At 42.3% G+C, this 144,179-nt stretch overlaps 3 protein-coding genes across 4 annotated transcripts; 2 read left to right on the top strand and 1 right to left on the bottom strand.

Annotated features, from left to right (window-relative positions):
• The first annotated feature begins 30,869 nt into the window (after positions 1-30,869).
• Positions 30,870-39,318, top strand: NRSN1 (neurensin 1). The gene is made up of 3 exons (XM_071450843.1): positions 30,870-31,103; positions 36,514-36,711; positions 37,723-39,318. The coding sequence occupies exons 2-3, from the start codon at positions 36,523-36,525 to the stop codon at positions 38,119-38,121; spliced, it is 588 nt and encodes a 195-aa protein (XP_071306944.1). The 5' UTR covers positions 30,870-31,103; positions 36,514-36,522; the 3' UTR covers positions 38,122-39,318.
• A 29,026-nt stretch (positions 39,319-68,344) lies between these two features.
• On the bottom strand, positions 68,345-125,177 carry DCDC2 (doublecortin domain containing 2). Of its 2 annotated transcripts, XM_071450814.1 has the most exons (11): positions 124,667-125,177; positions 120,343-120,394; positions 112,239-112,253; positions 107,646-107,722; positions 107,395-107,526; positions 102,340-102,483; positions 101,495-101,549; positions 99,809-100,004; positions 83,737-83,837; positions 72,267-72,605; positions 68,345-70,984 (listed from the first exon to the last, which is right to left on the bottom strand). In XM_071450814.1, the coding sequence occupies exons 1-11, from the start codon at positions 124,957-124,959 to the stop codon at positions 70,877-70,879; spliced, it is 1,512 nt and encodes a 503-aa protein (XP_071306915.1). In that variant the 5' UTR covers positions 124,960-125,177; the 3' UTR covers positions 68,345-70,876. The 2 variants fall into 2 exon arrangements, with proteins under 2 accessions (XP_071306915.1, XP_071306921.1); XM_071450820.1 differs by lacking the exon at positions 112,239-112,253 and having other exon boundaries at positions 124,667-125,176.
• A 5,335-nt stretch (positions 125,178-130,512) lies between these two features.
• Positions 130,513-143,749, top strand: MRS2 (magnesium transporter MRS2). Its single transcript, XM_071450829.1, has 12 exons — positions 130,513-130,612; positions 132,001-132,443; positions 132,652-132,725; positions 134,227-134,263; positions 134,858-134,970; positions 135,388-135,561; positions 136,214-136,344; positions 137,040-137,156; positions 139,834-139,986; positions 141,083-141,200; positions 141,967-142,080; positions 143,049-143,749. The coding sequence occupies exons 2-12, from the start codon at positions 132,245-132,247 to the stop codon at positions 143,157-143,159; spliced, it is 1,341 nt and encodes a 446-aa protein (XP_071306930.1). The 5' UTR covers positions 130,513-130,612; positions 132,001-132,244; the 3' UTR covers positions 143,160-143,749.
• The last annotated feature ends 430 nt before the right edge of the window (positions 143,750-144,179 follow it).

Genomic DNA, 144,179 nt, shown 5'->3' with positions numbered 1-144,179 from the left:
CTGCATATGAAGCATTTTGCTTGTAACAAAATTTTTCCCACTCCCAAAGTCTTCCTAGTAAGTTCTTCCATCCATTGTGAGTTGCAGATTCTCACCTGAGCAGAGGGGGAAGTTCCCTTGTGGGAACTGGAACAAGGATAGAGTGGCCCCCACCCCAGCAGCCTACTCCTTTTGAAAACATATAAAATTCTGAACATATTACATGTTTGCAGTTATTGCTTCCCACTGTAAGTTGCAAATCGCCAGGACTAATCTCCAACCTTAATGTGGGGTGAAGTGCTAAAAGTGATGGGGCAGAACAGAAACTTCACAGAGGGTTCCCAATGTTCCATGGCCTAGGACTCAAGAGGCTGGAATTGCTCCCCACATCACAGATCATCCAGTAACTGGTGTATTTGCCTACACAGAGTACTGGAATTCATTGATTGGTTTTCCAACGTAGAGGGAAATATTTAGTGCCTCAGCTCTTACTGGTCTGCAGATATGAGTGTCTTGGTCTGAAAAGAAATCATAAGAATGTCACTTTCTCACTTCTTGCACATGCACTCAGACACACATCTGGGCTCTTTTCTCCTTCTACATATTTTTGTGACTTGAGAACTGCAGCTTGATCTCAAAACTCAGTTTTATACAGGGGACAATGAGCATATATGACCGGAGAAACAAGAGGCAATAAAGCAAGAAAAAGTGAAGTAAAATCAACAAACCAAAGAAAAACACTTAACATGAGAAGTCTGTAGTTCTCCTGAAAACAACCTTGAGAATAACTACCCCATTTTACAGCTCTGAGACTTGCTACAGTGGCACTTCACACCTCTCAAGGCAAAATTATTCACTTTCTCCAGTTTCCTTTAGACTGAAATGTAGAAAAAAATGCATTCATTGCCCCAATGTGCTGACAGAATGATACTTGTAGAACAGAAGAGTTCTAAATCATTCTATTTCTTGAGAAAACTCAGACAAGAAAAGTAAACACAAATGTTATTTTGATTTCCTTTGGCCCATTAAGATGCCACAATAAAGTTTCCAACTAGAAGAACAATCTTTTCTCCCCTTTCTTTTTCTCAACATAAATTAAAGAAAAAGCCGTGACTTGATTTCATCAGGAAAACATTGCACTTGTCCATACTGACTAGCTCCTGCTACTGGAAACTTCAATAAGAGGCGCAGCATATCAAAAATACTTCTTATCAAGACAAAAAAGAAATAAACAAAAAGATGCTACACCGAAGGGTGCAAAAGTTGTTGAGATTTTATATTAAAACCTTAAACTTTCAAATTAAAGCAATATTTATTAAAGCAGACACTATTCTTTTTGTAGGGAAGATGCACTGAAAAGCTGGGGAAATAATTTTGGCATATCCAGAAAGATCTTGGAAAACTTCAACTTTTAGTGCCTCAATGTTACTTTTCAGACCATTGCAAATCATTTAATTAATTCCCCCCCACCCAAGCCTTTCATCAGGCCTTTGGCAGTAGGTCAGCCACCACTGGTGAAAAGGCAGGAGACAGAGTCAAGTGCCCAAGAACTCCCAACAAACAAGGCCCACTTGGTTCACACAACAAGGTTTTTTTATAAGGTGTTCAGAAGGAAAATAGGAGTCAGGACACCACTCAGGTTTCTTCATTGTGAACAAAAGGAAGGTGCTTGAAGAGTGAAAATGCATGAGGGTGAAGGATGGCCGTCTGCCACCTCTTCCCCACAGAACACAATTTTCAAACTCCTCCCAACATACAGCCTCTGGATCTCATCCCAGCTTTTCCTCATGTACACCACCCACGCTGGCAGGTGCTTCCAGCCTTCTTCACTGGATATCTCATGTTCTTCACAGCAACTCAACTCAGGTGCTCAAGAAGGAAGAATTAAAAGTAGCTCTCATTCCTGACACCTCAAAAAACAGCAAACTGATTTTGAGTCAGGAAACAAGGATGAGAGCAGTGGAAAAGCTGAAGGCACAAGAGATGCTGGCTATGAAAGATAGGGACAGTTTGGAACTAAAACTTGCTGATGTGAATTTTTTCCCTTGAAAATGAGCACATCAGAAACCCTATTCAGTGGCCTTAATCCTCTCAATAACACCCAATCCCAGGAGAATCACTGGTGCCCAAGAGAATTGCCAAGGTCCAGTGCCATAAGGATCTGATGCCTTATACCCCAAATACTGGGAGAACACTCTGATTTAAATTATATTGGGAAATCAAAAACACACAGCAGGATCAGGATCAAAGGAATGTGCAAGAATATGGATTTTGTGTGTGTGTGTGGCGTTGGGTTTTGTTGGGTTGGTTTGGTTTGGGGGGGAAGAGCTGCAGGGAGAGGGAGTGGTTTTGGGTTTTTTTTAATCTTCTTTCTGAAATGTGCTGTCCATATCTCAGTCAAGACAGCCGCTCACATCAATGAAGCTGCCTGGGTGTTGTAATGCCTCCAAGATTACATGCTCCATGCCTCACTTAAATGTGATAATCTATATGGGCAGCATATTCCTAAAGGAGAGAATTAGGGACACACACTGTACTGTCTACAGAGAACAAAAGTTTTTGCTTTTTTTTAATTCTAGCACTATGAGCTTAAGAGTCGCAGCTCCTGGGTGATTAGGACAACAGCCATAATCTTGCTCTTGGGCTGGAAGCATTATTTCCTCATACATCCCACAGCCAAAGCATACATACATTGAATATTTCTGTACTATATGATGCCAACACAGTTTCACAGCTCTTCCACAGTTACAAGACCTTCCTGACCTCTAACACAATTATAACTGTCACTCCTTTTCTGCCTCCTGCCTTTTTTCCATGATTCTCTTTCATTCAATATGAATTTCCTTCCATCAGTGCCCATGGTAACATCCATAGAATTAGCTCCAGGCTAGACAGTGGCCGTGAACAGCTCCCTAACCATGGAAACCTGCCAGCATTTATCACAAATATAAGATGTTCCACAGAAGTAAAAAGCACAACAGCACTTCTTTAACTCTTTTGCAGATCCTTGGCACATTGTGGTAGCCAGAGCAATTTGTAAACATGGCAAATTTCCTGTCTTGCCTTTTTATATTTATAAGCATATGAATGGCCTTTAATGGCATGCTCAAAGATTCTAAGACTATAAATTAAACAAAATAGTTACCTATTTTGTAGCCATCAAATAAAACATGGGTCACGTTGCTGTCAAAGGTGCTACTGTGATAAATATGTACAACAAAACAGTCTGCCTTGTGATGAAGAATACACATAAACTGTTTCACACTAGAAAATTTTGAAGATGCATGCTGGATATTTAAAACTTGCAACCATTACAAATATGAATTCTGGGTGTAGGGGGATTACTTGTAATTTTTTAAGTAACTTTAGGTATGAAATTGGGATGAAAGATGACACAATCATATTCCATAGAAATAATGTTGATAGCTTGAAATTCTGCAGCGATTTCTTTTAAAACAATCACCAATTGTCTCCCAGAGTGTCTGTTTACTGAGAACATCAAATAATTAAGTTTACAGTGGTGAATCAGAATGAGTAGCAGAGCCAGACTTATTTGGGAAGCAATGAAACTATAATTGGACTAGAAAACATTGAATGCAATAAAACACAGATATGCATGCTGTTAGGAGGTTCCACACAGGGACAGAGAAACATTTGGCATGCAGTAGACAAATAGCCTGCCTTGATCTGCATGGGAATCAAGTCCAGATCTACATGCACTTTAGAGAAATACTCAATAAAGTCCATGTCTGGCTGCTACAGGATGTTCAACTACACAGTTTCTCCTCTCCTTCAATTAGTTTAAGATAGCTTTTCCTCAAAACATAGACATTCACATCCCTAACTTAACCTCAGGTGCCATTGAAAAGCCTTTGCCTTTAGGTTACTTATTTTCATCTGAATGCTTTCTACTATTACCCGAATGCTTGATCACCTGTAAAAATACTTCTCCTTTCTAAATCCCTACCAATTTATAGGTTACAAGCCTGTGGATGCATCAAGCTTTGTACAAAAGCTTTTATCATAGAGACTTGCTAATGGCTGTGTTTTAACATTACTGCATTCAAGACGATAAACGTGCTTTGTATAATCCAAGGCATGAATTTAAACTGGTATATCACAGCAGTGTAAAACTTGCACACATACCTAAAACAACATTTTCCTATTAATTTTTCACATAAGGTTGGGTGGAGCTATCTTATCTATCTACATCTATGTAATTACTCATTTACTCCTATAGTAGAATGGTTTTGGTTGGAAAGGACCACAGGACCTTAACATTCATCTAGTTCCAACCTCCCTGCCATAGGCAGGGATACCTTTCACTAGACCGGGTTGCCCCATCCAGCCTGGCTTTAAACAATTCTAGGGATGGGGCATCCATACCTTCTAAGGGGAATCTGGTCCACAGCAAAGGATTTCTTCCCAAAATCTAATCTAAATGCACTCTCTTTCAGTTTGAAGCCATTTCCCCCTTCCATATCCTATCACTTCACATCCTTGTAAAAAGTTCCTCTCCAGCTCTCTTGTAGGTCCCTCTTAGGTACTGGAAGGATGCAATAAGGTCTCCTCATAACTGAGTAATCCCAGAGTCTTCATAGGAAAGATGCTTAAGCCCTCTGATCACTTACATGGCCCTCCTCTGGACCATATGCTTATGTTAGGGACCTGAGAGCTGAATGCAGTACTCCAGGTAGAATCCATAAAAGGGGAGTTTTGGGAGTCCCAGCTAGTTTTCTGGGCTGTGAGTGTGCATTGCTGTCTCATGTTGAGGTTTGTATCTCCCAAAACACCCAAGTCCTGTTCCTCAGGGCTGCTCTCAATCCATTCTTGGCCCAACTTGTATTTGTGCATGAGATTGCCCTGACCCAAGTGGAAGACCTTGCACTTGGTCTTGTTGGAACTCCATGAGGTTTGCATGGGCCCACCTTTCAGGCCTGTCAAGGTCCCTCTGGATGGTATCCCTTCCCTCCAGCATGTCATCAACAAACTTGCTGCCAGGTGAATTCATTCCTACTGTCCATACTGCCAGCAAAGATGTTACACAGCACTGGTCTCCACACAAACCCCTGAGGTATGCCACTTGGCACCAGCCTGGAGCCATTTACCACAACCCTTTGAGCACAGCCACCCAGCCAATTCCTTATACACTGCGTGGTCCATCCATCTGGTTGCTTTTGCACAGCCTGGTTTTTAGTGGTGGGGGGTCACAGAGGTGGCTTCTGTGAGAAGCTGCTAGAAGCTTCCACCATGTCCGGCAGAGCCAATCTCTGATGGGTCTGAAGATGGACATACCTCTGGCCAAGCCTGAGCCAAATGGAGGTGATGGTAAACACCTCTGTAATAATCAAGGAGAAAATCAAAACAAAGGGGGTGCAGTTTTAATTCCAGCTAGAGAAGAGGAGGAGGTGAGACCATGTGAGGGAAACAATATGGAGACACAAAGGTCAGTGAGGAACTAGGGGAGGAGGTGCTCCAGGTGCCAGAGCCAAGATTCCTCTGCAGGCCATGGTGATTGACGACCATGGTGAAGCAGCTGTGCCCCTGCAGCCCATGGGGATCGACAGGGAATGCAGAGATCCACCTGCAGCCTGTGGGGGAGGTGCTCATGCTGGAGTGGGTGGATGCTTGGAGGAAGCTGCGATCCAGTGGGAGACCCAGTGGAGAGAGGGGGTCCCTGCTTCCAGGCTGGAGCAGCCTGTCCTTGGAGGACTGCACCCCTGGAAGAGTGATCTATACCACAGCAGTTTTGGGAGGACTGTTTGCCTGTGGAAGCACTGCTATTGCAGCAGTTTTGGGATGACTGCTGCTCTTGAGATTGGAACCACACTGGAGAGGTTCACAGAGAGCTGTGTCCCATAGGAGGGGCCTCACAGTCTCACAGGGGAAGGACTCCTCTCTCTGAGCAGTGGAAGAGAACCTCAGATGACAAACTGACCAAAACCCCCATGCGTTGTCTCCCTGAGCTGTCAGCGAGAAAGGGGGAGGGGTTGGGGGGAAGAAAAGGTGTTTTATAAGGGCTTATTTTACTTCTCATTATCCTCCTCTGATTTTCTTAGTAATAAACTCACTTTGTACCTCTTGAATCTGTTTTGCCCTTGGAGTGTTTTCTCCCAGTCCTTATCTCAACTCATGAACCCTTCATTAATTTTTTTTTCTCTCCTCTGCCCAGTTGCAGCAGGGGAGGAAGAGTGGCTATCATGGGTGTCTGGCATTTGGCCAGTGTCAAACTATGACACCATCAAATCCCTGCTACTCCAGTTTGCAGACAATGACATGAGGTTCAGTGTCAAATGCTTTGTACAAGCCCAGGTAGGTGATGTCAGTTTTTCTTACATTATACACTAACGCTGTCACCTTATCAATGAAGGCCACCAAACTTGTCAGTCATAACTTGTCCTTAGTGAAACCATGTTGGCTGCCACCAACTGCACTGGTACACTCCCCCTTGCTCCTCTCCAGGCTGCAGTGTGATCTGAGAAATGTTTGTAAGGCCTTGGGCTTGAAAACAACACCCAAACTCAGCTCCTTCCAAGCTTATCAGAAACACTGTCTGCTCCCAGAACAAGCTGCTGTTTTCCTATGACCAGCCTCAGAAAATATTCCTCTTGCCTGAATGGCATAATGTTCCTGTTCTCATACCTTCAAAGTGCTCACCCAAACTGTGGCCAGGATGAGACATAATTATGACCAAAGCCCACTCTCTTGCAATGCTATAAACAGCGATCCAAAACTTCCCTTTGAGCTCTCCTGGACTGCAGTGGGCTGCATCCAGCAACCTCCTCCTGAGGAGGACACCTCTCAGAGCCAGCAAACCCTCAGGTTTGCTATACCTGGAGGATTGCCAAAAGACAAAGTATCCTAGGCTGATACCTCACTCCTCGAGGCCTGATCCTTCACCTGTTGGGAGACGTAAAAGCATCCAAAGTGGTCCTCTTGTTCCTCTCTTCCCTACAGGGTTTTATCCCATGGTACTCCACCAAACAGATCCCTCAGGAGCCAAAGTCTCCTCTCCTGAATTCCAGTGTAGTGAGCTTGCTATGTGCCCTCTTCGCTGCCCTAAGGATCTCAAATTCCACTATTTCATGGTCCCTACAGACAAGGCTCCCCCTGAGTTTCACATTCCCCACCAGTCCCTCCTTGTGAGAAGCATCAAGTCATTGCTCAATGGAAATTAGGAGATTTTCCTTCACAAAATGTGAGGTGCTGGCATTTATCCAATCCACAGTATCTTGTCACACTTCAAAAAAGAAAAACTGACTATTTCATTGCATGTTTTCCAGGACATATAACTTCTGACTAGGATGTAAAAAGCTCCAACACAGCATCACACAAAGGTGGTGTGCTCCCTTCCAAGCCAATATACAAACAGAGTTTATCCTGAAAGTGAAATGAGAGAGGGCTTCGGTAGCAGAGCAGTGGTTTCACTTGTCAGTCCTGTGACAGTCAGTCATTCTTTATAGCGCTGTAAAGTCACAGGACTATTACGAGTTTGTGCTTGGTCAGCAATTCAATATTCTCAGCTATTTTCCTTCAAGCCATTCTTAACAGCCTCTGACTCACCAAGGAGAACTAAATATAACTTCTACTTCATTCACTGCTGCTACAGCTACAGAGGAAAACAAGTAGAGGCAGAGTACAGGGGTCCTAACCACACCACTGTCTCAACTTACAAGCTTCACAAAAACCACACTAGTTTCCTCCAAATGCTCAGTGAGATGGGCACCAACATCTTAGAGTTGTAGAATCTGTAGTGTCAAGGGAGCTGTAAAAAAGTAGTAATTACTGTCTAGGTAACAAAGCGGAACCTTTTTACACAGCTTAATGTTTCTGCAGCATTTTCCTTGAAGTGCATAAAGACTCTAAGAACATGAAATCTCTTTAGCAGTTTTGGAGGTGGGGGGGGGGTAATATCCAAGTACAATTTAAAAGATATAATTAAATATCAATTTCATGCTTTTCCAAGAATCTAGCCTCTTATAATTTTACAGAACAAAACCTAGCAGTCAGATGAGAGAGATTTTCACTAAGTAACAGAATCAGAATATCACAAAAAAACTTAATTTTATACTCTACAAGTTCTAAGAAGAGAAAGCAGCAATAAAGGGCAACAGAGTTGCCCTATTGCACTTGAAAGAGAAGGCCTTATGATTACATTTTTCAAAGTTAGCAATGAAACTGAAAATTATCCTAGTGAATTAAATATCTTAAAAAATATAGAAGCGGCACTGGTTTCTGTAAAACCAACATCCTTGGAATAAGATGCAGTACTTACAGAAAATTGCTCCTGAGTATTCTTTCTCAAAAGCAGTTGGGAATTCAGTATAACTCCTAAAATCATTTTTATATATTTATATATAATGTGTATATCTATATAAAAGCAAACACAAACTCAGTAGCACTTTTAACCATCTGGACTTGGATTTTAAGCATTACTTTATGTAAACCAAGTCAATTACAACTTCTTGGTATACTGTGCAGTCTGCAACCTACCCTTTCATCAGCACTAGGCTGCATGCGTTTGTTTTACATTTAGAAAGTGATGAACTTAACCTTGAACTTAAGGAACAGCTATCATATGGATAATTGATTTTGGTTACTTTCTTAATTGTTTTTCCTGCGAGTACAGCAGAAGCATGTGTCCCTTTAACACATGCTTTTCTTTCAAAACAGAAAATTGCAAGTTAACACCTTTCCTGCTTCTGCCCTTTCCTGTTAACACCTTTTCCATTGAAAGCCTCTTCAATAGATAGTGTCAGGGATTGAGGCTGGCTCTGGTGCACGTAAGTGATTAATCACCAAGAACACAGAGGCTACCAGCCAGATGACTTTGATGGAGGATGTGCACACTCCTTACCGTACACTTGAGGTATGCTGCAAACTACTGGGATGGAGACAGCATGGTTTATGCTACAGAGAGTACTGCTATATGAGAAATCTTAAACCCAGCCTCAAGCAGTTCAAGACTAAGCTGTGCCTACCTTCACTGCAACATCCATCACACCATTTTTGGCATCTTTTATCCCAAAGGCATCCTAGCTGTAAACACCTGAATGCCCACAAAAGCCTTACATTTCCTTTGCTGAGGAAAACTGCATTCTCCTTTCACTTTTAAAGCTTGTCTCAAAATTCTCTTCACAGTGAGAATTTTGAGACAAGCTTTAAAAGTGAAAGGAGAGTCAGGCACTGCCAGATTCCAGTGCTTAAATTTTCAAAAGGCCACAGATCTGTAGCCACCTGCAGTTACTAAAATTCACATTTTTCTTCCATCACCTGAGAAGTGTGAAGCCAGCTGCTTAAAGCATGGAAAGCAGGAAAGGAAGCATGCCTTTTGAGGGGACTGCTACCACTGATACCTCATATCCATATAGCCTTCTGTCAACGGATTTGTTCAAGGCCTGTTTCCATATTTCACTTACATTGTTACAAGTGTCTCACAGAAAAGTAACAGAGAGAAGTACAACTCCCTGTTCCACAGGGGCTCAGTGTGCAAGAGGTCATGGAGTGCTGGCAGAAGATCATCCATCCTTCACCAGGTCCAGTGAGCCCTAAAACCATCACAGTAAATCTGTGTGCAACTTCATTTCTTACACTAGAGGTTTCTGAGCTCAAAATCTAAAGCCTACAGATTTGTAGGTCTCATTCCTGTATCACAAAGCCATTCACTCTGTGGTGGAAATTAATCTTCTGATACAGAACAGCTGGGAGGGTTGGGAAGTTTTACATAGAAGGGCTGAGCAAGTTGTATGTAAGTATTGAAATGCAGCGGGTCTGTGGTATTAAAAGGGTTTTGGTGATGTGCATAATAGCCCTTATTTGGAATAAGGAAAAAAAGAAAAGAACCAAAAGCCACAATTCATTGAATATCAATTTGAGAAAATCTTTGCTGTGAGCAGAAAAAAATATCTTACCACAGGACACATTTCTAGAAGCTGACTAACCAAAAGAACAGGATAATAATCTTATAGCAAACCAGTATTTTCAAAACTAGTCCAGTCTGAGCAGGAACTGGAAAGTCCTTGACTGTTCTGCTAAAATCCACTGTGAGAAGGAATAAGAAAATATTTTCAGAAGGCACCCATGAGGTGTAACAATCAACAAATCTTAGATTTTATACTTTTCATAGTTACATCAATTTATTCTAGCACATGGGACTGAGAACCTCGAATCAGATATTTAGGCACCTGTACCTCAGGAAGGACAGTGTCTGAGAAGATAGAGGTGGATCTCAAGGGGCTAGAATAGCCTGTTGAGATATTTAGTATTTTATGAATTCCATTTTCAGAAAACAAAGGAGCAATTTATGCTCAAATTCAGGGCTCTTCAGTCATTGTTCTAAAACCTTGGAAGGCCTCATACTCAGATTTCTCAGGGGTATCTTAAGCATTTAAATCCCATTATCATGTATGAGCTTTCACAGATCAGCAGCTCAGCATGTAATTCAGGGGATTTTCAAGCATGCCTTCCTCCCAATAGCTCCTCTGTGAGTTAGTCATGAAAAATAAATGTAGGACAGGACTAATTATAGAATAAAACCTGACAAAGGGGGTCTATGTAAAAGCTTTTCTTCAGAATAATAATTTTTCTTCAGAATTTTTCTTCAGAATAATAATTTTAAGAACAACTATATTTAACCATATAGCTGAATTCAGTTAAAAAAATAGTCCCTATTACTCAAGACAAACTCTTGCTGTGCAGTTATGTCCGGTTCTCTGCAGTCTTAGCAGGCAGCTGATTTTCCCCATTTTTGTAAGTCTTGAAATCTTATGTCCCAACTTCAGTCACTGCTTTAAACAGAGAACAATTCCTCCACACTTCCCTTGAAGGACATAGGACATATTTAGGCTTTAGTTTTCCTACTTCTGAATTTCCAGCATACTCACTCTGGATATTTCTAGGATAATCATAAGAATTCAGCAGTGCCCCAATATTGCCAAGAGGAATATTATCTTGTACATAACTGTACTGTGCAGATGCTTTGGAATGGCATCTTCCCAGTGAAAGAGCATCATACTGATTAGTTATGGCTCTGTCTGTGGTAGCTCTTTTGCAGATCCTCTATTTTCATTTCCTGTTCAGTTTTATTCAACTGTTTAAAAATCAGGCCTCAGATGCATGCTCTACCTGTTCTCTGAAATGACATCCATCCTCTTATAATATTTATGAGGTAGCTGCTAATGGTACCAGACCTGCTTTGACTCACTCTTTGCCCACTCAAATATGAAAATATTCCTGTTTGAAGTAACTTGATTTGGCCTTTTGAAAAGCACCCATCCTTGAAAAAACACTGCCTAGAACAGAGTTATTCCCTGGTAGATGCTCCATTACAATCCCAAGGTGTGATTGCAGTTACACTCAAGCCAGAGACAACCCTGGTTATCCATCTCAATTTCCCAGATTTTGACAAGCCACCATGTTCTTATCAAGGCTCACTGTCATCAGCTTCATGTCTTGGAAACGAGATCCTAAGTGATCATGGCTACACACTCTTCCTGATGTACAAACTCCACAATACTTAGCTCCCAGATTTTCCCACATATCTCCTGAACCACTGGAAATGGGAACTTCCACATTAGCCCAGGTGAGGTCTGTAGTCATGACTGAACAACACAAAACATAAGATGGGCACTAAGCCACAGGGTGAATATTTTTCTCTCACATCTAGGGGAGAAAAAAGTTAACACAACCCAGTATAGGTATTTTCAAAAGAAAACTACATTTCTTGCATATTATTTAAGATTAGTAAATGGGTATGCCTGTACATGTATTAGCCCACATCAGAAATTCAAGTGCACAGAATCTAAGAGCAGACAGCAAAGACTGAGGAAAGCAATGAGAAATGCCCTGTTGTGACCTCACCACCTGAGGAAGGTGTTAATGCCTAACAAAAGACATCTCTGTGGTAAACTACTGAGCTCTTAAAATGCAATTATAACTTCACAGTGGCCTGGACCAGATAATTTACAACTTCAATACTTTTAGGACTCAGGCAGAATCTTGGTGTAATTAGGCAATTTATTTCTCAATTAGCAATGAATTTAACAAGCACAAGAGACAGAAGAAAATTCAAAAGTGTGGGTTTCTAAAAAGTGAGAAAATTGAGAAGTACATAACACAGTAAGTTGTGTTCAGGTCTATTGAGTCAGACCAGGATTCATTTGCAAGCATGTTAAGGAGGCAAAGGTCACCCCCTCTGTTTAACTGGTAAAGAAATAAAATATGCAAAGAGACAAACCATCCTCCTGCTTCATTTGACCAACATTTCATCAAACAAACAGTGTTGGAGCCCTTCAAGACTCCCTCCGATACACTCTGACCACAAGGGCTATCTTCTCCAGCCACAGCTGATGATAAGTTCCTCTAGGCTCAGGGCTCAGAGAAAATCAAGTTCCTTCTGATTCAGACAGAAGATGTGGACGTGAATATGGAAAACAGCAGAAGGGGGATGTCACTGAACAAAGTGCTCTGGAGCATGAACCTGGAACTTCATTGCCATCCCCCCACAGCTATGTCTATAACAGTGATCCAGCAAGGATATGAACACCTTCTCATGACACTGCTTGTCACACTGACCCCATTTTGAATCATGTCATCCAGACAATGTAAGGGCATAGCCATGCTTCTCACATGCAGCATGAATAGTGGGGAAAAATGGGGATAGACATGCATGTGGCCCTATAGACAAAGCCAGGCCAAGTTGCCCTCAAGACCACACAGTAAAGGACCTGGACCATTTTATTTACTGATAAACACATATCTGTGAATGAACAGGGTTGGAATGGATATTATACTACCTTATAGAAGTGCTAGGAACTGCAGAGACAATTGCTTCTGTTACTAAGGGATGACAAGTTCTATAAAAATTATAATAGTCTCCTTGGTCTAATAAAAGCCTAACGTCCTTTTATTTTTGACATGGATGAGTCAGCAGATAGGAAAAGCAATTCCCAAATATAGTCCCTTGCACCAGAGGACACAGCAAGAAGAAAATTTGATCAAGGCTTCCTCCTTCACAGAGATGACATTGCTTGTGATGAGCCACATCAGTCAAACAGTATTCCCCATCCCCAGCCCTTCCTTATGAGGTCCCTGGAGTGTTCCAACAGTGAGGGAAGCAGTATTTTGTTTGGTATGAGATGAGATGACTTCCACAAACTTTCTGATGTGGTTAAGGCTGCTTGGGGTACAGCTGGAACAAGAACAAAGTGACCAAACAGGTAGCTGTCTGTATTGTCACACTCTACCCGTTTTTAGGGAAGTCTCTTACTAAAAGCATATTCTCTCAATCATTTCAAGCTTTCCCTAGCAAAGGCTTCCTGGGTAGGCATTCCAAACAGGATACTTAATGCTACACAGACCACTCAACATTGATGTCGTGTTCTGAAAATTTTGTTTAACTACAGGTCTTTTCTAACTTTTGGCTGTATTTTAGTTCTGTGAGATGTAACAATCCCATAGTAGTCCAAGACAATCCCTGGCTGGCCATGTTTTTCTGAAGCAATACTCAAAGTCCAATCACCTTGAATCATAAGCCTCTCTGCAAGATGAAGGGTATTGCTATGCAATTCAAATTTCAGAGAACTTCTGGCTTTACGACCACAGGTCCCAGAAGATGAGATTCATCACAGTTCTACTAACTTCAAGTATACCCATCAATTTACTCAAAAGAGGGATATGATACAAGTGAGTACTTCTGGACTCCTACCTGATGAAACAGCCATGGAAAAAAATATGTTTTTAAGAGTTAGCTACAAAGATTCTAGTATTAGGACATCATTGTATAGTTAACTTGTTTGGTATCCTTACACATTTCTCCTTAAAAGCACCAAGCTGAAAATACCGTCACTAACATTTGAGAGCAATTTTTGTGTAATGAGTTATAGAATGTAGGCAGTTTCCTTTTTTGCAAGGCATCTACAAACCCAGGAAAAGGAATGCTCTTATGAATATAAAAATGTGAACACCAGACCCTGAAACGTGTCATGCAGAACTGTTTTTGAACATAGAAGTGAAACAAGTACATTCCAAATACTTTGAAGACTGCTGTGTCTCACTAGAATGCAGCAATAGGTTTGAAAGGAAGTGTGGATTACCAAAACTGACTGTAACATTAAATGACAGTGTTAAATAGACTAGAATAATATTTTAGGAACAGAATTTATTAAGCCTGTGTAACGCTGAACATAAATCATGCCACTTATAATAATTGTCACCTCAGATGACCTTGATAAACCTACCAGTCATTTTCCACTCCTTCAGTCATTGCCTGGACTGAGAATATAAAAATCTTGAGTTATTTCCATGGATTTCAAAACATTTTAAAACTTCAGCTTTGGACATTTTTTCTCATATCTGCAGAATAATATACACACATTTCTATAAAGCTGTACAGTTACTAACATGTAATGATAAATCACTACAGCATGCAATCAGGTACTTTAACAAAGGATAGATCAATTCAGGTCTCCAAATCCATGGGTATCCAACCACAGTCTTATTTCTATCACTGTCTCTATTAATTTCTAGCTCCATCTCACTCAAAATGTACCAGATGCTGAGTATATTTGTATGCCAAATGATTTTACTACAAAAGGATGGAATGTATTTTTGAAGGACATGTGCTAAGGTACCCAAAATGTTAAAAAATAAGATCTCATAGCTGCATCTTTTCCCAATTTGTAATCCCAAGTCAGTGAGTACCCTACCTATGGCTATTTAGTGAGTGAAATGTCTACTATGATGTATGAACACAAAGTTAGGAAAAAATCTTCTTTCTTGAGAAGTACATTAATTCCCTCAGTTAATTCCACAGTTCTCAGATGCAAGAACAGTGGTATGAGAACCCCTTCCCTCAAAGATGTGCCTCTAATAAACAAAGCAATCAAAAGTCAGGCATCAATGTCAAGCATCTCAGATTCTTTTTGCCCCCCACCGCTTTAGAGCACAGCACCCAGTATCTCTTTCAAAACACCTTTAAGGCTTGTTAAGTAAGCATACAATCTAACAGGTAACATGTTCTGGGGACAGAAGACACCAGAAGTATAGAAATATCTGGTCCAATTAAACAAAAACTGATAGCAAACTCCAACTTGCCGTAGCATTAATGGAACTCATAAAGGCATTTCCTCATTTACCTCATAGTTATCAAAGTCAGGATCACAGAGAAACATGGAAAAATTATAACAGAAGAATTCCCCCACTTACTAAAGCAGATACAAGTAAAAAAGAGCAAGTTCTTTGCTGACCTTCATATATCAATTTTTTCCTCATCAATTAGAGAACAGCATGAATATAATTAACATACAAGGGGAATAAGAGTCAAAACAAACAGGATCTCAAGAGAGGAAATCATAGCAGCAGCAGATGGAGGCAGCAGTAAACATTAAAGATGCTGGCAAGGCCCTGTTCTCCCCTCTGGCATTTTTGAAAACTTTTTTTTTTTTTTTTGAGTTGAGCATATGAACATAATGGTCAACTTGCAATGAAATAAAATTCTCTTGAGGGGGGACCATTGTCAAGTGAACAGAGTGCAGCAGTACTTTATAGCCAATTCACACAACCAGCAGATGAGCTTCCTTCCTTCCAGCATCCTCAGGGACTAAGCTTGCTTTTGTAAGTAACTTTACTTTTGTTTAGCAACATGCAATTTAAGCCAAGGCTTGAGAAGTTAATACACACCAAAGAACAGAAAGAGCTGCTACCAACAATCTCACACTCACTAGTTTGTGATCTACAGCCCTCCCTTTGACTTTGCCAAAAAAGAAGTTGAGTTTCTCTTCCCTTTATAGGCCAGGCAACACATGTGAGTGATCATCATTATGGAGCACTCCTGAAGCTGGGTTTAAATAGGGTAATAGATTAAATACCTACTAACTAGAAGTCAAAGGGCACAAGAGTATTAATCGTGCTTTCAGGAGCTCCTTGAGCCATGGTAGTAGTATGTTTTAATTGGGTTTTCTGTTGAGACAATTCCTCTTTTGTGATTTATCAAGAAACAAACTAGTCTTATTTTGAAATGCTACTTTATTATGTAGCCTAAGATTATTTAAACAAACAAGCGAACAAAAAAAACCAACAAAACCGCAAAAATGAATCAAAAATACCTCCCCAACTACCAAAACCCTGCTGTGGTTAAGGGAAGGGTCTGAAGAAACTAACATCTCTGCCAAGGGAAGTATGGAATGTCTCCTCACTTCACTTAATCTCTGTGCAGCAATTCTAAATGCATTACAGTAAGCTCCCTCAGTACAACAGGTAGGAGGCATTTGAAAATGTCCCTGGTCTTAGGCTTGAAGGAGTCTGAGACTGAGGAGCGCTGCAACGCTATTCTTCCTCATAACTGAACTGGAATTGCATTTAGATGCCATTACTACAACACTCAGGAAGGAAGTCCAATTTCTTGGCAAAACACTTTTATCATCTTCACCTACACAATTAAGGTTCAAAGAAAGGTTTTATTCCACACAGCCACCTAAGCTAAGGAAGCACTTTAGGTTGAGTCAGTGGTGAAGTGTGAATTCTATTGACATGGTGGGGAATTTTGCCATTGACTCAAGTGGAACTATACTGTTGCCCAAGAGGTAATAAGAGTTGTTATTGTTTCTTACGATAACACTTAAAAGCGTAAAAGTGTCTTCTTGTCTTCTGCATGATTCAGAAAATACAATAATAATACCATTTCAGACAGCTTCTGAATGAAGCCTGTTATTTCTTGTGGACTCGGGCGTCTTCCAAAAAGACTGCCAATCTTGATTATGAAATTGGACAGAGAAGAATCTAGCAAACTCCTAGGCAAATTTCTAAAACAATTAGTTACAGTTAGAACCATGTTCCTCGTTTCTAGCCTGCATTAGCACTGCATTAATTTTGAGCACCTTTTTCACAATACATTATTTTCTCTAAAATTACAGTTATTAACTACCAGAAATTGCCTCTACTACAACAGCCACAGTGTTGATTACAGCAATGAAAATGCTATAAATCAGCTGAAAAGTCTCCCCTATAAAATGTAATTAAACAGGTTATGATCAAGATGCACCCTAACAACAGCAAAACCATTTAATCACTGGAATGAGTAACCAGGAAAGTCATTAACCCCACTATAGCTGGAGAAAAAAGGGGTTTGGGGTTCCATTACAAAACAAAAACATTTATTTTGAAACAAAATTAGATGTTTTGTTTCATTTGAGACTAATAAATTTCTTTGTATTACCTTTTCTCTCTCTCTCGGTCCATTTATTAAACAAAACCAAACCAAACTCTTTTTAATGGAAGAATCAAAGGATTAAGGTTCAAACTAGAAATACTTTGATATTTCAATTGTTATTTGAAATATTTGATTTTGAAAAGTGCTTTAACAAAATACTTTTTTCAAAATCTTTTTGCTCTCCTTCCATGTTTTCCTTTCTCCACTGAACCAAACAAAAAGACATTTTCTTTCTCCAATCTTCCTGAAACATTTTTTCAGCGAATTTACAATCTGCCAAAATAAAATTACATCCTCATTTATAGAATAGGTAAAAATAATTCCTGAGTTGGAGAACAGAATTATTGCCCTTGGTATGAGAGATGTTGAATAGCCCAGTGTAATGGTATCTTTCAGCCTTGAAATAAATAACCAAGGCAAAAAGAATTAGAGAACTTTCTTTGTATGCTGGGTATATTGATCTTGAATGGAAGATCCTACTTTTTCCACTTCTAGCTGTAGAGCATACAAATTGCACTGAAAACCCCTAATAAGAAGGCATAGTTGGTGACCCAGTGAAACTTCCAGCCTTTGTCAGTACCCGCTGAACCATGTCAGTGACATCATGATCATCTTAACATCAAGTGAAAAAATCACTGGGGATAATTCTCTTTAAAGTATGGATTGGTAAAAAAAAAACAACTAACAAAAATAAACAAACAATACCCCAAACAAACAAACAAACCCAATAAAAACCACATTCATTTCCTCTGATTAGATAAAAGGCATTCAAATGTATTATTTAGATAACTACATCTCATTGATTTAAAAGGGCTTAGCTTTTTTAAATGAGATACCACTGCCTGAATAATTAGATCCCAATGCAGTTTTGAAGATTTGTCCCTTAATCTTCAATATTTTCAGCACAAAACACACAGAACGATCAGATGTCCTGAGCTATTAAACAAGGGAATAGAATGAAAAAGTGGCCTAATTCCCAGTTAAAAATTCACTCTTCAGAGAACCTAGTATCATGTAACACCAAGCAAGCAAACGGAAGAAGAGACAGTGAAATGTATTTTGTTAGGTGTTGTGTGCTATTTCCTCATGAAGTCTGCACACAACTGTTATGAGGTCAAAGATCCTGGACAGAAAATGAGCTCTGCTGAATTACCTCCACCAACTGCAGAGCACCACACTCACAGTGAAACATGGTCATAGAAATCAAAAGGGTTTTAAAACTCTGTAGGCACAAGCAGAAGATTTGCATCCACCAATCTGTTCTTGGTACATATTCACAAATGCAGCAATAAAAACGTTGTCCCACTCAGAAGTCTGAGGATGATGTCAAAAGGACGATATTGACACTGGAACCTTGCTGGCTTATACATCAAAGAGATTACACTTCTCACTCTCAGGTGTGCATGAGAGTGGAACTTGTCTGCCTATGACTGTTTGTTTACTTTTGAACATCATCAGTGAATTAAGGTGGACAGTGTCACCACAGAACTTTTTTAGTTTTTTAGTTCAGTAATAATAGTGTTATCTTGAATGGTCTCTTGATGCCTGCAACCCCACCAATTCCATGCTCTCTAAAAGTGCATTGGGATTGAAGGTGAAATGAAATTTCTGTTGGACTGGCTACAAAGAAGACAACATTTTCTTGTGTATCTAGATATTCAAACACCTTGGATAGATCTGAGATGCTTATTTTCTCATAACATCTATAAATCATAGGAACAATCAGTGTATGCTCCCCTCCATAAGTACATAGTTGGTTACAAAAGCTGAGATGGCACTTATCCTTCTCACTGCTCTCTGGGAAGTAATTGTTTGGAGAGATTTTTATTGCTTAAATCTAGCAGTGTTTTCTGAAGAAGAAATATGGACTAAGAGACAGTCAGTGACAGCCTGGCAATTGATGCTTGGTATAATGGCTAATTACATTACAAAAACATTGTGGCTGCACTGTTTCAGTGAACAAAAACAAAGAACTCCTTGAACCAGAAGATGCCTTTGCACAGCAGTCTTCACAGCATCCTCCTGACAGCAGCCACTCTCAGACACAGCCAGTATACATGGGCAACAGTACCAGCTCAGTGTTGTCCTTCCCATCTTTGCTCTCAGAATCAAAATATGTCTTTTAAAACTGTGTTTATGTTGATTACACAGTATTTGTGTACTATCCTCATTCTGCCCTGTTATAAAGATTTGTATTACACATAATGGTGCAAAAGAGACCAATCCCAGAGTAGTTGCATTATAAACATCAATGGCTCCTTTTTAAAAGCCAACCAGTTTATTAAAAGATGATAGGAAAAAATATAATGGCTTCTGGAACAGAAATCAGACAGATAAAATATTAAGACTCCAGGGCATTTTGAGAGCAGTTTTTAATGTCATCCTCATGACTCTCAGCATTCACAGCAGAGGTCAAGTTTTCAGTTCCTCCCATTTCCATGTGGGCACCAAAACACAGAAGAACTTGGTGCATATGAAGTAACTTCAGCAACCTCACCTCTGGGAGCAGAATGCACAGGCATGTGAGAGTTACCAAAAGACTTTTTGGTTCAAACATTTTTCCTCACAGGCCCACAGGAATACAGAAGAGAGAGAAAAATCATCTGATGTGTCCTAACCCATTCAAACACAGTAACCCACACAGGCAGCAGCCACAGCTCAACCTGCTGAGAAACTCAGCCCCTGGCTGGCTGTGCCACTGGGAGCAGAGCACTCTGGAAAGTCTTCCCTTGGCAGGCATGCTCTGTACTTGAATGTTACACCACACCTCCTCAAGAAGAAACTGAGTTTCATAGAATGACTGAACAGTTTCCCCTCCCCTGCCCATGACTTTGAATTCCTCTTCCCTTAAGAAACCAAATTTGAAAAATTAACCCAAGCTCTCAGGCACTGATCTTCATAAGCAGTGCATCTTAAAACAACGTGGCTGTCTAGCGGTAGTAGTAGCTGCTGCTGCAAAGAAAATACTCTCTGCTGCACACATTTGCTGTCCAACACTTGACCCTTCCAGAAAATGGTGGGTTTGATATTTTGCTGTTTCATTTAGGTCAAAAGTAAGGCTTTTTGCCTCTAAACCATGTTGACACACTGCAATTTCAAAGCTTATCTGGAAAAAGCTAGGCCTAAGAGCATGAACATTTCTTACCGAACACTGGAAACACAAACATGATGAATGGAAGCAGTCTCTGAGTGAAGATGGGACACTGAAATACTTTTAATTCCTACTGCCTATTCCTCTTCACTCAGCATCCCTTCACAGGCAAATGTGCACTGACTCATGTGAGGTCCCTGTCACATCTTCAATTATTTGTGTATGTGCATTTTGGATTACAAAGCTCCTAAATATTTCCGGGGATTATGATATTCAAATTCACCAATGCCAACAGGAATGAAAAAGAGAACAAACAATTCCCAGCCCATATATTTTCAGTGTTGTCACCCTGAGTTTTTAAGATTTTCTAAGCCTTCTGATGTTGACATTCTTGTAGTGAATTTTCTCACACACTTTCTGTAAATAACTTATTGTTTTGCATTCCTTTATGGAGGAGGAGAGAGTTGATGGACTGTTGGTTTAACCAGTGGCATTGGAGAGGTGCCACTGTCACCCTCCAATCCACTGTCACTTTTGGAAAACTATAAATGTTGGAGTCAGAAAATAAACTGCCCTTTTTTCCTCTTTCACCTTGAGAACGGTGTGAGCGTGTGTTCCTTTGTGTCCTATAGCGACATTTGGTGACCCTGACGTGTGTATTGCAGCAGATTGCGGTGAGGTTTTCCCCCCCCTCTCTTTGGTGCTTTGCCTGCGGTTCTCGGGGTAATGGCGAGCGCTGTGGGTTTTGAGGAGGATCTCCTCCTTTTGGATCTTTGGAGGGGGGTCCTGGAGTGGAAACAGATTTCTGTTTCCTGGGATGACTTTGAGAGGTTGTTTCTGTGGGCCCGGGAGCGAGGGTTTCTTTCGGGTCCTGAGAGGGTGTTCTCCAGGGAGGAGTGGTCTCGTGTGGGGACCCGCCTCATGGAGGCCCTTTTTGACGATTGCACGCTAGATGCGGGACCGCTGCTGGTGCAGTGGAAGAGATGTGTGGAGCTTTGGGAGGGGTCTGGCTCTTGTACCCCTCGGAGTTCCCAGGGAAGCTCTTCTGCCTCGGACGTGGAGGAGGGGGAGTTTGAATTTTTGTCCGATGTGGAGTCCCCCTCCCCGCCTCCGGACGGTGTGCTGGGGGGCGGAGCCCCGTGGGTTTCTGCGGGCTCTGTGAATTCGGCGGGCCGTCCTTGTCCTGCTTCGCCCGGCGTGGGCGGTGGGGTGGGGGACGGGTTGCCTTTTCTTTGTGCCTTTCCAGTTCTTGAGGGCCAGCCTCCGCCTCGGCTTGAGTCTGGTTCGGTGACGACCTGGTGTCCGAATTGCGGGGTTTCCACGAAGTTCCCCCTGGACACGGCGGGGGCGGGGTCGCCCACCTCCGGGCCGGGCTCATCGGCGGGGGGGGTGACTTCGCCCGTCCCTGGTCCTGCGCAGCCTGCTGGGCATGCGCAGTCCGTGGAAGCACCCGGGGGCGGGATGTCACCTGCCCCTGGGCCAGCGCAGCCCGCTGAGCGTGTGCAGTCGGTGGACGCACCCGGGGGCGGGGCGTCGGTCGGCGTTCTGTCCGGTCCCGCTCTGGTGGGCGGGCAGCCCACCCCTCTCTGCTCGGTGGGGGCGGTACCGGCTGGGCGGTCTTGTGATTTGGGACGGACCCTCATAGGGGGCTTGCCGGGCTCCCTAGTGCCATCCCGCAGCGACTTAGCTGCGCGGGCTGCGTCTGTCTCGGCGTCCCGTCCCTCCCCTGTGTCGGGGGCCGGGGGCCCCGCGCCGGTCTCGTCCCGGCCCGCGCCGGATTTGCGGGCCGGGACGGTACCTGTGTCCGCCGGGGCGCCCCCTGCTGGAGCTGTAACACGACAGGGCGCTGGGGTGTTTACCTTTAGCGCACCTGTTGACACGACCAGCGGGAGGCCGGCGGGTGCCTGGGGCCACGGCACTTCCTCGTCGAATTTGTGGACGCTTCCTGCCTGTCAGGTGACTGTGCGTCCCAGGCATCCCGAACGTTTTTGGCGAGAGGCGAAAACCAAGACTGACGAGATGAATGAGCCTGTTTCCTCGCGGCACCTGCAGGGTCGCGGGGCGGGCTCCTTTGGCTCTGCCGGTGCTGCGGGGGGCCCAGGGCCGAGTGGTGTTGGCCTGGCTCCCAGGCGACTTTCGTCTTTTGCCCCTGTTGGGCCTGAGGACCAGGGAGCGTCAGGTGCGGTGGCTTTGCCAGGGGATCCTCAGGTTTTCCCTGTGCTCAGGGGTGTTGCTCATAACACCTATGAACCCCTTTCATATAAGCTAGAGAAGGAGCTCCGTGAGGCAGTTGCTCAGCATGGTTTGGGGTCCGCTGAGGTTATGCGGACTCTCCGGAGGGTTGATTCAGACAGGCTGACGCCTTACGATATCCGTCGTGTGGCACGTTCTCTTTTTGACCCTGTGCAGTATGGTGTCTTTGAAACCAAGTGGGCTCGGTTGGCAGCCCACGCGGTGTCGCGGAATGCTGCACTGGGTCCGCAGGACCCCAGGCGTGGGGTTGTTGCTGACATGCTGCTGGGAACAGGGCTTTATGAGAATGTTCAAGGGCAGGTTGGATTTGATCCCCTTGTGCTTGAACAGTGCCACTCGCTGGGCATGGCTGCGATTGTGCAGACCCTGGAAATGGCTGCTCCGAGGCCGCCGTTCCCGACCATTGTCCAGGGGGATGACGAGCCTTTCATGACGTTTGCGGAAAGGCTGATTGCATCCGTGGAGAGGCAGGTGCCTGATCCTGTGGCAAGGAGCGTTACGATTACGAACCTTGTCAAATGCAATTGCAATGCTGCTTGTAGGAAAGTCATAGTGGCTCTGCCTGGTGATCCTACTGTCTCTGAGATGGCGGAGGCCTGTGCAGACATCGTCCCCCAGGATCGGAAGTTGGCTGCCGTGGCTGCCGCTGTGCAGCCGGTTTGGACGGCGCCGCAGGGCAAGCGGCCGCAGCGGGGGATTGCACAGGCTGGCAAGAAGCAGGGGAAGAAAGCGCAGAAGGTGAAGTTCCCCATGTTCTTGTGTGGTCGGTGTGGTAGGCCGAATCATATGTCTGATGTGTGCAAGGCGACTGTTCATGCTAATGGCCAAGCTTTGCCAGGCTCGGGAAACGGCAAGCGGAGCGCGCAGGGGAGACGCGTGCGGACACAAGCTTCTCTCCAGACCCCGGTGCCGATGGAGGTCTCCTTTGCCGGCTTGCAGCCAGCACCCGTGGATCAGCAGGAGTGGATGTCTGCACCGCAGCAACAGTTGTGTTAGAGTCTTCTCAGATATGCAAGGTTCCCCTGGATGCCTTTGGTCCCTTGGGTGGGGGCATGAGTGCTCTCCTTATGGGGAGGTCTAGTGCCACCCTTCAGGGCATCATTGTGCACCTGGGGCTCATCGATGCGGATTTCACGGGGCAGATTTGTGCCATGGTCTCCACACCCACCCCCCCTGTCACGATCCCGAAAGGGACACGGCTTGCTCAACTTGTGCCTTTCAAGTCCTCTGTTTGCAGGTCGGCTGATCAGTCGCGTGGAGCTGGCGGTTTTGGCTCCACTGGGCCACCTCAAGTTCACTGGACTGCTGTCCTGACCAAGGACCGTCCCGAGATGCTGTGCACCCTGTCTGTTCCTGGTGCGATGCCGCCAGAAGTCCGCGTTCGTGGGCTTCTCGACAGCGGTGCTGACGTCACGGTTCTCTCCCTTGTGACCTGGCCCTCAGAGTGGCCCTTGGATCCGGTGGGGACATCTGTCGCTGGCCTGGGAGGGACGGCGCAATGTTATGTGAGCCAACGGCCTGTGTTGGTCACGAACCCAGAGGGACAGACGGCCTGGGTCAGGCCTCATGTTACTTCTACTCCTGCCAACCTTTGGGGGAGGGATGTTCTATCTGCTTGGGGGGTGCGCATTGGGACGGATTTTTGATGGGGGCCACTGCAGTGAAGGGCGCAGAATGTCCGACGCCTCCTATACGGTGGCTGGTTGACAAACCTGTATGGGAAAAGCAGTGGCCCCTCCCTGAAGAGAAGTTGAATGCCCTTCGGAATCTGGTGCAGGAGCAGTTGGACCAGGGTCATCTGGAGCCTTCCACCAGCCCCTGGAACACCCCTGTCTTCTGCATCAAAAAGAAGTCTGGGAAATGGAGGTTGTTGCAAGACCTCCGAAAGGTTAATGCCGTGATGGAAAGCATGGGAACATTGCAGGCGGGCATGCCATCGCCTACCATGCTTCCTGCAGACTGGCCAGTCCTCATTGTGGATCTGAAGGATTGTTTCTTTACAATTCCTTTGCATCCCGATGACAGACCGAAGTTTGCCTTCTCAGTGCCAGCAATTAACGAGGCTGAGCCTGCACAGAGGTATCAATGGAGGACATTGCCTCAGGGCATGCGCAATTCTCCGGCCATATGCCAGTGGTATGTGGCCCGTGCCTTGTCTGGAGTTCGCAGGCAGTTTCCTGATGCACGTCTGTATCATTATATGGACGACATTTTGGTGGCTGCGTCCACCCAGGACGAGCTGCTGAGGATTCAGCCTCGGTTGCTTGACGCTTTGCATGCTCAGGGACTGCAGGTGGCTCCGGAGAAGGTCCAACAGCAACCACCTTGGAAGTATTTGGGGGTCAAAATTCTGGAACGGACGATCCGTCACCAGGAGGTGCAATTTGTGCATCCTGTGAGGACACTGAATGATGTTCAGAAATTGGTGGGTGTCATCACTTGGTTGCGTCCGTATTTGGGAGTAACCGATGCGCAGCTGTCTCCTCTGTATGATTTGTTGAAAGGAGACGGTGATCTAAAATCACCTCGCACACTGACCCCTGAGGCGCATAAGGCGTTGGAGGTGGTTCAGCGAGCTGTTTCGGCTTGCCAAGTTTATCGCATTGATCCCTCCGTTGATGTCACTGTGTTCGTCACCACTCCAGATTCGTATCCCACAGGTATCATTGGTCAGTGGAGTGACAATTGGTCTGATTCCTTGCACATTTTGGAATGGGTTTTCCTGCCCCATCAGCCGCAGAAGACGGCAACTGCGTTGTTTGAATTGATCGCTCGCTTGATAATCAAATGCCGGCAACGGTGTTTGCAATTGATGGGTGCGGATCCCGCAAAGATCATACTCCCAGTGCAACGGGAGGATTTTGATTGGAGCTTTGCAAACAGTGTGTCCCTGCAGAGTGCTCTGGAAAATTTCTCCGGGCAGATCACTTATCATCTGCCCAGCCATAGGCTACTGCATATGGCAAAATCCACAAAAATCTCTTTGCGGCCCAAAAATAGCCAGGAACCCGTGCAAGGACCCACTGTCTTCACTGATGGTTCAGGGAGGACTGGGAAGGCCATTGTTACCTGGAGGGACGGATCTGAGTGGCAGGTTCTGGAAGGCCACGAGGATGGGTCAGCCCAGTTGGTTGAACTGAGGGCTGCTGTCATGGCATTTGAAAGATTCTCCCAGGAGCCTTTCAACTTGGTCACGGATTCCGCCTATGTGGCTGATATCGCACAGCGGTTGGGTCATTCGGTCTTGAAGGAGGTCAGTAATCCTGCCTTGTTTCAGTTACTGAAGACCTTGTGGTGTGCCATTCAGGCCCGGGTTCATCCATTCTATGTTCTGCATGTGAGGAGTCACACCACTTTGCCGGGCTTTATAGTGGAAGGTAACGCGAGGGCTGACAAGCTGGCTAACCCAGCATGGGTAGCGCCTCAGCCTGATACACTCGCGCAGGCCAAGGCATCGCATGGGTTTTTCCACCAAAACGCACATACCCTGCAGAAGCAGTTTCAGCTGACGCCAACTGAGGCTCGTGACATTGTTGAGTCATGTGATGACTGCCATGCACTTGCCCCGCCTTTGCCGGCAGGGGTGAACCCCAGAGGCCTTAGGGCCTTGGAGCTTTGGCAGACCGATGTCACCCTGGTTGCCGAGTTTGGCCGGCTCAAGTATGTGCATGTCACTGTGGACACGTTCTCCTCTGCGATGTGGGCTTCGGCTCACACTGGGGAGAAGGCCCGCGATGTCCTTGCCCACTGGAGGCAGGCCTTTGCCGTTTTGGGCATACCTTCTGCGGTGAAAACCGACAATGGTCCTGCTTACGCATCGCAAAAGGTGCGGCAGTTCCTGCGGTTGTGGGGTGTTTCGCACAAGTTTGGGATCCCTCATTCCCCGACTGGTCAAGCTATTGTAGAACGCGCTCATGGTACTCTGAAGCGGGTTCTTCAAAAACAAAAACGGGGAATGCAGGGTGAAACCCCGCACAGTCGGTTGGCAAAAGCTTTGTACACAATCAATCATCTCACTGTGCCACAGAACTCAAATAACCCTGTCATTTTGAATCACCATCTCTCGTTGCAGGCTGCGGACGAGGCACATCAGCCTCGAGCGAAGGTTCGGGTGCGGAATTTAGTCACCAAACAGTGGGAAGGTCCCTACGACCTTATCGCTTCGGGGCGCGGGTATGCTTGTGTATCCACAGATACTGGGGTACGCTGGGTACCTTCGAAATGTGTTCGCCCTGACCTGCGACCGCAGAGGCAGAATCCAGCCGATGAGCAAGATGGAGACCGTGACCAACCTGAAAGGGATCAAGCGGGTGGATCATTGAGTGATGACTCAGATGCAGATGACGGGAGTGATCGCTCTGATGATTCGTCCGCAAGTGGACACTGAGCATTGTTCATGTTTTCCTTTTTACATTGTTCATTTTCTTTTCTTTTTCTTTTTAAATGGAAAAAGGGTGAGATGTCACCCTGAGTTTTTAAGATTTTCTAAGCCTTCTGATGTTGACATTCTTGTAGTGAATTTTCTCACACACTTTCTGTAAATAACTTATTGTTTTGCATTCCTTTATGGAGGAGGAGAGAGTTGATGGACTGTTGGTTTAACCAGTGGCATTGGAGAGGTGCCACTGTCACCCTCCAATCCACTGTCACTTTTGGAAAACTATAAATGTTGGAGTCAGAAAATAAACTGCCCTTTTTTCCTCTTTCACCTTGAGAACGGTGTGAGCGTGTGTTCCTTTGTGTCCTATAGCGACACAGTGTAAGACAGAAAAAAAAAAAGACACCTAGATTTATGATTTTGATTGTCAAGAAAGCATCTTCTGTATTTCTGGCTCAGGGGACAAGAACAAATCTATATCGAAAGATGGTGATGGCAGAATGTGACAAATTATGACAATTAATCCTTTTTTCTAGCTAGAACACTTTGAACACAGCACTGAGAAAGCAATGTCTGACAAACAAATAGCCAGGCACTGATTTCTGGACAATAGCAGTAAACCACCTCATATAAATCAGGAATGCAGCAGCTGGCAGCATGTCTTGAGTCTGAAAAAGCCACTTCTTTGATTCATAAACCATGCTCTGCATCACAAGCTTTGAAAAATAAAATACTCTTTATAATACATCCTCCCAGCTCTAGAACAGCACTACAGACTTGAATTGACCTTCACCTTTTTGCCCCATTCCTCCCCAGTATTTCTGGCCACTCAAGATCACCCCCTTAATGGCAGGACAGCTCCTTGAGGAGACTCCAAGCCAGAAGGGCAGACAGCTATTAGTCATTAGTCCTGCTCCTTGTGGATCCGTGTCAACTGCAGGTTTTCCAGAAGTGGAAGCTTTATGGGCCTTGCTCTCCAGATGAAGGTGAGCCAGTCATCAGGAAAGTAAGGACAGGCAACTGTGTCAATAATGTCATTACAGCAGAACTATTCAGGCCACAACACATGAAGCAGAAGAACACCCTCTGGAATCTTGCCATCACCATTAAGCAAATAGGAACAGACATCTGCAATTCAGTGAACTTGAGTCTCATACCAATTGCTGCATTTTGCTACAGGAGAAATGTATTTTATAGGTGCTGTAATTTCTCCAATTCAGCACAGGCTCTCAGAAGCTACCTAAACCGTGAGCATCAAACCAGCTGATAAAATCACTTCAACTCTCAGTAAAAGAGAAGCCTGTAAACTCTATGGCAACCAACACCACCACCTACAGAAGTTCTTGACAGGATTTTTTCCTTGGCATGCTCACTACTGTCCATTATAAACCTTTAGAACAGCAGATGGAAGATAAAGAAAGCACTAGACTTGGGTTTCCTTTCCATAGGGGGAAATAAACTATATATACAGCTTGAGGTAGAATATTGCACTTCCTCTCCATGCCCCTACCAGCGGAAGCCCTCAGGATAAACATAGTCTAAGTTTTTTGAAAGCTGGTAACTGAGGAAAGACCTACATTTGGATATTCCTTCATATATCAGCACCTCAAACCCTGAGTCCCACCATGACCTATAGGTCCTGCTATTTTAAAACATCTTTACATTGATGTTACCTATTTCAAGGCTAAATAGGGCATTTACACCCTTCTGTTCAATGTTTCTCATAACCAAGCTCAGCTACACTTCAAGAACACCTCTGATTTCAGGCTGAGTTGAAAGTTTTCCTAATGTGCTAAAAATGCACTAAAATCAACCTATGATACCACCAATGCTGATCCCTTGGTAACCCCTTTAGGGTTACTAATTTGGAGTTCACAGATCAACATTACTGCAAATGTTTCCATTGCCAAAACATTAATTTATCTTGGTTAGCTCAGCATGTAACTTCTATGTTAAAACTGGGACAACACAGGTATTTAATGTTCTTTTTATTTGTTAATAGGTAAGTAAGCAAAAGAAGCTTTGTAAACAGAGGGAGGACTCATCATGTAGATTAATTGCTTTTTCTATAGAAGACATCTTCCTGATCTGAGATAAAGCACCATTCAGTTGTAACTGTGATACTACATGTAAATCTGGTGTTAGTTTAACAGGAAAATTAATCACAGAATCTCTTTTAAGACTGATAGCCCATCTGGCTTCTCATCTATCACCTCACTGTATCTTCCTGTTTTTGTCACAAATAGTTGTCAGTTTATTACGTGCTAGCTGCTGTGGGCTGGGGTATGCTTATTATACTCACTGAACAGCACACTGCTGTGAAGTAGTTCTGCTAGGTCAGGGGAAGACTTTTGGCATTACTCATTGCCTGAAACAAGAGAGGCGTAACAGTTTTGGAAGGGCAAGATGAAATGCGCTGAAACCAACATTTCTTCCTCCAAATCTAACTCCTTACTTGCTCTTTTTTTAATAGCTATTTTTATGATTCCTACTTTGCAACTACGCAAACTCACTGTCGTCATGAAATGCAGGGCTTTTTCCAAAGAAGCTTCCAAAGAGGGCGATTAATGAAACCATTACTCTCACCTTCTTCTTTATATACTACAGTGATTAAGGCACCTTGGAAATACCTTGTTTTTCCTTTGGCTAATACTACCCCATGTTGCTTTAATGCACTTCTTCTGCATGTAACAACACTCTATTTCTGTGCATATTTTAGTGCACCATACGGATATGAGTGTCTAGAACTCTTGACCTTTGCATTCTCATTATTTTTTCAGAGGAATTACATACTGCACTTTTGTGGGATTCACTTTAGCATCTCCAGCTCTTGGTGCTGGTGCATGGTGTCATGCTCTTTCCTCAGTAGCTTCCTTAGCCCCCAAACTTGCTTTCTTGCAATCTTTTCCCACTGAACAACCAACCTGTTGCTATCAGGGCAGACACCAATGCTTAGCCCTCAGCCTCACTCTGTCTCCCTGAGGAGCCCCCCAGGGTCTCATGCTGAGCGATTCATTCCCCAGTGTTGGAACCCAGGAAATTCCTCTGGCTGCCTTGGAGGGCTCGAGCCCCTGCCTGGGGGGGGCTCAGAGACCTTGGCACAGAGCCCAGGACCCCTGTGCCTTTGATTTAGCCCTTGGAAAAAACAATTATCAACTTTATATGAAGAATTGCAAGTCGAGAAAGTTTAAGTAGAATAATAGTTAGTTTGTCATGGGGTGAAAAATAGATTTTTGAGGTTTTTAGAATGGGGGCTTGAAGTCCCAAGATGGAAGAATTTGGGCGTGCCTTGTCTTTTTTCCATCTTCTTCCTAGCCTCCATCTTCTGGGTGATGTTAGCATTTTTAGATTAGTTTAAAGTAGAAACTCACTGTCTAACATAAGTGATAGGTATTAGGAAGTTATTGTAAATAGTGTACATGTAGCTTTTAGAATAAAAAGATAACACCACCCCAAAGACAGGCAGTGTGCCTCAACCCGACCTGCCAGACAAACCTCAGTGAGTCAGAAAAAGAATTTTATAGATAAGAAACAATAAACCTTGAGAACAAGAATAGAAGAGTTCTGACTCCTTCTTCGACTGCTGAGCTGGGTAAAGAGACTTTCTAATGCATCTCAAAGTCACTCTGACCAGCAGAAATTCCAGACCCCAACCCCCAGATCTCAGCGCCTTGTCCTTCGCAGGACACTTTCTGCCACGTCTATCCACTCGGCTGGACAGACAGCACAGCACCGGGTTTTCCATGCGGACTGCCAGGGCGATGAGGTGTGGGGGGCGCGATCAGAGGCCTCAGCGCCGACACCCACGGAGGGCACCGCCGTGACCTTGGCGTGCACCCGCGGGCCTGCCCGGCGCGGCCGGCGGGACCCCGAGCGCCGGGAGCTGGGGAGGGCCGGCAGCCGGGCAGCTCCGGCTCCCCGCCGGCGGGCGGCCGCCCTTTTGAGGGGGCGGTGTGGCGAGGCGGGGGCGGCCTGGCGAGCCTGGCCCGGCGCCGCTCCGCGCCCGGCGGCGGCGGCGGCTCAGTGCGCAGGCACGGCGCGGGAGCGAGCGAGCGAGCGGCGCTCCGGGCCGTACATAATACGTGGTGTCTGGGGCCGGCGCGGCGCAGAGCGGAGATGGGGCCGGGCCGGGACAGCCGCAGCTAGCGCCGCCAGCGCGGGGGCTCGCCGGCCGAGGGCAGCGCCGGGAGGGACAGGTAACCGCGGGGCCGCCGCTCCGGCCCCTCGGAAAACTTGGGCTCGGCACTTCGGCGGGGGCTTCCGTGGCCGCCGGCGGGGGGACGGCGCGGGGACGGCGCGGAGCATCCCGCGGAAGGCACCGGCCGCCCCGGGCTTCACCTCCCGGCTCGGGGGAACGCGGCTCTCCCCGGGCAGGCTGGTGCCGCGCTGCCCCGCCAGTGCCGGGGTCGGGGAGGGCTTGGCCAGACCGGGATTTCTGCTGCCACCGGGGCACCGCCGGGCCGGGAGGGTCGTGGGGGCCGAGATCTCGTCCGCGTCCGGGCGCTGCGGAGTTCTTCCGCTCCGGCCGGGAAACGGGAGATGGAGAGCATCCCGCTCCGGCCGGGAAACGGGAAATGGAGAGAGAGCATCCCGCTCCGGCGCCTGGCGGCGGCCGAGCGGGCGGGGCCGCCCCCCCAGGAACACGGGAGAAGATGCTGCTCGCACCCCCCGTGCAGGGCCGGGGAGCAGAACGGGCTGCCGGAGGCAGCTGGGCATGCCGGCTATCCCCAGGGAAGCGGCTGCAGGTGCCCCTGGCAGCGCCGCAGCCCCGAGCCAGGGCAGGGCGCCGGGACGGGCGGAGCGCGGCTCGGCCCCGCCGCTGGCCCGGGAAGCGCCGGGAACTCAGGAGGATCAGCAAGGGCACCCCGGAGACTGCTGTCAAAGGCAGGCTGTACGTGCCAGTGTTCCCCCTTGACAAGGAACGCTCTCTGTAGGTAAGGACTGGAAACACGGCTCTTCAAACAGAAGGGTCAAAGTATGTAAATCTGAAGGATGGGGAGGGCGACTTCACCTGTGCCAACCATCATCATTCGGTGGCAGTGTGGTGCCACAGAGCAATGACACATCTATATTTCCTTTTGTGCTGCTTTTTAAATGACAGTTTCTTACATTTAATTTTTTTAAATGTGTTCGACTATGGCACAATAAAGCAAAGTCCTTGGAAAATTTTTTGGGTAATTTTTCGTGGAGCTTGCTCATGTTTTAGTCTGTCTGTTCACCAATCCAATCACATCTCCCCAGATCAGCAGAGGATAGTAAAGCTCAAAGTAAACAGGACAGCTTTTGCCATGGAAACAAAAGTTGCTAGGGGATGGATTGCTACTACGCAGTGGTGTTCTCTGAAGCTGTGATCCTACAGCCCACATTTTCCTGGGCACCTTGGGTTTAGGCACTGAAAAACTTGATGATTAAGCTGCTTCTTTCAGCCTGGATGTATGTTTTCAGATTGTGGATAACACAGATTTGGGTAACAGCACCTCTCTTTTTTAGCAAAAGTTTCTCAACATTTCAGTGTTTAGTTTCTCAGCCCTGAAGGCAAGATATGCAAATACACATCAGCACTCAAGAGATCATTGCTACTGCAGTATTTATTCATCCAATGTAAATTGGTGCTGTGACACACGTTTCCCTCTTACTTGTGGAGAGCTGTTTTCTCTCTGACTGTTCAGTTCCTGTGCCCTATCTGTAGGTAGCAAGAACATCACATCTACATTGCAGCTGAGAAAAGAGACCATCTTAGCCCACATTACCAGGCTGCTTCTTATAGGGCTGGGGAGCTGCCTTCTCTCTTAAGGGGCAAGATATTTTTCAGAAGATAGATTATTTGTAAGTGAAAGAGTCTGACCATGAAGAAAATGCTCAGTAGAATTAAAATTATGCAATGCTTGAAAAGAATTAATGATTCCTACAGTCCTTTTTCTTTTTTTTCCCTTCCATTTTAAAAGGTCATACTATTTGATGGTATCACAACTCTTTCAAGCATAAGATCATTTTTTTTTTGTTTTCTGTTTCACCTCCCAGCTCTTATTTATCATTTTGCTCATATACCTGACCATAACCACCTATTAGCCTTTTACATTGCTAAAGAAAAAGAATCTAAGTGTCATGTGAGCTGTGTGGTCCTTACAGGCAGTTCTTCATCAAGCTGTTAGAAACACTGCATCCTCCTTTTTCTCTTTTGACTAAACCTATAGACAGTGCAATGAATGCGAGATCATGTTTATACAGGTCTCTGTCATGTCACATTCAGTTTTCTTAAATTTATCACAATAACTAAAGTTGGTGGTTCAGACACAGCAAAGTGCTTCACCTCCTTTTTGAATGCTGCTGGTGGCAGCTGGAGTAATACAAGCAAGCTTTGGCAGGCCACATTATCCAGTCATGTTAATTCTGGTTCTTCCCTGAGTTGACCTTATGGAGGCACTTACACCTGGGGAAAATATTTACCATTAGCTCATTACATGGAGCTAAATTTGCTTACCTTGATATGATTTAAGTTAGCCAGGAGTTATGCATAATTTATTAAGAAGGTAGGGTTGATGTGAGAATAAAGATCTAAGTAAGGACCCAAGAGAATGAGTTTCTGCAGAACTTTAGTTGACTTCTTTATTCTATTTCTGCTGTGTGAGATGGAATCTTTGCTTGACCAAAAGATGGGTTGAGAGGTTGGATTTAAAGTGTTCTTAACATTTAGGTATAGGCTGTGTGACCCTGCATGAGAGAGCTGGAGCAGCTGTGGTAAACTGCACAATTTTTTCCTCTTCTCCTTTCCCCTTGAGGTATGTTTATGAGGTGGGCAGAACTCTGGTTTTATGAGAACTTCTCAGTGCTTGTGCTGTTAAACATGGCAGCCCGCTGTTGAAGAAATGGTGGCAGTGAGTAAAGAGGACTTCTTGTTCCCTTTCTTTGGGTAGGGAATAAACAGTTTTCCTGAGGGAAACAAAAAGAGTCTCCAAAAGTAAAATAACTTGCAGCTTTTCCCCACAATAGTCCAGATTATATACTTATACATATCAAAATTTTGTATTTTTTTTTTGTACCCCAGAAAATGATAGTGTTCAAAACTTCATAGCATGATAAAAAAGCACAACAAACTGGCCTGGTTTCAACTGGGATAGAGTTCACTTTTTTCTCAGTAGCCGTGTTACAGTGCTGTGTTTGGGATTCAGTATGAGAACAGTGCTGATAACACGCTGATGTTTTGGTTGTTGCTTCATGCTTGCCCTAAATGAAGGACATTCTCAGTGTCTCATGCTCTGCCAGTGAGGAGCAGCACAAAAAGGTGGGAGGAAGAACAGCCAGGACAGCTGATGTGAGCTAGCCAAAGGGGTATTCCACACCATAGACCATCATGCCCAGTAGAGAAACTGTGGGAGTTTCCAGGAAGGGGATGATGGCAGTTTGGGGACAAGGTTTGGCATTGGTTGAGATGGTGAGCAACTGTATTGTGCATGACTTCTTTTTCTTGGGCTTTATCTCTCTTTTTTTTATTTAGTATTAATAATATTATATTTTATTTTTATATATATTATATTAATTTATATATTTATTTTGTTTCAATCATTAAACTGTTCTTATCTCAGCCTACAAGCTTTGCTTTTGATTCTTCCTATTCTACCATGGTGGAAGGGTAGAGGGTGGATATGAGCAAGTGGCTGCAAGTTGCTTATCTGGGCTTAAACCATGACCAAACAAATGTTTTTCATTATATTGACTGTAGTTTGAAACATCAGTGTTAGCTATGTACAACAGGACACAGGGTGGCCCCAGGGCCAGGCTCTCCCAGTTCACCTGGTGAGCAGCTGGTGCTGCCCAGTAGTTTCCTGTTGTCTCAAGGTCTCTCTCCACCATGCCTGTTTTTCCACCATTCCTTGGAAGGCCAGCACCTTCAGCACACTCTGATGGACACTGCTGCTGTACCATCAGCAGAGAGCAAGCCCATCGACAGACTTGGAGAGCACTTCTTTAATTTTCTAAAACTTGCAGGGAGTACAGAGGCAGTTAGGAGTTCATAAAAGGGGCTCCTGACAGTAGCTTGGTGCTGCTCCTGTTGCTCTGCAAAGCTCTGTCACCAGCAGTGTTGCCTCTGGCCCTTGGCAGGTCTCCCAGCAGCACATGGGCTGCCTCCTCCACTGGGTCATGGCTTCTGTGAGAGCCTTGAAACCTCATCACTGGGTTGTGTGAGAAATATTTGCAACTCTAAGATGTTGAGATTATCAAATGCCAAACTAAATGCATATTAGATACACAAAATAAATAAAACCCCAAGATAATGGTTCCTGTAAAGAAGAAAAAGCAAATCTCCCTCTATTCCTGAGCCAAGAACACACACAGATTCCCAGAGGCTGGAAGTTCAGTGTTTATGCCAGCACTGATTTCTATGTACCCATCAATATTTGCTGGATTCCCCTTAATTTGAATGTTTGTATTCTCAGATATTTCATACTTGGCAGGATCACTCATTCCCAAAGGCAAAGGTCTGTAGGGCTGCAAAACTGGGCAGTCCCAGCTGCCATGAGCACATCAAACCTCCCTCCCTCTAAGTTAAATTGCTGCAGAAATCTGACATACTGCTTGAAGCTGATATAAATTGAGCCATGACTTTCAGGTGCAAGTTCTGATTAACAGTTCCCTTTGGACTAAGGCTTTTTGAACTTCTTTAAAGAGAAGCCAATGAGCCTAAATGACATTGAGCTATTGCTCAAGTTATTTTTAGGGGCTAGTATTATTTCAGTGAATTCAGTAGCATCATGCTTGCACAAGCAAGTTCAGGCCTTGGACTTGCATAGTTCAATATGGATTTTGTGTGTCAGGAGAACTTACATGAAATAGAGTAAGAAACTTGGTTGATAGTTTTCATAGCAGGCAAATTTCTGATTTTATTAAAGTCAGCAGGAGCTTGGGCATTGAGTTCTTCAAGAGAGCAGTACTTGGCTGCAAGCTTAGTATTTCAATTTCGGTCTCACTGAGCAGATTGATGCTTTTAAGGCATTGCATTTTTAATTTTTTAAAACTATTCCTATTTAAATACAATTAATATACTCTTTTAATCTGTCTAGGACTTATTTTGCCTCTGTTTCCCATGGCTGTGAATGGTATATCAGTGCTTAGTCCTGCACTTCAAAAGCTCATAAAAAAACATTTTAAAATGTTTTTAAAAAAGCCCCTCTTATGCAGCAGTTTGGAAAGTTCGTAGGGTGGCAAACTCTAGAGACTGACAGAGACAGTGTGGAAGAGAGGCAACCATGAGCCCTTGAGGGATGCTGGATTTTGTTACCTGGCACATCCTGCTTTTTTCAGTCTCCATGGAAACACCGTAGCACATTAGTGTGAAAGATGGGGAGTGAGCACCCTGTGTATAGGAGTGAGTGTTCCCTGCAGCACCTTTGGGCTATGCTGTGCCAAGTCACTGAGTTCCTTGGGTTCAGTCAGGCTGAGTCACTGCATGCAGCTGTGCCCGGCTCATTTCTTGGTTTGGAAAAAAAATGAAGGAAAGCTCTCTCCTGGGCTCTTTTTTTTTCCATCACATCTGGAGAGTTTGCAGCCATCTTTGGTCTTCCCACTACACCAATAATGATCGGCTTTGCGTGGAACCTCTCGTTGCAGGTAGGAAGGATGAGCTCCTATGCTGACATCTGCGGGTCCAAGCAGGCGCAGGGCAGCACCGAGGGAGGGTACCAACGCTACGGAGTTCGGTCCTACCTGCACCAGTTTTATGAGGACTGCACAGCTTCAATTTGGGAGTATGAGGATGATTTTCAGATCCAGAGATCGCCAAGCAGGTGGAGCTCTGTATTCTGGAAGGTACTGCCTGTTGCTTTTTCCTGGAGAGAGATGCTCCCATTTCAAGACTCTCCCTGTGTAATTACTCGTATTAAATATTCATCCAGAATGGCCTTTTTTGTTGCTCAGTTTTGCCTGAGGTGGCCAAATAACTATGTCTGAAAGCAGAACATTCTTACCAAATATGTCAGCTCCCTGGGGTCTTTGGATCATCTAGTTTCTCTGTGCCAGTGTCACTGAAACAGCAAAGTCTTGTCTGAGAAACCCATGTACATCTTTAAAGTGTAGTTTACCTCTGCTTTGCACCTATAGAAGTCCTCCCAGATTGTTGGGAACAGGACTGGTAGGTTAAGAGCAGAGTGTGATGTAGGGATCAAGAAAACCAGAAGATCTCCATTAAGGTCAGGGAATTTGAGAGAATTGGAGAAGAGCAGAGGTTGCATGGGGCCTGTGAGGCCATGCAGTCCCTACCCCGCAATGATTCCTACCCCCAGGAACATTCTGGGTGAACCAAATTTTGTACTTACACTTGAAATGTGCTGCAGATCACACTCTGTGATCTGTTCATATGGCAATAGCAACTTCCTTCTAATCCCTGCAAAGGAATGACATTTCATGAAGTTAAAGCAAGTGGTGGATATGACAGACTACCAGCAGCTGGTGCTAACCACCAGCTAAAGCTAAAGAAATAGCTGGGGGTTAAACTCTGATCCCCTCCCTGATGGGGCCTTTCAACATGAAATGCTGTTTAAAGATAATAATGCCTATTCCATTGTTTCCAGAAATGTCAGTTCTCAATTAAATAAATATGAGTTGTAAAAAGAACATTTTTCCACATATTCTACTTCTACTAGGGCCTCGTATATTCTAAAAGAAAAATACCCACTTTCTTCTAAGAGAGAGAACTGTATCTGCAATACACAGTGAAAGATAAATGCCTCCTAGGAGCCCTTCCCAAGTGAAAACTGGAAAGGGAAATGGAAAAACTGGAAATTAATTGGGGTTTTGTTTGTTTCTTTGTTTGTTTTCCAGGTCGGACTCATCTCTGGGACGGCTTTTATGCTGATAGGTGTAGCTGTTCTTGTAGTGGGTTTTCTTGTGCCACCAAAAATAGAAGCCCTTGGGAAAGATGATTTTGTTGTTGTGGATACCCGTGCTGTTCAGTTCAATGGGTCCCTCGATATATGCAAGCTGGCAGGAGCAATCTTGTTCTGTGTTGGAGGGTCCACTGTGGCAGCGTGCCTGCTGATGTCTGCTTTTGCTAAAAGTTATTCCAAAGAAGAGAAGTACCTCCAGCAAAGATTTAAAGAGAGAATAGCTGATATAAAAGCCCATGCAAACCCAGTCACAAAAGCGCCAGCACCAGGAGAATCAAAGATACCTGTCACTTTGTCCAGAGTTCAAAATGTTCAGCCTTTATCTGAAACCTGACCCTTCCCCTGGGTTTTGTTTCTCTTGTATATCACTTTAAGTGGAAAATATCAGCCCTTGTTGGCCTCTGTGCTAGTCAAGTAAAATATCGAGTGCTCTGCTATATAAACATGCAGCTAATGGGGGAGCTGCTCTGGTAAAAATTTAGGATTGGGAAAAAGGAAATTATGTGATTAGACCTGTGACTAATATATTCAGTACATTTGAACCTTTTAATCTCTGTGGGTACAGTAAGTTCTTGCAACAATTATTAGGTGTTTAGCTTATCAGAATGCATCCCTGGGAAACCTAAGGTGCACTTACTAAAGCTGTACCAGGAGCACTCTACATCCCACTATTTAAAGTTTAGATGAATTTGCTATTTTTTCAATTTCATTAATTTGTTTAATTTTTATTGGTTTTTGCCTTTAAAATACTGTTCAGTCTTACATTTTCCACCTGGTTCTGCTGTCTGGGAAGCCAAGATTCTGCCCTTGTAATTTGCACTTGTCATCCTGTCATATGCTACAGTCTGTATCAAAGTAATACTGCACAGGTAAAACATGTGTGTTAAGGAGAGCCCTTAATTTGATCCTGGCCCTTCCCAGCAATGTAACTTCCTGGGAAAGGCAAGTTATATTTGATCCTGAGTTACAACTAACCTGTGCTAAAGTGCCACTTCTGTCTTAGTCATTGCCGTGCTAGCAAAAACTACAAATGAAATAAAGTTAAGGAATTCCTGTGGGAGGAGGAACATCCTACTTGTGTGTCTTTGCTTTGATATTGTTTCTTTCATTAGACTATTATGTTGAGGCTAGTACAAAATGCTTTTGTTTCGTCTGGGTGAGAATGAATAAATGTGGTTTGACATGCCCAGGCCCTGTATTCTGTCAGTACATCATTGCCATGTTAGATGATCTCAACATACGTATCTAAAGACATTTTGAAATGCTGTTTATATTTTTATAGAGAATAGAAAAAGTTATGCTTAACCAGATGCATCTGTGTAAATGCTTACCTAAAGACTTGTCCTTTCATGGAAGACCCCTAATTATTTTCTCACCCAGGGCAATTATTTTACTGTCTTAATCTATGGATTTAAATTAAAGTGTATAAAGAAAGATGTGACATTTGTACTCTCTGACAATATGTGCCACCTTATAGTTCTGTCTATTTTTTGAATGGATTGAATAAAATTCTAGGCGTGAGCCACCCATAGATTTTGTGAAAATCTTCTTTCTAGTAAAAAAAATTTAAGAGCACTGCTTAGAGGAGAAATCAGCAGTTGAAACTCACTTGTCTCTTAATGCAGTCGGTTTTCATCTTAGAGTGGCAAGGAAGCCACTTTGGTGCTGAATCAAAGAGATTCTGCCGCAATAATGGCAGGTATGTGGTAAGAGCTGTGCCCTTTCCCTTGCTCATAAAACATTCTGTGGTCTGTGACACTGAGTTCAGGCTTACAACATCAATAAGCCAGATCATATGTGTTTGGAAATTTCGGCTGAATCCAAAGTAATTATCATGGCTGACACTACCATGGGAAGTAAAATTTTCTTCTGCAAAGAAAGTTCCCACCTTGGCAACACAATTGCAGAGTCCAAGCATTAGCACTGAAAAGATGGACAGTCGAGAGCTCTTCACATGCACACATGGTCACAGAGGATGGAAGAAAGAAGGTGTAAAGGCATCTGGCAATTCACTGACACCCATATATTAGAAATGCAAAGGCACGTTGCACCCAGTACTTCAAAATAAGACTCTAATCTTAGGGGAGAAGTAGATGAAGCAGAGCTAAATAGGAAAATATTATAAGACTGGCAAGGTGAGCTGTGTATTTATAAAGAAAGCCATCAAGCACAGGGGTGAGGGGTACTGATTACTCACAAGGCACATGGAGAGGCTGTCACTGCTGCTGTTTGTATGTTAATTCCAGGTAGAGAGGGTCCCCAGCGTTTCCTGTCCAAGTTGCAAGGACTGTTGTTTACTGCCTCTGACACTGCTGTCAGGCTATCAGTGTGTGGGCAGCAGAGTCAAGCTGTTCTGGCCTTTTCAAGTGAGACTTTTTAATTGTGCATGGAGGAAATGTGACATTTTAGGTTTTACAGTTAAGTTCACAGAAGGAGATGAGAGTGAGGGCTCCTGTAGCTGAGTCCCTTCTCTCCACGTGCATTTTGTTAACAGTCAAACAGGAAGTTTGACTGAAAATCCAACTGGAAAAGAAAGCAGAGGTTGGGGTAGTTCACCCAAACTATCTATATGGGTGCACAGTTCTCTTTAAAACACATTCCACCACACATGCAAGTGTCACAAAATTTTCATCCAGAGGACAAATGACCCAACAGGTAATTGATAGAGCGGATCCAAACATCAGGTGCTCAGTCACATTGCAGAGAACTGAACATGCTTTGACAGTACAAAAGCAGATGAGTCATGGCATGGCATTACCCAGGTGCTAGGAGAAAAGAAATGCCCTTGAGGATTTTACTGAAGCTTGCTGGGATAGGAAATGCACTTGGGATTTAACAGCAGCAGCAAAGCTGATGATGCTGTCATGGCTAACGTTGCCACACACATTTCATCTCATTAAACCCTTGTTTCGGTTGCTTGGAGCTTTTCTGGAACTGAGACCTCCAGAGGCTGCAATCCTTCACAGCAGAGAATCAGTGCCACACACAGCTTTTGTAGAAATGTTGAGCAGAAAATTGCTCTGTTACTTTTAAGAAACCACATACTGGAAAGATGAGGACACCTCAGGAACATTTTTAAGACCCCTTGCAAAGGCACTTCTTCTGCAACTGGAGCAAGTTTGTGCCCAGCCAAAAAATCCTCACTTCAAAGCCTGCTGAACAGAGCCACCATCTCTAAGGAGCACAGATCAGAGGGTGCCCCAGTATCCCTCATGTACAGGCTGACTGGGTTTCTGGCTCCCTGCTTTGTAAGGTCACAAATGAGTGGGTTCATCTGCACCTCCCCTTGCATATCAGAGGTGACTGAGAAAGCCCTGAGCAAGGCACACATCAGTGCAAATCAGAGCAGAAGCATTCACTGAGACCCAGGATAGCCACAGAAGCCAGTGACAGCTTTTAACTCTGACCTGTAGCTGAGCTTTTAGGGCAGAGGCAGCTCCGGCACTCTTCCATAAATCACCATAGCAGCCATGTGAACTCCCTTGTGCCCTGAGAGCCAAGGTCTAAGATTTCACCAGAGGGAGATTTGCAGCATGGCAGGGTGGTAGAAATGCTGCAACCTTCTTTGAGGCATCTCCTCCAGAAGATGCTCAGAGAAAGGCCACGGGAACGGCCATTTCAAGTCTATACACACACCACAAATAGCTCAGCAGAGGAAAGACAGGAAGGGTCTTCGCATGATATATTCCAGTGAGGGTTTTACTGCATCCACCACACCAAAGGGACCAGAGACAAAAGACCAGACCATGTACTCTGCACGACCTAAGTGTGGGGTCAGTGAGCAATGACCTGGGGGCACAGGGGCGGGCACAGGGCAGCAACCTGTATGGGGATGAGGGATGAACAGTTGGGGTGGGCAATATTATAGGTAGATAATGAGATGATTGGCTCTCACAATTAAGGGAGACTATTGTGTAAATATTAAGAAAAGCTTTAGTGATGAATAGTTATGTTATTGTAGTTTAGATTCCTCTGTTCTCCCTATAGTTCCCTTTTCCCCCCACTCTGTATTGTTGCCATCAGACAGCCTGGGCTGTCTAGGACAGGTACAAAGAAGGCTGCACATGTGCCCCTTACCTGGGGCAGTTGGGAATGGAAAAGCTTGGTGCTTAGGGGGTGTGGCATGGCAACACCTGATCTCCAATCAAGTTACAAGAAAGCAGTCTCCATGGTTAAATGGCAAAGAAGAGCTGACTGACAGACTTTGGGAGGGGCCAGGGCTGGCTGATGCACTGCCCAGGGGTATAAAAGACTGTGCATCCATCTTGAAGAGGAACTGGTGAGATGGTATCCATGAGGGTAGTTCCCAGTGCTGCAAATTTTTCCTTATGTAGTCCTTTTGTTGTATTTTTGTCAAGGTTTATTAAACCTTTCAAATTTTCAAAGTCAGTAGTTGTTTCTCACAGCAATGTCAGCTGGCCAGTGGGGGAGGCAATCTAATGTAGATTGGCAGTAGTGCTGCAGAGCACCATGGGTTAAGTCCTCTCTGTCAGCTTAGGTGGGGAAAACTCTATGATAGTCTTCCAAGGCTGGGCCCTGGGGATTTCCCTGAGGGGAAGAAGTCAGAGGATTCCACAGGAGACATCACCATCTTATGCCAGGGGAGGAGCAGTAAGAGCTTGGTCCCTTGCAGTGAGCACCAGTTAAAGAGATGATTGCAGCACATGCAGCCAGCTCATCTTTAGCTTAAAATCACAACAGAATGGGTGGCAAAGAGTTTGCTCTGACCTCCAGGTGATCATGTTACTGGAAAGTGATAAACTGAGTTGGTTGGTTTAAATGTGTCTTGTGTTTGACCATAGGTCTTACATGAGATGTAGACAGATCTTTGCCCTGACATGGAGCACTGTCTGAATCCTCTGCCCTTCCCCTGGCCCTCCAGCAGCAGTGGCTGCCCTCTGAGGAGTGCCTCAGCAAGGCTCTCGGAACTAAACTCCTTACTCTTCAGGCACCACAGGTGTTTAGCCAAAAGTATGACAAGAAAACATTCTCTAGCTCACGCAGAAGTTCACCTGCCTGAACCACTGCCTTAAACCTTGAAGGCCCCAGCTCAAAAGCAACTCCAGACATGATAGCCAGATTGTTTTGTCTCTGCAGATGCATTCATGGCATCCGTGTTGAGGAGCCTCTGGTCTTTAGTTGTCTGGTGTGTTGCTAACTCTCCTCACACAGGCTGTGTGCGAGCAAGCCAGCAAGCAGGCATACACAGGGCAGGTCCCAAACCTCTCTCCAGGAGTAGTGCAGACCAGCCCATCAAGTCCTTATCTTTAAAACACCCAGCTGTGGATCACACAGGTGTTGGTGTATGTGGTGTTACATTTAGTTAAATGGTATGCTCTGTCTCACCCCTCAAAAATGTACAGTTTATTCCAAGCCTGTGATCCTCCCCTGCAGTATCATGGATCTGTAATCCCATTGGCCCAAGTCTTATTCTGTGCCCACTTTGAATCTCCCTGTTAATCTGTGCTAGGGAAAACAGAAGCTTTTCTCTTGGCGCTTCTCTCCCTAGGTTCTTCCTCTGTCCCCCCTCCTTCCCTCTTCCCCCCTTCTCCCTCAGACACCATGCTGCTCCCGGGAGTGGGACCCCCAGTAATTAGCACCCTCATCTAATTAGCACCCTCAGAAGCTGTGTGGAGTTTCCTTGCCTGCCTGCTGCTACCAGGGAGCATAGGGCTTAGGGGGACTCCCCAGGGATCCCTCCAAAGGAATTGGGACAGGTGTAGAAGAAACTCAAAGTGGACACCAAAGTATCTCCAGATCTGCCCTGTAAGGAGGCTGCTGGCCATGTTTCCTGTGGACAACAGGCCTGTACCGAGGCACACTTGTGACCGTGCTCACAGGGGTCTGAGGATGAGGGAAGAGATGAGGATCTGACTCTATGTTTCAGAAGGCTTGATTTATTTTTTTATTATATATATTATATTAAAACTTTACTAAAAGAATAGAAGAAAGGATTTTCATCAGAAGGCTAGCTAAGAATAGAAAAAGAAGGAATGATAACGAAGGCGTGTGGCTCGGACAGAGAGTCCGAGCCAGCTGACTGTAATTGGCCATTAATTAGAAACAACCACATGAGACCAATCACAGATCCACCTGTTGCATTCCACAGCAGCAGATAACCATTGTTTATATTTTGTTCCTGAGGCCCCTCAGCTTCTCAGGAGGAAAAGTCCTAAGGAAAGGATTTTTCAGAAAATATCATGGCTACACACACTCACAGCAAAGTGCAGAGAACAGAGGTGTCAAGGACTGCAGCCTGCATCCCATGTGTAAAGGAACTAATCCAGCCCTGGCTCATTGGCCCCCTGCTTGTATGCAGGGCTGAGCAGTTAAAAAAGCAAAGCTGCTAGGAGCACCACATGAGCCCAACACCCACAGACATACACTACTGACGCGTGACCTCAGCTTCTTTTGGTACAGGAGCATTCATAAGGCAGTGTTGGGTGTAGTTTTTTCACCTGCTGGAAGCTTCCAGAGGAGTAGGCATTTGTCTGAGAGCAGTGGCAAACACCACCAGGTCAGTCAGCAAACCATGATCTGCTTCCCACACACACCGGCCAGGCCACTGCTGGCACCTGCCCGGCCCCAGCGGCCATGCTCAGGGGCCCTGGGCAGCACCAGGGCTCTCTCTGCTGTGGGACAGCAGCGGAACATCCAAGTGTGGAGAGGTGCAAGTGAGTGAAAAAAGTCTTAACACCAATATTAAGGTCTTTGAGATTAACTACCCACTCCCCCACCAAAACTAAACAACCCACTCCTTTTATGCAAAAAAACTTCTGCTCCAGTTTCCCCACAGAAAATCATACTTGGGAAGGTTCTTCCAGGGAAAGGCTTTAATCCCCATGAGCAAGCACGATGTTATTACAAGAGATGTCTACCTCCCTTTGCACACACTCAGGACCATCTGCAAGCATCAGATGTGCCTGAGGATGAGGACCCCAGCCAGAGGTGCCCAAGAGGCCCAGCTACCTTACCTTCCTTGTCCTGGGATAAGCCACCTACAGTCACGGGGTCAGGCTGCTTTGAACTATGAACTCTTTGCTCATCTTGAACTAGGCCTTGTGCTGCATGAAAAGGAGAAATAGTCTTTACCCATGCCTTTTTCACTGCAGAAGGAGACTACTTTTAAATAGTGGATGCAAATCCTAGCCCTTGTCTCACCAAGGTGTGAAAAATGTGTATTTTATGATTGGCTTTTTGCAAATATTAAAATGAATATTATACGTGTTATGTTAGAAAGTTACACTGTATTAATTTTCTTAAATACTGTGTTAAATATAGTTTTAGGTTATAACATAATGTTAAAATAGAAACTATGCTATGTAAGATATTTTTTTAAAGAAAGGACTCAAAGTGAGATAGCAGCCACAGGACACCTAAATCTTTCAGAGAAAGAGAATTTATTGCTCCATTATCAGGAGAAACAAACTTCTTCCTGCCTCACTCAGCCCTAAAGATGCCGTCAGGATTAAGAGGAAGAAGCTGACTCTGACCAGACAGAATCCTTTGTTTGAATGGAAATGATGCATCATGTATGAGATGTATGAATATGCAACAGGCTATTGTTTTTAAGGGTTAATCCTCTGTTAATGGGTGTCCTTTTTCGAGCTTATGCTGCCCAGAAAAAAAATACCTGGATGTCTGTAACTCCTTCTGTTGTCTCATATTGTCCTAATCCAAATTGTCCAATCACTCTAATTATATTACCATTTCTATAAACACTTTATTACTATTAAACTTTTAAAATTGAGGATACCTGCAATAAATCTGTGGTTCTCTGGGCTAATATAAATCCAGATCCAGCTTGCTCAGGACTAAAGCCCACACAGAATTGCATAGACTGAAGATAAAAGACGAGAAGCGCTCTTTGCCATATGGAGATGAGTATCCAGTTTATTAGCTTGAGACAGGACACTTCTGGTAGCAGCAACCACCCAGGTAGCAAAGAGACTGAACCACACCTGCCGTAGGGTTTTATGCCCCAGGTGATGGGGGGTGGGGAAAAAGGACCGTGACCAATGGGATAACATTGGGGAGGGGCGAGGGGACGGACCACCCGTGGGACAGACCACCAGGGCATACAGAAACCAGGGGGTTATGTGAGGGAGAAACCATGGGAGGGGGAATATACCATCCACGTGACCCAATAACATTTTTTTCAACACCCAGTGCAAACAACTAACTGTTTAGTGCAATACAACACCTCCACCTTTTCTGTTAACTAAAATTAAAAGGAAATGTGTCGGACTATTTCTGCTGCTGATTATGAATTTGTCCACCACTCATGGTTTGCGGGCCTGTCAATTTGCTTTAGTTCCACAAACTCTGAGCAGTTGACTTCTGCGGTACTGGAGACCAAACCATTGATAGCCTTTAAAAGTATGAGACCTAGAATCCCAAATGCTAACACGACTAGGAAAAGAACAACAAAAACCAAAAAAATTGTCCTAATTATAGAGGTCCAGCACCCCGAGAATCCCCAGTCCTTGAACAGTCCGCTGAACCAGTCCTCGGATTCCTGCTTGACTCATCTGATCAGGCTTTTCACTTCTCAGAGAGCCACGTGGACGGGTGCTTTTGATGCTAGGTTCATGCAGCACAGTCCTTCAAATTCCTGGCACTTGTGTCCATGCAGCAGCAGGAGGAAATCTATGGTCGCACGATTTTGGAGTGTGGCCTGCCTGGTAATCTCCTTGTCCTCTAGGAGGGAGCTGATGGCCGTGGATGTCAAGTTTGCCTGTTTGACTACCCAGCACTCTAGGTGGCGCAATTCACCTAGAGCTTTGGCTGCTGCAACCCATGGAAGGAACAGGGATACAGAAACTCTTTTTGACTTAGCCCAATGGAAGATGTCTGCATCACAATTTGGGTCCAATTGTCTACACTTCTCTTATGAATTTTGCTGACCGAATTGTTCTTTTGAGTCCATTCGCCAATCATAATTTGGTTGGGTGTCAACAGGGACAACTGCCCTATGGTACATGGCCCTCCTAAAAGCCGAGAAGGGATTCCTGCCCACGCCCGATCCCCACAAATTAAAAACAAACCTTTGGGGAGGCTCTTGGGATGCGAATGGTACGGATTGTCTGCTGCAACATGGCTTAAAACCTTACACAACCTTTTGGCTGAATTCCTCTTGATACCGTTTAATGTTGTTAAAAGGTTTGGTCTTGGAACATGGGATAAAGAAGAAGTGTATGCAGTATGGTGCAGGGGAGGAGCCCAACAGCTCTAACTCTTGAGGCTCCTGAGCAGCTCTGGGTAACTTTGGCAGCCACTCCTCTATGGGGGTTTTAATCATTACAGCTCGCTGGTGACGGATATTGTGTGGTTGTGTGTGATTTGATTTGGGACTTGGGTGAGGTATAGGCGTATCTAATTTGTCTGTGAACTCTCCAGCTTGCAATGGAATCCCTACCACGCAGGTAGACATTGGGTCTTTCGCTGCTGCAGTGGACAGGCATATATTCTCCTGTTGGAGCATCTATGCCGGGGTCACCCAGATGTTTTGGCATGGCTGAGGAACGATCCACGCAGCTGTAAGACTGCTCAGCGCGAACAGGATCACAACTTGAACAGGGCCCATTGTGAGGTTAGGTGGGAGGTAGATTTTCTGTTCTACAAAGAAAACAAACATTTTTGTAAAAAACACATACAAGTTTATGAGTCTGCCAGAATGCAGCTAACTCTTTTAGGAAGATTCTTCCTTCTTTTTTGTCGTGGTTTAGGGCAAATTTGGAGGAGAATTTCTAAATTAGAGCCCCTCCAGTAAGCAAACCCACACAGCCCCTCCCCCCAACCGGTTCTGGAAGGATTCTTCGGAGAGGAGTGGAAAGAACCTGTTTATTTAACAAGCACAGCACCCCCCACAAAATGAACAATACCGGATGACACTGCTCTGAAAAAAGATGACAAATTCAGAAAGTCTCTCTTGGGGGGTGGTCACTCTGTTCTCAGTCCCTCCGGCACTGGGGCAGCTGCTGCAGGCCACAAGGTGCAGAATCTTGGTGTTTCCCAGGTCCCAGTCCGGAGCAGGTTCGAAATGGTCAGGAAAAGGAAAGGAGAAACAGTCCAGGAAGAAATTGGACAGTTTAGCTAAACTAGCTAATGAGCAAAAGCAAGCAGAAGCGAAGCAAGCAAGAGCGAGAGAGAGCAAAGCAAAAAGCAAAAGCAGAAAAAGCAAAAGCTGCAGTCTCTGTGTCCCGCCAGGCTGATAAGAAAACCAAAACAAAACTTTCTTTCTTCAGAGCCGGTCTTAAAGGTACAGAACATAATATCCAACATTAACAGAACACATGAATGGGGATACAAGCATCATAATGTCACCCTAGGACATTTTTCCAGCGGCGGCTTCTCTTGGAAGCGACAGCTGCTTGCTTCTTATCCCTGTCTGCTGGAGCTGGATTTTTGGGGATGAAAGGTATTACCCCCTTTTGATCAATCGAGGGCCTGAGGGGGTGGATATGCACATGTAACCACACCCCCAGGTGACAAGCTCATAAGGACCCTTGGTCTCCCAGGTTTCCGGGTCCTTAATGAGAACTGGTGGATGCTGTGACAATTTAAACTGATTGTTGTTATTGAAATGACATAATACCGGAGGGTTCATGTTTTCAAATGAACAATTCAGAAAATTGATGGTAAACAAGGCTTCGCAGAGCTTTTGTTGTGGAGTCATCCATGCTGCAGAATTGCCCTGCCTAGCCAGGACTTCTTTGAGTGTATTATGGGCATGTTCAATCACAGCTTGACCTGTGGGGGAGTGGGGAATGACTGTTTTATGCTCCACTCCCCACTGCTGCACAAACTCTAGGAACTCCTTGGAGGCATATGCTGGGCCATTGTCGGTCCTAATCTCCCTAGGGACCCCCAATACTGAAAAGGCTTGCAGCAAGTGTTGTTTAGCATGTGCAGCCCTTTCCCCTGCATGGGCAGAGGCATAAACCGCACCTGAGTATGAATTTATGCTGACGTGTACATATTTCATGTGACTGAAACTGAGAATGTGTGTGATGTCTGTCTGCCACACTTCACAGCTCCCAAGGCCTTGGGGGTTAACCCCAACACCCAGGGATGGCACTGCCTGAAGCTGGCAATTGGGACAGGTGGCCTGTGGTGTCTCAGTTTTGGTTTATTCCAGTTCTCCCTTGTTCATTTAAGGTAGTTCTGCTCTGGAATTCCCCTACCCCTGACTGTTACTTGTCAATCCTCCTGCCCCTCCCCAGTTGTCCTGCTTTCATAAATGCATCTCTGGTTTCCCCACCCCAGGCTCCTTGTCCGTCACCCAGCAGCCCATCCTACTTCTCTAGAATCTTCTCACCAGGGCATCGGGTGATTGGGCAGGAGACGAGGCCCCTCCTCAAGGTTTGCCTGTTTGCTAGCCTGTCGTGTCAGTTTTCTATGTATCAATTTTTTTATTCCCCAATTGGTTGTTGGCTGTATCCACCCACTCCCACCCCCTTGTCTTTATAAGCTTGTGTCATCCCATTATTCCTTGCTCTGGTGCCTCCCCTCCCTCGACACCCTTGCTCCCTGTTCCTGCTCTTGACCTGGTTGGCTGAAATAAACCCGACCTTGTCTACTGGCGCTAGAGTCCCTCCTTCTTTTCTTCGCGCTCTCCTTGGCGGCCACCTGCGTGCGGTTTGGACCCACAAGCGCGGAACTGACTTTGCGTCAGGCAAGCGCTCCCCACTGCGGTCTGGGCTGTGAATCTGCCGGGCTTCCACCAACTCAGCAGCAGCCAGCGCAGCCGCAGATTTGGCGCCCAACGTCGGGCAACCAGTCGACGCCAGCGCCTGGACTCAGCTTCGCAGACTACCTGGGAATCCCCCCAGAGAGCTGTGGTTCGGACCGACGCCTTGCTGCCTCGCGGAATTGGAATTTGTTTCCTCGTGGACACCAAATCACCCCTCAGTGTAGCACGCCCCTGTTTTAAGGGCGCGGTGCTCCTAGGGGACAAGGACAGCGACCTCTTTGGTGCCGAAGATACTGTCCTTCGTGCGGAGATCTCCCCACTGACGCAGCTTCAGTTTGTCCCGCCGGCGTGGTGAGTTTCGTTGGGGCTGTTTGCGGCGGTCACCACCCTGCCTTCTTTCGGTTTTATCCCGATTTCCTCTTTTCCTCTTTTTGGGGCAGGGGCCGGTTTGGGACTCCCTTATCTTTCCTTTTACTGTTTCTTTGTCTCTTCCCTGCATCAGTTGTGGTAGAGAGTGCAGCAGATTTATCCCGTTTACTAACTCACCGGGATGGGCGCCAGTCTGTCTGCTGCACAGAAGGGGGTATTTCACCAAGTTGTGGGTTCCCTAGTGGGAGAGGGGTTCAAAGTTAAGAAAAGAGAAATTAAACTCTTAGTTCAGTGGCTGTTCTCAAATTTCCCAGACGTTTCCCCAAATCTAGCGCTCGATCCTGTTTTTTGGCGGAGAGTTCAAGCCAAGCTACAGAGAGAGATCCACTCTGGGAACAATTCTCTAGGAAAGCATTTTTATTGGGTCTCCCTCCTTGCATCAATTTCCAGACCTAAAGGAGATTTTAAGAGACAGCCACCAAATTCCCAGTTATGCCCCAGTTCTGCCCGCTCCCCTGCTCCCACCCCGCGCTCCTCTGTCCCTTCTTCCCGTGCAGAGTTCCTGAAGAGAGCAGCCCGCGCCAGCCCCGCGCCGGGTGTCCATCTGTCCCCGGGCTCTTCACAGACAACTTGGTCCCCCGGCCCTAGGAGTTCTGGCCAAGCTTCTAGGGAGACTGTCCCTATTCCCTCTACACCCGCTCCCACTTCCCCAGTTGCGCGTCCCAAAGTTAATTCTAGTCTCCGCCACCAAAATGGCTTCTCAAAACCACAAGATGGCGGAGACCGCGTGGTGAAAGCGGGAAAATCCCTGTCTTCTTCCCACCACCCTCCCTGCCCTAGTCCCAACCCCTACCCCTCCCTGGCCCCACCTCCTTCTCCTCCCCTTCCTCCTCCTCCGTCTCCACCCTCAACTCCCCCTCCGTCCCTTCTCCTCCCGCCTACCCCCGCCCTTCTTCCTGGAGCACCTAACTCCGCCCAAGAGGCGGCACCGTCTGCTGCAGAACCTCCCACTCAGTTCCCAGGCTATGCCCCCGCCTCCTCCACTTCCGGTTCCCACGCCCCCCCTTCCGGTTCCCACGGTTTGGTGCCTGGAGGGGGGGAAGTGAGGGGCTGGGAGCCGGGGCCTGCCGCCATACTATCAGCAGCCCCGGTTGTTCTCCACCCAGTGGGGGATGGCAGGACGCTAGCGCAGTGGGTTCCCTTCCCCCATTCCTTAATGAAGGAACTGTGCAAGGCCCAAAAAGAGTTCGGGAGGGAGTCCGAATACTTCCGGGGACTTCTCCAAGCTACCCTGGCAGAGTCGGCAATTACACCGGCTGACCTGCGCCGGGTGTTCTCCTGCCTCCTCAACCCCACAGAGCAAGTGCTCTGGGAGGGAGCCTGGAGAAATGAAGTCCTGAAAATCCTTCCGTCCCTTTGGGACAGCCCGAACTCCGGCCTTGATGCAGGTGGGGGGGTGCTTTCAGTTGAACATCTGTTGGGGACAGGAAATTGGGCAGATGGCTCCTCCCAAGCGAGGGCCATCCCTTTAGAGGCACTACAGCAGACGGCCAGGGCAGCCGAAAAAGCATTTTTAGGGTTGCGCGCGGCAGCTCCCCAAATCCCGTATTCTCGAGTATTACAGGGCGCAGAGTAACCCTTCCTAGAGTTCGTAGAGCGACTCCGGAAATCGATAAACCATCAAGTTGAAGGAGAAAGCATGCGAGCCGAGCTGCTGAAAGAAGTAGCATTTTTAAACGCCAACTCAGCTTGCCGCAATGCGATTAACAGCCTTCCCATGGAGCCGCCGCCCACTTTGCGAGCAATGCTCGAAGTGTGCAGAAAGAAAGTTTTGGTACCATCTCCCACTGAAGCGCTGCCAGTTGTCAACAGCCGCCCCAAGCAGCCGTCACGCCACTCCGTCACCGCAGTCGAGGAGATGCCATCTACAGACTGCTGTCCTGCCAACCAACCGCCATTGCAGCCAGGTGTCCCAGCATCCGCTCTACCTGCCGCACCATGTCACTTGTGTGGCAAGGTTGGCCACTAGATGCCCCAGTGCCCGCTCCGAAAAGAGTTTTATGAGTTTAAAAGGGGGCAACAAAGGGCATCTGGAGGGAAAGCGCAAAAAAACTAGTTCAACAGCGCAGCGCCCCCCTGCGCCAAGACAAAAATGAGGCAGGCCTTGGTGCTAATACATCTTGCAGAAAGGGGGGGAATGAAGAGAGTTTACCTCTAACAGCCAGACGTGACACTTTACCTGACTTGACCAAAAACCGATTTCGGCCAATTTTAACATCCTCGTCTTGTGTTTCATCCTTCAGGCTGCAGCTTGCGGAACCAGTCCATCTTCGCTCCACTGATTACCACTTAATCGCCGTGCTACCAGAGTGCCCAGAGAGTTGGGAGCGGATGCGCTGCAGGTATGTTGTAGTCGGTGACACAAAGACGACCCCGCCAGAAGTGAACATTGTCCCAGGCCTGTTGCCAGCAGACCCGGAACAATTCTCGCTTCTGTTGCACTGTGTCTGTCCTCCTCTCTTCCTGCCCAAGGGGCAAATCATCGCTCAGGCCATCCGGGCACCACTATCATCTGAGAGCCTGGAGTCGTCATCTTCGTCCGATGAGCCGCAACACTCTGTAGCCTGAGCGCAAGTACTTAGTCAAGAAAAACCGAAAATCACGTGCCAGCTTGCGAGAGGAGGAGAGCGAGTCGCAATGCGCGGCTTGTTAGACACCGGGGCAGATGTCACGGTCATTCCCTCTCGGGAATGGCCGTCGCATTGGGATTTGCAAAACGTTCCTGGGCAGATCCGTGGCGTAGGGGGTCTTCAATTAGCCCGACAATCTAAGAGCATTGTGCAAATTACAGGGCCAGATGGGCAATTGGCTTCAGTACGCCCATTCGTATTGGATTTCATAGAACCCCTGTGGGGAAGAGACCTGTTGGCCCAGTGGGGAGCCAGAATTGACCTGCCAGCAGCTCCCCAGGTTTTTCGGGCAGCAGCCACTGAAGAGCGCCCCACCTGGAAACTAGATTGGCTTTCTGATACACCAGTACAGGTGGCACAGTGGCCGCTCAATAAACAAAAATTAGCGGCGCTCAACGAGCTTGTGCAAGAGCAAGTGCTCAAGGGCCACCTAGTAGAGTCCATGTCGCCATGGAACTCCCCAGTATTTGTTATTAAAAAGCCCAACAAAGAAAAGTGGCGGCTCCTGCACGACCTCAGACAAATTAATGCTGTTATCAAAGACATGGGGTCTCTTCAACCAGGGATGCCCTCCCCAGCAATGCTCCCCCGAAATTGGCAATTGGCTGTCGTTGATATAAAAGACTGTTTTTTCCAAATTCCCCTTCACCTGGACGATGCACCGCGTTTTGCCTTCATGGTTCCCTCCATCAACCGTGAAGCCCCAGGTAAGCGCTACCACTGGCGAGTCCTTCCAAAAGGTATGAAAAACAGCCCTGTGATCTGTCAGTGGTATGTCACTTCCCTGCTGTGCCCGATTCGTGCAACCGTGGGAGACGTCATCATCCATCATTATATGGATGACATTTTAATTTGTGCGCCGACCGACGACCTGTTAGCCCATGCGCTTGCCTTGACAACCGATGCGTTGATTGCAGCAGGGTTCGAATTAGCGCAAGACAAAATTCAAAGGATGCCCCCTTGGAAGTACCTTGGCCTTGAGATCACAAAGCGGACCATTGTTCCGCAAAAATTGGCAATAAAAACAAATATCAAGAGTTTAGCCGATGTCCACCAGCTGTGTGGGTCAATAAATTGGGTGAGACCTTGGCTGGGCATTCCCACTGAAGACCTAGCCCCCCTTTTCAATTTATTGAAAAGGGGAGAGGAGCCGAGTTCTCCCAGGACCCTTACCCCGGAGGCCCAGGCAGCGCTGAGAAAGATCCAGAGCGCAATTTCGGCCAGGCAAGCCCACCGCTATCAACCGGGCCTGCCCTTCCGTTTCATCGTCTTAGGGAAATTGCCACATCTTCATAGCTTGATTTTCCAATGGGCCAGTGACATCAAGAAAAGCAAGGGCCGAGGCTAGGGGGACCCCCTCTTAATTATAGAGTGGGTGTTCCTCAGCCATCACAAGTCCAAGAGGATGACGCAGCCACTCGAGTTGGTGGCAGATCTAATCCGAAAAGCGAGATCGCGTATCAGAGAGCTAGCAGGTGGCGATCTAGACTGCATTCACATCCCAATAAAATTCGATTCGGGCCATCTAAAAATGAGAATGTTTGAAAACGTCTTCGAAACCAACGAAATGTTACAGCTAGCCCTGGACACTTACACCAGTCAAATTGATGTTAATCGGCCGGCCCACAAATTATTTAATCAAGAGTTCACATTGACTCTCAAGTCAGTTCAGAGTAGGACCCCTCTTGATGCCCTGACTGTTTTCACAGACGCGTCTGGAGCATCTCACAAGTCAGTAGTGACTTGGCGAGATCCTCAGACTCAGCGGTGGGAAGCAGACATTGCCATAGTTGAAGGCTCACCACAAGTAGCTGAGTTAGACGCTGTCGTTAGAGCATTTGAGAGGTTCCCTAAACCTTTCAATTTAGTTACCGACTCCGCTTACATAGCCGGTGTAGTGTCCAGAGCAGAAGGTGTTATCCTCCAGGACGTTTCAAACATTCAGCTCTTCGAGTTGCTCTCAAAACTTGTCACTTTGGTCTCCCACCGAGAGCAACCATTTTACGTGATGCATGTTCGGTCGCACACTGATTTGCCGGGGTTCGTGGCAGAGGGCAACCGGCGTGCAGACGCCCTTGCCTCTCCTGTTCAAGTGGCCCCGCTCCCTGATCTTTTCGGACAAGCCAAGATCAGCCACCAACGCTTCCATCAAAACGCTCCTGTCCTGGTTCGCCACTTCAATCTCACCCGCGAACAGGCCAGGGCGATTGTGGCAACATGTCCCCAATGCCAGTCCCACCAGCTACCATCAATGAGTCTGGGGACAAATCCTCGCGGTTTGTCAAGCTGTGAAGTGTGGCAAACTGATGTCACGCATATCCCCGTGTTTGGCCAACTGAACTTTGTTCACGTCTCCATTGACACCTTTTCCGGCGCCGTCTACGCCTCCGCCCACACAGGGGAGAGGGCAGCAGACTGCGAGAAGCATTTGCTTCAAGCATTCGCTGTCCTGGGCATCCCTAAACTCATCAAAACAGATAACGGGCCAGCATACACTTCCAAGGAGTTGCACCAGTTCCTGCAGCAATGGGGAAGAGAGCACAAGACCGGCATCCCCTATTCCCCGACAGGCCAAGCCATGGTGGAGAGGGCCCACCAGAGCCTGAAAAAAGTTCTTGAACGTCAAAAAACGGCAATGAAGGTTGAGCCCCCCCACATCCACCTCGCAAGAGCAATGTTCACTCTGAACTTTTTAAATTGTTCGTTCGAGAACCTCAACCCTCCCATAGTACGGCACTTCAGCAAGCACGACCAGTTGCAGCCCAAATCCAGGCCTCCGGTTCTTATCAGGGACCCGGAGACCTGGAAAACAGAGGGGCCATTCGACCTGGTGACCTGGGGGAGAGGGTACGCTTGCGTCTCCACTCCCTCAGGCCCCAAGTGGGTCCCCTCCAAGTGAGTTCGACCTTACCTGCCGAAGGGGGTGAAACACAAGAACACAGTCGGCCAAGTCAAAGTCGCGTGTTGGAGGTGGAGACGGAGGCCCCCTGACCCCCCTTCTCCTTTTCTTGACCTGCACCACTCGTTCCTTGCGGAACTACCCGATCTTTAAGTTACCCCATGTTTAACCCTGTTTGTTTTCAGTTCTATTCTAGGAATGGTCCTCACTCAAGCCTGCCTCGCCCTGCTTTTCATCATGCTGTGGTCCACGCTTCAAACAACCCATGCGTGGATCGTCCCCCAGCCGAAGGCAAACGTCTGGCGTACTCTCGCACAAGCTCTGGGACAAGATCACATCTGCCTAGACACCGGCGCAGCAGAAGACCCCATGTCGTCATGCCTTGTGGGGATCCCTCTCCCTCCCGATGAGTTGCCCCCTCCCTTTAATTATGCCTTTTCCCTATCTACTACCCGTGATGCCATTGCTGTTTTTTGGAGCACCTGGAGAGATGGAGTCCAAGGGCTAGCCACCCTGGATTCCGAACCCCAAGAGCTCCACCTGCTCGGCTCCGCCATTGCCCCTGTATGCATTTTATTTCGGTTTACTCCCAGTCCCAGGGAAAAAGGCTACACAGTGCTGAATCCAGCTGATCCCAAATACCAAGCCACCCAGTGGTGCAAGAAGCCCATCAAAATCCCACTTTCTTCAACCCCAGGTGGAAAACCATTAGCCCTTCCCCGGAGCATTTTTATGATTTGCGGTGACCGAGCGTGGGCAGGTATCCCCTCTCACCATATAAGAGGGCCTTGCGCTTTCGGGCGGTTGTCGCTGCTGACCCCCAATATCACCTAAATTTATGATTGGCAGAACAAGAGTCACGGTCGTGATTTGGCTTCCAATTTGACCCGCGCAAAAAGAGATCTAAAAGATTTAGACCCAGACTGCGACTGTCATCGAACATTAGGCAAAGCCAAAAATCGTAGCACTCACAATCCTTTTACCGTGGGTGTCTATCGCAAAATCTCTAGGTGAATTGGCCCGCCTAGAGTGTTGGGTGGAAAAGCAAGCCAATTTTACCTCAGCCGCACTTTCAGACCTCCTATCTGATGAGGAAATAACAAAGAAAGCGACTCTTCAAAACAGAGCAGCGATAGATTTCCTATTACTGCTCCACAACCATCGATGTGAAGAATTTGAGGGTCTCTGCTGCATGAACTTGTTGTCCCGAGCTGAAGACGCGAGAGTCGCCATCGACAAAATACATGGCCTCATTTCCAACATTAAACAGCAAACTTCAGACTGGTTGGGGGACCTGTTCGCAGGGTGGGGACTTTCGGGCTGGGTCGGGTCAGTTCTAAGAAGCATCCTGTATGTCTGTATTACGTTGACTGTTGTTTTGATTGCTGGGGCGATCCTCTGGAGACTTGTCAAGAGATTGATCGCCAAAGTCGTTCAATCTCCAGATGTTTTCTGTGTAGAAGCATCCGGCAACCTTCCCGAAGAGAACTCCTGGGAAGAAACTTCCTTTCAAGAAGAACCCTACTTCTACACAACCTGCGTCGACGCCCCATGTGAAGATACCCCAGAAAATGCCTTTTAAAAGTGTTTCAACTCAAAACTTCTTACTCCTGTAGCTGTCCCAAGTTTAAAGGTTATTCCCGCATCCCCTTTCTCTTTTAAACAAAAAAGGGGGAGATGTGGTGTCTCAGTTTTGGTTTATTCCAGTTCTCCCTTGTTCATTTAAGGTAGTTCTGCTCTGGAATTCCCCTACCCCTGACTGTTACTTGTCAATCCTCCTGCCCCTCCCCAGTTGCCCTGGTTTCGTAAATGTATCTCTGGTTTCCCCACCCCAGGCTCCTTGTCCATCACCCAGCAGCCCATCCTATTTCTCTAGAATCTTAGCAGCCCGTCCTATTTCTCTAGAATCTTCTCACCAGGGCATCGGGTGATTGGGCAGGAGACGAGGCCCCTCCTCAAGGTTTGCCTGGTTTGCTAGCCTGGCGTGTCAGTTTTCTACGTATCAACTTTTTTATTCCCCAATTGGTTGTTGGCTGTATCCACCCACTCCCACCCCCTGTCTTTATAAGCTTGTGTCATCCCATTATTCCTTGCTCTGGTGCCTCCCCTCCCTCGACAACCTTGCTCCCCGTTCCTGCTCTTGCCCCGATTGGCTGAAATAAACCCGACCTTGTCTACTGGCGCTAGAGTCCCTCCTTCTTTTCTTCGCGCTCTCCTTGGCGGCCACCTGCGTGCGGTTTGGACCCACAAGCGCGGAACTGACTTTGCGTCAGGCAAGCGCTCCCCACTGCGGTCTGGGCTGTGAATCCGCCGGGCTTCCACCAACTCAGCAGCAGCCAGCGCAGCCGCAGTGGCCACAATGGCTTGAGCCTGACTGCGTGTTAGCTGGAACTGACAGATTAGACCTGGAACAATTTGATGGTCTTGTTGGTGACTTAGCTTTACCTGTTGAAAGATGTCTGGAAGGTGTGCCATTTCTGCTGGGGCGGCAAGGGAATCTGCCTAGCGATTACCTTCTGCGATCTCGCCTGGCAAATCGGTGTGAGACCTCACGTGCATCACATAGAAAGGGTGCTCCCACTGTGAAACCAAATGAATTAGTTTTGAAAGTAACCTGTGGAGATGCCCATCCTCGATGTCTTTGAGAACTTCCTGCTCTGCCCTGGACACTACTCCCGCCACATAGGCTGAAGCAGTAACCAAATTAATTGGCTCCAAAAACTTCTCAAAGGCTCTCACAACTGCGGCCAGCTCAGCAATCTGGGGTGACCCCTCCACAAACTCAACATCAGCTTCCCAATGCTGGGTCTGGTGATTTCTCCAAGTCATCACTGACTTGTGGGATGCTCCGGACGCATCAGTGAACACTGTAAGCGCCTTGAGTGGCCTTTGACTCCTTTTCTCAGGAGCAATGAGGTGGAATTCCTCATTGAACAGCTTGTATGACAGGCCCTGGACTGATACCTGTCCACTGTAGCTCTCCAGGGATAGCTGGAGACTGACATTGCTCTGGAGCAGGTCATTGAACCTCTTTTTGGTCAACCTCTCGGGAGAGGTCTTTCCCTCCTTAGCAAGGTGGACTGGAAGGTAAATACACTGAAAGTCACAACTGGCCAGCTCACACAATCTTAACCTGGCCTTCCAGATTAGCTGAGCTATTAGCTCCTGTGGCTGTGTGATGGTTTTGGATTGCTGATGGGAGAGGAAAACCCACTCTATGATTAGAAGTGGATCCTTTTGTACTTCAAACCACTGGAATATCAACCCATGTACGTGTGGTAACTTTCCCAAAACAATGAATTCAAAAGGCAGCTCAGGCTTATAATGATGAGCCTTCCTCTCGGCCAAAGCCTTCTGCATTTTTTGGAGGGCGGTTTTTGCCTCTGGGGTCAGTTCCCTGGGAAAGGCTAGTTCTCTCTCTCCCTTCAGTAAATTGAGAAGGGGAGCTAGGTCCCTGTTGGTGAGGCCCAGCCAAGGCCTGACCCAGTTCAAAGACCCACACAAGGAATGGAGATCTGCTAGGGTTTTGGGATCACTCTTAATTTCCAATTTCTGCGGAACAATAGTCCGCGCAGTGATTTGCATTTGCAAGCCCAGGTAATTCCAAGGTAGCATCCCCTGAACCTTGTTTTCCTGCAGTTGGAATCCAGCAGAGGTTAAAACTTTAACCACTAGGTCAAGTGTGTCTTGGAGTATTATGTCATCGGGGGCACACACAAGCACATGATCCATGTAGTGTAGGATGATTGCCTCTTTTTTCTGGGCATGCACTGGGGACAGCAATGAAGCCACGTACCACTGGCAGATGGATAGACTGCATTTCATCCCCTGAGGCAATACTTTCCAGTGATAGCGCTTCATTGGGCTTTTCGATTGGTGGTGGGAACCGAGAAGGCAAACTGTGGTGCATCTTCGGGGTGTAGGGGAATACGGAAGAAACAGTCCTTGATGTCCAGGACAGCCAATTGCCAATTTTGGGGGAGCATCGTTGGGGAGGGCATCCCTGGTTGGAGACCCCATGTCCACAATTCTCTTGCTTATTTCTCTTAAATCATGGAGGATCGCCACTTATCCTTCCCTGGCTTTTTCATTACAAAGACCGGGGAATTCCAGCAGCTAGATGTCTCTTCAATGTGTCTTTTAGCCAATTGTTCTTCCACTATCTCCTCAAGCACATCTATCTTTTCATTACTGAGTGGCCACTGTTTTACCCAGACTGGATCATTTTTCAGCCATGTTAACTTGTGGGTGAGGTGCTCCACAGTGGCCACTTCTAAAAAACCTGGGGTGTCTCAGGGATGACCAATTTGAATCCCCACTGGGACATGGTGTCTCTACACCACAAGGGAGCTTTGTAATTAGTAACAAATGGACAGACACTGGCCAATTTTCCGTCTGGTCCCTCAATTTGCACAATGCTTTTTGATATCTTTGCCAGTGTGAATCCTCCTACACCTTGGATTTGACCAGCCACAGGCTGCAAATCCCAAAGTGATGGCCACAACCTTTCAGGTATAATTGTCACATCTGCCCCTGTGTCAAGCAACCCTTCCACGTGGAGATGTTCTGTTCCACGCATTAGGTTGCATCCCATAATGGGCTTGTCCTCGTCAACCACTTCTGCCCAGTATACACCTGGTGCCTTGTCATCTACTGAAATTTCTGCTGGAACAGGAATGGCCTGGGTGATGATTTGCCCCTTGGCCAAATAGAAGGGTGGCTGTGGACAGGGTGCCAGGAGAATGAGGTTAGGTATGTCCCCTTTGATGGTCATAGGAGCCACCTCAATCTCCATGGGTGTGTGTGCAGTGTCCCCAATAACAAAGTACTCACTGTCCAATCTTGTGCGATCTTTTGTCAAGCTCTGCAAGTCCTCTGGCAGGTCCACTCCAATGACCATCCACTGGGTAGACCTGAAAGCAAAAGCTTTGGTGGTCACAAGCTTGAAACGCTTGTGAGACCACCAGATTTTATCCTGTAAATGGTTATTTTGTTTTCCCGCACCCCGCTTCCCTTCCTCCCCTGTTCTGTTTTGAGGGAGGTTTTCCTGTTAGGGAAGCCCGCTGCATTTATGTCATGGGGCGGAGCGGGTGCGCATTGGCATCGGCGTTTTTTGCTGTGAAGGGTGTCTTTTGTTGCTGGCCTTGGGGGCAGTCCTGGGCAAAGTGTCCTGGTTTTTTGCATATGAAGCAAATGACATGTTGAAGTTGTTCTGGTGACATCGGTTGCCTCCTGACTCCCGGAGATACAGCTGCCACTGTCTCTGGGTTTGTTGGCCTTGACCACGCCTCCTGTGCAGCAAACAGTTCCACCTTCCTAGCACAAGCTTCGATCATCTCTGCCAGTGTAGGTGGGGGGTTGAGAGGCAGTCCCAGGAGCACCCTGCTGCAGACTTCACTGGCATTGCTCTGTGCCATCTCTTTCACTATCTCCATTTGTGTCTTGGGGTCCCGTACTTGTCTCTCAACCTGTGCACAGAGCTGGTTGACAAACTGCAAGAAACTTTCTGAAGGAGACTATTTAGCGTCAAGGAAACTACCACTAGCTTCAGCAGTTGGTAGCTGGTTAAAAGCCTTATCTGCAGCCTGTTAAATCTTATCTAGAATGAATTTTGACAACATCCAAGCTTGATCCTCAGGCTTAGCCCACTCCCCCTTGCCGCACAGACGTTCATAAGTAATGTTATTATTCTCTAAATCTTTGGCACCCTGAGGGGTTTGCTTAAGTTCTTTTATGAGATCTCTGAGAGATCTCTTCCAGGAGCTCTCCCATAGATCAAACTCTGATTGGGTTAGCAGGCACCAGAAAATATCTACGATATCAGCAGGAACAAATTCAAGGGATGTTAATGTAGCTCTCATTATGCTTCTAAAAATTTCACTATTTCTCCCAAATTCTAATTGACTTTTACATAACTCACGCTTTGAGTGATATGAGAAGGGCTGGTAAGTTCTAGGACCGGTCCTACCACCCATGTATTAAACAGGGGCTACCAAGGGGATCATTTCTTCTTCCCTGTTTTGAACCCTAGGATTTCTCCCTTTAGCCTCACCCCTGTGGGACCCGGCAGGGGGACCACGCCCTCCCCCAGCCCCACTGCCTTGGGAACCAGGCAGGGAAACACCGTTCACCCCAACCCCATGGAAAGTGGGAGGGGATACACCCCCTTCCTCTGCCCCCCCCCCCCCCCCCCCCCCCAGTGCCTTGGTAACTGGGAGGGGGGACATCCCCTCCCCCTGCCCCACCCCCATGGGAACCAGGTAGGGGCCCACCCCCCCAGCCCTCGGCTCCACCCTCTTGGGACGCAGGCAAGGGGGCGTGGGGAACAGGCAGGAGGGCAGGGCAACTGTGGGAACCAGGGGCGGGGTCACTGGATGATGTAACAGGGGGCGGGGACACAAAGGGAGGGGGAGGAGCGTCCAAGGGAAGGAAGGGGTTGTGGGAGGGGACAGGTGGGTGAAAAGGATTGTGGGGAGAAGGAGGGCTGAAACACGTGGGTGTCGCCATTTGCGGCTCCGGCGATGTGGTCAGCAGTATCCTGAATGCCAACCATGTTGTCACAGCCATTTTGGGAATGGGGGGGGTCAGAACAGGAAATTGGGTAACAAGAACTAGGTTAGAGGAGTGCAGGCAAGGTGCTCTGTCAGCCTGCGCACAACTGCCAGGGCCAGGGTACTGAGAGAGAGGTGGGAGGCCAGGGAAGCAGTGGCAGTGCCAGGTACCCTGAAATTGCCAGGGTGCCTCGCTCCCTTCTCAGTTCAGGGGCAGAGGTTTTGGGGAGAGGGGTAGGGGAAGCCACAGGAGGGGAGATTTGCTCTGGCGTCCTTTCAAATCCCTCTTCAGGACTTCTTTCCCAATTACCAGGAAGACAGGGAAAAATTGACATACTGTTCCATCTCCCCGTTCTGATTTTGCTGTTAACAAGGCTCCAATTTTATCCCAGGCAGAGACAGAATTAACATTTTGCTGGGTGAACTGAGGGAAATGAAATGATATCCAGCGCACAAACCGTTTCAAAACTGCTTTGGAGACTGTAACGTTTCCACTACTTAGGGTTTCTAAAATTAGGGTATAAATGCTTCTCTGTGCCACAGAAAACTTAGCACCCATATCTGCTTCCTGTAACACGTAAATCTACCTTCTTTACAATGAGCACAAACAAAACTGAAAGCACTGAGTCCACAGCCAATCCGGAAAATTAAAACCGGGCAGCCTCCCTCCCCCTTCCTCTCTGGGGAAGACGAAGTTGTTTGCGTAAGAGACCGCGCGGCTTTTAAAAAAGGCGAACAGCAGCTGCTGGCGGCCCCCCGCACCACGTGGCTGCCACGTGGCCGCCCGGAGCCGCCCGTGCCGCTTGCTGGGTGCTGCCGCTGCCCAGGCACGTGTGCTCCCGGCAAAAACGCAAGCCGCAGACGCTCTGGCACTGCCCGCACTGCCGCAGCGCCGGAGCCCGCATGCAGCCCCGGGGTTACCACGAAAACCACCTGCGCCCCAAAACCCGCCGCCTGCAACGGCGCCGCCGTTCCCCGCGAGCCGCGGCAACGTGCTACTGGAACCACGCAAGCTGCGAAACAGCGCCCAGGGACCGCCGGAGCCACCCCGCCTGCGCTGCCGCGTGGCAAACACAAACCATCAGGACCAGATTGCTTCCTGCACCGGGAGCTCACCCCCACACTCTGAGGGCCCCCCCGGGGTTCCCTAAAGACGCGCGGGGAATACTCACCCCCCTCTGGGGACTGTGGCTGGCTGGAACAACTGTAAAGAAGTCCTCGTCTGGGAATCGGTTCGCCGGGTGCCGGCGGGGTGCTGACCCCACCCTCCAGCCTGCTTGCCGACAAAAACACGGCGAAGTCAGAGGAAGGTGGAAGTCCAAAAAGCTAACGTAATCCACGCGTGGAATTACCAGCTACTTCGTGGCCGTCGTGGGAGACGAACACTTTGGGTGCCACCTGTAATAAATCCGTGGTTCTCTGGGCTAATATAAATTCAGATCCAGCTTGCTCAGGACTAAAGCCCACACGGAATTGCATAGACTGAAGATAAAAGACGAGAAGCGCTCTTTGCCATGTGGGGACGAGTATCCAGTTCATTAGCTCGAGACAGGACACTTCTGGTAGCAGCAACCACCCAGGTAGCAAAGAGACTGAACCACACCTGCCGTAGGGTTTTATGCCCCAGGTGATGGGGGCGGGGAAAGAGGACCACGGCCAATGGGATAACATTGGGGAGGGGCGAGGGGACGGACCACCCGTGGGACAGACCACCAGGGCATACAGAAACCAGGGGGTTATGTGAGGGAGAAACCATGGGAGGGGGAATATACCATCCACGTGACCCAATAACATTTTTTTCAACATGCAGTGCAAACAACTAACTGTTTAGTGCAATACAACAGATACCAAGCTGAGTACCTAAAGTGCAGTGGCAGTGTGACTTGTTATCTCTGACACCACCACTTCATCACTGAGATGGGGAGTGTGGTATTTTCTGGGTACTCAGGACAAAGGAGGAATTGATGAAATCTGACTCCATATTCTTAGAAGGCTAATTTATTATTTTATGTGCTTAAATTATTATTAAGAATGCTATACTAAAACTATACTCAAGAATAGAGAAAGGATACAGACAGAAGGCTTAACAAGAATGATAATGAAAAACTCATGACTCACCAGAGCCTCAACACAGCTGGACATGATTGGTCATTAATTTAAAACAATTCACATAAAACCAATCAAACAATGATCAGTTGATAAACAATCTCCAGACCACATTCTAAAGCAGCAAACACAGGAGAAGCAAACAGATAATTATTGTTTTCATTTCTCTCTGAGACTTCTCAGCTTCCCAGGAGAAGAAATCCTGGCGAAGGGATTTTTCAGAAAATATGACAGGGACAGGGGAGTTTAAATCACTCAAATCTCTAGTTAAATCAGAGTTAATCTAGTGAAATCCCAACTAATACAAGGAGAAAAGTCTATGTATTACTGAAGTCTGAACACGTTTTCTTCTCTCAAGAGTGGGAGAATTCACTCATCTATGTGTACACAAACCTGAAGTACCACCCACCCTCTAAGTATTTGGTAATAAAATAAGGATTTCCTCATATCTCAAGCATTGATTTTGTTGAGCTTCTTGGTTCTACAACATTGAAGTGATTCATCTACAAAACTACTTCAGCTGAAGGCTGGACTGCTTCTTTTTCCCCCCTGGGGTTGGCTATTCCCATCTTCTCAAGCAGGAGTCCCCAAAGACTCATACCACTTTACCTGTTCCCAAGCAGACACTGTTTCCAGCCACTGGGATACTCACAGTGTGGGAAAGTCCTGCTCACTAGGGAGGAAGGGGGAACTGGGAGTTAATTTCTTAATGACAAATATCTATAAGAATAATCACATTTAAAAAAATAATTTGCTTAAAAATAAATAGTGTCATATTTGGGAGGAGGGGGGTGGTTTTAGCATTTGACAGAAATTGTTTTACCAGGTGTAACATTTAAATTGGAATATGCATTTCTAGAAATGCTTTTTCATTCTACTGTATTGAACAGCCTTGAAGAAGGAAACATAAGTGGTTTAATATTTAAAACCTTAAAATCTGAACAGGATATTTTTAGTTTCTGATAGAGCTAGATGAGAAAGAAGAAAACAAGAAGAGCCCTAAACTAAGAATTGAAAGCAGTGCAGTAAGTTCTAAGAAATGTACTTTCCCTTAGATCCTTATATAACCTTTTGTTTTAGTGTCTCAACCTAGTATTCCACTACGTGGAAGAAGTCATGTTACTCTGAATGGTGAGTACAAACTGCTATTTTCTGCCAAAGCCTTCCAAGGGGCCTTGATGGCCTGGAGAAAGGGGCTGGAACTGCCTGCAGCTCAACCAGGGCAAGAGCCAAGTACTGGTTCAAACACAGAAGAGCCAAGAAAAAAATGTCTCTGTGAATAAAATTGGTTGAACCCAGAAAGGTTCAAAATATACCCCAAAACTTGATTAAAACCAAATGAAGTTAGATGTTGTGCCAACAAATAGATATATTTTATTTAATAGTAAAAAAGGCAAAGAAAAAGAAAAAGAAAGGAAGATAAAAAGGGGGAGGGTGGGGATGATGCAGGGAGAGACTGACTTGGATTAGGTAGAAACATATCATCCTCCTGAGGGTCCCAATGACATCTTGTTGCTCCCCTCCATCTGGCCTTTTTGTGTGGTGAGGGTTCCCCACCTCCTGCTGCTGAAAAGTACAGAATTCATAGGATTCATATACATTTGGGCCAGGTGGGAATGCCCACGTGTGGTAGTTCACAGGGGTTCTTGGATGAAGCAAGAGACGAGAATGTTGACTCCATGTTTAGAAGGCTTGATTTATTATTTTATGATATATATATATTACATTATAACTATACTAAAAAGAAATAGAAGAAGAGGTTTCTTCAGAAGGCTAGCTAAGAATAGAATAGGAAAGAAAAGAATGATAACAAAGGCAGCTGGCTTGGACAGAGAGTCCAAGCTATCTGGTCTGTGGCTGGCCATTAATTGTAAACATTCAAGATGGCCCAATCAAAGATACACCTGATGCATTCCACAGCAGCAGATAACCATTGTTTACATTTTGTTTCTGAGGCCTCAGCTTCTAAGAAGGGAAAAATCCTAAAGAAAAGGATTTTCACAAAAGATGTCTGCGACACCCATGTACCTACCTTGCAGGGAGCCAGTTTGGCATTGTCCCTTGCAGCACTGTGGGTCTGTAGCATCATGTTTCAGTGCCTCGGTGCAGGGTTTGGGGACTCCTTTGTGGGGGGTCCTTTGACAGGCCACGACACCCCCTCTGCTGTCCTTCATGTGAATGTGGCTTTTCCTGGGGTGAAGGGGCCCCAGAGCTGAGCTCCTCTGCACAGCAGAGGATGGGTGCTCACTGCCTCTGGCCAGAGGCTTTTGTGCCACCCAAAACCTCTCCTTGCCCCCTCCTTTAGAGTCTGGCAGCTGATAGCCCTGGGACTGTGTTCTCCACCTTGAGGGTGCCAAGCTTGATCCCTCTGTAAATGTATTCTTCTTCCCCCAGCCCAGGCCCGAGTCACTTTATCTCAATCAATGAGCAGTGCAGGGCCTTAGTCAGGGTATGGAGGTCTTCTCTGCTGCTTTTATACAGTTTTGCTACAATAGGCAGAAGTGCTCCATGAAAATGTTTAAGCCATAAATAAAACCATTTTAGTCTCTAGCACTAGGGAGGGACAAACCCTTGCAGCAATAGATGCTGGGGTACAGCTGCAAACAGCTGGATCATGGAGGACCCCAGGATGAGCCCCAATTCAAAGGTGTCAAAGCACCCTTGGGGCAGAGGTGGTGACGCAACCCTGGGCTGCAGTAGGCAAAGCTCTGGCAGCAGGTGGAGGGAGGTGACCTTTCCCCTCACCTGTGGAGAGGATGGAGACTCACCTGTGGCTTTCTAAGTACAGCCTGGTTCTTGCAGGACAGTCCCAAGCAATGTCCTCTGACAGCCCCATCTGACAGTGCTGGGGGACTTTTCCACTCACGAGGTTAATACTAAAGACCTTTCAATGTTTTGGTGTCACATGTTACACTCTAGATCTGTACTTTCTTTCCTGAATTTTCCAAATCCTGTCCACTTCTTTACGGCCCCCATAGCTTCCAGTAGCTCTGAGGCCAATATTTCCTTTTTACTTCAGTGTTTCAAGACTTCTGAGCTTGGTTGAGCAAAGCACTGAAGTGTACACACAACATAAGAAAATACATCACCCTTTTTATGAAGTTACTGCTAGGTTTTGATATATATAAGATTATATAATCTTGTGTAATTTTAGCAAATTTCAGCTACAACCAATAATAATTTCCCATCACTAATGTTATAAGAAGATTAAATTATTATATATGCACATGAGTTATGTGTGCAGTGTGTGTGAGCACGCAGCAAATGCCTGCAGTTTCAGCACTCGCACACATCTGTAAATTGATGGATACAAAGGTGCACACACAGAATAATCTACAGAGAGCAGGTGGCTCCACTGTCTCTTGCCATGTCCACAGCACTTCTTTTAATCAAAACTTGGACTGAAGGCTGTCAGCCATCCAGAACAAAACATCCTTGAGTGATCCCATTCAATCATTTTGATTGCAACTACTTAGTAAACACACCTTTCATGGAGATACTTCATTTGGTATTTACATTTATTATCTAACTGTTGTTTTAATCTACTTTTGGGGTAATCAATTAAAATAGCCCAGCAACAATCCTTTCCCTGTATTTTCAAGTGATCAGAACACTCACTCTTTTATTCTTCTGCACACAGGTTTGTTTCACTGTACTTTAGATGAAACTGAGCAGGGATTATATTTTCCTTATTTTCACTCATTGTTTTCCACAAACTATCTTTATTTTGGCTCTGACATGTCAAGGCAGCAGAGCATTGGTTAAAATTCAATGAAAACTGCAGTCCTATAGGATTTAAGCCTATGCTTTATTGCTTTGCTGAAATTAGGAATCTCTGCAGGGAGACACATAGAAATTTGGTAATCTTGCCAGGAGCTGCCAGTGAACAGATAAACTCTTGTCATTTGCTGAGTATTGCCTGAACAGTGCACACATCCCAATAACCCAGGCCTAACCTGAACTGTGACATTGAAAAACTCCCTGAGCAAGTTTAGCTGCACCAATAGTCTTACATTTATAATTATGTATCAGCTACATTGTCAACGTATTTTCTTTCACAGTTGCAATAGGAAAACTACCAAATCGGTTGTTTTTGTTTTTGGGGGGTTTTTTAAAGTAAGTTTTAGTTATGGGAGAATCCTATCAGGTGCAAAATCACCAAATTTATAAAGTCAGTAACGCAAAGACAGATTTAACATCAAACAGATTTAACATCAAACAAATATGAGAGAAAACATAGGAATATCTGTACTAGTTCTCTTTAATAACAAATTATTTTTAAAAATAAAAGCAAAACAAGAAAACAGTTCTTTAAAAAACTCTCAGAATTGTTGTACATAAGCTTAATAAAATAACATTACATAAACTTTACAAAATAATGTATTTCTCAGGTGAAACTGAGGTAAGCCATGACACGCAGCGGATCATGACAGAGAAACTATTAGCAAGACCACCTGTATCTTTCTAGTTAAATTTCTACTAGAATTTTTTGTTAGGAATAAACTAGTTTCCCTAAATAAAAGAACCTGATACAAAATTCATGTTGTCAGTGTTGCAAGGTGAATGATAAAATGGTCATATCTCTATTTCCAAACAGTCTGATTTGCTTTTTTGAAAAAATATATCCTGTCTTTCTTACAATAGAACAGAGGGGAAAACATTTTCAAAGCTGAGTAACACTCACAGGAATTTCATGTTCCTATGAAGAAAAATGATAACATTACATTTCCCTAGAATTTAGTTTAATCCTTTAAATTATTCTTATTGATATCTGTTAGTCTTTTAAGCGTGGAAAATACCAAACTTTTGGGGAAAGGAAAGAAATGACAGAAACTACTGGCACTCAGAAGCTATAAATAGAAACCAACAATAAATGCACCTGTGCCTGTGTCATTTTACCTCACTATCACCCATAGTTATTTTATCCATTCTGTTTCAGGCTTTTGGTGGTCATGGGGGGGGGGGGGGGGGGCTGGGGGGAAGACTTGGTTGGTTTTTACATCTACTTAACTATAAATGTATTTTTAAATCCTAGAGAAATCAAATATATTTGAGCATAGGCTTAATTACGATCACAAAAAAAAAAAAAGAGAGAAGCAGGCATACTTTGCTTAAGAGCTTGGCTAAATGAGGAGCTTATTTTGAACTGATCACAAATGCAATGTTCCCTTCGATCTTTGTCAGACAGCTCAACATAAGCTACAGGTTTCACAGACAATTCAGAGATGTGACAGGACAAACTGTTCTAACCCTGTTCATACATTTTTTAACATGTCTTTTATACCTACATTGCCAAAGCACAGAAATATGCTGAAGGATCTCCACAAATTTCTATCACATTGGAAAAATATACTTAATAACTAGTAGAAGAAGGGAAGATGTTTGTTCGAGTGTCAGTTATGACAAATTGTTCTTCACATTCCTTAAACAGTACTTCAACTTCAATTTGTTCATAAATGTAATTCTTGTCTTAATGGCATGAAATCAACAAAAATGACATCGAGTTTCTTATAGTAATAATTTACTAGCATTAATGATAAGGAAACCCACTATTTCTTTTGTATAATTAATAAAATTATGCTCAGGACTGTATTTCTACGAACTACAAATTATTCCCATTACTAACAGAGAAATGATAAGAGCAATGGAATCAGCGTCATTAAGAGAATTAATACTGTGGATCAATGCCTTATTTACTAAAGCATATTAAGCCACAGCGTATCAGGAGACAGCTTGCTCAAAAGGATGATGACACACCATTTCACCACTTCCAACCATTAAGGCTATGCAAAGGCTTCATAAATGCAATAATTGTTCCTGACTTTTACAGAAAGCTGGGTGGGTTCATCCTGATGTCTCACATATTAAAATGGCTCCAACAACAGCAATGGTTTCATGGAAATTTCAGTCCGAATCCAGGCATGTGTGTTTTTTTTTTTTATCTCATTAATAAATTAAGCTTCCCTTTCACTGAATTACAAATCCATCCAAATTCAAAATTTTAAACTAATATACTATGTACTCTTCCTTTGCTTTTTTGTTCATGATGACAATAATTCACTATTAGTGAATCAGTGCAGGACAATCAACAAAATTTTCTCTTTTAAATGGAAACAAGCTGCAGTATTGCAAGCTGTCCACATGTATTCATAGTGCTAAATAAGTGCTGTTTATGCATGCAAAACCTAATAATTCTATTTAATGCACTGAAAATAGACTATTTACTAACATTGAACTGGTCCCTCATTATAGTAAACCATTTTCTGTGAGCATAAATCCATTAGGTGAGGAACATATTCTAGTTATGTCCTAATGTTATACCTGGAAATTATACCTATCATGTGGAATTTTAGAGGAAAAACTACACATGTCCTAGTTAAAAGGTGAAAAATAGTTTCTTTTCATGAACAAATTGACAAAGAAGTTTTGACATTGAATCTGGGTGTGTCTCTTTTCCTTTCCCTGGAAGAGTAATTTTTGTGGTTGTTCTATTGCTGCTAACTATCTGATACCACAGAATAGTTCATTTATTTCTAATACTACTATAAAGTTCTCTTGTATTTCCCCCCCCACTTTAATCCTATCAGAAAGTATCACCCTGTAAAAATAATTCTAGGTTCTTCTAGTAGATATAAATGCTTGTTTTTCATCAGTCCATAGAGCATCATCATCTCTCCATTCATTACTCAACCCTCCTTCCTTAGCAATCACAAAAAGTTACATGCTTTATATTTAAAGTGTTTTCCTTTTTCATTTTCTGCTCATGACGTTTTTCTTCTTTATGCAACTGCAGCATAGTCATTGCTCTGGTCGTTCTTTTCACTTTCTTGTGGGCTGGTGATTGTCACCCTTGGACTTGTGGATGCTTTTTCAAGACCAGGACCAACCTCAGGAAAAAGGACAGGCACTGTTAAGATCATCAGGTACCAAAGATTTCACTTCATTTAAATACAGAATTAAGCACCTCATATTAAAATTTCCACAAGGTATTCTTCATGTGAAAAACATGTTTTCCAAGGGTGATCATGTTAAAATTTTCATTTATTTTATACTTATATATCTTCCAAAGGAGAAAGCACTCACATTAGAGGTTCCCCCCTACAGGTTTTTCATCAAGCATCCAGTTACCCACATATGCATTTAAAGTGAACACTCACTCACTTTCTCCATTTCCATAAATAACTTCAGCTTATCTAAAACAAAAAAAAGTTTCGAATATATGAAGCACAGAATAAATTCAGAGCCCAAGTAAATGTCATGTTACTCAATTCTCTCAACTGAAAAATATTCTTGTGTGTCATAGAGGAACAGAAGAAAGCCCAGTTGCAAAGTTCAAGAAACCACTCCCAGTGTCACAGGATGCAGAGGAAGAAACTCTTTTTCAGCAGCCTGTAGGCAGGGAATGTGCAGCAATTTGCTCTGCTTCTGACACTCATGAATCCCACTCTTCCCAGACCTGGATTCTCCCCATCAAACAAAACACTTTGTTTCCCACACTCTGTGAGCTGGTCAGTTCATTGGACAGTCAGGGGAGTTCTCCTTATTTATGTGGATTGCATCCCTCCATCTAAGCCAACAGCATATTACCATGTATCCTAAATTAACAGAATATTTGCTTTTGAACTGACTAAAGCCCCTTGCTTTGAAGAATCTTGTTCATATCCACTGTATTTTTCAATTTCTAAGAAAAAGAGATAAAACTTCCACAAAGCAATGGCAAAAGCTCTTTATGAAATGCAACTTTTGTGAAAGTCAATTCATCAAAATAATGAGGCACTGGTGTCATGAACACACCCATCTGCTCTGTCCTAGAAGACAAAGTAGTGTAGAAATATATAATGATTCTGCTTTTCTGGAAACTGCAAGAATTTTTTTTCATTACTTTTTTTTTTTTTTCAAAATTCAGCATACTAAGAAAAGTAGAAGATGCAGATTCATCAAATAGTGAGAAACATCTGCTCTCTCAGTCAGAGGGCATATAATGTAATTACTGATGTAACTGATCTGTACAGATGAAAAACAACTTTTCCACAAACCAAAATTCTCATAAATGGTCTCAGGACTTTATCAGAAATTCACTACTTAGAGAGCAGATGAGAACCATAAGGTTGAGATGAATGACAAAGAAAATTGAATGACATAAGAAAATTTGAAAGAATAAACATTCACCTGGTTCTGACTGCCAGAATCCTCTTTTATTTCTTCTTCAGGCTGAAGATCACCTTGGTAGTTCAAATGCTCCATTCCCTCACCATTTCCTTCATTGTTTTTGCCATTTAAATGGATAAGTTCCTTTTCCTCTGCTTGGTCAACATTCTCTGTTTCTCCTGCTTCATCTTCATAATTTTCATTTAATTTCTTTTCATTTTTTTCCACTTCAATTCTTTCTTTAACAGTTTCCCCACTTTCCTCTCCATTCACTTCTGGATATTCTCCTTTATATGCCTCCTCTCCCCTGTCATCTTCCTCTTCTACATTTTCTTCTTCATCTACAGTTTCTGCTGGTCTCTGGTGAAAGGAAAAGCAGCAGCATTATGAGGCATTTTAAACCAGAATGCTCCGTGCAATTCTGATACATGACAGACATCAAATTCACAATTACATCATTACTGAGGAGTAAGTATGCTAATTTGAGGTTTGTCTACATGGACAGAAAATTATGCTCCTGTACTTACACCCCATAATGCCATTTTATTCTTCATTTCCAAAATGTGTTGGTGAGATTTATTTTCATGGATTAAACTCCATGATATTTATTACATGGAGTTTAATCCATTTGATCACACTCAAAACAACTGGAATGAACTGAATTTAATTGACACAGCAACAGCTTACTCTGTTCCATCTATTCCAGGTTCTCTAACTTTCTCGCATTTAGTACATACTTGTTTATAAAGTCCTGTCACAAGAAAATATCATGTATTACTAGCTTCCAAACTGTTCCCCCAGAAGCATTTTACCTGTGGGAAAATGCCATGACCATCAGTCTTGTCTTCTTTGAATACACAGAAAAGTGGTTAGAGAGATGACGTAGAGCTACCACTGATCACTTCCAAGACATTATTCCCTTCCCAAAGATCCCTGTGTACAGTGTTAGGTTTTGCTGGACAATTGGCAGCAATTTTTTCCTACACAGAATTGGACCAGCAGCCAGAAGAAACAAGATCTTGCCTCACATTGTAGAAGAGTTATCAGAAACTCACTACGGATAAAGCTGCTGGCAGCATCATCTCATGACAGCCTGGGAGATGGATGCACAAATTGTCTGGTCTTTGTCATTTGCCTTCCAGTTTCAGCTTTGAAGAGTCACCTGACTATTCAGTCCACCAATGCTCCTACCTGCCAAGATTACTTACATACTTGAGCTGAGGTATGAATGAAAATAAAGTGAAAAAATCCCACAGGAGTGACAAGGTGTCTGCCTCCCACCCAGCCTCATCAGACTCTAAATCAAAAGCATACAAGCAATAGATTATATCTCCTAATCAAAACTATTTGGAATTTTACTCTCCTCAGTAGCTCCTTTATGCAAGCACCTATCTGCAACAGAGAAGTTAAGTTGTCTTCTAAAAATTTCTTTTTCTCACTAATCATAACATTTCAAAAGAATTCTCTCATCACCTACAACATATTAATAAGAGCCAGTTCAGTAAGATCAAGAATTTATTGATGCCTCTTGATGAAACATCTTGATCTTCCTTTGATATCTGAGTAGCAACATCAGACAACTTTATTATGCCAGTGCACAATGCCATATTGGCACAGCTGCAAAATGAACGAGTTATTGTGTTGCAATAATTCACAGAATACGGAATTACCAGGAGTACTACGTGGGTACACAAACAGGTAAATACTGGCTCCGTACGTGATTTTTGAAGTACAGTCATTTCTATGTGTTTTTTATTCAAGCCTTTCTGACTCACTTTCATCTAGTAACATCAAACTGGCCTTATTACCACTAAAATAAAACTTTACCAAGCCAAGTCTTTACAGAAACCTTCAAAGAAGGCACCATCCAAAGCAAACTTGATCCAACCTTCATAACTTGCAGCACATAAAAATAGCAAAGAATCTGTAGATCCATAAATTCTGCTAGAAGTTACCTGCTACTCTTAGACATGTTATCTACTAATTTTCTTCCATTCTGCTAAGGAAATTAGCAGCTCTGAATTCTGAGCAGAAACAGGGGAGGGTGGGACAAATTACATGCATCAGACACCACTAACTAAAAATGTGTTTGGTTTTACTTAATGACATCTGCTTGCCATTACATTACACACACTAAATGAAGAGAGGATAAGAAAAGTCAACACATTCTTTCTCAGTTAACTGTTGTAGTCATCCAAGACATTACAATTCCAGCTTTTTGGTAGTGGGTACAAGCAGAAGTGAATATATGCTCTTGCCTGCGTGGCTTTAGGATGGTGGCTCATTCTGGACTGCAGAAGAAGTGTGTAAGCTTTATGCCATGGTGTAAACATATGCATCCCAATGCTTTGGCTGGTTTCACTCTGTGGAAGCAATCTTTGGCATGGAAGAACAATGGACATATGAGGTACAGTGATTTCCTAAAGTGCTATGCTAGCTGGATTCATTTGACCTTATCTGTCTAAAATAGATGTGGATGCAAATTTTTGAAGAGTTAAATCTGAGCAACATAGAATATAAACACAGCATTATTGAACTGTGCCCAGAAACTCACTGAACGCTCACAGAGAATAGTACTGGCATGAAATAACATTCCAATTCCAACTAATTTAACTTGATCAATCAAACTAAATTATAGGAAAAATAATAGTAGAAAACAAGATGAGTAGAACAACTCCCATCAGTGCAAGTATAATGTTTTTATAGTAACTGAAAATTTCAAGATAGCTGAGCATATTACTACAATGTCATTATTATTACAGACAAAAATAAAAAGCCATGTTTTCAGCTAGTTGGAAAGCAAAAGACATTCTTAATTTAATCTCTTTTCAAGCTACACTACATAAGAATGGACATTTCAAACAAGTTAAAAATCAACATTGATTCATTACTTTTCACAAGGTAATTGTGTAGTTCTACAAGAGTATTCATTATTTTTCACAAGGTAATCTGAAATGTGGTACAGTTCCCTCTGCATGCAGAGTCAAAGGTAGCCTTTCAAATGCAGATATAACCACTGACTGTGCATTTCAGACTGCACAGCAGACCTAAGACAGTTTCCTCCCCTATAGGGAGTAAACTGAAGGCCAAAATCACCCACCAAATAGTACATTGCTCTTTACATTAAAAAAGAGTGATACTTTCTACTGAGATCTTATTGACCTACTCACTATGCATAAATTAGCATTCTCTATTTTAAGTACACTTTCTTCACTGAGAAAGAGTTATACTAAGAAAACTTTGGATTTTTCATATTTAGGGAAAGAGAATGTTTATCTGCATATATACATGCAGGGGAGAAAACAGGAAAAGGGAGAAAACCAGAGGTCTTAATAGTGCAAAGCCTGTAAATGCTGTACATGCTTAACTTCACCTTCTTGAACAGTTTCAGTGATAGCAGTGATCCTGAAATTCTGAACTAAAGCCTACATTAAAGTACTTGGTGGGTCAGGGTGTAATTTAAAGTCCCCTGGAGTCATTGGGAACATTTTCATTGAATTTGATGCAGTCCAGACATACCTCCACCTACGACTGCACAAACTGCCTATTATATATGCATCAAAATTACCACAAACTGTGCTCCCTCAGTCAGAATAAACTAGGATGGGCACACTGAAAGCAAAACAGGTATGCTGAATGAGACCTACCTATCCTTGCAGAAATTATCAGACTCAAGTCAGCAACTTCCTTGTATACTGATAAGGAAGCAGCGACATTTCCCATCTTAGTTTTTAGCTTTTCATCAGTCATCTTTTAAATAATCAAAATATTCTCAGTCAGAACTTCCTATATGGAATGAATTGGATGAATACCCCAGACAAATGTGGGACTGCTCCTCTTGTTGCTCAGAAGTCAAGAGTTCAGCCTTCAGCCATTGTCTTGGCTCACAGGAAGTTGTCCCTCACATCTGTGGTTCCTATAAAAGCTCAGGGCATCTCAAATCCAGAGAAACAGCTCTGGATATATCTCCAGGTCTGAGGGCCTCTATCACCTCTATTTAACACAGTTATCATAAGGATATCAAGGATTGTAACAGAGAATAAAAAGCACATCAAAAATTCATGTTGGAAGCAGCCAGCCAGTTGTAGCCCAGTGTAACTGAACGTGGATACTATAATGAACTACAGAATAAATGTTCCTGCATTAGTTTAGTCCCATCTACACCTCAAAAAACAACAGCAAAACTTGAACTTGGACTGGAGAAGTATTCCTATTCCTTAAGGTAATTTTCACAGTCAAGTGAATTCTAGATCAGGGAGCTTTTCCAGTCACTGTGCTAGATTATCCCCATTCCTCCTATAGCCAGAACTAACCATAATAAGGTTTGTAATTTTGCCTTTTGAATGGTTCAAAGAAAATAGGAATCAACCTTCCTTTTTGCATTGCTGGATTCATCTTCTAAGCAAAGGTGATGCTTTTGCAGTTTCATGCTTGAAAGCACATTACTTAAAATAACTAGTTTTGAAACCATACCTGTGTGAATGTGAGAAGAGTTCTTTGCTTGTCATGGTCTAGCAATAAAAAGAGTCACTGACAAAAGACTTGTATATGTACATTGAAAAGCATATTCAACCAAAGGCATGCAGAAAAACTGAAGCAGTTCTCAGCTTCTTGCTGGAAATACAGACCCAGCTCACCTTCTGGAAACCTCCTGACTTAACTAAAGCCAATTTTGTTTTGCATTCAAGACTTGCTTGACAGTATTTTTAATCTCAGCAAAAACAGAGTGTTTAAAAAAGAAAGATGTATTCTAATTACACTCATCGTGCTATTATTCATTAAGAGCTACATTACCAAATGCCATCATCACTCAAAAGCAGTAAGTCAGGAAATCTTCAGACATTGAAGCATTTGGCTTCTTTTCCTCTAGGGATGCTAATGCAAACCTCTCAAAAGGTTTGTACATGACTGATACTGAAAAGTGCAGTATGAAAAAATAATTTAAGGCAAAAATTATTTTGTACCATTAATATAAAACATAATTTTGCATTATTGAAGTTGTTTGGAAATGTTTGGAAACTTGGCTAATGGTCACAGCAGACAAACAATGAGGTAGACAACAAAAATCTTAATGGCCATGAAGAGCAGCATTAATACATCTCACAAATGCAGCAGCAGGAACACTTGACTTCAATTGCACCAAAGCTCTCCAGAACAGAGCTCCCCTGCTCCTACTCAGGAATGTTTTGTAGCAGCACTGCAGATTGTAGATTCCAACAGCGAAACATTTTGTTCCTGAACCAGAAAGTGTTGCTAAGTGACAGCAGCCCTCTTCTCTTCCACATCATTTACAAAACCCAGGCTCTTGAAAACAAGCAAATGAATAGTTAAGGTTCAACTGTCTTACACTTCCCACATAGTTCCTACATTTGCACAAAACGCACTGTTCCTGAAAGCAAAAAGTATTTATCCCTACAACATTTAAACTCCAACTTTTTCATGAGATGGGTGCCATTACTTTTTTTTTTTTACAATACATACAGCACCTGAATCCACAGTGTCTAATTTTTCATAACGTCACAGCACCCAGAAGTCCAACTAGAATGAATGGAAACTAAAGAACTTGAGGTGTAGAAAAAAGGTGTAGAAAAAAGACTTTTCAAACTCCCTTCATTGGTTTCATTGTCTACTAAGTGGAAGCATACTTCATTCCTTAATCATAATGCAGCCACAATAGAGAAGCCAGTATCTTTGAGCATTGCCCTCTGGGGCCGCCAGCATAGACCTCTCCTATGAAGACAGGCTCAGAGGGTTGGGGAGGTTCAGTCTGGAGAAGAGAAGGCTGCAGAGACACCTCACAGCACCTCCCAGGGCCTGAAGGGGGTCTTTGTGAAATCTGGAGAGGATCTTTTTAGCAGGGCATGTAGTGACAGGACCAAGGGGAATGACTTCAAACTGACAGAGGCCAGGGCTGTTTTGGCTATTAGGAAGAAGTTCTTTACTATGAGGGTGGTGACAAACTTGAACAGGTTGTCCAGAGAAGCTGTGGATGTCCCATCCTTGGAAGTGTTCCAGACCAGGATAATGAGGCCCTGAGCAACCTGGTCTAGTGAAAGGTGTCCCTGCCTGTAGTAGAGGGGTTGAAATGAGATGATTTTTAAGATCCTTTTAAACCCAAACTATTCAAAGATTTTACAATCTTATAATAAAATTAGAAAAATATTTTCTAATATGTTACTAAGTCAAAAATACTTCTTTCCATCTACTTCAGTGACACTTAAGTTTATTTTTCCCACAATATTTTGCATGCAAATTTTTCAATAAAATTTGTCTAAACTTCACTTCCTGTAATATAGTATGATCTGCTGAGCATACCTGTAGGTAATGATAAAATTGTTAAGCATTTTTAAAAAAGTCCTACTGAGACTGCAAAAATACAATTTAAAGCAAGTAAGTTATGCAATTTGAGAAACTGCCTGCTGTAGGATTGCTGAAATTTTTGAAAACAGGGTTACACAGAGGAAACTTTTTTCAAAGTGGTATCAGAACTAGTTTTACAAGAGATTTACACTCCCAGGCTTCACTCAGAAGAAGTGAAAGCCCTTCAAATGTTGGCCACACAGGCCTCTAAGGACAAGGTCAGGCATTGCTATTACAACTTCATTAGTCACAGTTACCCAATGCAGATGATGCCTTGAGAAGGTGCTCTTGTACTGCCCAAGGTGTATCCATCAAGGCCTTTTAATAAATTCCTACTTTATTCTTTAACTCTGTTTAGCCTCTATTCTAGGTCAGCCTTCTCAAGGCACCACAGAAACTGAGGAAAGATCTCCCTTCTCATTCTGAACTGTAAGGAACCAATCAGAGTAAGTTTCCCTATCTCACACAGACAAACAATAACAACATTAAGTGTAAATCAGTGGAGCTGAAAGAAGAACATGCAGCAGAAAATATTATCTGCTGGCTTGTCAGCACTCAAAATTCATAAGGCTTAAATTACAGCTGCATCATTTGTAGTGAAATTTGACCATAAGAAGTTCTGCATGCGTTCTTTCCAAATGCCATTTTGAAATCCTTACTGATGTAGTGCAAAATGTTTCCTCGTGAAAAGTTGTAGCCTTTTTAATCAAAGAATATCTCTTCAAGCAGTCAGCCTGTTGTAATGTTGAATCAACATAAACTTTAACATTTTGCCTTCAGCCATGGGGAAGATAAACATTTTATTCTGCTCACTGAGGTGAATCTTGGGTCTCTAAAGCAAAATGTGTACGCCATAATGAAAACTGCAAGTGAAAGATGAAAATTTTCTGCTACTGATGATATACTCCAGCTTCAGCTCACCTAGGAGAGATACACAATCTCACATCACATCAAAGCCCAGGAAATGGGAAATAATGAGTGGAGCACTGTATTAATCAGTGGACATGTTTGTAAATTGGAAAGCAAATGGAAAATGAAAGGACCAAGAATGTGAACATCTACAGAAAAACTCCAAACCATTGCCTGTTAGATAAATTTATCACCAAATAATTTTTACAAATAAACACAGAAGGAAATAAGCAGATGGGGATGAAGAATCTGGAGGGGGAAAATAACCCAAAGAACAAACCAAACCCCAAATGGAGTTTCTTTCTACATCTCATCTTAATAGCCAGTATCATATGCCCCACAGCAAAGCAGGCTGGCACAACAACTTGCCTGCATTCCTCATGGGGTCGTGCACTGGATAACTTCAGGTCTCATAACTCTCCTGCTTACTCCAACTCCCAAGGGCTCAGCATGGGAGAACAACCATGCTTATGGAAATGGATAAGCTGTTTTGCGCTGCAAGTGCAAACTTGCAGTGTTATTTCAGTATTATCACTAGAAACTGCTGCTTTTGTATTTTAGAACTTATAGAGAATGAAAGAAAAAGAGTAGGTTTTTCTGAAAGCTTTAAAAGTTAGAAATTTTTCTCTGAATTCAATACTTTGAATATATTTGCATTATTGCCAGCAAATTCAAAGTAACACACTTAATTACTATCTCCAATAAGAAACTACTATTGTTTTGCTGCCTCCCTGTCAAGAACCACCTTGTTCTCTTGCTATTTGCACAACTGATTTCATAGTCTGTCATCAGTCCCCATGAATGTTGACACAGTGATGCAAACAACCAACTTGGAGTAAGCCTGCATGTCAAAAGAAGAAACTAATCATTTTGTATTTGGGAGCTGAAGTCTTGGTAAAGAATATAGAACAGAAAAATCTGGTTTGGTTTGAGGCAAAATATTCATTTTTTCTTCCTTGATGTTCAATTACAACTGTCAGCTAGTCTGGAGTAAAGCAAACCCTGTTCTTTTAATGTGTTTTCAGCTGGCAGACAGCATTTTACTGAACAGGACATAAGTGAGAGTCTAGCCAGTATAACACTAGGTTTAGTTAATGGCTAATCTGGCATTTGTTCAACTGTGTATTTCAAACAGCAAGACAGAGAAGGTGCATAAAAAGAAAAAAAAATTAAGCTCTGTCTTCACCACCTCATTTATGTGGCTGATGGAAATGATAGCCTATCAGAAGTGTCAGCATTCTAGTGAAAGCTGGCATGTAAATATTTATGCATTATGCAAGATAGTCAAGCCCTGGCTGGCTGTCCTTTCCCATATTTATAGCAATAACAGACACTGCAGTGCAGATAAGAAAAAGCTAAAAAGCTTTACATGACAGAATTTAAAACAATTTTAAATGGTCATTAATATGAACCTGAACATGCAAAATGCTAAATGCTTCTAAGGTTAGAGTGACCTTAGTTATCTGGGAATAAAAAGTACTCCATGATACTCAGAAGGACATGGCTTCTTGTGAGATTACCAAGGAAACTATACATCAAGTTTTAACATTATATATAAACCATGGCTTGTTTTGCAATAAATTTTGGTGCTTTGCTTGGCTTTTATGGAAACATGAAAATCAGATTATTCGTAGTGTGCATGCCTGATTTTTTAATATTTTTTCCCCATCAAATACAACTGCTTGCAGTTCCTTGTCCAGATAGCAAAATCTGTTGGTAGAAAAATATTTCCATCTGAACATGATGAATGGACCTTGATACATGAGCTTAGAGGTATTCAGCAAGTTCCTAGCATTGCAAGCTTGCCAGCATATCTGATGCTCACTGGCAGCTATGTGAACAGTTCCACTGCCAGAGTAGTAGAGCGTTTTCCCCCTCCCTAGGGGTGGTCACCATCCGCAGGCAGAGGAAAACTGGGGAGACACACAGAGCTACTGCCTGTGCTGTAGGATCTCTGTGGAGAAGTAGGGCAGCTGGTTCCAGGGTTGGATTTCATATGAAGACAGCCTAAAAACTAAGGTCTGACAACCCAATTTACACAGCCAAATGTTCTACACTACCCAGAGGAATTCTTTACACACCTCCAGAGGCCAATAAACAGGCTAATAATTTCTGAATTTGATTATTACACTGTCAAGACCAGAGTAGGATGTGCTTCAGGATGTCATAAGAAACAAAGATTAAGACAACAGCTTGCATGTTCTTCCCCAATGTCACTGCTATCAATATAACACAACACATCCTAATTATCACTACACCTCACCAGGACAACCACAATTAACAGGGCTGATGAGCCCTATGGTGTTCATTGTATAAGACTCTGAGGCTGGGGCAGGTATGTGCTGTGAGAAGACACAGCTGTAGCATTCCTTCTATCAGGGACCAAGACAGTCTTGTTCTTGTTGCCTCTATCACCTGATTCGTGGGTTTTCAAGAACAATGCCTATAAAATAGCTGAGTAACATTCCTCCCCATTTAAGTGAATAAATAATGAGAATGATCCTTCTTAGCAACAGGAGCCTAAGATAAAATCTGTATTTTTTTTAGATGGTAAGGTGTCAGTCTTCAAAGTGGCGAATAAGGTCATATTTCCCATCAGGTATTGTGTTAAAAAGCAGAACACAAAACATCTATTTCCCTTCAGGTATTGTGTTAAAAAGCAGAACACAAGCTACAGGTATACATGTCTAGTATTTTTACATAATACAAATAAACTGAAAAAAAATCAGCCAACTAAATAGTAAGCACTGTTTAGTAAGCAATTAAATACTGTTATAAGTTCTAGCCCATAACTTTTTTGTTTGTCACTGTGCTGAACTTTCTCCTAAATATCTCTTCAAAATATCTTCTAAATATCTCTCTTCTGGTGAGAAAGACTCAAAGCTGGACAAATAGTTGAGATGCAACTTCAGAGATGGCGAGTCAAGAAAGATAATCAGTGATTTTGATGTGCTGGCTGTGCACATCAAGGTCACTGATTATCTTTCTTGACTTGGCATCTCTGAGGTTGCCAAGTCAAGAAAGATAATCAGTGACCTTGATGATTATCTTTCATCAAGGTCACTGATTATCCAGCCTGCACAGTCCACCTCATCCGCACAGGGAGCACCACCAACTCAACTTGCCAACCACAGGAGCTGCACGGCCTTTCTGCAGCTCCTTTCTAACCCACCTGTCTCCAGACTGCACTGAGAGTTAACTGCACTACAGGTGTCCAACTTTGTACCTCTCTTTCTTGTGGAACTTCATGAGGCTCAAGTCATTCTATTCCCTCAAGCTGTTGAGATTGCTCTGAAAGACAGCCCTGCATTCACCTGATAATGACAGCTGGGCCTGAATATGGCTGTGTCCCATGCCATCATCTGTGTGACCCATTAACATATTATAATGTCTCAGATCCAGTATCAAACCATGAGGACCACAATCTGTAAATAGGTGCCAGTTAAATCCCAACCAGTTGACCTTTTAAATCTCACCAAATTAGCCAACTGGTTTTTCACCTACCTTTTAGCCCACAAATCCAGTCTCCGCCCTCATTAAGGATATTTTCCTCCCCATACTTACCACACTTCTTCCAATTCCTCCTGACAGTGTAATAATAAATAAAATAGAGAAGTCTACACTGAAAGCAAGATAAAGGACAGTAACTGCTGTTACTGTTAGGTTCAATTTACCTACTCCTTGTATTATATCAGTCCACAGGAGTGCAAATCAAAGTACAAAAAAGGAGATATAATCTTATATTTAGTTATCAAGACCTATTTATTGCACATAAATCTTAGGATTAAAAAATTGGCCAACAAAGCACCATGTTGCTCCAACAAAGTGCTGTCAGCTTTAAAAAATCAGACAAATCTGCACCTGTTGTGGTCCAGGACTGCAGGAATACTGCTCTACCAGTATAAAGAGACTGCAATTCAGGTGAATTTATTTGGGAGGATGTAACAGTAGGGAGTCTTGATCCTCTAAGGCTCTGTAAAGAGCTCTCAGAGCAGTTCTGAAGCTGATGAAAAGGTAACTAACATTTGACATATTAACACAGAAAGGGAGATTTGCTAAAGCTGCCATAAAAGAAGCAGTATTGTTGAGCTTACAGTCATCCCCACAGAATTATGTTGTACACTTGAAAGAAATTGAGGGAAGAGAAACAACACACAATCTGTAATCCTGGGGAAAAAAAAAAAAAAAAAGTAAAACCACTTATTTAAAGCTTGATCACTACCTGGTCCAGTGGAACTTCCACAAGAGTATCTTCATCTTCTTGCACTTCAACTGCCCCCCACATTTCAGACCCCTCTTCTCTGGCTTTGTAAATATCTTCACCTATAATGGGAAAGATACAGTGGAAGGAAGTGAAGTCCAATGGTGACACAGTGTGGCTCAACTACTGAACTGCACATTTAATTTTGCTCCTGAGAACAGCTTTCTGAGCTGACCCATCATTCCCCATACCGTTCTTTCAAGTCTTCAGCCTCCCATTGCTGTCAATTGGTTTTTCTTTCCTTTTAACAACAAATACTTACATACTACACCACTTGGGGAAGGGGGGAAAAAAGGCAAAGGGAAAGGGAACTGAACAAAATCCTGGATCTGAAGTTCCTTCACTCTGGGCAAAGGTCCAGAGTGAATCTGAACTAGATGCATTACAACAACAACATAATACTTCTGTTTCTACAGTCAATTATAGTATCCTTTAATAATAAGCATTACAATATACATATATCAAAAATTTCAGTCTCTGAATCAATAACAAACATGCTGAATCAGGTTAGGGTTAAAAGATTAAGAGAAACAGTTGGATTAGCTCTACTCCTCAACTCTGGGCACATGCATGTAGAGCTATGGCTGAAACTCCACATCCACATTAAAAGGCATGTACTCCTGGAAAACAAGGATTAACTGTTACATTTTGCAGAGATTTTACACCATTTAGTTTAAGTAATTTCTTTTCCCTGAGTATAAGAAGTAACTCGGGGTCTTTGAAGTTTCCAGCACAAGTCTTATGGTATCAGCTAATTAGGAAAGTGAATATAGGTACATACAGAAAACAACTTCCAAGTGATGCACAATCCTCAGTATTTTCCCCTGAACTGAAAACAGCCCAGAAACTAAAGGCACAAGTTACTCAAAATCATCTCTCTCCATTGATCTAGAAAGATGTGTCCATATCCAACATAATATGTAACTACAGTAAGAAAGACAAAAAAGTATTTCCACTGTTTCTGACTGCCTCCTAGTTCTTCCTTGCTAATGTCAACTGACCATGCAAATTGATCTACATTGCTGCATGCTGTTAAATGAACAGCTTTAGTGTAGCACAGAGCCACTTTGGTGGAAATTAATAAAATCCCAAGACCTAGAGAAATCCAGAGTCCATCCATGTAAAAAGTCAGCACTGACTACTCCAGTAGTTTTCCAGTTACTTTTTCATCACTATGAGAGCCAAGGGAAGAGTTTGCCCTGGGAACACGTTCTGAGGCACCATACTGCTGCAAATGGCTGACTGGAGGGGAGGTGCCAGATGGCCTTGGACAGTGGCCTGACAGCCACTGCCCAGAGGACCAGAAGTGAAGGCCATTCTCCCAGAAATGAAGAGGCAGAAATGGGGGTTTCTATGGTACATCACAATGAAATTCCAAAGTGGAACTGCTGGGTGCATCTTAGGAGAAAGATTTCCTGATGGACAGAGCACCTAGAGTACCCAGGCATCAGTCCTGCTGGAATGCCCCCACCCTATCAAAAGGTCCATACTACTATGTCCTCTGAAAGTAACCCTGTTGGAAATAACAGAGGGGTCTTAGCATCATTGCTTGGACTCCTATCCTAAATAACTCAAACATATTTTTCAAGACCTCATTTTTTACTTCATATTAAAATAATAATTTTATTTTTTAGTTTCCTTTTTCTTGGGATTTACTAAAACGATGCATATGCATGGATGTTCCATTGAAACCAACAAAGGACATTCAATACTTGATAGCAGTATGATAAATCTTGGACAATCTATCTGTATATATCTCATTACAAATCCCCTTTGACCCAAGACTTGTTTGGGTTTTTTGACAAAATCAGCAATAAAAACATGGAGTGGCTGAGAATAACAAAAAAATGCATCTGAACAGATGCTACTTGTACTTTTTCAAAGAATCAATGCACTTCACATTTCCCATTTTTCTGAGTTCTCTAAGAGACAGAATGTTCTGTTTCTCTTACCTGGTATTATCATTGCTGCCTCTCATCACAGGCACTTGAGTTATAGATTTCCACCATATTCTGAGAGGAAAACGTGATATGTTCCCTAAAAGCCACATGAAGACTCTCCTATTTCAAGGCTTTTCCTTAAGTATGTAAGAAAATAACCTTGCCCTAGATTCCTTGGCTCACTGAACTACAGAAAGTCAACTCAGTGTCTGAAAGAACTGTATTTAATATCACCATCCTTCCATTTAGGCTCTGTAATAACACCTTTGCCTTCAAGGTTCCCAAGTCTTTCAACCAAAATGGGGACTGTCTGGCCTCTAGAGGTAAAAAGGATTTGGGTGCAAAGGCAATGTTCATCAGGTTTTTACTCCAGGGCAAAAGGAGGAGTACAAGGGAGATGAACATGTGTTAGCCCTGGAGGCCAAATCCACTCAAGAGCTGAGGATTCTCAATTTTAAAGCACCTCTTCTTAGAAGAGCAGATCAGGCTCAGAGTTGTGCTGAACAACCCAAGGAGACAGACTTACAGTATTTTGAAAAAAACTTACTCATGTAACCAGAAGGGAGCAGGAGAGAGGAAAGAAGACTGTAAGTTTCAGTAAGGAATCATATTTCTCATTTAAAAGAGAGTGCCCAAAAAGGTAGTAACAGCAGGATTTCAATAAGCAAAATCCAAAATCTCCATGGAATTTCCTCCAAGCACTTTCTAGCAGGTGTTTGCTCAGAAAGCTGGTCATAAATGAAAATATATTAGTTGAAAAGAACTCTGCACAGCATCTCTCAGGGATACCAGTGTTCATTGCACAGAAAGTATTCTCAAGAGAAACAGCACTCCTGTTCTTCCACAGACTGAAAATATTATTTAAGGAAAATAGAACATTTACAACAAAAGGGAAATTAATTATTTACCTCTGCACAAACATAAGAGAATGGAAGACAGATGTCCAAAATACATGTACAGCCAGGGACGGAATTAAAACACTTAGGTCTGAAATGTGCCAAAACAGATGAAGAAAAAAATGACACTACCTGAAAAATGGGGAAGTTGTAATACTTGAACAAAAAATTCCAAAGGAAATGGCAAGGAATGCAATTAGTCTTACATTAGGACACACACTGTTGTCTTTTGTTACAAAAAGTGAAAAGAAATACAAAAATTGCAAAATAATTTACATAAAATTAATTTGAATAAATGGAGCATTATGAAAATAGCTTAAAATGTTAACATTATTAGCACTGCTACTCTACAGCCAGAAGTATTTACACTTTCTGCATGTGAAGTTACAAATATCTGGAGGATGGAAGCTTAGTGAAAGGCCAACACATTTCTTGTTTGTTTGATTCTGTGTCAAGATCTTGTCAACCGGAGTTTGCAGATCACATTAATCACAATTATCGGTGCTCTGAGTTACTTCCAAGGAAATGTTTTCAGTTGGGTAACTTTGCCTCATATTTTATAGATAATGCTTTTTGGTTTAGGAAAAAAAGTATGAAAAAATCTTATTGATGCAATATTTCACATCTCTGTGTCTGAATCATTAGTCAGTTTCTTCACATGTCTCTAAGGGAGAAAAAACAGAAAAGCATTCTAGAAAATGCCATAAATTACATGAAGAACCATTTTTGCAAGTCTTCATCCTGTATTGTTGTGGGCTTCTATTGCAATCTCTGTTGAAGCAGAAATATGTGGTGTACACTGCCAAAAAGAAAAATTCCAGCACTTCCATTAAATGGGACATTTATGACTACTCCAAACAGTTCATACAAAATTGTGGATTAAACATGCTCCTCTTTTATGAGTCAGCTCTCATTTTCTTGTGACTCAAACTACCTGAGAACTGACCACAGACAGGGCCATGGCAACACTGGGGCAGAAGAGCTCAGAAAGGCGGTAAGAAAGGAAGGTGTGTCTCCCCACAGGATTGCTGGTAAGCATAAACAGAGGATTTATTTCAGTTAGGTTCTCGGTTCTCCATGCCACAGCATGTGCAGCTTCTGTCAAGAGGCCAAGCAAAATATTAATGAAAGTTTCGTGATCTTTTGTGGGGATATTTTTCCATGGTGTCCGACAAAAAGAAGATACTGGAGTTTTTCAAGTTTTGCCAGTCACTGAGTGACAATAGACTACCTTGAGCCAAAAATCACCACTATTTTTTATACCCTAAACAGAGAGAGCTAGGTAACCAAAACATCTCCTGTTATTTCTGATTATCTTAAAGCAGGGTCATATTCAGCAATTTAGGTAAAAAGGGGGAAGAAGGACCTGCAGAAGGCCAAAGAACAGATCATTCAAAAGGAGCATCCAGGTGGAGAGAGAATATGCAGAGGCTGGACGATAGAGACACTGATGGAGATGATGAAGGCACAGTGATGTTAGAAAAAATATGTGGAATGAGGAACTGTATAAGAGAAAATCGAAAGATGAGGAAATACTGGTGAGAAAAAGGGAAGCAACAGGGTCCAATGCACTGACTGGAAGGCAGAAAAATGGCTTTTAGGGAGTAGAAGAGTAGAAGCTTGAAAGAATGAGAGGGGGGGAATAAACCAAGTCAGCAGGTATCCAAGCCAATTTAAGCTTCCTAAAAGAATCTTCCTTCAGGAAAGCCTGCAAAGAAGAATGCTGTTGGACTACTACCTGGTATTGAATGTCTGTATTCCGATGTTACCACACACACAGAAGTGCAGCAAAAAAAAACAGCAATGAAAAAATGCTCCTTGTTTTCAGGCAGATATTTTTACTGATTTTTTGTTCATATTTATTTCTTCAACAAGCAATACTTATTAAGACTCCGGAGAGTGGAAAGAGCTCTTACAGGATTTTTTGGTTTCACGCTGAAGAGATGAACAAAAACTGCAGCCCTAAGTGCTTTCCTATGGAGTATCTTCAAGAGTTCTGCTCTCTCCTGCCTCTTTTCCAGCTCCATAATCCCACAGAGAGAAAGAGTGATGAAATCTCAGGAGGATCCAGATGGCTTAAAGCTCTGAATTCCTTGAAGTCTTGTCAGGGTTACCAGAAAAGGGAACATTTGTAGCCTGGTAACAGCCTTGCCAAGGAAAGGTAACTACTGCCTCAAAAAAGTCGTGGACCAGCTCAACCTCCCCCAAGTAAATTGAAATGATACAGGTATTGAAACACTGGCACCTACTTTATGGCCAGCCTCTACAGCTAGGAGCAAGGAAGCCACACAAATAGTAAGAACAAGAGAAATTTCCAGCTGAAAAAGGCAGTGAAATTACAGGAGCAGGATGTTACCACTACACTTAGTCTTTGGTAATCAGGTCCAGAGGCTACAGGTGAGAGAAAGGCACTGTGGTCAGGTTTGGATGAGAACCTTGGAAAGGATAATGACTGGTAAACAGGGGGTGAGGTTTCTGAGTTTGTACTTGGCCAAGGTCTATCTCAAAGTAAGCAGCTCAGTACTCAGCTGCTTTCATCAAAGATAGAAGGTGCTACTGTATTCCTGCAAAGCTTTTCAGCTCTTTGTTGCAAATGAACTAATAAAAACAATTCATTCAATTTAAGAGTCAATTTAAGACAATTTTAAGACTTCCTAATGACTTGCACAATGATTCTTAAAAGTCAAAGATCTTCATTTTGAGAGTTACCTACTCTGTCCTGGCCCTTACCCATGCCAGTTCTTGCTGGCTTTGCAGCCCTGGAGAATTCATTTGTGTGAAAGAGATTCTGCTGCCCATTCAGGAGAATTTTCCAGCTATTTTCTAGATCTTTTTTACTTCCTAATCTCCTGATAGGTACAGAACAGGTAAGTTACCAGCAAGAGCAAATTTATAAATGCCCCAAAAGATTTCGACTAGCAACATTTCACTGGTCACATTTTAGTAGTTGTATCAACACAGAAGTGTTCAGTGTATTGTGCATTCAGTTCAGTATGTAGAGAAAGAAACCACAAATTGGTGCATGTACAAGCAAGCAAGTCCTGGCTAAAATGGAAATATCATTTTCTGTTTGATGCCATTCAGTATTTCAGCTGTAATTCTTTTTCTACACTTTAATAAACAAGGTTATATGACTTTATTAAATACCAATTAAATTATATATTAAACTAGCTGATAAGAAATCTGTCCTTTTAAAAAAATTAAGCACAGGAATAAATAGCTTTTATTTAAGCTCCTTTTGTAAACATCCTTAACTATGAAACATTTATTGCAGCAAAAATTTAAAAAATTATAGAGATATTAATGCATTTCAAATTTTAAACTGATTGAAATTTAGTAGTAGAAATTTTAAAAGTAATTGTAATAATACTCTGCCCTGAATATTTTGTGGAAATCTGAGGCATTTACTATGTGCAAACCCTATAGGTAAGGAAGGAAGTTATTATGACTATAAAAAAACTTAATGTGACTTACAACAGAGGCTGCATCATAAAAGCAGTAAGTAAAATTAAAAACAAAATGTAAAAAATTTAAAAAGTGGCTCATAAAATTGAATAGTTTGCTGTGAGGAAAAAGGAGGACATCTGTTTATGCCTGCATACAACATAATTTTATATTCTTGTTTTGTGTTTGTTTTGGGGTTTATTTAATTTAAAAGCATGTCTGTTGAACAAGACCCATTTCCAACAAGGAGCCACTGCCTTCATGATAGTTCTGCATGTGTCTTCATGCCTGTGACTCCTGTCATCAAAATGCAATGGAATTGAAAAGAACCTGCTAGCAATATACATATGAAACTGTTGAGAATATTAAAAAGTACATATTTTTCTTCCCTTGATACTATTGCAGCCTCAAGTTTTTAAGCAATTGTTTCCTCTCTTTTGAAAATTTTAAATCTGTAATATAATTTGATGCTATTAGAGAATGCTGACATCTGTTTACCTCAACAGAAACTGCAAAAGGTGCTTCTAGAGGTTGCCCTTGTATGCAGCACTCTCCCTTACTGATAGGAAATATGGTAATGCTGGAGCAAAGGAAAAGCTGCCATAGCTCAGTCATCATTATACATCAACAGCTACAAAAATAAAGGACTGACTGTCATAATACAAGGGTTTTTTCTTCCCTCTCCATGTTTTGGCCCTTCATCCCACTTACTCCCCATGTTTCTAAGCATCCAATTTATTAATTGATTTAAATTATAGATCATGAAGGAAGCCCATTTGCACTTTTAAATTAAGAAAGCAGTTCTCATTCAGCCACATTTTTTTAAATTCTGTGCCTGTTACATAACTCAGCCTTCTCTTGAGTACAGTTGTGTGCTAGGGGCTAAACTGTCACTAAAAAAATGCAAAAGTGTGGGAACTCAGCACATCACTCCGGATGTCCAGAGTTACCAAGAAAACCCTTGGGGGGCTCGGAAATCCTGGAATGTTGCCAGGAGCGTCTGGTGGCTTGACTTTGATCCCTCTAGGGATGTGCCACCTGTTTGAGGACATGAGAGTCACTTGGGAATGAATGGTGCAGAAATGATGTATTTACAGGGTGAAATATAGATTCTAGGGTTTTGGTTCAGGGGGGTTATGGAGACAAGATGGAGGGATCAGGGTGTGTCTTGTCCTTCTTCTTTCTTCTTCTTGTCATCCATTTTCTGTGGTGATGTTGGCACTTGGGGATTGGTCCATGGTGAAGGTGCACTTGCTAATATGGGTGAAAGGTATTGGGAAATAAAGGTAAATATGATGTACGTAGATTTTAGTATAAAAAGACACAACTGCCCCATGGGTGGTCAGAGTGCCCTTGGCTGCCTTGCAGGTCAGACCTCTGCTGGACAGAAAGAAAATTCTGTAGATAAGAAACAATAAACAATCTGAAGACCAAAAAACTGAAGAGTCCAGACTCGCCCTTTGAAGTGCAGGCGGCCCCAGAACCATCCTACACGTGTCTGGGCAGAGCCGACCGGACACAAAAGCCCTGAAATGTCTGTCCTGGTCCCATCATTCCAAGCTTTTACACCCTCCTGCTAGGAATTAAGCAGCATGCTTTCCTGCTGATAAGTATGTATTTTCCTATTTAACATTTTGTGAAGTATTCACTTCCCTAAAAGCAAACTCAAAGAAACTCGTGTGTTTTAATAAAGTGGCTGCAAGATTTATCATAATCTTAGTTCCACACTGGCATTAGAATGCTCTGGCTACCATGATCCAGCACTGTAACAATACACAGCTACAGCAAAAAAGGGTTCTCATTTCTTCATACAGATTTGTCTCCTACTATGCAAGGAATAAGCCAGCAGGTCTTGTAAAATCTCTGCAAATGAGAAGCTCTCTCTTTCTTCTGTAGAGAGCTTTTTGGATAATTGGTTAGCTGAGAAAGGACATTTCGATGTGATACCGATGGATAAGGATAGGGGAAACAAGCTGGGAACTGAGCAACCAGTGTCCAATCACTGACAAAGGTCACAGTGACCTTCTCTGAAACGAGAAGACGGAAGAGAAAATCGCTTGCCAGAAAATGCAGATATCTGGGGTAGAGAAGTTAGAAGAATGCAAACATAGAAGCAAAATAATTGTTAGAAGATAGAAGTAGGTGTGGTTGATCTAAGTGTGCTTTAACCAATAATGAGCTCAGCTTTTGCAATATGTATAAGCTTCATTAACACCAATATAAATATGGGTGAGCTTTCAATAAACTTCGAGATTTGCTATTCACGCATATGGTGTGTCACATTTCTCCCGCTGTTCATGACATTCTTCAGCAGTCTTTTCATCTGCTTTGACAATACCAGAATGATATGGTCTGTGTTTTAATGGCAGATAGGTTTTTAATCTTAAAAATTGTCAGCAGGAAAACACAGACAACAGTTTCAGCTCACAATGCAGAGTGGATATTCAGCAGCCCAGGTTTGTACTCTTTGGCAAGTTCATCATTTTACTGAAACCAATTCAGAGCAGGACAGCAATACCTGGGGTTCTGTGCAGCTTTCCTTATTTACAAGGGTTGGCCTTTTTCTTCCTTTTTTTTAGCCATTAACAAACCCAGGAAACTGAGATGACAGCTAACTTCTAAGACCTCATAATACTCAAAAATAGATCTGAAAAACTGTGGAATGGGTCAGCCCATGTCCACTCTATGACTTCTCCAAATCACAGGAAAAGCTCAAACTCCGCAGTCTATTAACTCTAGAACTTCTTTTATAGTTTATGTAGGGAGTTACTTCACAAGCCATGTGACCACAATTAAACTACTGCATTTGAATGGAATAGGCTTTAAATGAGGGCTCTCCCCTCCAAGAATTTTCTGCTACACTTCTGAATTTGCTTCTTTCCTGATCAACTTCCTACACATATTCTTTACACGATGTGGCACAGACCAATAAATTAATAGGTTCAGGGGGGGTTTGGTGGTTTGCCATCTTTTTTTATTCTTTTTTAAACCTCAAAACAAGCTGCTGATAATTAAATATACCTTTGGTGTCACTTTCATAAACCCAAATTCTGCTGAACCAGATGCACTAGTCTAAGCTCTAAACCTCACATTTCTAATTGCAATTACTGTTGCATACCATATATTCAATGTTATTAAGGCTTCTATGAGTGCAGTGGAAGCCTGATCATAACATTAATAAAAAAATTTACAGGTTACAAACACCAAAGCATCAGCTCATAATCTACTCAATTTGCCCTGAGAAGGGGTGAATGTAAGTCTTGCACAAAGAGCTTTCAACTCTAAGAAATCATCTTGATTTAAGAGGATTATGACATGGATCAGTTGTAATATAAATTGCATGCTGGTGAAATTCTCAGTGTATAAAAAAAAATTCAAAGTAAATATACAGCTAGCCCAACTAAACTCAGTTGGAAGATTAGGTTAAGACTTAACATTGTGTGCATAATTCTTCAGAAGAAGAATTAAGACCCAGGAAGCAATCACTTTCAAACAGTCTAGCACTCAAAAGAAGAATCCATGCAATGCTACATTGGCAGGGGAAAGGACAGCAAAGAATACAGGATACATTTGCTACTATGAACATTTTCTTCTAATCTATTTCCATACACCCCAAAATATGCATGTGTAAACTCACTGTGCAGTTTATTGGTTTCAGATTAAAATTAATTAATCACTTATCAGTGATAACCAAATGCAGCCAGCTAAAATGCCAAAAGTCTTTTTCACTGTCCATCAGGAAAAAATAAAATTATAATAAAAATTAAATAAATTTCCCAAGATAGTGACAAATGCTTCCCTTACTCAATCCAAAGCCTTTGAGTTTGAAGGACTGTTTTGGAATAAAACTGCAAAGTCGATTTAGGAACTGCAATGAGCCTTCAGAATAGACAGTGGAGCTGTACTGATCAAAACAGCACTTGGGAGTCACCATTATCACTGTGTTCCTAGAGCTGACTTCTGGTTCTCCATGAAGAGTAAATCTCCATTTCAGAATAAGACTCCTCACTCTAAAATGAACCTGAAAATGTCATCATTCAAGGCAGCAAGGTAGCAATTACACACCTACTTCATATATCCAGTACTTCAGCATCTGGTCTAAACTAGATTTCTAATTTCACTGTCAGTGTAGAGAACAAACCAATCTGAATACCAGCTTGTAAGGTATTTTCATCAGCAGCCCCACTAGTCACACAGCCACTGTGGGGGTCAGTCTCACCCTGAGACAAGGTGACAAACCAGGACAGAGTAAGGGAGATTCTCTGCTGACAGGGAGACTTTCAGAGCACTAAAAGCACACACATGAGGAGAAGCTTGAACAGCCTGTATTCTGCCCTTTCAAGCTGCACTGGATGTTAATGCGGCTCTCCAGTGTTTGAAGAGGTACTGAAAACAGGTGAAGCAGTGCCCCCAGAAAAGGGAATGTACCCTTTGCCTGTCCTTTGAATCCCAGCATAATGTCCCAGCAGCATAAGTCCTTCCAAACCCGAAGGGAAGTATGACAGGTCCTGAGCAAACGTGAAAACAAAGCATACAGAGTAAGTACAAGTATGCACACAGCATGTCTCACTGCCAGAGGAAGCCGTGCCCACTTATTTGTATTCTGAAACCCAGAGGCCCAGTATCTTTAAACATTAACTTCAGTGGACGTTTTTGTTTTGTTAAAAATGAAACAGCTCTTTGTTTTTTAACAAGATTTGTCCAGTTTGCCTGTTAGCTTTCTTTCCTGTTAGCGTTCTTTCCTTTTAACTAAATTAAAAATTCTTGTTCCACAGCTGTAGCACAGCATTCACATTAACTTGTAATGAATGATTAAAATGAAAAAAAAAAAAAACCCAAACCAATATTCTTTGCTTTGTTGAGTTCTCAACACACTTCCATGTCACAGACATCTTTTTCACTAAAAATCCTTTCTTTAGGATTTTCCCTTCTGAGAAGCTAAGGCCTCAGAAACAAAGTGTAAACAATGGTTATCTGCTGCTGTGGAATGCAACAAAGGGATTTTTGATTGGGCCATCTTGAATGTTTATAATTAATGACCAATCAAGACAGAGCTATCTCAGACAGAGTCCGAGAGAGCTGCCTTTTGTTATCATTCTTTTCTATTCTATTCTATTCTTAGCTAGCTTCTAAGGAAACCTTTTCTTCTATTTCTTTTTAGTATAGTTATAATGTAATATATATATATCATAAAATAATAAATCAAGCCTTCTGAACATGGAGTCAACATTCTCGTCTCTTGCCTCATCCAAGAACCCCTGTGAACACTGTCACACTTCCATAATTTTAATACTAAGCACACTACAGTTGTGCAGGCTATGCTTAAAGGCTACATGGCAATAAAGAGAACAAATTATGAAACAAACTAAGCATCTGAGATAGTAAATAAAGGAGAGAAAAATTGTCTTTATGGTATCAAAATGACAAGGTAAAACAACAGTTAAAAGAATCCAAAGGAAAGCAAAAAACCTTGGGGGAAAAAATCAGTGCTGATATTAAAACTCACCAATCACCCAGCTGTTAGAAAAATCCAAAAATTAATAGTATCACCTGAGGATTGAAGTGGTGGTATTTAGGAAAACCCTGATGAAAATGCTGATGAGGGAGAATAAGTCTCTGATGAAATGACTGAACCTCTAGGTCCTCATCTAAAAAGGAAGCAGTTCTAGAATTAAAAATGATACCCATAATTAAGACTGAAGTGTTCAAAGGACCTCAAGGAGCTCAGAAAAAAAAAAAAACATGGTCAGAACTACTCCCTGGGATGCCTTGCAAGTGGCAAACATACACGAAAAATATGGATGAAAACCAGGGGAGTTGGAGACAGGATTTGTTGAGAGTAAGTCTCTCAGGAGCAAGTAGAATATTGCTGGATGGAAGTGAAGGTATGGATCAATGAAAAATGCACTGTCTGTCCATTTTTGCCAACTAGAAGAGAAGAGGGAGACTCCTTTTCCCTGTGATGTTACTGGGGGATCTAGGAAAATCCTCCTGGGGAAAAAATTAATCATAAGAGATATTTTACTGCAAAAATTCTCAATTTTCATTGGCTGTCCTTTCCTGATGAAAATCACTTTGCCAGATAATTCAGGGCTGAAGATGAGAAGGAGTAGGAGAAGATAGAATACTAAGAAATTCTGCAAAGAAAGGAGGTCATATGGTAAAATATTGAGTCCATGACATCATTTTCATCGATACTGCCACTGATATAATTCAACTTGATAAAACAGATATTACATACAGAGGCATAAACATTCATGTAGGGAAAGGCAGAAATATAAGTATTTCATTGATTTTATTAAATTTTCCTGAATATTGCAAGGTTGGCATATTTTTAATTTTATTTCCATTAAAAGGCGTTCTTGGTCTCCCAGAGCCTTAATAAAATCTTCTTTCAACCTCTCTCCTTTCTCTACTACAACCTAAATTTCTACATGAGAAAAGGACCAAAACATGTAATTTACTTCTTCCATATGCTGAAATTTGCACACGCCATCCCCTTAATTTAGACCACTATTCACTGTATCATAAGGAACAATCTGTTAAAATATGTCCACCTAGAGTTCAGTAGTCTTTGAATGCTAGATAAAATCATTCTATAAGGCTAGATACTGGGAGCCAGGAGTCTTACTAAACCTAGGACTGAGCCTATCAATCAACCCCATTCAATAATCCTCAGGGTTGCATATTGGGCAGGAGGAACAGAGGTTATGGAAAGAGCAGGACCAGCTTCTATACTCACATGGTCATCTCATGAAATATTTACCACTATTACAAGGCAATGTACGGACACTTAAACGATACATCCCAATCTCAGCAGAAGTCAATCCTAGTATGTTAAGACCTCTATTGAAAGAAGCCCCTATAACTTTAAAAATGTTTTCAGTAGGGTGACAAGACCAAATAGAGAAGACAAAGACAAGACAAAGAGGAGATGTAATGCATAGTGAAGTGTTACAAGATCCCCAAGATGACTTTTCCTCTTGGGCAAGACTCTTTCATGACACAGTAAACCATGCTAGGCAAATGGGCTGGGAAACTCCATCCTGGAGAACAAACTTGGGCCTTTCAGAGGGGCCCAAAAACTCAAGTGCAAAGACTTCCTGAGTGCCAGGTGAGGACTTTTAAATATACCTTGCCTGAGACAGAAGAAGGATCAAAACACCCCTGAAGCAAAATGAGCTGTGGAGGACAGCGATAGCTTTAGGTACTCCCCATGCAGCTCTCAGGCAACAATCAGAGAACACTTAGTGAAAAGAGTGCAAGGGGGACGCGTGAAAAAAACAAAAGCTTTCACAGAAAAAAACATACCTGCAACCATCTGAGGAGAGGAAAAGAAAAATAAAAAAGCTCACTAAGTGCTGGAAGAACTTTAGGCTTTATCACCTGGTGCATTATAGCCTATCAATTTACTTACCAGTAGGCCTAGAAAACATCCTTTGAAATATGTGATTGATAGAGGACCTCAAATTTCACTAAACACCCCAATGGATGCTGAGAAATTAGACATAAGTTTTAAAAGAAATAGGGCCCATGCACCAGACTTTATTGAACAAAGCAATTTTCTGTTATACTGCCAAAGTCTGTTTATGTTTACCTGGGGAGAGACAATGGACCTCACACACTCTTGCAATCACAGAATAGGGAGAAAATACTTTAGGATACAATATCTTTAAAGGAGATATTTGGCAACTGCCTGATGGGAATATTTGATCATTCAGGCCCACAAAAAGTGGCCTGAAAAGAATGAGAAAATTTATTCAACATCAAATTGTTTTAAGCATGTACTGACAGGAATGAAATTGGTTACTGGACTGTTAGCTGTCACTAAAAACAGGTATACTAATGCCAAAGCTATTATTTCAGGGCCCTGTAACTGCTTTTCCAGTCTTCCTGTTCCAGATTACACACAAATTGATGATGGATTACTCCTGACTAGCATGATGGTATAGCACTGGGACAGAAAGGAGGGTATCAAAGGAATTTTTCATATTATTATGAAATTATCAATCTTATTATACCCAAGCAACCAAGATGGTGGAACATGCTGATGATTTGTTGATAAGCTACTATACACTTCATGCATCTGGATGGGATAAAAGGCTTCCCTCTGTATTATATGAGATAGATAAATGACAAGGACCATGGTATAATGAGGACTTCTGCAATGCTGGCTTTCTGTCAAGGGCAGTCTTTGACAATGAGGGTTGGCCGGGCAGGGGATACTCCCACAGCAGCATGGCTCACAGCTCCTACAGCCTTCCTGGCCTGAGCTTCAGGTCACTCCATCTTGAGGTGTGACCAGAACAGAATGCACAAAAGACAACAGCTTTGCAGGAGGTGACCATTCGGAGTCATTGTAGGACCTTTTCTTTTAACCACTTCCCTACAAGCTACCAAAGTTCTGACTACAGTGGAGCTCCCACACTGCACTGAGTGACTGAGTCAGAGGTGTGAAAAGTCTTTAATTTCTCAATTGTTAGAATCATAGGATAATTAAGGTTGGAAAAGACCTTTAAGAACATCAAGTCTAACTGTCAACCCAGTACCACCACCATGTTCACCGTTAAACCTTGTTCTCTAGTATGATATCCTTACGTTTTTGAATATTTCCAGGGATAGTGACTCCACTACTTCCCTGGACAGCAGGTTCAATGTTTTACAATCCTTTCTGTGATTAAATTTTTCCTAATAGCCAATCTATGCCTCCCCTGGTGCAACTTGAGGCCATTTCCTTTTGTCCTGTTACTTCTTACCTCAGAGAAGAGATTGAACCACACCTGGCTACAACTGTCCATTCCCACTTTTACTAACAGGTCTTTATATATGGAGGTAAAATAGAGGATCACAGAGCTTCTCCAAAAGTACAGTTGAGCTCATACCACACAATCCACTGCCTTGAACAGCTTCTCCTAGTTACACAAGACCCACAAAGCATAGAAAAGCTGAAGAGAGAAGCAAACAGTCCTTCAATAAATTTAGAGGCTTTCCAACCAATTCTGTCAGCAGGTGGAGTAGCAACAGCATTACACAGAGACATAAATATTTCCCTATATATGTTCTATCTATGAAATATGGCTGCACATACATACATACATATATAATTTTTATATATATTTTAGCTCTTTAAAGAAATGGGGCGAAAGGGAATATCACACTATAAGATAACAGTTTTTCAAAGAGGATGTTTTTGCCTAAATTTGCAAACTGCTGCCACTGCTGTTACAGCACAGAGAAGGGCAAATTCTGAAAGGGCCCCCAGCAGCTCTGCTGCAGGATTAGTTAGCTACCAGCTAACTGGAGCTTCTGTCTGTGTTCCTCCCCGAGGCTCTAGTTGTTTTTTTACACAGAACCAGGCAGGTAATCAGGGATTTTCAGGGACAGCGAGGGGTCCTTCACATCATTGCAGAACACTAGCTCCTTTTCTTCACCTTATTGCAGGGCAGAAAAGTGGGAAAATGGTGAAAACATATTTATTTACCTTTACCAAAAGCATAATGATAGAACCATATGAGCTTAACTTCCAAGGTATAATAAAAATTACACAATGCCTCTTGTGCTCTGTAAATGAAGCCAGGAATGTAGTGGCGATGCACAGGTGCATTTCCTAAGCAGAAAGAACTTTGGCAATTCCAGTTTCACAGAGTAAATGGACAATTCACTAACTATTCAAACATGTTATTCTACTATTTCACTGGTTTAACTGAAGACCAAAAGCCACTTTGCTACAACAGTGTTTATCTTAGTACTGACCATTATCCTGAAGGATTCCTGGGGAAGCTTTTACTGTCTGTTTTACTTTTGTAGAGTGGTTAGAAAAGTGTTGTCTGGACACAGAACTCTCTGGATTCTGGCTTTTTTTGTCTTTTCTTTTGGGAAGCTGAGGCGAGGAACTGTGTTCTCCCTGGTCAACAGATCCAATTGTAGACTTAGACTGCCTATCATTTCCCTAAAAAGAAGAGGACATAATTATCAGTGGTGCAAATGAAAAAGCTTATTTTCTTAGATTTCATTAAGGACTGGTATCAGGTGTTAAAGAACTATAGTAATTTACAATTAGTAAATTTAAGTGATACCTTAAATTATCCAGAGAAGTATAAGTATCTTATGAACTTACTGTATGATTTGACCAATTAAGTTTTCAACAGCTTCCAGGAGAAAAATCACATATTTATTATAAGAAAATAATGTTTCATTTAATGAAAAGAATGGCTAGATGAATCTATGCATGCATGCATATTATATGCAGCTATCTCTCACCTGTATGTGTGGACAGCCACAAGATAAAACACATTAATATGACTGGTTAATAAATCACTGTCTGTGTAAAAGAGACCTGGGCATTATTCCGTGTCAAGAGAAGCTGGAGGAGAATGACAGCCTTCACAGGGCAGTAACACATTCAGTGGAATGTGAACACAAACTTCTTTGTTTTATTGCTTACTTCTTTTTAGTGGCTCCAGAGACTTGGTTTTTTTTTGTTTTGTAAAGAGTGAATGGACATGATCAACTACCACAATTATAATGACAGACTGTGAGTCTGATTCCCTGTGTCTTGTACTTGTACAGCAAACTGCACTTGTGAAGAACTGGTGAAAACAGATACTTATATTCTGTTTTGGAACTAAAATTAAATTCACAGAGGACTCTTCTTGTAGCAATGTGGGGTTAGGCTCTTCTCCCAGTCAACAAGAAACAGGACAAGAAGAAAGGGCCTCAAGATATGCCAGGGTGGTTCAGGTTGGACATAAGGAAGAATTCCTTCACTGAATCAGTGATTAAGCATTGGAACAGCTGCCCAGAGAAACAGTGGAGTCACCATTCCTGAAAGGGTTTAGGAAACAACTAGACATGGCACTTGGTGGTATGGTTTACTTGACACGGTGGTGATAGGTCAGAGATTGAACTCGATGACCTTGGGGGGTCTTTTCCAGCCTTAATGGTTCCCTGACTTATTTTGTACACATATAAATAGCTTAACAGGATACAAAGCAGTGAAGGATCAAGCTCTCTATGTAGTGGTTACCTAGAATAAAACATCAAATTGCAAACTGGTTTAGGACCTTTTCCAGACTCAGAGTTCAGAAACACAGTTTTCTGCAAAATGTTTTGTGAAAGGTTCTGTGTTTTTCCTTAAGGTATATAATTTGAATGAATAAATAAATAAATACACAAATGATCAGGTTTATAGGAAAGACCTCAACCCAGCAGCTGGTCTTTGCTATGGAAGCTTTTATCAAAAACAAAGCAGCCCTTAGCACAACAATATTTTCTCAGATTTCTTCCAATTGACACTGCAAATAGCTACAGATTCATCAGGCTTTAATAAGCATGCCACCATGTGGCTGTGAATTTTTTCTCTTCAGATTTAATTAAAACCCAAAGGACAGGGGTTTTCTATCTGCCAGATTTTAGCTGAATTAGAAATTTGATACTTACACTGCCTTTAGACTTTCGAGATCCCACACTTGGAGGTAGTACAGAGGTTTTGGAACTGCAGGAATAAGCCATATATTAGAATTGTGCACCCTGTCACTGGCACAGACACTATGTATCTATAATCAAGGCAGATAACACCAAGATGACTATGGCAACAGAGATAATTGATTTTTTCACTATGTGTTTTCACTAAGCATCACTTGTTCTGTTTACTAGACTATGTTTAAATGCATAATAATTAACTTATTCAACAAGTGCATTACCCCACAATGCATACTTTAATATACCAAAACCTTGCAGAGCAGTATCCAGTGAATTACTATGTGAATTCTCCTTACAATTTCCATTTCTTTCCTCTTATTTCAATGAAATGGTTCTAAATTCTCATGTTTTCCAAAGGTAGAAAAAGCACAAGTTTCTCCTTACAGACACCCAGTTTAGGACTCTATTATGTGATTGTTCTAGCCTACAAAAAATAGACCCAAACATAAAACAATCTTAAGGGAGTATATCTTTCATAAAACATTACTAACCAAGAGTAGACCTAAACTGCTGATTCAGCTGTACACATTTGTATCCCAAGGAAAAAAAAATTAGGATTACTTTGGCTTAGATTAATTTTTCTCAGATGCTAATTTTTGATACATGATCAAGGGAATGCTTATGAGATGGTCTCCTGAATTTCCATTTCTGCTTTTGTTATTTTTATCTCAGCTTTCTCAGAAGCTGACAATGAAGTTTTGCATCCATACTAACTCATGCATCATTCTTGGAATAATAATTTTGTACTTTACTATTGACACACACAAACACACAGGAATGCATCACACACCTTTAGAACTTACCCCTGTGGCCTTCTCATTGTAGCTTTGGACAGCAGATCACCATATGGCAATTTCTTAAACTTTTCTCTACCCACTGCAACATAAATTTGCCCATTCTCCAAGTCTGACCCATTCTGAACAAGTTTTCCATCTACAGTGTAGAGTCTGAAAAATATAAAAATGCTTATTATAATAAACCTTAACAATCAGTTAGGTGCGTTAAGAGCACTGGAAGCTATGTTAATCTAAACTCGCTAAATATATGTTGCATTTCCAGATATGAAACCAAATAAATTACAGCACACACCATACAATGATGAGCGACTAAATTTTTTAAAAAACCCAACCAAGCAAAAAAAACAAAACCCAAAAAAAACCATAACAAACAAACCACCAAGGAAAACAGCAAAGTAGCTTCTAAATCACAGCTTATATAAAACTAACAAAGTATGAAGTGCTATAATAGATGAAATACATAATTTCTGGAAAGAAATAAATTTCTTTTTATTTCTAAGGTCTTCAATATCTTTTTCCTGTTACTTTGGAAGGCATCTATTTCAAGAGCTCCTGACCCCCTCTCCCAACAAGTTCCACCACAGATTTCTATCTGTGCTCAGGAAACTATGCAGTAACCTGGGAAGAACAGGGCATTCATGACTGAAAGCCCTGTCCACCTAACACAGACTATGCCAATAACATTTCATTTATATTGTTCCATTGTGTAGATCAGAAGATTGGAACCTGATGGGAACAACAGGAAATACAGTACTACATTAAAACAAGAAGCCATGCATCTTGGGCACATACCAATAATGACTGTGTCTATTACACCAGGTGGATTTTCACCATGACTTCTTTTTGAGAAGAAAGAAATGCATCAGGGACTGCTGGGGGGAATTTATTTCCTTATCAAGTTTGTGATTTTATTTTAGCACGGTCAAAACAGTGAGTAAGGAGGAACATTCAATAATAAATTAGCTCTTTCCCACAAAGCATGGCTCAAAACTCAACAATATTTATATATAATGTAAAAGTCATCAATAACAACTTTCATTAAAGTCTTAACTGCAGGAATGTTGAATGGCTATCTTAACTGCCTTTCTAGAAGCCTTCTAACTATACTAGAGCTATACTATGTATGAATTTATAGACATAAATTTCAACACAACGCAAGGAGATGTAAAAAAATACACACAATGATACTATGAACATTTGGGGAAGAATATCAGGAGGCTACCTTGAATACACCCTTGACTTATAATGTGCAAAAATTTTCAGTTTAATAGAGAGAGCTTTTAAAATTGATACATGTGGTGGCATAACCTTGAATAAACACAGAAGAAACTAATGTACTTTACTGAACCAGGAATCACAGAACATCTGAGGTTGAACAAGATATCTGGGGACCACCTAGTCCAGTCATGCCTTGCAGAGCAACAAGAGTAGGTTGTTCAGGACTGTCTCTAGGTATGTTTTGAACACCTGCAAGGATGGAGACTCCAATGCTTCTCTAGGAAACATGTTCCAATATATGATGACCATTACTGTAAGTTTTTTTCTTCTGTTCAAGTGAAATTTTCTTCTCTCATTTTGTGCCCATTGCCTCTTGTCCTATCACTGCGCACCACTGAGAAGAGCCTGGCTCTGTCTTCTTCACTCATTCCCACCAGGTATATACACACATTTAAAAGATCCCCCTGAGCCTTCTCTTCCTCAGGCTGCAGACTCCCAGCTCTCCTCACACTACAGGTATCTTCAAGCCCTTCCTCTCTGTGGCCCTTTGCTGCATTTGTTCCTGCATGTCCATGTCTGTTTTATATTACACTCATAAAAGTACCCTAATTTTTTGTGTGTCTCCTGCCACATGGGAATACGTTTCTAAGTGCAAAGACTGAAAATTTTGAAAGGTGGAATTACAGCTGTTTTAAATCTGGACCACAATGCTGCTTCCTTGAGAAGAGGTATGCTAACTCTGGAGCACCTTGTTTGTATCACTTATATTTATTTCAGAGCACAAACATTTTACAGGCATGCCAGCAATTCAAAGAGCAATTTATGTTTCACTACCACAGAGTCAACATCAGTTACACACAAACAATGAAAATAAAACAAGCTATCAGAAAATCAGCAGGAAGCCTATTTCTGAATTAATCTCGCTGTGTTCTGCTAGATTGCACTTCACTTTGGGAACTTTTTCACAGGGGAAAAACCAGCAAATCAGTGTACCACAGCTTAAGAATTGTTTATATATTTGTATGGGGCTGCAGATATAGAGGGGTACATACAAAATAATTGGGGTTTTTTGTTCCTGATTGTTGCAGACATCTTTTTATGAAAATCCTTTTCTTAGGATTTTTTCCTGCTGAGAAGCTGAGAGGTTTCAGCAACAAAACGTAAACAATGGTTATCTGCTGCTGTGGAATGCATCAGATATGTCTCTGATTGGCCCATCTTGAATGTTTACAATTAATGGCCAACCACAGCCCAGTTAGCTTGGACTCTCTGTCTGAGACGCAGACCTTTGTTATTCATTCCATTCTATTCTTAGCTTAGCTAGCTTCTGAGATGAAACCTTTCCTTCTATTCTTTTTAGTATAGTTATAATGTAATATATATATAATAAAATAATAAATTAAGCCTTCTGAAACATGGAGTCAACATTCTTGTCTCTTCCCTCATCCAAGAACCCCCGTGAACACTGTCACACCTGATCTTTCATTTTGCTTGTGCTTTAATGTTATATTTAAAGTGCACAAGTTGTTTGTTTAATATAACTCAAAAAAATGTTACAGATTACTAGCAATCTTTAATTGCATTTCTCATCCTGAAAATTATAATCACAATAGCAAAATCAAATATAATCTGTCTCTAAAGATGAAAGTGAAATCAAAAATGTATTTATTAAAAATGGATCTTCAAACAAATAACTAACTAAATGGACTTAACAAGTACAAACAAGTTTTGTGACACAAATTTCTGAAGCTACTTTTTTACAATTTTGGAATTTTTAAGCCACAATTTTCACCCACCCACTTTGCCACAACCATTCACAGACGAGCTGGGCTCTCTCTGGCTTGTATTATGTAACAAAAATGTCCTTGTGGTCACTTCTGAGGATGACCTATGTTTGCCTTGTGACATGTCAGTGGACTTCCACTTTCCCTCCTGAATCCAAGCTAAAAAGTGACAGCCAAAAGAAAGCAAGCATACCAGCTGAGAAAGGGAGATAGCAAAGACACAATTTCTGGGACAATATCCCCAAATTCCCAGCTGCTGATGCACATCAGGTTGCTGCACCCCATCCCCATCAACAAGCTGGAAAGCAGAAAAGCTGCTTTCCCATCATCTCCCCTCTCATATTTCATGCTTGCATTTCTAGTCTGATCAGGGTGAGACTTGGCTGCTTTTTAAGTCCTTTAATAGGACATGGAAAAGACAAAAGCTGCCCTGTACATAATGCAGGTTCTTGTAAGTCCACTTATGCTTCTTTAATGAGAAATTACATCTTCCCAGCATCAGTGGTCTTACCAGATCTCCCCTAATGCTAACATAGGTTCAGTAAACACCAGCAAGTAATGTGTAACTTACTAGAGAACTATGATCACTTTACTAATGGATTTAATATGTATTTCTAATATTTTAAAGAAAAGAAAATGAAAACTGAGTTAATAGAAAACCAGCAAGAGGAAAAAATTAAATAATTTAAAATGTCATGTACATTATCTTATTTTTGAAGGAATAAAGGTGAGCACTGAAGGGAACATCTCAAAAGGAATCTTAGTTATATATTGAATGCTTTCATGTACAACATTTAGTTTCACCAGAATGACACCAAGTAATGAGACTAAAATGTGAAAGATTTTTAAATGGCTAAACAATCTGAGAGCAGAAAGAATTGGTATGTTGTAAATGTCTTTTCTCGCTTTGTTCACTTCTCAATTACACTAGAGGAGACCCAGAAAGCTTCAACACATGTAGGTTTACTTTACTGCGAGTGAAAATCCTAAGCGGCCAGCTAATAGGAGCAAAGAAGTTCAGGGCTGAGAGAAAAAACTTGATGAGAGCTAATAATATTCAAGAGCATTACCTTAATCTTCTCTCACCCTTATCAAACGGGAAAGCAAGCAGAACTAAAAGACTACCTCATCTGCACTGTTTTGAGAAAGATTTTGCAAGCTTAGCATCAGACATTGCATAGGCTGTGAAGAATGATTTTCCACAAAGGTCCTTTCCCACCTGATGAAGAGATTTCTGTAATGTGCTCTGCATGGGGCCACACTGGAATGTCCGTAATTTGCTTGCACACCTTGAGAGCCCACTTAAACTGCAATGTTTCTCACGGACATCACATCAATCATTTTGCTCTAAAACTTATAAAAACTACCAAATGCCATTTTAGGTAACTTATTTTACATTGTAAAAGCCTTAAGGGACTGAAACCTACCTATCCAAGAGGTGACCTTCTATTCCTCGGATACCTCAACAACTCAGACCAGCTGAGATATTGGAACTGGCAAACCCCAACAACAACTTTGGCTGTGGCTTTTATTAAGAGGCTGAGGGCTGAATATGAAGCACATCCTAGTCTTGCCCCAGGTATGCAAACCCCAGAGAATCTATAATATTCTCCTTGAAATTGTTTGCCCCAATGAATTTAAAGAACTATCAAAATTAAAAAGTAACACACATCATGGACCTCACATTCCAAACATCTTCACCAACTTTACCATGCTCAATTATTTCATTATGACACATAACTTATTTATTAGTACTAAACGTGTTGCATTATTATTGTATTATTACAGGCCTGCTAATTAAATAAATTAATAAATATTAATTTTAAAATAACAGTTCAAGCACATTGCAGTTATTCTTTTTTTAAATCGCAGTAGAAATGAAATGTGAAGGTTTCTTAGAGTCAACGTATTTCCACCTTGTGGCCTTCTAATGTATTTTAATTTTCTTACTGTGAAACTTCCCATAAAATAGGAATGACCCATTATATCTACCTATGGAGTTTTAGAAACATATCTAGGCATATAAAATGTATCTTGCAAATATTTGGCTTCCTTATACCTGTGAACAGCTCCACTTCTGAGGGTAACCTTTCCTGTCACCATTTCAAGAATATGGTCCCAGTGATTCAGTGTTTTCCTGGGAATGAGGAGGCGCACTGCAGGGCTAATAAGGTCTCCATTAGCAATCAGGCTGAAATAAAGCAAAGTAAAATACCTTGGAGGAGCATTTTAAACAAAGCTCACCTGAAGTGAACATAGTACCACCATCACCCCTGAAATGGCAACCCACTAAGTGAAAATTCTACTTACAAAATAGTGTAGGGCTCCTGGAGAGGCTTTCGAAACCGTGCTGACACAGTGATCCTACTGTGAGTAACTGGCTTGACCTGCAGGAATAAAAGAAGAATTAGAAGTTACACAGTCTTTATAGTCAGAAAAAGTTTACCCTGACCACCATCAGCAAGTGGGACATCATACCTTTAAAGAATGCATTTTATTCCATTCCAGCTTCACCTTGTACATAGCACACATAATTACTGCTGCAGGTTTATGTGTGTGCGAGTAACAGCCACAGCACACCACAGTGCACCATGGCATAACACATGGTTTGCACTGAGGAGACAGAATTGTATGGACATCTCTGGTTTTCTACAGATCCAAAGAAATACTCCCAAATGCTATTCTTGCTGTCTTAGTCTTTATTGATCATAACCATGGTGCAGGCAATTTAACTATCTCCTCTTTTTAACAATAAATGACATTGCTAGGTCCCTCTGCTATTATAATAACTACTTTTGGTCTTGTACAGGCCTTTAATACAAATCCATCAGTAATCTATAAAGATTCCTGAATGCTTTGCTCATTTTAGAGCAATGACTCAAAAGTGAGGTGAACTGCAGGTTTTAGCCTTCAGAATAATACATAGGCTACTTAATTCCCAGAATTATGCCTTATACTCTTTTGAAGGGACACTGCATTGAGATCAACATTAATGTTGTTATTCTGAACAGAAAGTTAAAAAAAGGAAAAGGATAAAGCCAAACTCCAAAATCATTAGGAAGATTTCTTTTTAATTCTTCATCATTAGCAAATCAAAATAAAGTGTTAAATCCAAACAAACATTCAAAAGTTATAGTACATGCATTTACAAGTTCACTACATTTCTAAAAAAAAATACCATAGAAGCTTAAAGGATTAAATAGCTGGTGTGCAGAGAGACATGCTTTCAAATAGATGTAAAAAGTTTATTTAAACTGGCAATTTTCCAGTCACCGTGAAAAGCAGTCTAACGACAAGTATGTTGCAGTTTTATCACACTCTGTGCTAACTTAACTAGTGTTTCTCATTTAATTTGTGAGAAATGGTCTGAACTCCAGGGCTTTTAGTGTTTGCTTGGATTTTCACACAAACTCATTTAGTAATGACTAGAATGCTTTCCAGTTCTTTCTTGGGCATACACTGAAAATAAAGGTGCTCAACCTAGTAGATATTCCCAATGGGCTAAAAATTATTATTAAAATAATGAAATCTGATTTCCCATATGGGTCAAAGAATGTCACACAGCAAATTCTGCACCAAGCACAATAAATTCTGGAGGTGAGATAGCAAACTTAGGAGAAAGAGAACCAACAAAACAAAAGCAATAATGGCACTCTTTAGTGTACAATCATTTCAAGTAAAATACAGCAACAGGTAAATCTGTTGAACAAAATCTGTCTTCAATGTCAGCTGAAAAAGAAGCATATTTATTCTGAATTCAACTCACTTTAACTTGTTGTGTTTTTCAAAGGCCCTTGTGAGCTGTATAGCCCTGTCAAACATTTGTGTTTTGAGAGACTCAGAGGACATAAAAGCCCATAGTGGTTATGGATGGAGAAAGGCTGAATCAACCTTTGCACAGCTCCATAGACTAAAAAGACTAAACAGGAGCAATCAGCCCTAGAAGGGCATGGTGATTTGAAGGTCAGTGCAAAGAGATATTTTGGCCAGAAACATCTACAAGAGAAGACACAGCAAGGAAGATAAGCAGACTTCTGGCATGGCTGGGGACCTTCCCTTTAAGCAAGAAATTCACAAGCCATTTGCGTTTACTCAGACCTATTTTGTAGATGCATGTTTGTTTTGGCCTCATACAAAGAGAAATTTTGTACAAGACGGTACATACACTAATGCCTAAGGTAATTGCAGTTCACAGTCTTGCTGTCAATTCCAGTATGATCTGTATCAGGTGAAAGATTCACACCTACTACTACAGGCTTGGAAAGAGAGTAAGAGGTTGCTATCATATACCTCATTAGGGGAGGCAAAGACATTTCTTGAGAACTGCAAAGTAACTTAGGAGCTCAGCCATTCTTGCAGAAACATTAGAAGCATATTCTTCAGAGCATAACTGGTCATTTATGTCACCAAAATTTGAAATGAATATTTATTGGAAAAAAACGAAAATAAACTGCAACATCTGAAAACATTTCTGTTGTTGCTGTCAGCCATTAAAGGGTTATTTTCTCAGTGTAAGCAATCTAATAAAGAGCTTCAGAATACACAGGGAAAAAAGTAACTTTCTAAAGGTTATGCTACTGGAAGCTAAGACAATACTGATTTACTTCCATATTGTCAGGTCCTAATGTTTAGACTCCAAACACTGAACCTTGGATGCCCTTACACCTTTCTTTGTAGCTGGTAGGTTGCCAGGATAATCCCCTATAAAATATCCAATACATAAACAGTAAAATTATAATCACTTTTTCTAAAAGTTGATTCCACATCCATTCCTGATGCTCACTTATACTGCTCAAGCTCTCCCACAGTCTCTCCAAACAGTCCATCAAATTAAGTTCTCTGATGCAGTCTGCAACACTCAGGTTTCAATGCTCCACACTTCATTGGAATAGTTAGAAAGCATTCACTAAGCATAAAGAAGCCCTTTAGGATAGCCCTAGGTGTGTCCTATCACTTGGTTGCTCCTGCAGGCTGATGAAACCATTAATTTTGGTGTAGGCTACTCAGAAGGCCATCATGTGATTGCACAGAGCCCACTCACCAGACCCTGGATAAAACAATAATCTGACAGATGTTTCAAGCCTATTTATTGTTTGAAGGATTGTATTTCTGCCCCTAGTAGATACTGAAGCATCAACTTGGAAGTTTGTCTTTTATGTTGCTCTCTGAAGATCATTAGTATTTCTGGCAGCCTTCTGCCCCTTACAAGTTTAGGCTTGTTATTAAACAAACAAACTGCAGGGGATTATAACATGGGACCAGCTTGGGCCAAGACTGCTCTACCTAAGCATGGCCTAAACTGGAACAATATATAAACTTGCATTGTTTACCTAAGCCTGTTTAAATCAGGCTGGTCTTGCCTCTCACATTTTTTTCTGTATTAAAAAAAAAAAATGAAGATAATATTTAAGTGCAATAATACATGTGATAAAGTGAAACTACAAAAATCAGTGCAAGGAAGTATGCTCTGAAGTCATATTTTATAAAGATCACACTGCACTGTGATTAAGGAAAAAAAAAGGTAAGAAAAAACCCACTAGTTCCTATACTATACACGTTTCTTTTCATTAATCTTACTGTTCTGTTTGTAGAGTTTAGGATAACTTCTGTCTGATCAATGTTAAACTATTTATGGTCATGAAAAGCACAGCACCCAACTTCAAAACACAGAAGTATACATTAATAAAAGACCAAGTGCTCAGCCACAATAAATCAATTTATTTCCTTTGAGGTATATGGAGTTCCACGAAACCATGCCAGTGGAAGACCTGGGTCCAGGGGTTAATTAAAGAATACATAGTTCTGCTCCTATTATGTTTGTAGGAGGCACCACATTGTTGCAGTGTCTGGAATATCCTGACCCCTCTGGCACTGCAGTGTTACATATTAACAACAAAGTGGTCCTGGGTGAAAGTTTGTGCTTACATTAAGAGACCAGCATCACTAGCCCCCTAACCCCTTTATTTTCTTTTCATTTCAACAGCCACATTCTCTGATTATGTACATCAGCATTTTCCTATTTACGTCAGCAACTGCAAGCAGATTTGCATTAATCAGTGGTCTGACCCCATTTTGATTTTATCTTTAAATTTTGTACATTTTCAGTTTGTTTGAAAAGACTCATTTAAGGGCAGCTTCCATTTCCTACTGACAAACATTGCCAACAATTCATAATTTGTGATGAGATACTTATCTGAGGTATTACATGGCAACACACAGCAGCACAAAGTGTCCAGGGGAGGAAGGAGGAACTCAGAGAAAACTCTATGTAAGCTGGAAGCAATCAATCCAATGACAATTTTCAAGGCAACAAGAGTTACACAGTTGGAAATACACCATAGGATCACAGACACTGAAAACCACTATAATTTTTATTTTTCTCTTCTTTAAACAGAAGGTATTTCACACAGAGCCTTTTACAGCAGAATGGATTTTCCTTACTTAAGAGAGGAGTTACCATCTGTAAAATGACTTTGCAAAGCACCTTGCAAAGTCTGGGAAAAACAAAACAGCTAAACTCAGCACAGGTTAGGCTCTGGTAATGGGAATCACTGTGCAGTGTTTGAGAACTCTGTAAACACTTGAATCTCAGAACACTTTTTACAAAGTCTCTTGGGAGTTCAGCTTTCCTCTTTGGTCATAACACCCTGGGGTTGAACTTGTGATTAGCTCTGAGTGTCTCCTAACAGCCTTTTGTAAATCAAACAGCACATCAGCATCCAACTGAAGCAAGATAATAAAATCCATGCCCTCACAGCTGTTTGTTTTAAACAACATCCTATATATTTTTCACTTATATGCTAAACATAGCTATTTTCTAAATATTTACAAAATTTAACAAATACAAACACAATACTTAAGAAACACATACAACATATTGCTCAATCTACTTTTGGTACTTACATCTTCCAGTGCTGACTGTTGGAAAAAAAACCAAAACCAAAGCTAAATGATCAGCAGCCAAACCCCAAACCATTACCTCAGGCATACTGTCATATTTTTATAGGAAAACCATTTTGAATTAGCCTGTGCATATCCACAAGTACATTTGAATATAATATGTGTGTATGCATAAATATATACACACTTTAATACAATTTTCATTTTAAAAATTCTTTTATGTTTATGTTCAGCTCACTACATGAAAACAAATTACAACAGTAAGTTTTCTAAAGCCACTACAGCACAGGAAAGATCTGTTTCATAGATAACATTAAATTTTTTTTACAGGCGTTTTTATACACAATGACAAAAGATGCAGAGTCAAACTCATTAAATAACTAAAACTATGTCACTCCTTTTTAGAACACTATGAATAGGTTTGCTTATGCTATCTTTCTAACTCCAAGAAGTGTGACATTGGGAAAGAATGTCACACATATGGCATTAAATGGAAATCATCATTGAGAATGGCTATTCATGTAAGGACTCTGAGCATATTGGCACATATTGGTTTGAAGTATATAGATAAAAATTAATGGTTTTCACTTCTTTCTTCAGACACATGCTAACCAGTAAAAGATAATAAACAATAATCTCTAACATGAAGATGTATCAAAATTAAGTTTATTTGTTTTGGTTGGTGTGAACCTATTTGCTGATCCCCATGCATAGAGTTTTTGCTTCTATGAATGCTGCACTATACCTCTCAACACTTTATTATAAAAATGTAGACTGGAAAGTGGGACAGACTCTGAAAACTCTGAAAACTACCCAATCTCCCCTTGGCTACTTGGGACTTGCAAGAGGCACATGACACTTCACAGAGTCAACCCTTGTATATAAGAAAAGGATGCAGTTAATGAATTAGTATTTTAACTGGCCTCTGAACACACCAGTCTACATACTCAGTTTCTAAAAAGGTGATTTTTATGCACTTGAGGATAGGTTCATAGAAATAGAAATAGAAATGTGCTGTTCTTATCTTTACTTTTCCTTTCAGTGGTAATTAATGAGATATATGCTAAATACAGGCATCTGGCAGCACTTTCACAGTGCTGCCATGAATACATACACCAGTTACTCATAGCTAAGAAATGGTACCACTAACTGATTTATTTCCTTTCCTTACCAGAAATGTCCCCCCATCAAAGGCGGCAATTAAACAGCTGCATGATTTGCAGGATAACATGTATTTACAAAGCCACACTGGACAGCAACAAAGCAAGAGTCAAAAAATGTAATGTGTCTAAACCAGATGCTCTGTGCTCCTTTGATTTGTGCAGGCTTAAAAGCTGGCCTTTCTTATTGCTACCAATGTAGTCCTGGGTGCTATGAACATCTCAGTCATTACTCACGTCACTTTATAACTAACCTTTCAAAGCTTAAATATTTCAACATAGTGTCACATTCCAAATTTATCAGCTCATGCAATGAGCCATGGCCTTGCCAGTTTGTTACAATGGCCTGTTTGTTAATCAATGTGACCAGGAAAATTGAGAACAAATATTTACATCTCCCTGAGGTAGAACTGGGGTCAAAAGAACCAAAACCCCACGGATACACACCATCACCACCCTGTGATGTAAAAGAAAGGAATGTTCAAGGTTCAGTGATCAAAACCAAGCTAGAACAATTAGTTTTCTAAAGCTATTACAACACAGGAAACATGTTATCTTTTCATAGAAACATGACTTTTTTTTAATGGACATTTTTTACACATTGACTCAAGTTTCAGAGTCATACTCACTGAGGAGTTTGGCTAGTACAAAACCATTTCAGTCATCCTGTGCAGTAGCTAACCTGGATAACCCACACTTCCCTGGCTACTTTGCACTGCTAGATGGTGCTCTGGATAGTACAAACCAGCCTTGAGCCAGAAACTACAAACCTTTCTACTGGTGTGGATATAAAGCAATGCTCAAACTGCTATTAATTGAGCAATAGGCCACAAGACCACAGCTGCACACAAACTTCTCAGCACACATAAAACATGGATGAGCTGGAAATGAACTATTCCACAGCAGACAGTTGTGTAGTGACTAAGGGAGCCTTCTAGACTGCAAAGCTCCTACAAAATTCCCAGAGTGTTTAAAGCCAACCCATTCACCTCTGAGGAAAATTGCCCTCCTTTTCAGGCACAGTAAATGAAATGGAGTTTATATTCTCTGTACATCTCACCTCAGCTATTTAAGCCCTGGGGGAAAAAAAAAATTCAGTCTGGATCTGCCATGACTTTGGGACATTGGACCAGCAGCCAAATATTCAGCGGGGATAAGTCAAACAATAGCATGGCCTTATCTGCCCAGAACACAGCCTGTGCAATGCTCCAAAATAGATCACATCTGTGGTCCCTCTGAATCCCAAGAATAGCTCCCATTTCTTCTCTGAGTTGCATGATGCTGTACTCACACTGCTTACAACACACACAATGATGGCATCAATAACAGAGTTTATTCAAGCAAAATAGATCCTGATATTAATTTGTGACACTGACATGATAGTGATGATTCTGGCTAGTCTGGCCTCTCACATTTTGTGTCTTTTCCCCAAATTCCTTACACTAATTAAATCAAAAGGAAGTCTCTGGCCTTTATGGCTCATCAGAAGGACCTGAAGCTAGGAACAGTCAAACAGCTGAAGAACAGAACAAACCCCCCCACCCCCCGCAGAAATCTTTGGTTTTTCTTCACCATTTTTAACCAAAGGTGAAAGCTATTAATGTTTCAAGTAAGTCAATTTAATATACAGCAACAAATTATTAATGAGACTAACACATGCCTCATTAAAAGCTTCAGTATTGCCACCTCTTCACTTGCTCCTGGCCTCCTTACAGGCCAGGAAGACTGGCTACTCTACTGAACAAGGCAGGTCCTAATCAAGGAAGAGAATAACTTTCAAGTTTCAGATCAAACTCAATACAGACCATGGAATTCTCCAGTAGCATGAACCAAAGTCTTTCGGCTACTCAAAAATTCAATAAATCCATTTGTAAGCAAGCTGCTAGTCAAAATACTTGAAACTGCACAATTCAGGTAATACAGAAGTATATACAGAGAAGTTTTATACATCCATAGTTCAAATAAGGAAAAAAAAGGAACATCTTCTAACTGGATGTCTTCTTCTAATAATTCCTCCTGGTATTAGGCTGTGAACACTCAGGAAGTGTATTTGTTTTGTATGTCTTGTTGTGCTAATTATGTTACCAGGATACTAAATACCAAACAATGGCATATCATATTTAACTATTAAAGATGTTGCCCAGGAAATTAAAGATATATATCACATTTTTTTAAACCTCACATTTTAATAGTCTTATTCTTTAAAATATGCTTACAGCAGAATTACTAATTAATTTAGCACGAGAAAATAAAAAAATTCTTGCCCAGTCTGTGATACCAGCAGTAGAAGAAATCAAATGGGTCAAATATGGAGTAGCAAGAGGGTTTACAGAATTCACAGAATCACTAGGTTGGAAGAGACCTTCAAGATCATCAAGTCCAACCCATGCCCCAACACCTCAACTAATCCATGGCACCAAATGCCACATCCAGTCTTTTTATAAACACATCCAGGGATGGTGACTCCACCATTTGCCTGGGCAGACCATTGCAGAACTTAATCACTCTTTCCATAAAAATCTTTTGCCTAATATCCAACCCATAACCTATAGTTTTGCATTCAGGCAAAGGAATATGAAGTGGACCTTTATACACGACTTGTTACCAGCCAAACAGTATTTTGTATTTAGCAATTTTGGGTAGCACAAATAATGTTTCAGTTTTCTTAATCCTTAGGAAAGAATATCTTATGTAGTTACATTGTTTTGACATCAAAAAGCTGTAATTTGCACAGCCTGGGATAATTTCTAGTATCGATTTAGTCCCTTTTACAAAACTATCTTTTGTACAGAGAAAATATCCATGAGCCATTTCTAGCTGACAGTTAGATGTTAAAGTGAATCAAGAGCCCAATAATTGAAAAATGATAAGATTTTCCTTATGATTAAACATGTATGTTGTCAAACATGATAAACAGTAGTTTTGGAATAAAAAATAATTATAACTACTGTGATTTTTCATGAGAAGGTACTTGAAAATAAATGACTCACATCAAGTTAGGTACAAGATATATCCAGCATGAATATACCAAAATAATTTGTGAAACCAAGACAACATAGACTTCCAAAATGTAATTTTTACAGATAAGTGCAATCATACTACTGCTGAGAGACGAGTGGTGACTTTGTCAAGCGAAAAAGGATAAGGAAAAATGATTGCCATATATGATACTAGAATAATTTAATTTTGAAATATGGAGGAACAGAGAGAAACACAGGATTTGCAAGTCTTCAAAATAATTTTATAGCATCATCTTAAATGCTTTAGGGTAAAATTTTAGTGCTAAGTTCATACCTACCAAGTCTCAACCATTGTATTTTCTATCTCACACTCCCCTGTCATGGTGCTTGCCTCTTCTGTCAGCATTGGACAACAGGGACCAGGATCTGTCCCAGGACCTCACCATGAACACAGTGGCCAACTGGCCTCCACTGAGATTTGCCAATCAGCTATGCCTGGTCCCCAGCAGCTGCTGAGTGATGGGCTGTACCTGGAGACCACTGGTAGAAGACATTCTGCCAGTCACATTTTCACTCTGCAGTCACACTTCATTACAGGCACAAACCTGTTCTGTGAAGCTCCCTAGAAAGCAAAAGAACTCTACTCCATGTCCTAGCCCATGTCTGTGTCTTCCAGAATGTTACCAATGTGAGAACTGGTAGGCACTGGATCAGAAGAAGAAATTTAAAATTATAAAAATGTTTAGACAATCACTCAAATCCTTGTGATTAATAAGTGTTTTCACTGGGAGAGATGTTCTGGAGGTGTATACAGATACAAATATGCAGGTCATACATGTAGGATAGCTTTGAGGAATCTTTACTAATCTGAAGAATCATTCATAAAAACATTGATTATTCCATTCAACAAGTACTCCTATAAATGTGACCACACCTAAACCAAATTATAAAACAAGAAGTGCAATCAAAAAGGAGTTACGAAACAATAAAATAAGGTAAAACAGTGAAAAAGTAATTTGGAAAACTGGGAAAATGTGACATAGTTGTGTCAGTTGAAAATGTGACAAGTTGTGACCTTGTCCTAGAAGTCCAGGAGAAAAAGTGAAGTGCAGACAAAAAAATGCAATGTTCTTACTACCTAAGATCAACCAAGGGCGAGTGTATCAACAGTAGAGTAGCTTACTGCAGGCCTTCTATGGCCTTCTGATAACAGATGCTGCTTCATACAGACAGTATAACCTTCCTTTTTTCTCTCAGCTGCGAGAGACTGGTTCTTCAATATCAAAATACTTCTGCTTTTCTTGGGTATCTGTAATTCTTTGCTGTTACAGTACTACAGGGCAAAGTTCATCTACTGCAGTGTGTTCAAAGAGTAGTTGATCCTAAGAAGTCTAAGAAGAAAGGAGGCTCCAGCTGAACATATTTTTGTGAAGCAAAGAGATAAATAGCTGCCTACAGGATTTGCAAATATGAAAGCTCAGTTGATTCTTCTTCAGCACCAATGGCAAGTAAAATTCATCTTTTTGAGTGCAGAGGGAGAGACCATTTAGAACAAAGAGTGCCTAGAGAATTACAAATGTTCAGACTTTCCCCATATAATTGGAAAATAACATTCGGTACCTTTTAAAAACAATTAAGCTTATAATAAACAACTGGTAACTCTGTTGGTCTGTATTTTCTCAAGAGATCAATTGTTAGATTCCTCAAGCACATCATTTAACGTGCATTTGGACTTGCACATCAGCTTTGGTACAAAAGGGATCTCTCTTGAAAAACAAGAAGCTCAGCTGCCCAAAGAAGTAATGGATGGAAACACACCTGAGAAAGAGTTTGCAACAAAGCTTTAGCATGGGTCAGGATGAAATATTTTTACTATTTTGCCTACCAGTAATACAATCATTAAAATTTTGAGATGTTGTATTACAGCATGATGGCTCTGAGGATTTACACCATATCTTGAACATAAATTTTTTCTTGCTTAATTCTAGTTTGACACACATTTTCTAGTTTGCAAATTTAAAGTAATGGAGATGTTGCCTTGCAAGAACAACACTAAAGTGCTCCCAAAAGCAGATGTCAAGAATTTGGCAGTTTAACTAACACAAAAGAAAACACACAGCTGCATACAAATACACAGTGTACAGCTGCTGCATAAAGTTTTCTTCATTTTGACTCCCTGAACACTAACCAGAATCAGATATTTGCAATTGTTTTAATGGACAAAATGCCAAATTACATGTGCTTGAAGGAATCAGATTTTATACCCTTATACTTAAGCATGATAGGAATAATTCTGCCTCTCTTGGTCCTACAACAAATCTAGGGTTTTGATTTCTAAGTGAACATCTGAAAAAAAAAAGTAACTTGGGACTTAATGCCTCATATCATTTTAAAAACTAATTTAGGCATTTAAACTTCTGTTACTAGCCCCCTGAAAGTTCACTCCCAAGATTAAATTATTAGGACATAAAGACAACTGTGTTATTCATAAGCCCAGATAAAAATCTGTAGACTACCAATATATTTCATCTCATTTTTATGACTCCTCTCCCCAAATAAATCAATCATGTTTAAGTTAAATTCAGCACAGGGATTTAAGTTCTCCACAGGGAGACAGTGGAGATTGCAAACATAAGTCAAATATGAAGAAGAAAGCTGAGATAATGGAGGGTTTTATACTGGATTACTTCAAAGCCCCAATACATGGCTGAAAGTGTTGAGGTAATATACAATGAGCACCGATTCCAGACAAAATAATAAAAGCCTCTTTTATCAAACATGCAACTGTAAGTAAAAAAACTCACAACTTCTACAACTACTTCTACAACTGCACGGACTTTCTGTTATATCAAAAATCTTCTACGGATTTGCAGCAAAATAATCAGCCTTAAAACAGCCTTTAAAAAGCAAGGCTGTAGTTGTACTGGTAAGTATCCAACTAAGAATAAATTTACAGGGTAGCTGTAGCAGCAGCATATCAAATCTTCAACTTGAATTTGATCTTCCTGTTCAGTAAGCCCATTCAAAAAAAATACAGGTGACAAGTTATGCTAAATTAAAAAATTGTTGTATTACATAGCTTCTGAATGAGAAGTATCTGAGTATCACACTAAAGGTCATTAGGGCAATTTTGAGGATCTTCTAGTGTCCTATTGTCTGAAGATACCTGCTATACAAACCACTGAATTGTTGAAAATGTGGCCCAAGAACACAAGGCAAAAAAAATTGACAAACAAGTGAGCTGATGATTCTTGTGAGGCAAATGTTTGTTGGGAGTCACTGCTACCTCCTATACACAATAAAACAGTAAAAATAATGCAGAGCCACACATCTCACACAAATCCTCATGATGCTTTTTGAAGCTTGCAGTTATCTCCTCCAACTACAGCATAAGCACTGATGAAGAGAAACAACCGAGCTTGGCAAATTATGGACTAGAACTAGTTAAAAGTTTACACTGGCATTTTTCAAACAAAAATGTCTCTTCTTCAGAGGAAATACCAAGTTTTGAAGAAAATTTGCTGGTCCAAAACTCCCAAAATTTTCATTCTTACCATTTTTTTCTGCAAGTACAAATCTCCCTTAGGTTTATGACCAGATTCAAGGAAGACAATGGGAGATCTTTTTTCTTACTGAGTTTTTAACTGGATGAGGCAATTTAGAAAGCTGAGCAAAAGACAGTCAATATATCATCAAAAATATATCAAAAAACTCACTTCCTTATCAACCTAGGACACTTGATCAGAGTAACCAGAATAATAATCACTGAAGAAATATGTGCAGAATGGTACTGCACATATATAATAAAGTTATTATTAGTAATAACTATATAATTAACATTAGTAATAATAACCATAATATTAGTATAATAACTGTATTATTATAAAATTAAATAAAATAAATATATATTAAAAAATCCGGCTTAAATGCAGGCATGTCACTAACATATACTGCAGGTTTATTTCTTCAATATTTCAGCAATCCTACCTCATTATTGACTTCAGCAGGTTTTTTCTTTGTTTCTCCAATGTCCAAATAGCTGTGGAAAGAAAACGGGTTTGATTACTTACAAGATCATCTAACTTACATAATACCAATATCCCACACTTTTTTTCCACACATGAAGGTTTTAAAACTTGTTATGCTTCAAAATAACAGAAAAAGTAAGTAATTATTAACTAATACTTAATATTAAATCTTCAGGCTAGCCCTCTGGGCTAATATAAAAGACAGGGGAGAACCAACCACCTACCTTCAAGTCTCTAGTGATTAGAACAGACCATCAATAACCCCCTTGTCAGAAAGAAGCTCATATACAGCTGTCTGGTGGATCAATAATTCTCAGCACAGTATCACCTTACCAGAGTTTTCAAAGTCATCATCGTGCCTCTTAGTCTCTCACAGTAAGTCTCTGATAGATTGAAGGCTTGCCTGCACACCCAAGTTTAACTCAGGGCATCAGCTAAAGTTTAAAAGGATCTATATCATTTGGGTTTCAATAGAATGTGGACACATCTGAACACTCGTTTCTCGTGGCTAGATGAACAAATAATAGCTTCATAATAGTTTTATGGGTAAAATACATGCCTCAACTGGACAAGCAAAAAAATATACATCTATCTGGACAATATTATGTTCTTCTTGTGATGTTCCCTGATCTCACTTCCAGTGGGAAGGTGCTTTACCAGGAGTTTCAGACTAGAAGACCTTATTTGAGAAGTCAGGTACACCTAAAGCAAGCACCAGTGCAAGCTCACCATAACGCCTCAGATCTCACAACATCTGCAGTCTTTCAGTAATATCATTCTCTGTAGTTAATGACTGGGGTTAGATTAATTTGCCAGAAGAAACTTTTGTACTTGGCCAAAGTTAAGAATTCATGGGAATTGAATGAAGGTGCAAAAGCAGAAAAAAGGGAAAAAAAAAGGAAAAAAAACCCATCATCCCTTCTTTGAAGGAATAGCAATCATTTATCAGGGTACACAGAATGGTCACAGGGATTTCAAGGCTTCCTTGAGAGGAGACAGTAAGACACAGCAAAGCTGCCACACCGTGCTTGAAAGTGCATGCCAATGCTTTGAAAAAGGTAAGTGTAGCAACATAGGATAACATTTTTACAAGCCTCATGTTGAGAAACAAATAATAATAACAATTGATCCCAGCTCTCGGTACAAAAAGGAACAAGTTCTCTTTAGACCAAAACCAAGAAATATTACAGCCTGCAAGACTGAAAAGAAATAAGTGCCTCAGGCAAAATGGTTCCAATATCTGCTGACTGTGATTCTTGTTTTCAAAGCACCTGTGAATTACTTCACGAAAAACTAAGAAAAGTGACAAAGCAAAGCAAATACATAGTCAAAGGCTTAAATTCACTGTGCAGAAGTCTGGACATTCATTCATCAAATTTCAAGGGCCTGAAAATCTGCAAAGTTCTAAATAAGAGCAAAGGCTTTTTTTTTTTTTTTTTTTTTTTTTGGATAATGACACTCAAATAAAACCTCAAATCAAACATTTTACAAATTTATTCCCACTTACTAAGAAAGCAGAAATGCTTCCAACCCATGGCTAGCCAAGCCAGCACTGAAACTACAGCATTATTTAGAAAGACACAGCTGGAAAGAGGACAATCTACCATTGATGAATGAGCACAGATACAATGGGCAAAGGGAGGAGGATGGAGGAGTAGCATGCTGAAAAAAAGCTAAAAATCGAAACCAGCTCAGCATAGACAGTCTTCTTTCAGAGAGCTGAGAGCTGGGGAAGAACTCCACAGGGGTGCAGCCTATATGTGCATTCTCACTCACCACTGCAACAACTCCAATATACCAACAAAACACCTTACCACATATACAACAAAAATGAGTGTGTTAACTTAGGACACCATTAAATGACAAAACAAGCTGGAAAACTTGTTATATGTTACAAAAATTGCCAACATTGACTAAAAATTCCTCCATTGAAGAAAACTCCTACATTTTTTTTCTAAAATCAGAATTTCTAAATACTGTTTTTTTTTTTTTAATTTGAAAAAATATTCAGCAGTTTATCTAGAATATATGCCCTCAGAACTATCAACCTCAAAATGTTAAGAGTTATGGTTTTGCTTGTGTGTTAAAGGTGAGCGCAGTTTATTCTTGAATTTACCGTGAACAGGAAAGAAAGAAATTCACTTTTCAGTGTAAGGCACCTGAGAAGAAACAAATGCACTGCTTGAAGCTGAACAATGATACTTTCAACTTCTGCTACTCCTTGGATACTTTCTCCATTACACTACCACAGCTCCTACACATCAGTGCCACAAGCCTCCATTTCAAAGTTCAGCCCTGCATAGTCTGTAATAGCAATTAATACAGCCAATAAGAATCACTGGGGGAAAATAAAAAGAAATAGATTCTTTTTTTTTTAAATCAAACTTCTTGCTGCCATCAGATCAGATTCAGATCCCTTAAGGCAGATGCTTTGGTCTGTCACACTGTAACTGTTTACCTGTGACACATTACACAAACATACACATTTTTCTTTAATTTTCTCATTTCCTTCCAGAAAACTGTTCCTTCCAATTAACCCTTCCTCTCCTCTGACTTTTCTGTCTAAGATGTCTCCCTAATTACCATTCTGTCTACAACCCAATTAAGAACAACTTCAACATTAAGCCCTTCAGTTTCTTTTCAATGCTCAGAAAAGCACTGCCAACATTTCCTGCACTATGTAAGCAAATAGTAATAAGAGAACAACTCCAATTCTGAATACAGAAATGGAAGGGATCTCAAGCCATCCCATTTATCCTCTCTACAGCACAGGACTAGGACATAATATCAAGGGATATATCAAACAGCCTGTTTTTACCCTGTCCCTTAGGTTAGCTTTTCTTTCGGTATTATCTTTATTGGCCTTAAATAACTAGATACCTTGTTGCATGTTGCAACCATAAAAGTCTGAAAAAGTCTCACCATAAAACTCTGACCCATATAGTGTGGCCTGACCAAAAGAAATACTTTTCCCCACATAAATCCAGAGTGCTCAATTCTCTAAACAGTGCATGCTAATGCCAAACACTTACTTATTTGTAGCCTATCAACACAAAACACATTTAGGGAAGTGTTTCATGATGTGCTGATAACTTAACAATTTTAAGCCATCCACAGAATCACAGGATTTAATATGAAAAAGTAATGGTAGATCTCTCTTAGAGTTGAGCACTGCATTTGACACAGAAAGGAGTAAGTACCATTGGAAAAGGGCTTATATTTAGCCTGTCATACATCTTTCTCTCTGGCTTTCCTACTGAAGTGCAAGAAGCTTTAATAAATCTTTAGAAGCAGCTAGTGACAGAAATGGTAAGGATGATGATAGAGATCCTGTTCATTACACAAAGAGTTTTGTCCTGAAACATAATGAGCCACTAATGAGCTCTTCTGAAAAATATAATGTCCTCAACTCTACAGAACCAAGATGAGGAAGACACTGTAAAGGTGGTAGTTGATGATATGAATTCTCAAACATCTCTGAAAAGGGGATGTTAATTTTGAGATTCATTTCCATAAATTCATCTGTAGGAAAAATGCCCACAAAGACAAAGCAAATGATAGCATGGTCAATTGAGACCATGACATTCACTGACAGAATTAAGAACAGTTACTGATCGCATGCAGAGCCACTCTGGAAACACACCTAAAAGCCCAGACCTCCTTCACATTATTCCCCCAGTGACTCACTAGAAAACAGACAAACTGGCAGCTTAATTCTTGGGGTCCAGACAGGAAAAAGAATGTAAACGGTTGTATTTTAAATAACAGGAGAAGCATTAAAAGGCTATATATGTATCCAAAATGAACAGAAGTGATGGAGACACAGAAAAGTGGGTAGAATACCTTAGAATTTTAAAAAATAAACAAGAAAGGAAGTATTGGGTATTGAATTCCCAAGCTCATCAACTTCGTGGCAGGAATGTCAACACTCCACTTTTTACTGCTTTCACCACGTTACCCCTGAGCACAAATACTGATACTGGCCCTTCAGCTAAGCCCAGATATCACAACAACATGTCATTCCCGCATGTCCTTCGGGTTAAGGAGCTGTTTCTCCTTTTCTACCGTCATGTCAAGGAGTTGTCACTGTGTGACTCATGGTACGAATACCCTTTCTGGAGCTCACCTCTAAAGATTTTTTCCTTTTGCCCTGGGTCACAGCTTCTAAGCAATGACTAATAAATAAAAGGGACAGGGTGAGGGGTCGTCTGAAGCACTGCCACCGTGCCAAACCCCAAATGCTGATATTCATTTCTCTATAAATCTTACATTCAGCCACTCACTTGAGCTTCTTGAAGGCCTCCCTGCCACCAGCCACGTACTGCTCCCCGCTCTGGAGCTCGTCCAGCTGCCGGACACGATGCCCACCCCGGGGGGTATAGATGTTTCGCACCGCTCCAAAGGGCGCCTGCACCCCGCCCGTCACCTCTTTCAGGAACACATCAAAGTTGGACACTTTCTTCTCGTGGATGACAATGCGGCGCCCCGGGAAGAAAGGGTCCCCGTTGCGATACACCAGCACGCTCTTCACGCTAGGCTGCGAGAGCCACGACGCCTTGGTGCCAGGGCTGGCCATGCTGCTGGCTCCGTGCGTCCTGCGCCGCCCCAGCCGCCCGCACCTGTCTGCTCGGGAGAGCTCCTGCCGGGGAACCCCTCTGGCCCTGACGCCGCCCACGCCGGGCACACGGGCACACCTCCCGGGAGCGATCGCGGCCCGCCGGGGCCTGGCACGGCTCTGCGCAGCCTGTACACAGCGGCTCCTCCCCGGCAACCAGCGCGGTGCTCCGGGCGCCGCGGGAGCGGGGTGTGGTAAACGCCAACCCAGGCGGAACACTCGGGCCGGCACAGCCGGGACACGGACTGCCGGGGACCGCAGCCTCGGGGGCCTTCATCCTCCGGCTCTCTCCTCCCTCTGCCATGACGGGAAGCCCTGCCGCCCTGCTTTCCTCGGGAAGCTTGACCCCGCGTGTGCTCGGCCTCCCCGCCGGGCAGCCTGCCGGGAGCCTGCCCGGCCCGGAGCCACTGCGGGAAGGAGGGAGAGGGGCGGCATGCCTAGAGGAGGGCAGAGGGGGCCGCGGGGGAAGAGGGAACGGGATCCGAACGAGGGAGACAGGGAAATCCCCGCTCTGCCTCCTCCTGCCCGACCGCCGCCCGTTCCCACAAGGGCCGGGCCGGCGGCGGAGCTGCCCTGGCGGCGCAGCGCCCACACCGCGCTCTGGCACACCCTGGGGACAAGAAGCCGTAAAACCTGAGAGAAAGTAAAACAGAAGTGCCTTCAATTCAAATGCAATTTCTTTAACAACCTCTTTCTCCCGCCGATAGCCTCAAGTCTAAAAATGCACTAGACCTTCCTACCTGAATTTTTGTAGTGAACAGTAATGATTGTCTTTTCAAATGGGTTTTTAACACTCGGGATGGAAAGAATTTTCTTTCCTTTTATCTTAGCTCCTTTGATGGGAAAATTACCCCCCTGCTGTGAGTTACAAAAGAGCAGTTAACCATTACAAAAAGTGCAATTTCAGGGTGAGGGCAGTCAAACATGCTACTGTTATTGGTTAACAACCAAAGTTCCCCACTCGCTGCTGGTCTCCTTCTGACTAATAACGGGGAGAACCAAGCATTAACCGTCCTCAAATTAATACTGTTTAACACTGAACTACTGTAACCTGAAAGGAAATTTTTGTTATTAAAGATATGCTTTTGAGTAAAAACCAAAAATGTTGAGGACCCTCATGCTGCTCTGCATTCAAGTAGTGATATGTCAACTATCTGCTATTTTATATCAGATTCTATCACATTTAGTGATCTTAGGTCTAATTTGTAGTCACACAACATCTTTGACATAGGCGTAAGATACTCAATATTTTATTGGTGCACCCATTTTGACACTTTTGATACTTCAAAATACTGTTGGTCTTTACCTATGGCCACATTACTTGCAATCACTTTATGGATTGCAACAAAATTTCCCTTAAATGGTACCAGGGCACTGCTAGCCTTAAAGCAGCCTAAAATTGGTGGACAAAATCTTTGTTTTCCATCTCACCTAAGTTTAAAAGTACAACTGCTGACCAAAAGCTAAGAACAGGTTAAACACTTCAGTCCAAAACAGCAGTGCCTTGAGCCATGATAATTTGTTCCTCCTAACTTTTCCAAGGTCTGATCTTTTATTCCTGCTATTGTTTCACCTTGTAAACAATCTCCTCTCACATTCTCAACAGCAAGGAGTCAAACTGCTGAACCCACTGACATGATGAAGATAAATGCAGACACACATAATCTCTTTATGATGGAGCAACATCAGACCTCTCATCTTACATGAGGCTTGTGCATGACATGAAGTCTGTCAGGTCCTGTGTCAGGATCCCCTGAGGTCACATGAGGAGCATAACGTACCATAATGCTGGGGGATGTGATGAGAGCAGAGCCATGGCATAGTGTAACATCAAACAGGGGCACTTTTTCTGCACCAGAATGCTGTGAGGCCCCTGCTATTTCAGAACCAGGAAAGATTTTGCAGCTTGTTGCAGGGCCTTGCCAGCTATGCTCAGTGACAGCAAAACATGAAGTCATGAAGACAGAAATGTCCTAGTGCTGAAGAAAAGACCAACAAAATGGACAGAATGGAAAAGGATGAAGTTTCTAAACACAGAAAAAAATTCAGCTTATTCTATTGCACACAGTGCTGAGAATCACACTTAATAACTCTGTGAAGCTTATCAGAAAATCAGACTAAGCCATAGCAGCTACTTTATTCCCAGCTGTATGTCTGGAGTAGCCAGACTGTCTGCACTGGCAGTTTAAAGCACATAAATACCAAGCAGTTCAGCTCATATGCACTCACTAGAGGTAAAATACCGATGCAGTTGTAAATTTTAAAGCCCATGTTGTAGCAAATATATTTACTTGTTCAATTGCCAGATCGAAAACTCCTTAGAATACCATGATCAAGTATTTTTGCTTTAAAAAATACCTTAGACAATCTTAGTTTAAGCCACAGCTTTTGACTAAACAGGTCCTGTCCAACAGTATTCTTGAGGCAGCCAAGATGCTGAAGGATTACATAGGGAAAAGGCTTTAGCAAACCCTTAGAGGCACAAAAGGAAATGGTTCTCCATGGAAAAACAAATTCCAGTGGGGTTACCTTAAGAAAGGAAATGGTTGAAAGGTACCTTCCACGTGGTCTTGGTATAGAGTAATGAAAGTGAAGTCATCCTTCTTAAGCAAAGATTTCTCAGTGTTGCTGCTATCAAGGGACCTGAGATTACCAATTGGGTATTCCTGATTCATTCATGTGAGAGAAATAACTGCAAACATGAGTGGGTTTTTTTGGCAATTTTTCTATGGGGTCTTTTCCATCTCTCTCTTCTTGTGTAGCACTCATCATCCACTGAACACTTATGTACTGTCTGGTAGCACTTGTAGGGTTTTTTGTTAATCTGGCTTTTTGTTTGTTGTTCTGGTTTCTATTTTTTTTAATGTGAATAAAATTGCACATTTATTTTAGGAGAAGAAACAGGTCATAGGTACAGGCACATATTTGTATATTACAAAAATTGATCAAATGGACAAGTTATACACTGAGAATCGTCTGTAGACCAAGATGTCTTTTTACCATAATTTTACCCAAAATTTCTCTGAGCTTTTCTTCAGCAGAGATTTATAAGGACCCTTCTGATGATACCTATGTTTTCCTTTTCTTTCTGTGTGTTTTCCCTTGGTGTTTCCTTGGTGTTTCTTTGCACAAAGCCCGGCTGCAATCAGAGCAGTCCCCTGTCTGCGCTGACATTCAGCTGGCAGTGCAACTAGTTGCTCGTGTCATTCAACCTCACAAATAGCTTCTGGTTTGGATGGCAGTTTCATGACTAAGCAAGCCTGTGCTGGAGCTAGCCTTTCTTTTTAGCTGAATGAAGAACAGCCGTCATGCCTGTCCTTGTCAGTGAGTCTAGGGATCTCTAGCTGGTCAGAGTGACCCTGAGATACATACAAGTCTCTTTTCCCAGCCCGATGGTCGAAGGAGTCAGAACTCTTCAGTTCTCGGTTGCAAGGTTGTTTATTGTATCTTATCTATAAAATTATTTCTCCTGACCTGCAGAGGACTGCTCAGCAAGACAGTCAGAGGCACTCTGCCCGCCTCAGAGGCAATGTTATCTTCTTATACTAAAAACTATGTATACAATGTTTACAATTACTTTCCAATACCTATCACCTATGTTAGACAGTGAGCTTCTACTCTAAACCAATCTAAAAGTGCCAACATCACAGCAGAAGATGGAAGCCAAGAAGAAGGAGAAAGGCTGGACACACCCAGATTCCTCCATCTTGCTCCCTGAACCCCCATTCTAAAAACCCCAAGAAATCAATTTTTCAGCCTGTGATAAATTCACTATCATTCTACTTAAACTTTTGTGGCTTGTAATTCTTCATATAAGGTTAGTAATTGTTTTTTCCAAGGTTAAATCAAAGGCACGGGGTCTTGGGCTCTGTGCCAAGGTCTCTGAGCCCCCCGGGCAGCCAGAAGTATTTATTCGGTTCTGACAAGTGAGCCTCTTCAACAAACAGCAGATGAGCTTGGCCCACTATTTCTTTGATGAGATTCAGCAAACAGTTCCCGAAGTTTGGCACTGCAGGACAGATACCTGACAGCAGAATCAACAAGCAGCTCGTTGGTATTTAGAGCTACAATAAATAGATCTCCAGTTATCTTTTGCCAGAAGCACTGTGAAGTCAGACATAGTGTGTGTGCTTTATGACTTGTTCCTGGCTGCCAGTGCAAACCCATGTGTTGCCTTCACCTCTGAAGACAGAGGTGACACTTGGTTATTGTCTGCCCTTCCAGTCACAGTGGTGGCTGATAATGCAGCTGTGATGAGATACAATGCCAGTGCTTTCCAGTACTTTGGCCTGTTGGATCTTACAGAGCAGAGTTTGTATCGGTACAGATTCAGTGAGAAGTTACATCATCTTATTTCCAACATTTCTGTTGTCTTAGCAGACAGAAAAACAGATGAGCAAAGGAAAACAAATAGATCAACCCAGCAGCTTTTCCCTTTTTATTGAAGAGTGTGAAATGTCAGCTGTGTAAGACTTACTGCACATTCATTAAATGTGAATTTCTGGCAGATATCCTTTAGATGCTTCCCTAGTTTTTGCATTCCAACATGCAGAGCCAACATAAGCTGCCATTAATTTTCAGCAATAGTGTGCATTGTTTTCCTGCCGTCCTGAGGTATTTTCTGTGCTGTCTGCTATTTACAAATATTAAGTATCTCTGACATCCAAGAGATTAAATTAGTGTTGCACATACTGCCACCTGCTGAGATGAACCAACACTAGAGTTGAAATATTCAATTTAGAGGAGATTTCAGCTTTTTCAAGTATGAATAGGGACAACATTTGCAGACAGGTGTGGTTACCCTTTAACTGAAAATATCTGATGGCTTCAGTCTACATATACATGCTGTCTATAACTGCTGAGGAACTTTTTCATTGAATTACTTCCTTGTGAAGTCAGTCACCTTTATGCAAGGAGTGTATAAAACCATCCTTCAGATTCTATGCCTGTCAATCCCTTTGGAACAAAGGCTCATCTATGTATGTTAAAGTATGTATGTACACACAAACATACAGATGCACAGGTCATCTGCTGCAGGAAAGAAAAGGAGTTGTTATAAATACAGTGTTGTTATAAATATTCTGATAATATAATTGATTTAACCATATAAAAGAGTTAGTTAGGATTGCAAGTAGAAAAAAGCAAAGTATAAGGTACAGCAATGTTAGGAGTGCTGTGTTTAAAATATGTGACCATAGAAACTTCACCAAGAAGTCACTGGATTTCTTATATTTTGTTCAAGAAGCTATGGAGACCATCATGCACACCAGTTACGCTGCTCGGAAACCCCATACCCTTCCCATCTTGATTTGAATGTCAAGGATTCCTTTCAGTAGCGCTCAGTAGGGTTGATCAATGATTGTCTTAGAGTAGGAATATTAATGAAGTTATATAACTAGAAAACCAATTATTGTAAAGATTAAATTTAAGAGCGGACGTATTATGCATAGTACATAAAACAACTTATGTAATGATGACTTGGCAAAAAAAGTATATAAAATGGATGAATTTTGTTTACTAAGTGGAACACGTTTGGAGGAGTAATCCTGTGTGTTCCCAGGGCCAAAAAGAAAAAAAAAGAAGCGTCTGCTTATTCATATCAAATTGGTGTTGGGTAAGTTTCTTTTGTCCTGTTTGGTGACACCCTTGTTTTCAAAACTCTGATCGGTGTTTAGATTTGTGCCTTCCTCTTGGAGCAGCCATGCTGCACGGATCATTTAATTAATCACTTCCTTTTTTTACTTCCCTGCTGAGGATTAATGAGTACTGTAAGTACATTCTGATAACGTGTTCTGCTGCGGGGTTTGGATGCAGGCTTTGTTTCCAGGCTGATTTACACACTTCAGCAGGACTACCCAAAGGACCCCTCCTACCTGCATTGTACTTCTGCACAGGAAAGGTGCAGTTTCAAATGAGTATACAACTGTGGAAGCTGGTATGCTGCTAATGAAACTTTTACATCTCAACCACCTAGGTTGTCTCTATCTTAGATACAGAAGTAGGGCAAGGAAATTTAATTCCAAGACATTTGCTGGGGATAAAACTGTAATTCACTTGAAAAAAACCCCATATTTTAGAAGATCATCTGGAAGTGGCTGAATGCAGCAAGGAAAATCCCAGCCACTGTAAGGTGTGCTCACACAGTAAGGTGTTATGAGCACTGCCGGAGCTGGGATTTTAAGAACACTTATGTCTTTGGGAACAGTTACCCATTTAATTGGATTTTTGATTAGGACCTACCTCATTAGAGGAGGTCACGTGAGCTTTATGGAGTGCTTGGGGTTTTTTTTCCCATTCTCACAAATCTTCATGTACAGTGGGATTGAATACAGCCTGGGTGAAGTGGTGAGAAGGATCATGGCTCTGGGCATATACATGTGAAAAATGCCAATCACGTATTTTTAAAATTTTAAAAGTTTAATAGTAATAAAGTGTTTATAAAAATGGTAATATAATTAGAGTAATAATAATTTAGACAATTTGAATTAGGACAATATGAGACAATAGAAACAGAGTTACGGACGTCCAAGTACCTTTTTCTGGGCAGCATAAGCCCGGAAAAGGACACACGTTAACAGAGGATTAACCCTTAAAAACAATAGCCTGTTGCATATTCATGCATCTCAGACATGATGCATAAATTCCATTCAAACACAGGATTCTATCTGGTCATTGTCAACTTCTTCCTCTTAATCCTAACGGCATCGTCCTGCCCGAGCAAGGCGGGAAGAAGTTCGTTTCTCCTGATAATGGAGCAATAAATTCTCTTTCTCTGAAAGATTTAGATGTCCTGTGACTGCTATCTCAGTCCGAGTCCTTTTTTAAAAAAAATATCTTACATAGCATAATTTCTATTTTAACATTTTGTTATAACCTAAAACTATATTTACCACACTACTTAAGAAAATTAATACAGCATTACTTTTTAACACAACACATATAATATTCATTTTAATATTTGCGAAAAGCCAATCATAAAATACGCATTTTTCACATACACAGCAATGGCTACGAACTTTCAGGGCGCCACTGGGTTATCTCAAGAGCGTTCAGAAATACAGAAGCGGGTCGGCAGAACCCACCACTCCAGAGCCGCCGAGGCCCCGGCGCGATTCCGCTGCTCGCAGGCCGCGCCGGGGCTGCCGTCACCCCGCTGGGCTCCTCCTCCCCCGTCCCGGCCCGGGCTCCTCCCTCGCCGCGGCTGCGCGCCGGGAGCGGTGCCGGGCTGAGGGGCCGAGCGGGGTCGATGCTGCGCGGGGTCGCGCTGCTCCCCCGCGCCCTGGGCGGCGGCTGCTGCTGCTGCTGCGCGGCCCGCGGCTGGGCGGGCGCGGCGGGCGGCGGCTCCCGGCCGCGGGCCGCCCCGGGGCTGCCGCCGGGCCGCGCCTGGGACCGGCCCGCGGCCGTGGCGGCGGTGCCGCAGGGCGCCCGCGGGCTGCGCTGGGCCGGTGAGCGCCATGTCGGGCCCCGGGACACGGGGGTGGGGGCAGCTGCGCTGCGGGCGGCCGGGCCGGGCGGATCGGGACGGGGTCGGGTTCGTCGGGGCCTTGTCGTGAGCGGCGCTTCCTGACGTGGGTGCCGGCTGGGAGCGGGGCACCGCGCAGCTCAGTGCCAAGGGCGGTGTGCTGGAAGTAGAGCTGTGTTCCCTCCCCGCAGGTAAATTTTACCAACATGCCCCGACTGAGAGCTCCCAGGCCACCCTGGCCAGCGTGTCTCCTGTTTTTGCCGTGGTAAGTACCTGCAGGCATTTCCGCCAGCGAGGGCAGCCGGTGCAAGATGATGGTGCTTTTTCCCTCGTTTGGTTGTTTTTTAATCCTAAGGCGTCATAAAACCAGGTGGATTTGTGTTTCAGAGAACATCCCTAAGTTCTAAATTGTTGCTTTGAGCTACTCTGATATGAGGACCAGTTGGAGTTCATAGTATTGATGAAAATGCTTTTGTAAGGCCCAGCATCTGCTGGAAGTTCTCTGGCTCTAATTGTGAAAGCAAGTCAACTACTGGAAGTGCTGCAGTCAGAACTTTCTTCTTAAATTTATCAAGGCTTGCTAATACCTTAGTAGTCCTGTGTCTTGATAGCTGCAATTCTAAGCAAACAGAATTTGGTGAAAGACAAGCTCTCTCTATGCTGTCTTTTTAAAGGCAACTGAAGGCTGTTTGCAAGCTGCTTGGTTTGCACATTATGGTTTTCTTTTTAAAATATATATTGTGAAAAATCCCATTATTAGTGCCAGTGAAGGAAGATGTGGTCTCCTTGTTGATAATGAAAAGCAGTCATTCTCTTTTCAGTAAGGTGCCATGCAACCTCCACTGCAGCTCTACTGGAATGAATGCTTAGGTAGGCTTAATTCACTGAAAGTCAGTTTAAAAGTCAGTAATGTTGGATTACACTGTTTATGAGGAAAAACAATAAACTTCATTATTAATCCAGAACGGCAGTCTTTCCAAGAAAATAATTTTACTAGGAAATACAAGCATTAAGTGAATAATATGAATGACAGATGCTGAGACAAGAAGTATTTAGGTGCAGGCTACAAGCTAAATAGTATGTCTTTGCAATACTTGATGTGGGCACAAAGCCTAACCATACAGTCTGTGGTAATCTTTACTTTTTAAGTTTTATTTGTAAATTTTTCAGAGTGTTACAGAGCAAATAGCTGAATTTTCAATCCCAGATGTAAGATGCCTTCCTGGTCTCCTTTCCGTGAGATCCAGTGATAGGATGCATGGGAATAGCTCAAAGCTGTACCAGGGGAGGTTTAGACGGAACATTAGGAAGCAATTCTGTACCAAGAGGGCGGTCAGACTCTGGAACAGGCTTCCTAGAGAGGTGGTCAATATCCCAAGCCTGTCAGCATTTGAGGCATTTGGACAGCATCCTTAATATCAGACTTTAACTTCTGGTCAGCCCTGAACTGGTCAAGCAGCTGGACACTGATCATTGTAGGTCTCTTCCAACAGAAATAGTCTGTTCTAAGTCTGATCCTCTGTAAATCACCTTAGCAAGATTTGTGTAGGAACACGGTCATGCAGATGATACTGGTCACAAACACAGTGAAACGTGGTCAATTCATGCAATTATTTTGCTTAATTGTGAATAGAGAGCATAAAAGTTGCTTTCTCTTCATAATGTGTTTTCCATTTGGATTCTAGAGAAGTGCAAATAATTTTCGAAATTGATTTCTTATTTTATAATGGTTCTGTGAAAAATATTTTATTTTTCCATTCCTCCAGATGAAGTTTGACAAAGAGGGAAATACTACCTATTTTGGTAAGTTTTCATTGTAATTTTGTTTCGGTTTGTTTGAGCTTTTTCCTTGTCCAGTGCAGAAAAGCCCAATTGAAATCTACTTGGTTAAAAATATTATGTTTTAGATATTTCACTGTGTTTATGTTTGAGATGTTGCAGCATTTCTTCTGTTTTGCTGCCTTCCATTGGGCCTTCATAGCATCTCTATTGTTACGGTTTTCATACATTAAGTAGTATTGTGAAAATAATATATTACCATCTCTCACAGGAAGGTAATTTTTGCTTTGCCTTTTTTTTTTTTTCTGACCACCATGCTACTTTTCCTGCCTTGTCTGTCCATGTAGGATTACATGTGCTTTCTCAAAGGAGTCACTTGTTTCTGATGTGAAATTAATTGTCGTGGCCAACTTTTTCACTTATATCTAGAATTTTTCCATTCAAAATACAATTTTAAATGTTGTAGAAGATAACTTGGCTTGAGATGTCAGTAGGAGGAAAACCTTTAAGAATAGCTGGGTTGTTTTGTTGTGGGACTTGGTAACACACTAGGATGTAATTTCGGAACATATGTGCTTATCCTCTAAATGTCTCCATCTAAAAATATTTTCATGTTAGAAAAGAAGAAAACAGAATTGTACCAGGAGTTGGGTCTTCAAGCACGAGATCTAAGATTTCAACATGTGATGAGCATTGCAACCAGGAACAACAGGATCATCATGAGAATGGAGGTAATGGTTTCCCTATAGCTGAATGTAAACCCTGTCTTATCCTTGCACTTTGATTTTCTTGCACAACAAGAAAACAGCAGCTTTCTGTGACATGCAGTCCAGCAGTAAATGTTTCTTTGGAGCTCTGCCTAGCAATCTACTGTACACATTAGTGGCCATTTTCCTTACTGAACACTGGAGAAACATTACTAACATTGTCACAGAAGTAAAGGCTGGTGCAGAGCCTCTTCTCAATCCCTGGCACAGTGCTGTGTCTGAGCCTCTTTGCAGTTAGCATGAGATTTTGTTATTTTCCTACCTGAAATGACATTTGAAGATTGATTTTATCAAAGCCCAAATCATCAAATGTGCTACAGTGTTATGAGAAATCTTCAGTGAGGTTTTTTTCAGACTCCTTACATGTACTGTCTTTTTCAGTTCTTGAAGGCTGTCATAACACCAGAGTTTCTTCTGATACTAGATTATCGTAATTTAAGTCTGGAACACTGGCTCCTCAATGAACTAGCATCTCAGCTAGCTGGGGAAGGTCAACTAGTCACATATTCCCTGCCCTTTGAATTCCGAGCCATAGAAGCAATTCTGCAGTACTGGGTGAGCTATCTCATTTTTTAGAAATGTTTGGGATGTTCTTGCTACACAGAAAGGGCAGTATGACTTTAGTCTTGTGTTAATATTTACACGTACATATTTTTAAATGTATTCTGCATTTTCACTTTCTCTTTTTTGTTTTGACTTGTTAGTTCTTACAGTTTTGTGTGTATGTGTGTTTTCATTCCCTTTCCAATAAAGTGCTATTTGGATATGATGGCTTCACTACCATTTGGATAATGAAACACCGAGTCAGAATTCCCTTCTAGAGACATGTTGTAGCTGGAATGAAAATCACACAAATGTGCTGAGGTTTTGGCCTCTTAAGCAGGAATCAGATGGGATTTCTAGCTATCATTAGAAATCTGTGCTTGCTAATTCTAATATAACATTTATAGACAATAATGTTTTAGCTTTTTCAGCCTTATTGGTGTGGTTGTCACTGGGTTTCAGTTCACTTTCTATGAAATACTGTATTGTGCACTGGCTTTGTGTTTATGGGGTATCCATATAGGAAGTATTTCCAGGGCACTGGAAAGCAGGTTGTGTTAAATACCTATTACTGAGAATTCTGTGTTGAGAGACAGGAGTCAGTTGCCCAAATCATTCTAAATGAATTATTTTAATTCTTATGAAGGATCATGTTGTTATCTAGATCAGCAAACTGCAGGGAAGACTTAACACTTTGCAGCCTCAGATCCTTGAGACATTGGAAGCCCTAGTGGATCCCAAGCTTTTATCTGTGGATAGGAGTAAACTACACATTCTTCTGCAAAATGGCAAGAGGTAACTAAGAATAAGCTGTGAAGACACTAGAAGATGATCATAGAAAATGGCATGCATTAAAGTATTAGGAAAATGGTATCTGATATTAATTTCCTAGATTACTGTAATGCTGGATTGTGCATCTTACTTGGAAACGTAAAAGTCAGTATATGAATTATCTGTGATATGGTGGGAAAGGGAAAGAAATTCTGAAGAGTCAAAAATTGTGTCATGCTTCTTAAATAGCATCTGACAAAACAAAATAATACCTAAGAGAATCAAACAGTGTGAAAATGTAAACCTTAAAAAAACCTTTCCTTTAATCTAAACCTTTGTAAATCTGTGTACATCTGTGCTTTGAGGTTACTTGTACAGTGCTACCTTCATGTATTGGCCTCTCTCATACGATAGGGCAAACATGTGCTTGCTATGTGCTCAAAGAGTGCTTGTTTTTTTGGCTTACAAATACATCCAGAAACACATCTGAATGCCTTTTAGTGTGTGTCTGTATCTCACTGTCCCCAGACAGATCACTGCCACAGCTAAGTGTGTGGCTTGTAGAGCATGTTTTGAAGGAGCTCTTACAACCCTGCAAGGAAGTCTTCCCCTGGCCACTCCATCTGGCGAGGGGACAAGCTGGCAAACTCATGTAGAGATTACCTTTGGGTACTGGTGCCACTGGGTGTTATTTGACCTTTTGCCTTTTCTTCTTTCAGCTTGTCAGAACTGGAAACAGATGTTAAAGTTTTCAAAGAAACAATTCTGGAGATCTTAGATGAAGAAGAAGTAATAGAAGAACTCTGTCTCTCTAAATGGACTGATCAACAAGTGTTGTATGTATAGTTTGAAACCGCATACTTTTTTTTGACAGTGGATTTTGTTTGAGGAAAACTGGAACACTAAACTGAATGTTTACTGCTAAAAGCCAGAAAGAAAAAGTCTTTCTATTTTTCTTTTAACCCTAATGCTTGCTACTTCAGAAACCATTGTAGTTGCCATTTTGTTGAGGAACTGCATTGTTACACAGTTACAAATAGTTCTTGACATAACAGGCTGGATCATCTAGTATGTGATGGGACAGAAGCAGGATGGCAGAAAAAGCAAATGTTACTTTTCAATATAAATCAACACATTCTGGGAGCATTTTCTTCAGTTTCACCAAAATATGGCAGGTTTTAAAGCTTGTCTTGAATAGGTCAGACTCAACACTCCCTTTACTAGAAATGTTCTGAACACCTTGCTCCTAGCTTTTTTTTCACCAGCAGAACCTGAAAGAAAGAGGCCTTGGAGTAACCTTGGGCACCTGAAGGACAGCATTCCAGGAGATGTATGTGCAGAAATAATCCTATTGCACCCTGGGGTTCTGGTGAAGGACAGCATACAGCAACAGTAGTGCACTGGTCACTTTAATAAAAACTAAAAAATGGAAAGATATTGTATACAATTTCCACGTATATTTTGGGCTGAATTGTATTTAAATCTCGGGCATAGAGATGTGTTTAATATATAAGCAGACATCAGAAGTTACCTTACAGGGCACTTTGTGAAGTTACTGAATGATACTTTTGCCTGACTGCATTGCCTGTACGTTTTAATCGTGTTCACACGGTGTGTGGGTTTGAAGTGTTGCCCTGCAGAGCTTAATCTAAATGTGCAGCAGAAACTCAGTGTTCCAGAAGTGGGACATGGTTTGCATTTCTAAGGGATCTTCTGGAGCAGTATCAGAGGTAGCTCTAAATTCCAACTGCTCCTGAGTCAGCAGTTGGTCTTTTTCCCGGTTTTGCTCACAGCCTTCCTTTACATTTAATACAGTCTGCTGGCAAAGCCTTTGTTGCCCTGTGGTAGACAGCGTGTAGGGGATCTAGGAAAGATCCCAATGGCACCTTATGCTTGTGTCAAGAGAAACATACAGGCATCCCTTCTTTCAGATACCAGTGCACAAGGGTAGGAGAGGTAGTAGGGGGTTGTGTGAAGAGCTCTGCTGCAGGATGCAATGAGGCAGTCTGTGCACAAGGCACACCAGGAAACACAAGCCATGACAACACATTTGGAGACATATTGGCCATGTGCAAACAGTTCTTTTTGCATCCAGGATTGATACAACTGATAGGTGGTATTTGGTGAAGTCAAATTTGAGTTCATCTTGAAAGGATGTGGAGGAGCCCAGTTAGGCAGATAGGTGCCATCAGAGATCTTCTTCTGCAGCAGAGTGGTGAACTTGGCTCAGAGAGATGAGGCAGACCTCTTAACTTTGTGTGAAGGAATGCCAGAATGTGGAAGAATCATGAGACAGAAGGAGACTAGTTAATGAAAGCACATCCAGTAGCAGTTATTTTCATGTCTTTGTGTCTGTCTTTATTTTGTATATCCAGAGAAGCTGATGTAAATGTAAAGATACTCATCAAGTATGACCTTGAGCTGAATCTGTAATACTGCAGATAGTGCTCTAAGACTCTCAAGTCTGCATCTCCTCTCATTTCCATGCAGTGAAAACCTCAAGGTATGGAGGGCTTTCAAATCAGGTTGGCCAACTCAGTTTCTGCCCCAGAAAGAGAGAAACTAGGTGCTCTGTTAAAGGTCCTCAGGGAGCTTACATGAGTTGATTTGTAAGACATACCACTTATTTTCATGGAAGAACATTTCAGAGATGTTCCTTTAGCAGTCAGTAATGCCAGGAGGAGATTGATTAAAAACTTCAGTCTCTCTAGAGAAATGAGATCATACCACAAAACAAAAAAAATATGAACAATCTTCCTGGCTTTGCTGCTTAGTTTCCAAGCTCTTATGGACCTCAGATGCCTCAGTTTCATCTACACAATGCCAGAAACTTGTATTTCAGAGGAAGACTGCTGCTCCAGCAGTAGCGTTCTGAAGTAAGATGAAAGTCTTTCAAAATTCACTTAAGAGAGGAGCATCTTTCATTAAGATAGTCACTCCTTGGCTGCTTCAGGACTTAAAAATGCTTTGCAGCAATTGCTGTGGACAGCTCAAATGCTTTATTACTAAATCGTTTTAATATAACTTAAACCATCTCCATCACTGTGAATTCACTTTGTGTTGTTTTATTATTGGGAGTTTTTGACTGCACTGTTACCAGCTCTCACCACTTGAGGGCACCAAAAAGTTAATTGTCAAAATATTGTTAACATTTTATAATAATTTAATAATATATAAAATTTTTATAACTTTTTAACTTTTTAATATAAAAAAAAAATAGAATTTGTGGTGGTGTGCATATTTTGAGCACATCAAATGTTAACTTTACTACTTAAAATAACTGACTGCCTCTGCTGAGTTGCTGATAAATAGAAAAGTATTTTTATTTTATGCTGTTGGAACTGATGGAAGTTCCTTACCAAAATGTTGGATTTTGTGGTGTAGTGTCTAACAGCATTCTTGTTCCCCACAATTCTTACGTTCCTTAACACACCAGTAATACACTTCTATACAATATGAATGTATATGCATACATGTGTATATAACCAGGAAAATATAAATTGTTGCTCACAGTGAGGAGAGTACATCTGGGATTGACCATGCAGAGGAAATGGAGCTGCTGTTGGAGAATTATTACAGGCAAGCAGAAGATCTTTTAAATGAAGCTCGTGAACTCAGAGTACTGATTGACGACTCAGAAAGCATCATCTTTATCAACCTGGACAGGTTAGCTACCATCTGTTAGATTGCCAAAATCTGGAATTTAGACTTTCTTGGCCTAGACTTTCTCAAATTTTATTACAAGGAAAGTTGGAGAATTCTGTCTTAGTGAGGGTTGAATGGACTTGTAGTCACAGCAGCTGTATTGCACTTTTCTAGTTGTGAACTGGGTAAAGCAAAGCAAGAAGATAGCCTAATTAGTGTGTGTAATTAGTATGTAACTCTGTAGCTAGGCAGCAATCTTCCCTAGTAGCGAAACCCAGCTTCTCCTAGACCGTTCAGGGGAGCTATCCAATACAGGACATATCTGCAAATTGAGAAGCATATTAAAACTCTGTTCAGAAAAGATTACTAACCAGAGTCTGGCTAGGCTACTCGAGTTTCCAGTACAAGTTAAATTACTACCCTGTAGAGTGATACAAAAATTAATAGCTTGGGAGCAAGTTTCTTTTTCTCTCTGTATGCTACATTTTTCACTTTTAGTCAGGTTTCTTACTGAAAAAGAGTTGTAGCTTGCATTTGCATGAACATGCCACTCTGAGGTCAGGGTTTAATATTCTTTCTCCTCTACACTGAGGAGTTATCTGTAGAAGCACTTTGTGGATGCTGTATCAGGAAACCACAAAAATCTTTTTGTGGAAGACTTGAATATGGAATTCACCCAAAAGGACTGAAGTTTGTAGTCTGCAGCATTTAGCAACTCCATTTTTTGTAAAATGTATTAATTTGCAAGGTAACAAAAAATTTTTGTCCATTTTGAATACAGACATAGAAATTGCAGCCAGATGGTGGTGAGAGGCTACAGATTTCAGCAGAAATTTACTGTTACTCTATATATACACCTCTGAGAAGTGAGCAATACTGGAAAGCATGATGATGGCTAAGCAGAACCTGCTGCCTTTAGAGGTGTCCAGATGTAGCAATGTCAAAAGAGTAGTTTCTTTGAACTGTTGTTTCATGATCTTTGCAACTGAGGTACATAATTTCAGCATGACTTCCTCTCTTTCACTACTTGTTTTTAGTGCATTTTATATGGAATTTAAGAATTTAGGCAGCAAATAAATTTTTGGATTCCCCTTACAGATGTTTCTCCCTTCTTTAGCCACCGTAATGTGATGATGAGGCTGAACTTGCAGCTGACCATGGGGACTTTCTCTGTTTCTCTCTTTGGACTCATAGGAGTTGCATTTGGTATGAACTTGGAGTCATCCCTTGAAGAGGTAAGGAACAAGTCCTGTGTTCATCATAAAATGTGTGTCCTGCTCTTACAGTTTATTTTATGTTTGGTACAACTTCATTCTTTCCATAGACAAAGCTCCAGTGATTCATGTGCTCATACAGTCACTTATTTTGTAAGCAAATTACTGCATGGCAAACTGCACAGTATTGTATTACAGCCTTTTTTCTGTGTCATGTCCATGGAAAAGAAATGGGAAGACAAATTTTTGGTTGTATAAGTAGTTGATTATAAAGCAGTATTAAAGTTTCATTAATGATCATCTATTCTGACAAGAGCAGCTTTGTCTTCCAGATACAAGGGTATCTGTCAAGTAGCCAGGGCATTTCCAGCACATCAGAGGAAGTACTTTATTGTCAGTAATTGTGTATACCTAAACTGGGGAGGAAGGGGTACCAGCTGGAGGGGTACAACTTTGAAACTGCATATACTGCCTTTAAAACACACAAACAAAGCAAAGACTTCTTCCTTTTCAAATCAGTTAAATATAAGGATTGAATTTTCAAACTTCCCAATGAAGGAAGGAAAACTGCATGGAACAGTAACAGAATACAGTACAGTGATCCTAAATAAAATACTTTGCTGTGAAACAGCCCTTTTCCAAGGAAGGATTTGGCTGTTGATGGTGAAGAGTTTACTGCTTCCTCTTATATAGGAAGAAAACACTGGTGGGGAGTGAGAGATTATCTTTGGGTAATCCCTTTTCTGGATAGATAATTGGATGACTAATGGGAGTGTTCTGTTGGTAGGACCCCAGGATATTTTGGTTGGTGACAGGGATTATGTTTCTGGGAAGTGGTCTGATCTGGCGGCGCTTACTTTCCTTCCTTGGGCGGCACCTGGATCCTCCGCTACCTCCTCACGTACGTATGGCTGGCTGGGGCTCCTGCCTCACACTCTGCTTGTACACTCCATTCCTAAGGCAGAAAATAAGATGGCTTAGATGGATAGGCCACAAAGCATGGCAAAATTCTGCTCAGGGTCTGCTCCATGACAGAGAAGGTGCTCCCTAGCTGGACTGAAGGAGATGGGGAGCCCCAACACTGGGCAGAAGTGAAGCTGCAGGCTGTTCCATGAGAAGTGCTGTATTTACTTTCACCCAAGTAGCCCAAGGAGAGCTGAGGCTAATGGTAGAAGCAGTCCTCATCTTCCTACCCACATACTAACTCTGGATCCATAGTCACTGACTTGTAAAAGGCTAAGTAGAGCTAAAAGGATGATGAGGATGAGCACTAGCTGTAACATCACTCTGGAGAATGATGCTGTGGTTGTGATGCCTGACTCTCAGTCTGAAGTTTGTAATAGTTTCTTACATATGCACCAGTTATCTTTGTTATTGAGGGTACCAAGCTGTAGGAAGATTTCCAAAGAGACCATGCTCAGATTAGCATGTATGGGTCATTTTCCCTATTGACTGCACTCTCCAGGACTTGTGGAACTGTGTTTTGAAGCTCATCTCTGCACTGTAAAATTTATAGCTGATGTATCAGTAAACTCAAAAGTTAAGTTGCTACAAGTGACAAAGGGAGGCTCAGATAAATTCCTTCTTCCCTCTCCTCTTTTGCTACTAAGAATCAGCTGGCAGTAGTTGTGAATTGTTGCTATGGCTACAATTTACTAGAATATCCTGAAGTGTAGTTCAAAACTAAGTCCAGCACATACTGACTGACTTGGAGAAAGATATTGGGAGGTATATTAGGGAGGGAGAAGCCAAAGACACTGTTCTGAAAATAAGGGGAGCAAAATCAGGGTTCAAGCATCTGTGGAACCTTACTTCTGCCACATGTAGAGCAGCTTCTCATGTAACCAGGCTATTTTGTTTCTTGCCTAGGTTCCTGCAGCTTTGAAAAAATCCCAACCAGCAGCTGGAAGAGTGGACATAAAGACCAGTCTTAAAGGAGAAACATTTGGGCTGAGCAGAAGCACATTAACAAACCAGTAGGAACAGCAGGAATGAAGAGACTTTCTTTGTTACAGGGTGGACTTTGGACTCTTTCCTTGTATTTGTTCTTCCTTACTGAAAACTACAAGAATTTCTAAACTTGCTAATTTAATATATATTTTGTGCCAAAAACCTACAATGAAATTTTTAATGCTCACACACATAAGAAGAGAAACATGAGGGCAAATAGCAAAATGCTTTCTATAGTAGTTTCACTTCCACCCCATGTATGTGCCTTTAGTTTTCTGTATCACATGCAGGTACTTACTTTTTGGGCATTCTCCTTTGTAGTGTTTCTGTCAAATACTGCTTTGGTTAATGGCCTTTATTACAGAGAACAGAATTTTTTGCTTTAAGAAGGAAACAGTCAGGATTTATCAATAATTCTGGTTCTGAACTGCAGATTTAGGAATCTGACTTGAAAGAAAAATCCATGCCAAGAGTGACTTCCTGAGTGGATTTTTAAGACCCTATTTAATTGCAGAGAACAGGTTTTCCAAAGCAAAAAGCATACCTGCATCTCTCATGAAGCATGACTTCTAGATTGGAAGCAATGAGAAAAAAGGAGCAATAAAAGGCTTTGAAATGTAGCTGCTAATCTTGTATATTCCTTAACAATTAATTTAGGCTCCAAACAGCAGTTCTAGGAACAGGGCAAGTGGGCCTATGGATAATACCCACTTGAGTTTTCCATCTGACACTGTTTCAACACACATTGATACAGCTGCAGTTTAACAGCTCCTTGTGTTGCCATAATTCAAATTCTGGTAAAAATCATCAGACAGGTTGTTGGTTTTTCTTACGGTGGGCTGTGCTTTCTTTCTTCCCTCCAAGACAAAGCATGGACTAGCTTGCACCACAGTAAGTAGCCAGGTTAGTTAAAGGTGTGGAAGCCTGTTGTCCTGTGATAGGCTGAAGGAGTAAAAACCTTATGGCAACTATTTCTGTGGTTCTTAGGACTTGTTTCTCCACTGGTTTCTCTCAGGTTGTAGAGGGAGCATGAAATGTGTCTAAATCACG

The sequence above is a fragment of the Agelaius tricolor genome, unplaced genomic scaffold (assembly GCF_023055355.1).
Source record: "Agelaius tricolor isolate 1412-34295 unplaced genomic scaffold, bAgeTri1.0.p SCAF_2, whole genome shotgun sequence".
Classification (NCBI taxonomy): domain Eukaryota; kingdom Metazoa; phylum Chordata; class Aves; order Passeriformes; family Icteridae; genus Agelaius; species Agelaius tricolor.
Note: the sequence above shows the minus strand (reverse complement) of the source record. Positions and strands in the feature narration are given on the sequence as shown.

Coding starts and splice junctions, on each gene's coding strand:
- NRSN1 (XM_071450843.1), top strand. CDS start 36,523: ATGAGCTCCTATGCTGACATCTGCGGGTCCAAGCAGGCGCAGGGCAGC. Junction 36,712..37,722: donor GGAGCTCTGTATTCTGGAAG/GTACTGCCTGTT, acceptor TTTGTTTTCCAG/GTCGGACTCATCTCTGGGAC.
- DCDC2 (XM_071450814.1), bottom strand. CDS start 124,959: ATGGCCAGCCCTGGCACCAAGGCGTCGTGGCTCTCGCAGCCTAGCGTG. Junction 101,550..102,339: donor ACAATGAGAAGGCCACAGGG/GTAAGTTCTAAA, acceptor TTATTCCTGCAG/TTCCAAAACCTCTGTACTAC. Junction 72,606..83,736: donor TGGAAGTTCCACTGGACCAG/GTAGTGATCAAG, acceptor TCCTTTCACCAG/AGACCAGCAGAAACTGTAGA.
- MRS2 (XM_071450829.1), top strand. CDS start 132,245: ATGCTGCGCGGGGTCGCGCTGCTCCCCCGCGCCCTGGGCGGCGGCTGC. Junction 134,264..134,857: donor GGGAAATACTACCTATTTTG/GTAAGTTTTCAT, acceptor TTTTCATGTTAG/AAAAGAAGAAAACAGAATTG. Junction 135,562..136,213: donor AAGCAATTCTGCAGTACTGG/GTGAGCTATCTC, acceptor GTTGTTATCTAG/ATCAGCAAACTGCAGGGAAG.